Here is a 102,967-nt window from a genome sequence, read left to right as displayed (position 1 = left end):
GGGTGGCCAAGACTGTCCCACCAGCCCTGTGCCCCCCAGGAAGGTGACCCCCCCCCCCCCCCCCGCCCTGAGGGCCAGGGCTGCGGGTACTGGGTGGGGGGGGGTTGGCAGTAGTGGCTTGTCCAGGGAGGGGGTAGGAACAGCAAACAACAAAATTTACCCTGTTAAATCGAGCACAGCTGGGGCTCGCTGCCTCCTCCCAGGGAAACGGCTCAGCACCGCTGCTGGATGTAGGGGGGGGACAGATCCCGCCCCCCCCCCAAAAGGCAGGGTGGTCACCCTGTCCCTGGTTGGTCCCTCACCATTCCCCCCTCCCCAAGACGGCGGTGGGTGCAGAGCGAGGAGTGCACGGCTCCGGCGTGGGCATGCGGGAACCACGCGGCGTGTGAGGGTGCGGCGTGTGGGTGCTGTGGGCTCGGGGTCCCCAGACAGCCCCTACCAGTCCTGGGGGGGGGGGAGAATGACCCCATCTCCCCCCCCTAGCAGAACCCCCTCTCCCTCCCCTCCGAGCCACAGTAGCCGGGGGCTGGCGCAGCCCCGAGTCACTGGGTGCGGAGGGAGGGAGAGGGGGGGGCTGACGGAGGCAGAGGAGGGTGGGGATGAAGGCCACGCCGCAGCCCCCCCCCCCCTTTCAGAACTCCACCTTGCAGGCAGGGAAGGTCTCATCCTGCATGGCCACGGTGCTGTTGCTGCCCAGCACCGTGATGCCCAGCTCCTGCTGCCGGTCATGGGTCTCCTGGTACCACTCGTGCATCACCAGCGAGTCAAAGGTGGGGATCAAGGTCACCTGCAAAGACACCCACCGCATCGCATCACCACGACCCACACCCCCACACCCCCCCAGTACCGGGAAGGGGCTGATCCCACCGCTCCAGGTATCCGGGGAGCAAAGGGGGGGGGGGTGTCTCACCTGGATGTCGGTGCCCCACTGGTGCTTGCCGGCAAGCAGGGCGTCGAGGAGGGACCGCAGGACGCCCTCCTTCAGGTGGTCATCGCCGCTGACCACGTAGCAGAGGGAACGGACGCGCCGGAAAAACTCCTCGTCCACCGTCCGGGCGCTCCAGGAGCCGGGCAGGTACGCCAGGTCCACGTAGACGGGGGGGCCGGGGGGGGGCCGCAGCCCGTGTGCCTGCCAGCACAGGAGCACGGGAGCTGTGAGCGGCAGCCCCAAAACCCCCCCCCCCAAAACCATTGCACGGCACCAGCGGTGCCTCCGAGCTGCTCCGGCACGGGGACACCGGAGCCGGCAGCGCCCACGTCCCACCCCAGCCCCGTACCTGCCGGCGATGCCCTGCCAGCTCCCGCCAGCGGCCGGGCTCCAGCGCCGCGGGTGGTCCCCAGGGTGCGGGTGTCCCCGCCGGAGGGTCCCTTCTTGTCCCCAAGGGACAGCCTGGCTTTGTCCCCAGCGTCACGGGCCGAGCTGGCGGGGCCCCTGGCCTTGGGGGTCGAGGTGGGGTGCCGGGGGGGCTCAGCCCTTGAAGCAGCGGGTGCCGAGCCCACACGGGACGGGGTCCTCTTCACCTTTCCGGGGGGCTCCTTCTTCCCGGCGCGGGTCTGCTCGGCCGGCAGCGCCTCGGGGTCCACCATGCAGATACCGGGCTGGGCGGGGATGGGGCAGGGGTCCTTCATGGGGGCCGGCAGTGGGTCACGGGCCCTGGCCGTGCCGCGGGTGGGCTGCTCCGAGTCCTCGTCCGACTCCAGCCCGTCGGCCAGGATGGAGGGGCAGTCCTCGGTGGCCGGAGGGACGTCGGAGTCGGAGAGGGTGGGCAGCGACTCGCTGACGGAGGTGGGGGGCGTCTCGCCCACCGGCTGGCAGGGCCGGCCCCGGCGCTGCACCAGCTCCTGCGACGGGTCGCTGTCCGACAGCTCCCGGGGGCTGGCGGCGGCCGAAGGCGACCGCTCCGATTTGGGATGCTCGAACTCGCAGGGTGACACCAAGCAGAGGTCCACGTCGTGGGGCGAGTCGGAGCGGCGACCGGGCCGCGTCACCGCGTCACCGTCGGCCCGCGGCGGGTGGTGGCACGGCCGCAGCGGCAGCGACAACCCGCCTTTGGTGGCCTCCGGCTCCGGCGTCCCCCCGGTCCCCCGGGACCGCCTGCCCTCCTCCGGTGGGGACTCGCTGACGGGTGGCAGGACCTGCTCGAAGGAGACCGAGAGCGACTCGTCCACCTCGGTGGAATGCGGGGAGCCCACCTCGGCCGGCAGCGAGGGGGTGGTGACGGTGGGGGACACGTCGGGGACGTCGTCCTTGAAGGGGCTGAGGGAGAGGCAGCCCGCCTGCTTCTCCTGCGAGGAGCCGGAGCCGTCCTGCGAGGCTTTGCCCCCGGCCGGCGGCCAAGGGTTTGGGGGCCGGTTGGTGCCGGCGCCCGGCTCCTCCGTGCCATCGTCCACTGGTGACTGGTGGAAGGGAGTGTGCCCGGCGCTGGCCGGCCCCGAGCTGGCTGGAGACATCATCTCCAGGGTTTTCTCCTCGGAGCTGCCGCAGGCATCCTCGCCGCCCTCGGGGCCGTGGTTGAGCATCCCGGTGGGCGTCAGGTCGAAGTTGACGCTGCGGTCGCTCTTGGGGGTCTTGGCCAGGGGCGAGGGGGGACAGACGGCTCTCAAAGGGCTGCTCTCCAGGTAGCGGAAACGCTGGGGGCTGTCGGGGTCCTCCAGGCCATTTTCCAGGCAGGATGAGTCCCCGGGTCCCGCCGGCTCCCCAGCCCCCCCGTTCTCCAGCGGCGAGGGCTCCAGCTCGCTCTCGGCCGTGGTGATGCCCTCGTCCGTCGATTCCTCCTTCCTCCTCCTCCCGCTGGCCCCCGGCGAGGCGGCCCCCCGGCCCCGCTCGGCCTCCGGCAGCATGTCCTCAGGGGAGGAGGACTTGGAGCCGTCCGATGTCCCCGGCTCCTTCCTGCCTCCTGCCTCCCGGGGGGCTTTGGCCTTGGGCTTCTCTGGCTCCTTCTTGAGGGGGGGTTTCTTGATGCTGCCGGCCTTGGCCGGGAGTTTGCGGGTCTCCGGGACCGGCGTTTTCCGGACCAGGGTCTTGGCAGGAGTCTTGGCCTCTGCCTTGCTCTCCTTCGCATCCTTCCGCAGCGTCTCAGCCTTCACCTCCTTCTTCACCACCTTCACCTCCTTCTTGGCCTCCCCCTTCGCCTCGGCCCCCTCGTCCTTCTTCAGCGGCTTCTTCTCCTCTTTCCGGGGGACAGGCTCCTTCTTGGGCACCGCTTTCTCCTTGCTTGGCTTTGGCTTTGCGTCCACCTTCAGCTTCTCCATCGAAGAGTCCAGCTTGGCCCGAGCATCCTTGGCTTTCTCCTCTTCCGACCCCGCCCTGGCCGTCTCCCCCAGGGATTTTGGCTTCTCCTTGGTCCCTGCCTTCATGTCCTTCCTCTCCACCTTTGATGGAGCCTTCTCCTTCAGCGCCGGTGCGCCGGTGTCCACCAAGCTGAGCTTGGAAGCCGACTTCAGGCTCTCCTTGCTCTCTGCCCTCCTCTGCTTGAGCGGTTTCTCGGGTTGGGGCACGGACGGCCCCTTCAAGTCATTCTTGGTGACCACCGGATGCTTGAGGAACTCCAGGTGCTTCACCTTCTCCAGCCCCTCCAGGATGCGGCCCTGGGGGGTGCAGCCGGGGAAGAGGACCCGGATGATCTTCTCGGAGGGGCTGACGGGGTGCCAGACGAGCAGGGCGCAGACGGAGGTCAGGCACTGCAGGGGCAAATCCTGCTCCTTGGGGTAGCTGTTGCCCGACCATTGCTGCAGGAGAAACTCCAGCTCCTTGGTGCCTTTCACGGGGTTCAGGACGTACATGTCCAAGCGGCCCACTCCCATCTTCTGGAAGAGGACGGTGGGTTCCGCGCGGGGTCCGCTGTCCCGGGCCAGTGGGTTGGGACGGATGCCCAACTTCTCCAGGTAGTGCAGGGTCAGGGCAGCCTCATCGCAGCTCTTCAGCACCCGGGAGTTGCCCTCGATGTCCTTCAGCTTCTCGGAGGCGTTGAGGAAAACGACACCCAGTTCTGGGGAGATGAGGTTCTTTGCCCAGTCCCCGTTGCCCTGCGAGCCTTGGGACGGATCCTCCTCCAGCTCGGCCAGCTTTCTCTGCAGCAGGCTGTTGACGCCGGGCAGGCTGTCCGTGCCCGCGTGCGTCACCAGGATGGAGTCGATGCGGTCCAGGTGCCGGACCAGCTTCCAAAAGGATGACTTGGGGTTGGAGCCTCCGTTGACCAGAACGTTGAAGCCGTTGACGGCAAAGAAAGCCGAGTCCCCTCTCCCGCCCGGGAAGATATAGCAGCAGGGCTTGGAGAGTTTGAGGAAGCCGACCATGGTGGGGGGCTCAAGGAGGTCAAAGGGGGACTGGGGCTCCAGCGACTCCGAGAGGTACTCCATGAACTCCTCCAGCCCCTCCATCTCCGGCAGGATGCAGCCCGGGTTGTAGCGCAGCTCGATAAAGTCCTGGAGGTTGTGGTGGTCCAAACCCGAGTCCCTCCACTCCCCAAAGTCGGGGCAGCTGATGGTCAGCCTGGCCTTGGCCGAGGGGTCTGCGGAGCTCAGGATCTCCCCTACCTGCGAGGGGACAGGGACAGCCAGAGCTTCAGGTGGGACAGAGCACCCAGGGCCAGAGACGTGGCAGCCTGGGGGTGCCCTGCCTCAGCCCCCCCCCCCGGCAAGCACAGGGCACCCCTTCCCCAGGGGCTCCCGCAGCCCCATCCCACTCCCCATACCTGGTGCTGGCCGCTGGCACAATGCCCGGAGTGGGGGGGCCGGTCCCCGATTCACACCCCCCCCCCCCAAGCTGCAGCTCAGGGCCGGGATGCGGCCGATCTCCCCCCCCTCCCCAAGCCCTGTGGCGGGAGGGATGTGCCGGCGCGGCTGCCTGCGGAGCAGACAGCTGGGCCAGCCTCCCGCTCGCGCTGCCGCCATGCCCAGCTCCCCGCCGAGACGCCGGAGAACGTGAGCAGACAGTCGCTCCGGCAGCGCCGGCCCACGGCCCCCCCCCCCCCATTCCCTGCTCATCGGCAGCCAGGCCTGGGAGCCGGCGAGAGCAGGCAGCTCCTTTCTGGGGGTCCCCAGCACCGCACCTCCTTGTCCGTGAAGATCTGGATGAAGTCCCGCAGGGAGAAGCAGCCCGTCTGCAGCATCAGCTCCCCCGTCTCCTCCACGCAGGGCCCCGCGAACACCAGCAGCTTGTGCTGCGACACATCCGTGATGAGGTTTCGCAGCTGAGGACGGAAGGGACACGAGGACGGAGGGAACATGAGGATGCCAGCGGGCTCCATGCCATGGCACCCCCCTGCCAGCGGCTCTGAAGGGGCCACGGCCACGTCCCCCGGCCCCCCTCCAGCTCACCTCGTCACACAGGGACTTGTCGGAAGGGTTGAGCAGCACCAGGGTCTCCAGCACATCTCCCCGGTGGTGGAGGGTCCGCTGACCTGCAGGGAGCCAAGGGCTGACACCCGCCCTCCCCAAAACGATGGGGCTGCACCCCAGTTTGGCCTCGTCCCGTGGGGATGGGATTGGGAGGGGGACACGACGACACACGGCAGCAGGGCCAGCGCCTGCCCACTTCCCCCGCGGAAGAGGGACAGCCACCATCCCAATCCCGGACACCGCGGAGGCCAGCGGATCCGCTGAGCCGAAGGACACATTTCCCGTGTCCTTCCTGCCGCAGGGAGGGGAGGAAAAAGCTGGGGGGTCAGGCTGAGGGAGCACCTTATGCCCCCCCACCAAGCACCGCCGCACGGAACAGGCACCGGAGCAGCCCCAGCATCCCTGGCTCCATCTTCTTTCCCTTCTTTCCGTGGGAAATCACATCCCGCCCCAGAATGGGCGAAGGAAGCAGTTTCTCACATGGGGGATCACGGGGCTTGGCCGTGGCGGCGGTGGGGGGGGCCACAAAGCAAAGCCTGTTCCTGCAATGGCCGGGGGGGCGGCGGGGAGGGGGGCCGGTGGGGAGGGACTCGCACGGATCCGTGCGAGTCCCTCCCCACCGGCCCCCCTCCCCGCCGCCCCCCCGGCTGTAGTGGGGGGGTTTTCCCACACCCCACAAATTAAATACCAGCTGGGGGGGGGTGCGTGCCCCCCTCTTTTACCTTTCACGATGCTGGAGAAAGTGGCTGAGTGACGGGACACGAAGAGCTTCAGCTGCTCATCCAAGTTGCAGGAAGAGAGGTCGATGTCCCAAGAGCGGATTCCTTTAGAGAGCAGGGGAACACAAAAATAGCGGGGGGCTAGGGGGTCAGCCCCAATAGCACCCACCGGCACCATGCCCCGACACCGCAGCACCCACATGACAATGGTTTATGCAAGAAGCAGCATGGTGGGGACTGTATCCCCCCCCATGCACCCTGGTACCCCCTCTTACCTTGCCCCAAGACACAGCCGTGCCAGCCCAGTGGCTTTTGGGGTGACCCCAGTGGGTCCCCAAGCCCAGCCGGACCCCGGCACGAGGCCGATGCATCGATCGGCTGCCCGGCGGGCGAGCACCTTGCGCGGTGACTCACGGCGGCACCAGCTCTGCCAACCCAAAACCCCGGCCCCCGGGGCGATGGGCGCACCTTGCTGGCACCTCTTCAAAGGCGGCAATTAAAGGAATTAACGGTGCCGGAGAATTCGGCACACAGGGTGCTCCCGCCGGCACCGATGTGGGTGCTCCCAGCTCCCAGAGCAGGGTCAGGAACCCCCAAGGCGCAGCCCCAAAACACCCACAACCCCTTCAGGACCCCCCCAGGGGGATTTGCGGGGAGGCTGCCAGACCCCCACCACAGCAGCCGACCAGCGTGGCCGCAACCGCTCCCCGCTAACGGCCCGGCAAACCGGCGGACGATGGCGTAAGACGGCCGGGCCTCGGCGCAAGGCGGCCCTGGGGGGGTTGCACAAATTTTGCACAAGGCGCCGGGCGAAAGCTGGGGCCGTTTTTGGGCGGTTTTGCTGCTTGGGGCCGGCAGGGTTCAGTCCTGCCCTCGTAGGGCGCTGGGTCCCACGAGTGTGGGGTGGGGGGGACACACGATGGGGCAGTTGTGGCAACATGTGTGTGTGTCCCCCGTGATTTGGGGGACCTGCTCCAGCGCAGGGCTGCTCCGATGCCATGGCCTGAGGCCCCCCCCAGCTCCAGCCACAGCTCAGGGAGGGCCAGGAACGCGAGATGGGAGCAGGGGCTGAAGGGGGTCCCTGCAGCATGGCCCCCTGCCTCGGGTGAGCCCAGCATCCCCCCCCCAGCCCAGCCTCTGGCCCCTGCAACTGCGTGGGCCAAGGTCCCAGGCGGTGACAAGGGGAGGGGACAGGTCTCAGGGGTCCACCCGCAGCCCCAGAGCCTGGGGACAGACCCCAGGGGAGAGGGGGCAGATCCCTGAGGTCCAGGGGGGCAGGTCATGGGGGCGGGGGGGGGGCAGCAGCACTTGAGCGGGGGAGACAGATCCTGAGGGTCTGGGGCAGGAGATGAGGCAGATCCTGGGGGTCTGGGGCAGGAGAGGGGGCAGATCCTGGGGGTCTGGGGCAGGAGAGGGGGCAGATCCTGGGGGGCAGATCCTAGGGGGTCTGGGGCAGGAGATGGGGCAGATCCTGGGGGGCAAATCTTGGGGGATCTGGGGCTGGGGAGGGACCAGAGCTTGGGGGTCCAGATCCTGGAGACCTGGGGCAGGAGGGGGGGAACCGGGAGGGCCCGGGGGGGGGGTCAGACGCCGGGGACCGGGGCGGGGGGGTTTCAGACCCCGGGGTAGCTCCGGTGTGGGCGGATCCGAGGCAGGAGAAGGGCAGAGCCCAGAGCATCATGCACGGGTGAGGGCCAGTCCCGCGGGCCCCGACACCGGGGCAGCACCGGGACCACCGCGGCCGCCACCGCGCCCCGCCAGCCGCGGGCTCACCTCGCTCCAGCTGCTGCAGCGCGGCGGCCAGCAGGCCGGGCCGGTGGCAGCCGCCGCCCACGATGGCCAGTAGCGAGTAACGGCGCGGTCCCGCGGCGGGGCCGGGAGGAGGAACCGGAATCGCCGTCGCCGCCGACACCGCCCGGCCCGCTCCCTCCGCAGCCCCCGCGGCCCGCACCGCCGCCGCCGCCGCCATCTTCGGCGCCCCCCGCCCGCCGCGCCGCGCCGGGCCGCGGCCACGCCCCCGCCGCGTCACCGCCCCCAAGCCACCGCCCCCGCCACCACTGATGTCACCGCCGGCCAATGGGGGATAGCGGCGGCGAAAGGGAGGGGAGGGGAGGGGGCGGTGGCGGCGGCGGTCTTAAAGGGGCAACGGCGGGGTGGGGCCGCCGGGCGTGGGGTCCGGTCGCCAGCTCAGGGCGGGGCAGGGCAGGGCAAGGAGGGGGGGGTGCAGGCCGCACCGGGTGATGCGGCACCGGGGTGCAGAGCGCAGTACCGGGGTGCACAGAGCAATACTGGGGTGCACAGCGCAGTACCGGTGTGCGCGCTGCAGTACCGGGGTGCACAGCACAGTACTGGGGTGCAGAACGCAGTACCGGGGTGCACAGCACAATACTGGGGTGCACAGGACAGTACTGGCGCGCATAGCGCAGTGCTGGGGTGTAGAGCGCAGTACCAGGGTGCGCAGTGCAGTACTGGGGTGCAGAACGCAGTACCGGGGTGCACAGCACAATACTGGGGTGCACAGCACAGTACTGGTGTGCACAGTGCAGTACCAGGGTGCACAGCACAGTACTGGTGTGCAGAGCACAGTACTGGGGTGCACAGCACAATACTGGGATGCACAGCACAATACTGGGGTGCACAGCGCAGTACTGGTGCGCATAGTGCAGTGCCGGGGTGCACAGAACAGTACTGGTGTGCACAGTGCAGTACTGGGGTGCACAGCACAGTACTGGTGCGCATAGCGCAGTGCTGGTGTGCAGAGCACAGTACTGGTGGGCACAGTGCAGTACTGGGGTGCACAGCACAGTACCGGGGTGCACAGCGCAGTACTGAGGCTGTGCAGCGCAAGGCCGTGTCGTGCCCGGGGGTGCAGCGCAGCGGGGCGCAGCGCAGGGGCTGTGCAGGGACCGCAGTGCAACGGCTGCGGGACCGAGCGGCCGCGGGCCAGCCTGGGCTGTGCGGTGCGATGCAGCGCAGGGCCTGGGCGACGTGCTACATACGGCGCAGGATGGGGGGGCTGGTCCATGTAGGCCCCTCACGTCCTCCTGCCCTCAGCCTCTCTTCCCAAACTGCTTCTCCACCCATCAGCCTCTGGCGGATCAGGAATAACCGGGGCCGTGACCACAAGAGCCCCCCCGGGCCCAGCCCTCGGTCCCCAGCCCACCCCGGCAATGTCCCCCCCTCCCACACATCCCACCCCAGCCTCGGATGCCCTACACAGACCTGCAGCAGGATGGGACACCCACCCACCCACCCTGCCCAGCACCCCAGGACCCGTGCCCAGCAGCAGAAGGGTGCTGCCCCCCCCAGAATCCCCCAAGGAGCAGGCAGCAGGCATGAATCCAAGTCGTTTAATGTGACTCTGGCCCTGGACACCCACAGCCCCACGGGCCAGGGCACCCAAGGGTGCTGTACGGGCACATCCAGGCATGTCCCGGTGCGGGGAGGGGGCCGGGGGCCCACGGCTGCCCCTCCGCTGCATGGGGCACAGCCTGGGCCAGCAGCATCCCGGCGGCTGGTGGTGCCCCCGGTGTCCTTGATCCCTTAGGAGCACTTGAGGATGAACAAGTTGCAGGCGGTGCCGCGGGGGCAGCTGCAGAGCTTCCCGATGCGTGCCCCCCTCCGCACCGCGCAGGGGTCCCCAGGCTCGCACTGCGGGACAGCACCCGTCAGCCCTGGAGCTCGGCCAGCCCAGACCCCCCAGGGCTGGACCCCCCCACGACCAGCACCCAAAGGGTCCAGCTCCGGTGCCAGCCTGAGCACCCAGGGCTGAGCACCCACCACCCCCCAGCCCCGGCCGTACCAAGGGCACCCAGCTCAGCCTCTTCTCCACCGCCGGCAGCTCCCTGCTCCCCAGCTTCTCCAGCACCTCCTGCAGCGCCTCGACCTGCCGCAGACAGCACCCTGTCAGCCCGAGCCCCCCCGGGGGCTCTGGATCCGCATCACCCCGAGCCCCCCAGGATGCTGGTGCCAGATCCTGTCCCACCCATGAACAGCACCCGGTCCCACAGGTTGCACCCTGGGGTGCAATCACCGCTCCAGACCCCCTGCGCCTGGCTCAGGCTCAGTCCCTGCCGGGGGGGGGCAGAATCAGGGCTGGGGCAGGATCAGGGGGCTTGGAGTGGTAGGGTGCATCCCACCCCCCTGGGTGCAGCCCCGCGTCCCCTCCCTGGCACCCACCACCTGCTCCCACCCAGCACAGCATCGCCCTTCACCACGCTTGAGCCAGGGCAGCCCATCGGGGCAGGATGGGGGAAAACCAGGAAAAAGCTACAAATTCCCACATGCCATGGGATGGCCCCGCTGCCCCCGGGGGAGCTGCTTTGAGGACCCCCCCCCCCCCCGATAAGTGCTCAAGAGCAGCAGCAGAAAACCAGTGGCGAGGTCTCGGTCTCCCCCTCCCCAACGCCCCGGCACAGCCAGAACCAGCCTCCAAACTGGGGCAACGGGAGCATGAGCACCCCAAGGTGCCCCAGAGCCACATCGGGGCTGCTGGGGGTCCTGTCCCCCCCCAGACACCGCTCCCCAGCCCCTTACCAGCTCCGTCTCCTCCTGGCTCTGCCCGGGCAGGCTCTCGGCCGGCTGGAGCCCCAGCACTGGCTCTGTGGAGCCCAGCAGGATGAGGCCGGAGCTGGCCAGGCAGAGCAGGCAGAGCCAGGCGCTTTCCATGCTCCCGGCGCCAGATGCTTCTCCGGATGCTCCCAGATGCGCCCGACTCAGCCGGCTTTATAACCCCCTCCGCCGCCCCACCGCAGCCACCGACGGTCACCGGCGTGGGCAAACACCTGCTGACGCAGATGGGGAGCGGGCGCTTAGCGGGTGCGTGTGTGTCCCCCCAAACCTTGATGCTGTCATCAAGCTGGATGGGGGACACACGTCCCCGGGAGTTGTATCCCCTGGGACACACGTGCCCTGAGCCGGCGGCAAGGAGCCGTCGGGATGTACGTCAGTGCCACGTCCAGCCGGAGCAGCCCGAGAGCCGGCGGGCGCAGAATCCCCCGCCGGGGCTGAGCCCCCCCAGCCCCACAGCGAGGCAGAGGCCACTCTGCCAATTCCCTGAGCAAACACGGCTGCGGCGCGGCTCATCCCGGCGCGTCTCTCCCGCCGGCGCGGCGCTGGCAGAGCCCAGGGTCCCTCCGGGGACAGCACAGACAGGCTGGCACACGGGTCTCACAAACAGCTTTATTCCAAAGGAGGGGACGGGGGGGGGGGGGGACAAAGCGGGGGACACAAAGTGGGTGCTGCAGCCCCCCCTGGGCCAGGGCTCTGATGCAGAGCCGGCCAGGGAGGAGAAAGGCTGCTCCCCCCCATCCCTGCAGCCAGGACCCCCGTGGGGGGGATCCCTCCACAAGTGAGGGGAGAGCAGGAGCGCGGCGTTGCCCGACGGCTGCCCCTCCGGCGGGGCACGGGATCCAGCTGGAGGAGAGCGGACACGGGTGAGCGGCAGGGAATGGGCGATGGGGTATCCCAGCCCCCTCATTCCCATGTCCCACAGCCACACCAAGTCCCCCACTGTCCCCATGGGGTCCCCCAGCATCCCTGTGGGGTTCCCCGCTGTCCCGCAGCCCTCCCAGGTCCCCCGTGCCTCCCCCCGACCCTGAGCAGGGTGGTGATGGGAGAGCAGGGCCCTGCTGGGAGCATGGGGAGGGGGGTCCCGACGCCGGAGCGTCCCCAAACCCACCTGCCCTCCTAGCTGCGTGGGGGCTTCTGCCTGCGGCCTGGTCTCAGGGGGGGCTTGGCAGCCTCTGCCCGGCCTTCCTGGAGGCCCTGAGGCACAGAAGAGTGGGGGGTCGGGGGGGGACACCCTCTCCTTCCCCCCCCGCCCATCCCATTCACCCCCCCGCCATACCACGTAGAAGCCGGTGTGGTACCCGCTCATGTACCAGGCCATCAGCATCGCGGCCAAGGCGTTCTCCTCCTCCTCCTCTTCCTCCTGCAGGGTGTGCAGCGGGGCTGGGGGCCACGGTGGGGGCATCACCTACCAGCAGCACCCGCAGCCCCTTAGGGAGATATGGGGGGGGGGGGCACGGGGTGCCCCAAGGCCGGGGGGATGGCGGGCACTCACCTTGGGGGGGGGGGGGGAGCAGGGCACCCACTTGCTCTTCCTCCTCCTCGCGCTTGGGGGTGGCTCCCACGATGAGGGGGGACCCTCACCCCTCGGGGTGTCAGGGGACCCCCAGGCCCCAGGGCGGGGGGGGCAGGAGATCGGCCAGCGCCTGCTCCTCGGTGTTGCCGTAGCCGTCGAATTCCACCAAGCACGTGCCGGCAGCGGGGTCCAGCGCCCGCAGGTGGGCAGGGTACAACCGCCCGTCCCCTGCCCAGGTGGTGACGCAGGCGTCGCCCACCCTCCACTGCGGGGAGATTTGGGGGGGGGGGGGGAGGCAGGTGCTGGGGTCACAGGGGACAGCGTGGACCCCAAATCCCAGGGGGTTTGGGTACACGGCTTGCTCACCTGGTGGCCTTCCTCCTTCTCCTCCTCCTCCTCGCTGGGGATCACGCTCGAGGTGGGGGTCTCGGAGTCACCGTCCGACCCCTCGCCCGGGGGGTCCCGGGGGAGGGAGGTGCGGGGGTAGCGGAACGGGGCAGCCCCCGGCATCGTCCCCTTCCCCGAGGACGAACCCCTCGTCCCGGGGTCGGGACCCTGCGGGCAGCAAAGGCGACGTCACGGAGCGGGACGGAGACACGGGCACCCGCGGAACATCCCGGTCCCATCCCGGACACCGGCCGGACCGGGGCGCAGAGACCCGCCGCCCCCCCCCCCCGCCGCCGGTCCCGTCCCCCCGAGCCGGGTTAGACCAGACCCTCCAGCCCCTGTTCGGTGGCCCACAGCCCCGGTCCGGTCGCCCACAGCCCCGGTGCCCACCCGCGGCCCCGGGGCACCCGCGGCCATGGCCCGGTGCGGGCGGCACCACCCCCGCACCCACACGTGGCCCCGCGCCCCGCCCACAGCTCCCCGCGCCCCGCCTACCTACCCGCGCGGTGCCCTCTGGGTAATGTAGTCCCCGGCCTCCCTGCGGAGCGGGCGGGGCGCGCCGTGACTACACTTCCCAGAGAGCAGTGCGAGTGGGGCAGCGAGCGGGAGGGCAGAGCGCCGCCGCTGCCTCTCCTGCCCCCTGCTGGTAGGGAGGTGTGCATGGGTGCAACGAGTTGCGGCGGTTCTCGGCGGGGCGGGGACGGGACACCGGCGGGGGGGGGGGGGGGGGGGGGCGGGTACCGGCACCGTGGGTGGGCGGCGGGAGCGCCTGCAGCCGGGAGAGCCGCCCGGCGGGCGTGCAAGGCCGCGGGGCAGCCCCGGCAGGTGGCAGCCGCCGCCCGCCCCAGCCCCGGACCTCGGCCCGGCCCCCCCCGCCCCGGCCCGGTGCACGGAGGTCCCAGCGCGTGTCCCCGTTTCCCCCGGGTTTGAGCGCACCGACACCCGACACCCCCCCCCCCCCGCCCCGCCGTTACAAGTGCCGGTGCAGGGACCGAGCCTCCCCCGCGCCCCCGGTGCACGAATTGCCGCCCCCGGTGCACGGACCGACCCCCCCCCCCCCCCCCGCCCCGGTCCACGGACGGACCCCCTCGGTGCCGTCCCCGGTGCACGGACAGACACCCCCCTTTGCAGACCCCGGTGCACGGACAGACCCCCGGTGCCGCCCCCGGTCCACGGTCGGCCCCCCCCGGTGCACGGACAGACGCCCGCTCCCCCCTCCCCTTAGCAGACCCCGGTGCACTGACAGACCCCCGGTGCCGCCCCGGTGCACGGACAGATGCCCCCCCCCACTTGCAGACGCCGGTGCACGGACCGACCCCCAGTGCACGGACAGACCCCCCGGTGCCGCCTCCCGTCCACGGTCGGACCCACCGGTGCACGGACAGACCCCCCCCGCCTTGCAGACCCCGGTGCACGGACAGACCCCCCGGTCCATGGACGAACCCCCGGTGCCGCCCCCGGTCCACAGTCGGACACCCCCGGTGCACACACCGACCCCCCCCCCCCCCGGTGCAGCCCCCGGTCCCCGCACGGCCCCGGGGCGGGGGTTTCCCCCTCCTCCCTCACCCGCTCATCCCCACGTGGGACCCGCCGGCGGCGTCCAATCCCCGCAGCGCCCGCCCGTCCTTTTGTGCCGGATCAACCAATAGGTGAAGCGGGGGCGCCGCGTGACGCCCCGCCCCGTGGCGGGAGCCTATAAAAGGCGACGCCGGGCGCGGCGGGGGCTCACAGCGATCGCGCTGCAGCTGCGGCTGGTGGGAACCGAGCACCGCGACAGCACCGCGACAGCACCGCGACAGCACCGCGACAGCACCGCGACAGCACCGCTCTCGGGATTATCTCTCTTGGGATTTGCCTTCTCCTCCCGCGGAACCCGCGGCCCCTGGGCTCCCGCCCCGGATTACAATTGCACCATGACCCTGGAGGAGCTGGTGCCTTGCGACAGCAGCAAGTAAGTGCGGCGGCCCTAGGTGGAGGAGGGAGGGGGGAGATCGTCCTTGTCGTTGCTGTTGCTTACCGGTTCTCTTACCCTCCCCTCCCTCCCGTAGGATGCAGGCGGTGAGCGAGGCGGTGGAGCGGGTGCTGGTGGCAGCGCAGCGGCAGGACCGCCTGACGGTGGGGGTCTACGAGTCCGCCAAGCTGATGAATGTGTGAGTATCCCGGGGGGGGCCGGTCCGAGCAGGGTGGGTATAAGGCAAGGTCTCTGTCCCGGGAGGGGTCCGGACAGCAGAGTTTGCATGGGGAAGGGGGGGGTGTTTGGCCAGGAGCGGAGTTAGCAAAGGGTTTGCGGAGGGGGGGGGGGGGGCTGCCTGGAGCAGCCCCAGTGCTGTGGGTGGGGGGTCTGTCCCCCATTCCTTCCCTGCACGCGGGGAGGTGGCCCCGGTGACATGGGGTGTCAGTGTCCCACGGGTGTGACAGCACCAGGGTGGGGGGGTTTGCACCATCCAGAGCTGGTCCGGTCACCCCCTAAACGCCCCGTGCGCCCGCAGGGACCCGGACAGCGTGGTGCTGTGCCTGTTGGCCACTGATGAGGAGGATGAAGGTGACATCGCCCTGCAGATCCACTTCACCCTCATCCAGGCCTTCTGCTGCGACAACGACATCCACATACTGCGCGTTTCAGGCATGCAACGCCTGGCCGCCATCCTGGGCGAACCCGCGCCGGGCGCCGAGCCCCGCGATCTCCATTGCCTCTTAGTCACGGTGAGTGGGACGGTGATGCACCGGCAGCCCCGTGATTCACGCCGGGCATCGCGCCAAGGACGGGAAGGGGGACGCAAACACTCAGGGCCACGTGTTTGGGGCGACGGTGGCACTAACCTCGTGTTTTTGCTTCCCAGAACCCGCACACGGACGCCTGGAAGAGCCAAGGGTTGGCGGAGGTGGCCAGTTACTGCGCCGAGAGCCGCGACAAGAACCAGTGGGTGCCATACGTCTGTCTGCAGGAACGCTGAGCCGGTTCCGGCTGATGCCCGGCTCTGTATCTGAAGGAGGAGGAAAAAAAAAAAAACACTAAAACAACAGAAAGAAGAAGGAGAAATGGCCAGTTAAAAAACACAAACCCAAACACCCACCGATTTTATTTTTCTTTTTAACCGGAGACGAGGAAGGAGCAGCCCGGCCGCACCGGTGGGCATGGGAAGGAGGCGAGCCGCGGCCGTGCCGTGCCGGCAGCCCGGTGGGACGCTGGCCGGAGCGCACCGGAGCCGTGCCGAGGAGTTGTGCTTGGCCGCGGGGACCGTGGGACCGAGGAGCCCCAGGATGGGCGCTGCGGGGCAGAGATGGAGACTGTTTTGTTTTCTTTTTGGCATCTGTGGCTCGGCGGAGGCGAGGACTGCAGAAGGACGGATTTTTGCAAACGAACTGCTTTTGCCGAGGGATAAATTATCGTCTGCAGCGATGGACCTGCGCTGCCAGTGTCGGTTTTTGCACTCAAGCCACTTGGAGACCCTGATCTGAATCTATTCCAGAGTCTATTCTTATACCGATTTACGAAAATAATAATTATTTGCAATAAAATGTCTGAAGTCATGGGTGTCTGCCTTCCTCTGCTCTGCCGGAGCCGTTCCCACGGGGAGCGGGATCAGCTGCTCCCGGGCGGGTTTCGGGGAGGGGCCCCCCCGGGGCTGTGCTTGGCACCGGCTCCGCTCCCAGCCTCCCCCTGGGGTTCTGCGGGGGGGGGGGGGCCTCAGGGCAGGGCTGGGGCATTTCCCACCCATGCACAGCCCCCCACACACCCCCTTTCTCCAAAAAAGGGTCCTTCCACAAAAAAACCACCCATGGTGGGGACCCCATGCACGGCCCTGGTGTCCGAGGGAAACTGAGGCACAGCCTGAGGGCTGACCCGGGGTTTTGGGACCAACCCCCCCGCCAAACCGCAGCTCCCTCCAGGCGCCCCCCACCCCGGCCGTGGGAACCGGGACTGCCCGCGGGGCCCGGACCCCCCCCCCCAAACCCCTCGGGAGCTGGGACTCACACAGTGCTCAGCGCTGCAGATACCCACGGCCCTGGGGGGGGGGGGGGGGCTGCTCTGACTGGCCTCTTCCTCCTGCAGCCTGGGGGTGTGTGTGTGACCCCACCTGCACAGATAAACCCTCCCCACACCTGCCCCCTCCCCGCCCCACAAACTGTGGGCACCTGTGCTCTTAAAGGACACCCCCCCTGCCAGAGATGGGTGCCCAGACTCCTGGGTTCTTCTCCCACATACAGCCCCCCCCGCAAAAGTGGGTGCCTGGATTTGGGAACAGGGAGAGAGGGATGATGAAGGGGAAACTGAGGCAGCGAACTGCAGGTGCAGCGGCCGCCCTCCCCGTGCCACCGTCCCGGCATGGTGGGGTGCGGGGTCCCCCCTCTGCGGGCAGTGGTGACCCCCCCCCCCCCGGGTGCTCCCCAGGTCCCCTCCTGGGGGCAGGAGCCACCTGCCTGTGCACAGAGGTGTGCACACGCGTGTATACGTGTGTGCGTGCATGTGCACACGCGTGTGCGTGCCGGGGCCTGGTGCGGCACGGGAGCTGCCAGCCCCGCTCCGAGCGTCCCGGCATTGGCGCGTCGGAGCAGGCCCTGACCTGAGCTCACCCGCGCTCGCCCCCGCTGCACCCACCCCGGTTCACACGCGCGCACACGCATGTACACGCACGCGTGCACACGTGACATCGCCGCGCACCACACTCTGTGCACCCGTGTCAGCCCGGGGTGACGGTCCCGATTCTGCCCCGGCCGAGCCACGTGGCCGGGGACGCCCCATCCCACCGGGACACGGGGATCTGCGGAGGGCCGGGATCTGTGCCAGCTCCGTGGCCGGCACCGGGCTGCTGGGAGGGAGCCGGGAAGGCAATCCTGTCCGGCTGGGACACGGTGTCCAGCCTGCTTGGGGACACAGTGACCGTCCCATCTGGCTGGGGACCTGGTGGCTGTCCCAGGGTGCCTCACGTCTTGGGGAACGTGCCCTGCGCCCCCCCCTTTGGGCTTTGGCTGCAGGGGGAAACTGAGGCACAGAGGGACGGTGGTGGGAGTGTGACAGCTGAGGTCACCGAGGCAGCTGGGGACCCGTCCCAGCCCTTCTGCCACCCGCAGTGTCGCAGGCTGGAGACATCCCTGGGGCTGTGGGAGTGGGTGCCCCCTCCCAATGTAGTGTGGGGGGGTCCCACAGGACCAGGCAGGCCCTCAGTGGGGGCAATACCCCCCACCCCCTCATGCATGGGATTGAGCTGGGTGCCCCAAACCATGGCCCCCCCACCCTGCAGCCGGGCTGGGGGGGACACACACAGTAAAGGACCACCCAGCCTGCCCCACCGGGTCTGCCCAGCCACACCTGCAATGAGCTGGCAGGTCTCAGCTTGGAGCCCGGGGCTGAGGGGCGGGGGGGGGGTGATGGGGCTGGTTCAGTGGGGGCAGGATGAGGCCCTGGCCCCCGCGGTGGGGGAACAAGCCAGCCCAGTGGGGAGAGGGTGAAATCTGCCTGCAGCCATCAGCTCCCCCAGGGTGCACCCACCAAAGCGGGGGGGGGGGGGGAATGGTGGGGGGATACAGAGGGGCAGCGGCACCCTGGGAAGCTGTGGGGCCGTGGGGTGAGTCACGGCCCTGAGCCTTCCTCACCTGACCACGATCCTGGCAGGGCAATCCTCCCGTGCCTCAGTTTCCCCACCTGCAGAAGGGCCGTGTCACCCCCTCCCAGAGCGCAGCTTGGGAAAGCGAGAGCCTGAGCCCCGAGTCTGGCTCCAGAGCGGGGTGGTCTGGGGCGGGGGGGAACGGGACAGGGACCCCCCTTGTCCATCCCTGGCGGGGAACGGCGTGGGGTGCTCTGGGTGAGCGCGGGAGCAGCAGCGAGGGACACGGCTGCAGCTCACCCTGTGCTTCCAGGCTGCTGGCAAGGGGCACGGCACGGCACAGCCCGGGCAGTGCCAGCCTGGGGGCACCCGTGGGTGTTAGTCCCCAGGGAAAACTAGGAGGGAAAGGGCCGGAGGGCAGGCTGAGCCTCCCCGAAACTCATTTCACTGGTGAGGCAGCGGGTCACGAGGCCCCCGGTGACCCCGGCCCGCATCAGCGCCGCCATTCCTGCCCCCGGTGTCACCGGGGAGGACACACCGTGCCCGCGCCGCGCAGCCACCCGTGTGATGAGTGCGTCAGGCCGGGCTGAGTCACGGCCCCGGGGCGGTGGGATGGGTGACAGCCCCCCCCCCCCCCCCCCCCCCCCGACCCTCCCTGCAGCCCCAAGCAGCGCACAGCCAGCCCCACGGCGCGCTGCACCCCCCCCCCCCAGCACCCCAGCCGGGCAGGACACCCACAGCGCAGCTCCAACCGCAGCCCACCCCGGAGCACACATGGAACCGCCCACACGTGTGCCGGATCACGCACACGCAGACACATGCACACACATGTCACCCCCCCCCCCACATTGTCCCTGCCCCCCCCCCCCGACACGGAATCCCCCTGGCCCCCCCCCTCAGACAGCAGCGTGGTGCACCCCAGGGGCCTGATCCTGCAGCGGGTGATAGGCAGGAGAGGACCCCCCACCCTGCCCAGGAACCCCCATACTCCCCCCCCCGATCCCCCATTGCTGCCCCAGACCCCCCCCATGGACCCCAGAGACCCCACCCCCCATGGACAACCCCCCCCAGCAAGAGGGTGCCAATGGGACCCCACAGTTAGTGGGGGGCAATGGGAGTCCCTCCCCGTGTAGTCACAGCTATCCCCCCTTGCAGCCCCCGGCCAGGGCTCCCCGGCCCCCCCCGGGCCCCCCCCCGAGCCGCGGCATCCCCAGGCCGGCCTGACTCACCGCGGTCCCGGCCGAGCGTGGGGGCGGTGGGGATCCCGGCTGGACGCTGAGCCGCACTTTCCACCCGGCCAGAGCCGGCCCAGACACCGAGGGCGGCCGTGGGGTCTGGGGGAGGGGGGGGGGCCTGATTCAGCACCCGCAGGGCCACGTACGGCTGGACCCCCGCCCCGGCACCCTGCCAGCACCGCAGCACCGGAGCGAGGGATGCCGGGGAGAGGGGTCCTGGGACTGGGAACGAGGGTCCTTGGACTGGGAATGGGGGTCCTGAGCTGGTTTGGCTTGGCTGGCGAGAGCTGTGACCCACCACCGCCGTGACTCCCAGCATCCCCGCCACCGCGGCCACCGGCATCCCCACCGCATCCCTCCGGCATCGCCGCCGCGGCGGGGCCGGCGGCTGCACACCTTTCCCTGGCACAAGGTTCCAGCGTGCCGGCAGCGTGGGGAACCGGCCAGGGCCAGCCCGACGCCGGGAGCATTAACGCCGGGCGATAATTAGACCCTGGGCAATAATTAGACCTTGGGGGCTTGCAGCGGGGCCGGGTGTGCAGGATGGGTGCTGGGCACACACCCCGAGCCAGACGACCCCCCCCCCCCCCCCCCCCCGCCCCGAACCTGGCACGGACCACGTGCAAGCAAAAAAACACACGCGTGTGCACACACGCCTGCAGGCACACGGCGTCCACACGCGTGTGAGCACCGTGCCGGCTCGGGGACGTGGCTGAAACCGGCCGGTACTTTTCCATCCCGGCACGTGCCACCATTTTCCACGGGAAATGTCCGACCCCTGGTCCCAGCCGGGCTGGGGTTGATGCCAAGGTGGGGGGGGGCTGGATCTGTGTGTGGCCCCCCTCTGGTCTGGGAACACTGGTCAGAGCGGTTCCTGGAAGAGGAGGGGAAGTGTTTGCGTGCGTGTTTGTGGGTGCAGGGGGTCCCGGTGACCCGGGGGGGGGACGACGCGGATGCGACCCCCGGGGGCCCATTCGGGCCCCCGGGGGTCGTATCCGCGTCGTCCCCCCCCGGTCACCGGGACCTTGCACGCCCCATGCATGGAGAAGGGGGCTTATGTGTGCCCATGTGCATGCAAGGGGTGGGCTCAGGGATGGGGGGGTGTTTCAGATTGGGGGGGGCACACCTTCCTGGCTCTGGGGTGGCTGCAGCCAGACAGGGCCGGGCCGGATCCTGCTCTGTCTGAGCCCGGTGTGTGGGGAGGCCGCAGCCGGTGATTTATGAGTCTGGTCTGGGTGGCTGCTGGCGGCAGGCAGCGGGGCTGGCTTCGTCCCCGGGCTCTGTCCCCGTCCGCCCCTGCATCCACCCAGGGAGAGACATCGGGGAGCCCCCGGGCATGGGGCTGCCCATCCCTCTGCCAGAGGTTGGGAGAGTGTGTGTGTGTGTGTGGGGGGGTGACATCGCCCACCCCAATCCCGCAGGAACCCCTCTGGCACCTCGCCCCATTCCGAGCTCCAGCTGCGAACAAGCAGCCTCCGGAGAGGGGCTGTGCCGCAGGTGGGGAAACTGAGGCACGGAGCCGGGGTGGTCCTTGGTGGCCGATGGGCTGTGGGGTCCCCACGCCGCACCCCGCTCCCCTTCCACCGTGAGGGCTCGTGTCATGGCGCGGGGGGGGGGCGGATGCCGGAGCAGGAAGCCGCCCCGTGGCGTCACGGTCATGGTCCCAGTGCGTCGCGGGCGTCCCGGTGTCCCTTGCGTCACACGGGGGAGAGGAACGGCTCGGGAGCCCCAACCGCGGCGGGGGCCGGCGGTGGAGGCTGGGGGACACGGAGGGATTCCCCGCGGTGGGATGCGGGTGGCCCCGAGCCCCCGCATCCCTGCGGTCAGAGCGGGGCTCTCCCTCGCGTGAGTCCCCCGGGGATGGTGGGATGTCCCCGGGGATGGTGGGATGTCCCCGGGGGCCATGCGGTGCCGGGGCAGGGGGGTCCCGGCTGCGGTGATGTCCCCATCCCGGTGCACCCCGGCGTCACCCGGGCGCTGCTGCAGGCACACGCTGGTGCCAAGCCCTGGTGGGTCCGGTGGGACCCGTGTCCGTCCACGGGGCCACCTCGGTCACGTCCCCGCAGCCCCGGCCTCCAGTGCCAGCAGCTTCCCCGGCCCCGACGCCAAGGGCAGATAATTATAGCTGCAGAGAAGCTAAAAATAGCCCCGTGAAGGAGGGCGGGTTATTTTTAGCCGCGTTCCCTGCTCTGTGCCACCAGCCAGCCATCCCTGGCCCGTGCCGGAGCCCGCAGCTCCATGCCGGCAGGAGGGTCCGGTGGCCTTTCATGTGGTGCCAGGCTCCAGCGCCGGGCGGGTTTGCTTTGAAGCAGGTTTCCAGGAAGGCAGGAGCGGAGCAGCTCCCGGCCTCCCCGACACATCCTTGCATTTTCAGTGAATTTGGGGGAGTTTGAGCATCTGTGAAATGATGGGTGCGGGGACCCCTCCGCCGGTGCAGCTCTGCTTGTCCCCACCTGGCCGTGGGACACCGACACGGGACCTCTGGCTGCGGGAGGGGGACGGGGCTGGCACTGACCCCACCGGAGACAGTGCCGGTGGCTCCAGCATGGCCACGTCTCCCCAAGATGCTGTTGACCAGAAACTTGTGGGGAAACCGTGTCCCCTCCGCTCCCTCCTGCCGCTCGCCGGGCTCTGCCGGGTGCAGCCGTGCCTTCGCCTCCCACCGCCACCCTGCACACCCCTAAGATCCGACCCCCAGTCCCCCGAGACCCAGCCGGGCATCCCCTGCGCAGGGTGATGAGCCTCGACCCGAGGACCACGGCTCGGACCTTTGGCGGCAGCGGCCGGCAAAGCCAGGCAGGCGGTTTGCAGCCAGGGCTGCCCGCTCCTCGTCCCGCAGCCCGTCCCGCTGCCCGTCCCGCTGCCGCCCTTCCCAGCTCGACGGTTTGGGTCAGACACTGAAAAATCCCAGCTATTCCAGGCACGCGGAGGAAGCGTGGCTCCAGACTGCCCGTACGCAGCAGCACGCATTCCTGCCGGGCCGAGCGGGCAGGAGCTGCTCCAAGCCTCTCCCCAAAGCTGCTGGCGTGGAGGCGGCTGCCTTCCAGGAAAGCAGCCCCCATGGCACACGCTGCCGCCAGCCAGCTCCGGCACCGGACCCCGGTGCCGCTTTGGGTGGGAGCTGCTGGGAAGCCGAGCGGGGAGACAGGGCCGCTGCCAGGGCAGGCGGATATCCCTTCCTTTTCTCCAAAAAGGGAAGAAACGCTGCTCTCGGTTTCGCTTTGCTGTGGCTCCATGGGACGGGAGGGCCCTGGCGCTTCCCAGGAAGCAGGAGATGACGAACTGCCAGCTGCCAGGAGCTGCCAGCGATGGGGAGCATCAGGGTGGTGTGAGCAGCGCCCGAGGGTAGGAGAAGGGGATCCCTGAGGGGCTGCACCAGCCCGGCTGTTTCTGCAGGCTGTGATCCCCCGGGGGGGTTGCAAAGGGACTGCGATGGGATCCTGCGCAGCCCCCGAGGGTGCGGCACCCCCCCCCCCAAGCATCCTTAGGCAGGAGGGCGAAGGTGGCCGAAACGCCCCAAGGATGGGGACGAGGAGGTCTTCGCGGAACCCAACTCCGGAGAAAGCAGCAGGAAGGGTCAGTCATTAGCCAGCTCTAATGACTTCCCCTCCCGCAGCCCCGCTGTTCCTGGAAGGGCGAGTGGCCGGGGCGGGGGGGGGGGGGCCGCCGTGCCCCCAGGCTGGCAGCACCGAGACCACCCGAGCACCCACCATGCCGGGGAACCGGGTGTCCCCCTGCAGCAGACGCAGGACAGGCTGGGCAGGACATCTGGCAAAATGAAAAGTGAGCCTTTTTATTGTGTTATCAATTCACTTCTTAACAACAATTCCACAAAATATTAAACACTGTGCAAGAAATTGGTCTATGGCACACCAGAAATAAAAATCAAGAGATCCAAAAATGCAGACGTTATGAGGAGCCTACGTTACAGACACCGATTACTTCCTAAGTACAGTCTTTACAAACCTTGATTTGCGTTTGGCAACAAGATCAGTTTGGCAAATAATAATAATAATAATAATAACAATAATAATAATAATAATAGACCAGAGAGAAAAAATTAAGAGCGCAAAGTATCAGACGCGTGGCTTCTGTTCAATGAAGTAAATGCGTTATTTTTTACTTTGTTAAATAAAGTTGACTTTTTAAGTACTCGGAGGAAGGGGGATCTGCTCAGCTCTGGGCTTGGGAGGCTCCAGCACCGGCACTGAGCCACCGGACCCCGCCAGCCTCGCAGCCGCGCCGGCGGGTGCCGTGCGGGTGCTCGGGCGTCTCCCGGCTCTGGCTGCGCCGCCAGGACAGTCCCCGAGACAGGGAGGGGAGGACAAGGAAAACGGACCAAAAAATTAAATAGAAGCAAAGTTTCCTCTCTCCCTTTTCTTCTGCAGTCTCTCTCCTTTCTATTTTTGGCAACGGCTTCACCACATGCTAAAAAGAAACGCCAGACAGATTTGGGCATGTGTTTACGTCCAAAAAAAGGCTTTTGTGGAGCCGGGGCTGCTGGCACCGCCTGCCCCACGCCCCACCAGCGGCACAAGGGAGGCCCTGGCTCCCCGCTCCCCCTTCATGATCTGGAGCACTTAAAAAGTCCTGAAAAGTGTTTTTTTTCCTTTTTTTCTTTTTTTTTTTTTTTGGCAAATGCACTAACAAAGTACAAGCGACTACTGTAATTTGCACTTATATTTATGCTATACAAAAACATCTACAGTATGATCACCGATTTACTCAGACGAGGAAAAAATTTAAAAAAAAAAAAAAAAAAAAAAAGGTCGAGGATTTTTCCACCTAACGAGTCACCCACTGAGAGACACCAGCACCCACCGGCACCCCCCTGCCCGCCCCGCTCGGCTCCCAGCAGGACCCTGCTGCCACCGGCATCCCTGTGCCGGGACCCCCCAGCCCTGTCCCCAGGCTCCCAGGGGACCCCAAGAAGACGCTCCCTGACCCCTTCTCCCGGCTCCAGCCGCACGTCGAACCTAAACCTAAACCTGCCGCCTCGCTCCTCGCCGGCCATCCCACCGCCGGCACCGCGGCACGACTCGGGCAAGACAGCGGGGATGAGCGTGGCCCACGGCGGGCGGAAAGACGAGGGGAGAGGCAGACTGACCCCAATTTGCTGGACCGTGGCGTGCCTGGCTGGCTTCGCCGGCAGAGCATCCCACGGCGTTTGCCGGCAGAGCATCCCGCCGCATTTGCCGGCAGAGCATCCCACGGCGAGCCGCCCGGCGCTGCGGGTCTGAGCCGCCCCATCACGATCCCGGGGGCCGGGGAGGGCAGGACGCAGGCAGGGCTGGCACCCATCCGGGTAGGGGTATCGGGGTGCCCCCTCGGGCAGCACGAGCCGATGATGGGTGGGGGGGACGACAGCCCCTGCCCGGGTCTCGAGCGGAGGAGCGTCGCGCGGCTCCTGCGGTAACCTCGGCTGGTCGCTCGCTGCCGCGCGGAGCGCAGGTTTTTCTGGCTGACCTGCAGCTCGGGCACTTGCCTGGGTCACTGGCTATAGCACCATGCACTGGTCTCTAACATAGAGGAAGAATCAGCAATCTGGAGTAGAAAAATAAGGCTGGAACTGTACTAGATTAAGGACAGAGGAAATTCCCTCGTGGAGAAGAGAAAGCCCTGCTGTGGCAAAACCCAGGCACACCTCAGGACTGTGCTCGCTTCCCGCTACAGATGCGGCGTTCGAGAGCTTGAAGTTATGTTGGATGAAAGATTTAAAAAAAAAAAACAACAAACCCAACAAAAAGGCATTGCCTGTTGCTGTGCCGGGGCTGCCGCCCTCGGCTGACGGACGATGCTCAGCACGGTGCCAGGCTGGGGCGTGAGCAGGGCTGGGGACACGCTCGGCCACAGAGGGAAATAAATCCATTTCCCTCTGCTCTACCTCCCCCAATGCTCATATCGGGACTGGATGAAATCCCGGGGGTCACCAGAAAACCTGGCACAAGGCTGATGCCAGGACAAGAGCCCACGACACAGCGGTGGGGGGAGACGGGAGGTTTAAAACGCTCAGATCAGCAAAGGACCCCAGGAAAGCAGCTGCAAGACGTACACAGGAGGTGCTGTGGTCTGCGTTAGTGTTAAAAATGTGGGTTTTTTTCCAACTTCATTTAAAAGGGCAAGTGATCGCGTACTTAAAAAAAACCGATGGCGAGATACCTACAACCGAGAAGTGTAAATGGAGCAGCTCTGCTAACCACAGCCTCCGCCAGCACTGCCGAGCCGGCTGTGTGGCCGGTTGATGCTGGAGAGGGGCCAGCTGCGCTCAGCCCGACACCCCACAGCCCACCCCTGCATTGCGGGAGGAAGACCCTCCGAAGCTGCCCTACCTTCTGGAAGATGCCAACCCGCCTTCCCCGGGTATCGGCCACGCAGCCGCAGGCTCTGCTCCTCTCCCTGCCTCCGAGCCGGCCTCTGGCATCACCCTGCACAGCTCCCTGTGCCTTGGGAGCCAGCGACAGCCCTGGGAACACCATCAGCCTCCGAAAAGCACCCAGCAAAGCCTCCCAGTGCCCTGCCTGGACCAGCGACTCCAACCAGTCTAAGCACATGCAGCATCCAGTATGGGCTGCAAGGTTTCCTCCCTCCAGCTGAACCATGACAGAAAGCATGAGCGCGGTTCAGCGGTTTCCCCAAAAGTCAAACCCGAGGGTCTCCTCCAGCCACCCTCTCCCGGGGGCTGCTGGCGACCACGGCCATGGGAAGCGTTCCCTGTCCCATGAAGGGATTGGCCACGTGCGGTTTCCATCCCAGCAGGAGGTCGTGGCATTTCAAACCAAATCCAAAGCATTGGGGGAATGGGAAAATTCCCAGGATTTCACATCAGGTGTGTGGTTTTTTTTTCCTTCTCTTCCCAAAACCAAAACTTGTCACCGCCTGTATTCAGACACCAGCATGGGGTGCCTATGTTCAGGATAACCGGGAATGGGTACCGGCGTGCTGGTTAGGAAACCAAACCGTGCCTCTGCCTACCACGGGGAGCATTCGCCATCCTTTGAGGAGCTGCTGAGCCCTGGGCTCTGCCCTGCGGACGCAGACGGGGCTCGGTCACTTAAAACCCAACACACGGGACCCGTCATCTCCCCGACAGAGCTGGAAGCTGGTGAGCGACGCCACGGCTCAGACGGCTGCATGGTGCCCAACACGCCGGCGTCGGCAGCTCCAGCGATGAGGGGAGATGCGGTGGGACCTCCCTGAGCTCTGATCTTTCTCCCCATTATCTACCTGCCCTGGCACGGAGCCGCCGGACTCTGTCGCTGCCATCGCTCAGCAGGGCTCTGCGGTGGGCAGCGGGAGGAAGGCTCGCCTGCTTGTCTCCTCTTCCTCACGGGCTGCTCTGCTCTGGGTTATCCCCGGCTCTGCGGCGCGTGCGTTTAACGTTGGTGAACAAAGCGCTCCCCGTTTAAATTGCATTTCAAGATTTCCAAGGGATGGGAACCAAACTATTTCTTTTACAGCCTTACCCTCATCTCCCTGAATTAACCAGGTTTAGTGGAACAAATTCCACTTGCCACTCCCAGTGAGAAAAAGGGAGATAGGAAATGCTGGTAAATCTGCCAATTTTAGTGTTTCGGACTGAGACTCTCAAAAAAGGCCAATTTTAAAGATTTCTCACGTGATACCGCACAACAGAAAGCCCCTTCCCTCCCCCCACCCCTGGTACAGTCCCGTTTGGGAAAAACAGTGGTAACAACACAGAGAAATCCCAGAAGCGATCAGAGGGGTCTAGCCCAGCCTCTCCCATGCCTCGGGCTTCCTAACGCCGCTCACGGAAACCCTCTCGGCCGATGGATCTGATGCCGGAAAGCGTTTCCCCACAGTGCCATCCCCTCGTCCGAGTGGAGCTGTGCGGCGCAGGGAGGGAGCCCCCCGGCCTCCATCCTCCTCCCCCCAGCCTCGGTTCATCCATTTGCAACAGCAATTTTTCGAGCCTTTTTTTGGTTGGTGGTTTTTTTTTTTTTTTTGTACTAGTTTTCTACAAAATAGCTCCCCACCTGGACTCTTCTCCCTTGTTCCCTCTCAAGAAACAGAGCAAATTCTTGCAACGATGCGCTAATTGGAAACTAATTGGATCAGACCCACTTAGAGCTTTGTTCAAAGCTTCTACCAGCGAGGTCCCGATACTCAGGTCTTGCATCCCATTGGCAAATGCAATAAAAACCCCCACTGCCTCCACCACCCCGGTACCAATTTCAAATGTCGCTATTAAAAATACTCCCCCCACCCCTCAACCCTAGATTTTTTTTCTGTTTTTAAATTTTGACCCCTCTCAGTGCGGCACCTGCCCAGGAGCAGACACCCTTCCCTAAACCACTTGCAATTTTTTTTTTTTTGAGATTGAAGTTCTATTTAAATCCAAGATTTAGTGTTTACCCCTCGGCGCAGTTGTAAGTTTGTAGCTTGGTTTCAGTTGATGGAGAACGGTGCCCTGCCTGAGAGATCACACGCGCCGGAGCGAGGAAAGCTATAGGATGATACAAGGCTTTTTGTCCTTAAAAGGATTCTCCGACGCGGGCACTCCAACCAGCAGCGGGTCGTTCCTGGCATGTTGCTCACAGTAATTCATTAGCTCAGAAGATGCTTTCGAGACCTAAATGTTGCAAGAAAGCAGAAGGTTAGTCAGAATATTTGGGTGAAGACGCAGAGCTCAGCCCACGCAGCACCACCGCTTCCCAAGCACGCCTGATGGGTGCTTGGAGGAGGAGGAGGCAGGACTAGACTCCCCCGAGTTCTGTGGGGAGGAAGAGACCAAACTGTGGTGCAGCTTTTCGTAACAGAAACTTTATGGAGATGGTGACAAATGAAAAGGGGAAATGGACATGTAAGGTCTGACATAAATAAAGGGCTGAGTATGGGAAAAATACTGCCAGCCAAGAGCAAGAGATTTTAAAGAAGATATTATTGTCCTCATTTTTAAGGGCTTTGGGATAAAAAAGAAAGGAAAAAAAGCCTGCTTGAGAGTGGCCATCCTCTGATGTTAAAAATGGAGGTTTTGAAACCATTAGAAATTATTACTTAAGGCTCTGCTAATTTTAGTTCAAAGACACCTTCTGGGAACTGAGAGCCCAGAGCAGCCCGGCAGAGAGGGGACCATGGTGGTGGGCGAGCAATGCGGCTGCACCGTCTGGCAGCGAGGAGGACGGGAGGCATGGGGAGAGTCCAGGCAGGGAGGTGCCAGCAGCTCTGGAGACCAACAGCAGCTCTTTTTTTTTTAATTAACTTAATAGCTGGTTGAACATAAGGCAAACACAAAACATAGACACAACGAGACCACATCTGGAAGGCCCAGATGTGACCTGTTGTAGCTGCAGAGCCTTACAGCAGTGGTTCCCTTCCTGGGATCTCCGTGGCTGCTTGGCACCGTGGCGACTCACCCCTCTCAGCTGAGCAGAGCTACAATTTAGGGGGTCTGCTGCTCTCATCGCGGCACTACCGGGGGTCACCACGCTCTGCAGCCTTGCAGAGGATGCTGCGGCACACAGCCAGCGCCTCGGCAGCTGCCGCCTGCAGAGCAATGCAACCTGCCCAGCAGGAATGTGCAGTTGTGTGCCGTCATTATGAAACCTTTCAGCAGCAACCGAGAGCGCACAGCGAGGAGGAGAAACAAAACCCTGGTTCTCTGCAGCTTTGGGCAAACCGCTTCATCGGTGCTTCCACACCACAGGGTGGGCATCCTTCTCCTTTTTTTGGTGTCTGCTGAAAAGGCAGGTCCTGAGACCGCATCAGACAAGGTGCTTTTGTGGGAGTCTCTAGGTATTATTGGAATAGTAAGTATTAAAGTCTTAACCAGTAATGAACACTTCGAATGAACACCAACTGCTGCTGGCCTGCACTTAAACATACTTATCACATACATTGGGATCCAACAGCAAAACTGCTCTGCAGAGACAAGGTCAAGGCTCTGCCTTAAACCTATTACTCCCATAAGACAGTAATTACTCCTAATCTCAGAGTAAAGAAGCAAAGGGAAAGAGATTAGCTCGCCGGGAGCACGGCTGAACCTGTTATGAGAGCAAGTGGCCTGGAAACCTCTGCACACCTCTTAAAGCTTCAGCCATGTCAGTGAAGGGAAGGATGAGACAGACGCAGTGGCTAGAAAAGGCCTGGCCCTTCTCTAGCAGATGTATGGGCTGCTCGGGCTGGGGAGGAGGAAAATGGCAGCGCGGTGGCAGGGCTCTGCTTCGACTGCAGCGTTGGGTGCTCCGTCAGACCCCGCAGGGAGGAATCGGGAGAGCATTCCTCACGCTGCTGTTCTCGCTGCTGTTAACAGCTCATGGGGCAGCCATTCCCCTCATCTCAGAAGTGTATTAGCTTGTTTATCTGCAGGCAAACGTGTGTCTCACCGACCTCAGCTGCGAGGTTCGGCGAGCAGGAGCTGAAGGGGCGAGCACTCGTTTGACACTGTACTTAGGAGCTGGCTGGCTTGGCACGCTCGCTTGAGAGCTGGGTTTGCGGATCACAACTCTATTGAAAGCTTGCCCAGACAGCACGTCTTCTCCACCCTGCCTAAATAGCAGCGTGTTGTGGTCCCACCACTGTTGTTCTTTCCCAGCAGAGCATTTAAGATAGTCACAGCTACAAAGGTTGGTAAGCATACACACACCCTCCTTCCTACTCGGCGTGCACCGTTTGGGATCCTGGAGCTGAGACACAGTAATTCTTAGGAAAGTCAGCGACGTCTGTGCTGGGGGAAGACCTGTAATTTATTTTGTCTTCCCTAAAATGGCCTCGCTGATGGGTGCATCACTGGAGTCTGGAAAGTGGTGGCCCTAAAAACAGCTACAAAACCTCATGGCTTTAAAAAAACCCCAGATATTCAAAGCAGCAGCAGCAGCTCCTGCACATCAAAACGGGAGATGACGGAGGACCTGCTCCTGCAGAAGTACCAGGGACTGAAAGTTAAAAAAAAACATTCTTTGACCAGGAAACTAAAATAAAAACTATCAGGTGGATAGACACTCATGCATTTTACAGTGTTTCAGTTTCACTGTGCCTTTCATCACCATGCACGGGGGTTTTCTTTGCATGACTTACTGACAAGTGACTTTCCATGAACACATCTCATCTCTCTCCTCCTTCTGACCCCCCAGGGAGTTTCTCAGAGGGATGGGCAGCAGAGCAGCCCGACCACAGCCTGCCTGAGCCACCCTGCCGACCAAGGCTGGCAAAGTCCAGATGCGGGCAGCAGGGCTGCAGAGCCGGGTGACAAGCGCGGTTCCTCTGTGGCTTAAGAGGCGTAAATTCAGAGAATGCCTTGGGGTGTCTTGCTCACAGAGCTGGGACTTGCTGCCCACATGCTAATATTTGTCTCCAGCAAAGGCTGCTCTCCAGAGCTCACGTGGCCGAACGAGCATGGGTACCGCAATCACCAAGCCGGTTCCCAGAATAGAGTGAAAGCTCCTGGAGGACCCAGTCTCTGACTCTCAGGGGACGCTGTGGCTGCGAGCACGTTACCTGCTCCAACCCCCCAGCACCAAAGGGAGCTTTATTTCTGGGGCTCCTTTGCTGCCCCAGCAGATTGCTGGTGAGCCAGCACACAGCTGAGAATAGACTCCGGTTTGCTATCCTGGACAACTGCAGCACAAAATTAACTTTCCCTAGTTCTACCATAAACATGCCTCAAACCAGAGTGAAGGCGTGCCACCATCCTCGTTCATTTGCAAGAACTGGGAATAGCAGCAGCTGAGAAATAACTGTGCAGGCAGTGACTTTCAGAGAGAAACTGCACATGGACAGTGAAGCCATCCTGCAAAAAAATGGGGAAACAAGACTGGAATGCACATGAGCATTCCCAGCAGAGCTTTGCTGTGTCCAGCCCCTGCAGCTTCAGTGCCTTCACAGGTTGCAGGTGCCCAGCTGAGCCCCAGGAATCTACTCCAGTGGCTGGTCTGCCCTTGGATCGCATGGGCACCTCTAACACCTGGGAGAAGCTGCCCAGGCTGTGACCTTACCTCCTGGTAAGAGCAGCGCCTGTAGGAAGGGGTCCCGTCTAGAAGTGCTGCAGTATCTGAGCCGGAGACGCTGCAGCAACATGCACGTGCTTGGGGAAAACCCAAAGCACTTGCCCAGAGACCTTTCCCACTCCGTCCCTGCCCACCCCAGAGCGGCACGTATCATGCTGCTCCAGCTCCTGTGCTCACCTTGATCCTCTCGATGCCGGCTTCAATGCGGAGCTGCTCCACCAGCTTCCGGGCCTGCGCTATGTTGTTAGTTGTTGACATTGTCTGCCATCGGCTCCAGGCCCCAGCACGTGAGAACACTGCAAAACAAGGAGGGGGGAGAGGGGGGGTTGGCATCGTGCAGCATCTTGAAAAGGATTGCGCACTGTGGCCTCACCAACCGCCACGTGCAAAGGGCTTCCACGAGCTCTAAACTGATGACACCAACTTAACGCTTCCTGATTTTGCTTCAAGTTCTCCTTTCCTTTAAACAGCACTCTTGGTGCCCTCTTTTCAGGCTTTTTTTTGATTAAAAAAAACCAAACAGAAACTTGCCGACGAGAGGGGAAAAATGAAACTTTTTCTGCAGAAAGTCTTGCCAAACGCATTCAACTCATCTACTGGAAAAGCGAACAGCCATTTTCCAGCCTGTGTAACCTGCCATGCACTGCTTGCAGCGAGACAGGCAGGGGGAAGGTGGACGGGGACACTGCTCAACCGTGACCACACATTGCTCCTGGATGTTCACCTCACTTTTCATCTGCTCGTTGCACCGCTGCCTTCGTCCTGCCCCAAATCCTGTGTCAGGATTTCCTCTGCACGAGGTTCCGAGCAGCAACCAGAAAGGCTTGATTCTGTACAAACTCAGATCTAATGCTATTTATCCATCATTTTTCAAATTATGTCCCTCAAAAGAGTAGAGTAAGAAATTAAATAAGAGCAACAGATGGTCCCAGGCTGGGTGGAAAGCCAGGGCTCAGGCAAGGGGCAGAGGTTTCTCAGATGCCAAAGCACTGGATGGAAGCAGGGGACAGGCAGTGAGGCACAGACACGGGCGAATATGAAAGCACAAGAGGCACCGATAGCTCGCGTCTCAAACAAACATTCCACAAAAATGGTGCAAAATAAGTGCCTGGCTGAACATGGAAACAAGGACAGCACCACAGGGCAAGCCAGAGCCAGAGCAAAGTAGGACCGGAGCTTTGCCGAAGCATAACCCCTTTCTGTGCACCAAGTGTCCGGTCTCCGAGGGTCTCGCAGACCCCGTCCAGCTGCCAAACTCTGCACCCATCCCTGGCTGTGCTGATCGTGGGGCTTTAATGTACCTGTCACTCGGCCGGGTGCAACCTGCACATGGTGCCATGTCCCTGCGACTGCCACACCACAGCCGGGCGCCCCGGCAGGGAGAACGCAAGCGGTTAAACAACCTTCCTCGAAATTTAAAAGCAGCAACTGAAGAAGTTTGTCTATGAGACCAAAATAATCCATCACTGTCACTCGGACTGGACCAGTGGGGCAGCAGCCAGGGCTGCGGCATGCCAGAGGGCAGCTCCGGCCACACCGTCCGAGCCGGACTGCCTTGGCCAGACACTGTTCTCAGGTCATTGCTTTATGATCATCTCCGTGGGGCTGCTGCAGAGGTGTCAGGGAAAAGTCACTTCCTTGCCCTGCCCAGCAGTGACTCAGTCCCTGACCATTCAATAACGGTGGGGAACAGGGGGACAGGGCCGCAGCGAGTACCACCTCCCACCTCCCGCCGCCTGACAAACCATTAGATGATGCTGGGAGAAGGAAAGAGCCAAAGCAAACATGGGGTCAGGTACCAGCGGCGCTCCCAGCGCCCCAGCCAGCCGCCCACTGCAGCCCTTCTGTGCTAGCTTTAATTAGAGACTCCTTCAGTCTTCTCCCCAGGACCGGCAGCTTCAAAGCAGATGCTGAACTGCTGCCTTTACTGGGGGGAAGAGAGGGGGGAGTGTCTGCCGCATCTAAAATCCTAGCAGACTTGAGCTGTCTTGCCTATGTTTAGACATTAAGGGAGTTTATTCCAGACCACAACGGCACTCTCAGGGATTATTTTGCTTGGCAGCAGCATGCAACGTGCGCTGCACTTTCCAATCCCTGAACAGCACTCAGCTTCGTTTGCAACACCAAATGCTGTGGGAGAAAACAAACGGTGCTTCAACCAGTGTTACCAACTCCACCATGGGACTATTCCCTGAATTAGCAGGGTTATTCAGAAATCTCCACCTCTCCAGTCCTGGAAGACGTTAGTCAGGGCGACATGGGAAGCCACGCTCTTGAAATAAAGTCTGGTACTGTGGAAACTGGGAGAAGGAAGCAGCCTGGCCCCAGGGGAAGGATCCTCCTCTCCTGCTCTGATTTGAAGCACTCCAAAATAGTGCAGGCAGCATTAGGATTGGGGAAAAGCTCTGTCTCAAAGTCAAGCTCTTTCTAAATCTGTACCGTGAACTTGAAAGACCTCCCTACTGCAAATAGTTCACTCCTCATTGACGAAACAATTGTTCACCTGGATAAAGAGTTAGCAGGCAGCTGGAGGAAAAAAAATATAAGCAATCAGATATAATTTATGTTTGCAGCAGCACAAGATCACCTGCTTGTACTTTCCCAGCTTCCTGTTTATGGAACAAGGCTGATGAATCAGTCGAGGGCAAATTACTTAAGGGAACTTCTGCTTCTCCTGCAGCACTGGGACATGCACAGCCCATGTCCCCATCCCCGCAGCTTGTGCTGCATGGGGGACACCAGCCTGGCTGAAGGAAGGATGCGTTTTACTAAATACAGCATGGAGAGAGTCCTGCTGCATGGCAGGAATTATCAAACTAGCATCTTAAAAGTCCTTGGCAAGGAGGAGAAGTTTTACTCCCCACTCTCCCTGTAGCCCGGTTTCATGGAGTCTTTGTAAAGCGAAAGCAACACTTGTAAATCAGAAATGATGCTTTACTTGGGTCATTACAGCATCAAAGCAGGCAGTCACCTGCCTTCCTCTGCCCCTGTGCTGACAACCGCTCTCCAGCTCACCACCATCATCTGCCATCCAGCGAGACCCTGCTTTGCCTACGGCAGCAATGCACTTTGCCTCTCCCAAGCGTAAAAAGCAGCATCAATCGCCACTGAGCACAGGGTTAGCAGCTTTATAGCAACAAAATCTGCAGCAGCAGCTTCTACTTCCTCCTCAGCCGCCATCACCCAGTGGCGACGGCGCAGGGCTCCCTCGGAGGAACCGGGAAGTGGCTCCCTGCACGCCGCGCTGACGATACAGTTCCTCTTAACAGCGTTTTAAATTTCCAAGTACAACTCTCAGCAGCCGACCTCTCTGAAAGGCCAAAGGGAGATTTGCTGGATGCAAAATCCTCCTCCAGCTGCAGCCAAGAGCAGCTGCTCATCCTGTGCATCCCTAAGGCTCCTCGGTGGCTCCTGGTCCAGACCTGCCGAGCCAGGTCGGGGCGGCTGTTGGCACGGGTTGGATCAGCACCGGCACCGCAGCCGCATGGTCCCAGGCTCCGCAGAGCCGCAGCAGGACCTGCATCGCTGTCAAGTCCGGGCTGCCGGCATGGGTCAGGTAACCCAGCCACACTCCAGGACTGCTCTGCCTGGTGGGAGTTTAAAACTGGCTTCTGTTACCTTGGCAAATAATTAACTAAGCGCGTCATTAGCAACTGGAGACCATCAATACAAAAGATGCAGTGGGCTGCTGCGTGGCACACAAAGGGCATCCTCGGGATTTTTTAGAAGCCAAAACAAACTTTAAAGATGTCATTCAGCAGACTTATAGGGGTGTGTAAATAACTCATGAGGTAAAGGTATTTGGAAAAAAGCCATGCAGAAGTACGCAGAGTAAAGTATGTGATGCAAATCAGGATGACATGCAGGATGCAGCTACGTCGTCCCTTTTCCAATCTTTATGTTTGAAAGAAATCAGCATTTTGAAAAGGATGGGGAGGCGATGTCTGCAGCTGGGCCTGGGGAGGAAGTGCAGGACAGTCAGGACACCCAGCTCTTGTGCACATCCTCCTGCCTTTACTCTGTCTTCCAACCGCAGAGAAATAAACCGTACAGCCAGGCTTCCTTCCTGCAAGGCGGGCAAAGCCTTCGGTGTTTGGCCACGACCGACCTCCTCCTGCCCCTGCCCGTGGAGAGCAGCCTGCACCTGGCCAGGGCAGACTTTCCTTTCCTGCTATCTACTCATGACTCTGCAGAACAACATGGCCACTCGCATTTCGCTGAGTCACGAATGGACATCATTCAGCAGGAAATAAATCTTCCCGCATCTTTGCCAGAGCACCTTCTGCCCTCCCAGCTAATCCATCTTCCACTTCTCCCCAGCAGCATTCCTGGGAAGGGCAGCACTGCACAGAGAGGACAACCCAGTTTTTGGAAATGACTCTTATTGCGTTAACGCAACGTTAACTCAGCGTGCATTTTTCACGCTGTCATGTAAGCAATTCCAGGAGGGCTGAAGTCATCAGACAGTCTTGCAACTCTTTGGGCTGCCGTCCCTGTTCCTCCAGCAGTGGAGCGATCTGGCAGGCGGCTGCAGATCCCAGACTGCAGAGGTATTAACAGGGCTCGGGCTGCAGCAAGATTTCACACCTATGTGGCTGTAGGATGGCATATGAAAAATACTGCTGCAGTAAGTTGAAAATTAATAAAAATTATGAGAACACAAGAACATGGGCAGTGATATATTATCCAGTGGTTTTTCAAGGTCAACGCCAACAAAAGCAGCAGTGAGGGAGGGTTATGAAACCTTGCAGCAAGTAAACAGGGAGCCAGGGGTGCAGGCGAGGGACCGAGGAGACTCAAGAATGAAGCAAACAAGTCCCGAGTTATGATTTGGCTGCAGTGCAAACATCCCGTGAGTACTTCTGCCTATTTTAGGAAGAGCACTGGAGGACAGAGTCCCAACAGTTAAGTTAGGACAAATTCTGGAACAATAAGGATTTGCTGTTGTAAACTGGTTTGCATCCTGAAAGCAGGTCAGGATGCTCGTAACTGTGTCCTGCATCAGCTCAGTCTTTGACTCAAGGACAACCACAAATGCCCTCTTCTAGATCAGGTTTAATCATTAAACAAAAGAATTTAAAGGATCACAAAAAGTGTTACAAAAGCAGATTTCTTGTGTTCACATTCTTCATACACCCTCAACAAAAAAGGGTTTTTCAGTGTTTACAAAGCAGGGTACATCAGGCAGCGTATTACTATTGGTACTCCAATGTTTCCATTGAGGCAAGCATGAAAAGGGTATTTACACGGGACCGTTTTGCACTTTCAGTACCGATTACCTGTTCTGCACAGCCCTCTGACGTCAAAATAGGACTGACTTATGACTACGGAGTAGGCACCTCTGCCGCTCACAGAGGTTTTCTTTTTCATAAGCTAATTCTTTGTGTACCAGGTAGATTGCAAAGGTAATGATTTGGGCTACTTTAGTGGGAAAAAAAACCAAACCAAACCAGTGCAGCTCTTGAGTCAAAAGCGTGCAGCAACAGCGGTGACAGTAGTGCTGGCTCTGACAAGCTGTGACTCAGCACAAGCTCCGTGTCAAAGCAGACGCCTCCTCTGTTGAGCATCTTGGTCTGGCTCCGAGCAGGGCTTTGCCCGCTCAGCCCTTTCATCCATTTCCCAATCCTGCCCGGGCGGCATTTCCCGGCTCCGCTCGGAGGTGAAGGATCACAGAGTCCCGTGGCACGCAGCAAGGTCGCTGCCGGACGGGGCTCAGCACCCTGCACCTTGCTCCATCCCGAGATGCCTGAAGGGATCCTTCATCTCACCCTGCCCTCGGCGCCGCACCGAAACGTTACAACAGGATCCAGGTCACGAGGATGAAACTGCCACCCTCGGCATCACGGCGTTCCGAGAAACCAGGCTTGCCTTAGCACGCCTCTGATCTGCACCTTGCGAGATGTACGGCGCTGTGCTGCAAGACTGACACCCAAAACTCTTTAATCATTGACTCGGCACAAAACCCTTTCTCTTTTATGCAATCGGTGCCACCTGCACGCTCCCACCCGCAGCCTCTCCAGCTGAACGGCAGGAAGCATTACGCTAGGAAAGAAATATGCACTGATCCCTCTAGTTTCTGAATTCTTCCCATACTTCTCATAGCTGGAAGCAGCCACTCCTAGCAGGCTAAATAAACAAGCGAACATCTGAGTAACTGCCGGAGTTATGCTTTGTCTTGCCCCCCGCCAGATAAAAAAAACCTACGAGACTGGAGCTTGTGGATGTCCCTGGGCTGGAGCCGCCCGATGGAAAGCACCAGGAGAGCACGCCTGCAGCAGTCTGTGCGGCTCACACCCCGCAGCCAGGCTGGCTGGAGCATCATCTTCCAGCCATCGTCCCATCATGGAGCCGGTGGGATGAGGTACCAGGGTACACTGTGCTGATGAAGGGATGTGGGGAGATGGTTGGGGTAGGAGGACGCGATCCTAGATCTCAGCCTTAACCAAACTGCGCTTGTAAAGAGCAGCCCAACCGTCACCAGCATTTCACCACAGCACGCACGCATTTGCTGGAGGGTGAAACGTCCCGCACCACTGAGATGGCACCAACTTTGGAGCCACAGAAGTACATAAAACCATCTCCCATGCGATCACGGGCAACGCTGCATCAGCAACCTTGTCTGGCAGCCCGAGGGCATCCGACCCTGGCTAGAGAGGCGAGCTCCCCCAGCACACAGCCTGCCATGCTCGGAGACCGAGCAACCAAGGGCCCACATTATCCAGCAGCTCCCTCCCAGGTAAAAGCCTGCAGCCCCTCTGCCGAGGCTTTGGACCGGGGCCAGGCGCCCGCCAGCAGCCCTGGCACGGGAGTGGAACAACACGCACCTCGCCGGAGCAATCCCGCGCCGAGCCCCGAGCCGGGCTGGTGCCAGGAAAGGGAGGGGGGGACGAAGGGGGAGCCTGAGACTGGTAACTCAGTGTAAACCCGCTCAGTGGTTACTGCTTTTAAAGATGACCTCATGCTTTTTTGGAACAGAAAAAGGCTGTTAGGGCAATGGCATTTACTCCTTGTCTGGGCAGAACAAAGCAGGCTCCATTTTTCTTTTACACTTCCTGCATCAGTAGCTTAACAGCTGAATGAGCTATTGAATTTTTTCCTGAGTGCAGCAATTTTTTCTTTTTTTTTTTTTTTTTTTTTTTTTCTTCCTCCCTTAAGACCTCCAGATTTCTATGGCATGGGACAATACTTGGGGAGAGCACAGTGAGGAGCTCGGCTGATGAGCCATCCCAGGATGGAGAAACGCTCCTTAAAGAGGCAGCGGTGGGAAGCACTGGGCTTCGCTCTGCCTCTTGCTCAAGGCGAGGGTTTATCCGCATTTCAGTGTTGAAACAATCCAGCTTATTTTCCACACCTTGTTCTGCATCACCTGCAGCTTGACCAGCATGAGCAGCACAGCACGGGAGAGCGGCAGGGACGCCAAAGCATTTCACTTTAGCAGTAAACAAGTTACCGAAGTGCCCGTAAGCTTCTTTAGATTTGCAAAACGTCCCCTCACGCTGTCCCTCCCCAGATAAATTACAGCCTCCTTACAACAGGTTATAACTAGGCCACGTATTTTAAGATATTTCATGTCCCTCCTGCAGCCATCAGCAGCTCCTGCCTGGCAGTGACAGACCTTGTGTGTCAGATACAGCTCTGTCTTTACCAGAAGATCCATTAATTGCTGAAGTATTTTGTCTCTTGAACTGCTCTAGTTGCAAACTGGCCAAGGATTCTGGAAGGAGAGAGCATCCCTAGAGACGTGCAGCTCCATTTCCTTCCCATTAAAGGCAATGATTACCTGGCTGAGAGAGTGTGAAATCCTGCAGGACACATCTGCCAGCTGCAGAACATTCAAGAGACCTTGTTTCCAGGGTAGCCTGAAGCCCCCCCCCCTAGTTAACTCATGCTGTCGTATTACGTCTGGCTTGAAACTCCCCCTTCTCTCCAATTTATCTGCAGCAGCTTTGGTGCCAGCTGGGTGGAGACCTCTGGCAGGGCTGCCACAGCAATTACACACAATCACCACCCCAGTGCCGCAGATCGTGTACCCTGAGTCACTGCCGCACATTCCAACCTTATTTTTAGACCACGCATTTAAAAAAAACAAAACAAAAAAAACAACAAAAAACAGCAGAGTGCAAAGGTATTTACATCAGTTGTTACCTGGAGCCATCACCCAGAGGCTGTAACACAACCAGCAAGGCACTGGGTTTGAAATGCAAAGCCAGATGCACTTTCTCCTTGGCTTGCAAGTGTAGGAGCTGCAGATGCATTCATGGTGCACGGCAGAACCGGCTGCAACAGCAACCATGCCAGCCTGCCTGCCTGAGGGTGAGCAGCAGGTTCCCTGGAGGGATCTGGCTACCCCCTCCTGAAGGTCTGCAGCCACCACTGGGCTCGTGTCTTAGTCCATGGTACAATACAGATGGCTATTTATACACATAATAAACGCTCCACCATGTAATTTAAACTAGGAACCAAAGCTAGGCTTTAGTCAAGGTGCTTAAGGGCTGTTATGAGTTGAGGGTAGTAAATAAATCAGAACTTGCACTGCAAAGTCTGCCCTGTCCTCATCCTTCCTGCATTTCTGGTCAGTGCAGTCACAGATCAAGTACAGAGGGGAAAACCAGGTCCCTGCACGCAAACAGCAAGCGCTCACAGCTTTCGCAGGAGCACTGCTACGAGAATTAGGCCACAAAATTTCATGGTAGCTACTCATTCCCCGCATGCTTCAGAGCAGCTGTAAAACCCGGAGCTCTCAGCCAGCATTAGCAGCAGTTATTCAGGAAGGAAGGATGGGCAGAAAAACAGAACAAGCTCCAACGCTGGTTTCAGTTGCCTGTGCAGGTGTGATCGGTGCATGAGCAGCTCCAGTGCTGCTGCAGAAACCACCACCGCTTCTACAGAGGGAAAACTGCAGCTCGCTCTGGCAGGACCCAGCGCTGCACCCCAAAACCTCTCAGCCCTGGCCCAGCCTTACAGGCTCTCGCTTTGAATCTGCTCCTTTCCAGTCACCTGCAGTTTCCACTCCTATTTCTCAGTGCCTGAGATGACTAAGCTCTCTAAACGCCATTCCTGTGCTTGCAGAAACCATCGCAAGAACTCATGAGCCCCCCAATACCCTGGATCTCCTCCCCAGCATGAATGCCTTCTCTTCAGACGCATAGAAAGGAGAACTTCCTCCCTGCTCTTCAAAATCAGGTTGTAAATTCCTGTACTTCAAGCACCACTTAAAATCTGCTGCTCCACAACTGTCTCAGCAAAATGTTAATCACTTCTGTGAAGATTTTTAAACTCAAGGACGTTTATGATCTTTTAAGTAAATAAATGCCCTTCAAACATCTTCATGAAATGCAAGCTAACCAATTCTGTGATCTTACCCAAAGAAAAGGGATGGAAGAATGAGTACTTCACACAGAGCACTGAAATGAAGGCTGTTTTTGTAGTCTGGCTTGTTGAAAATTGCCCACCGTCAAGTCCTGGAATATTCGTGCTTTGCTCAAGCAATGCTCAAGTGCAGGTGGTGTCACAGTCAAAACCCCCCACCTAGGCACCCGTGCTTTCTTTCCAAAAAGGAAAGGAGTAACACTGATGTTTTATGAGTTACTACAAGGAGTAACACTGATGCTTTAAAAAAGACTCTGTGTTAGTATATGTCTTAGTAACAGCAAAACTAAAAATACATTGATCTGTCCTTGCAGCTCCTGCAAGGAAAGCACACAGCTTTGTTCTAGCCTTCCAGCAGCAAACCCACAATACCAGCATACCAAACCCCAATCATCCCACTAAAAGCAATGAGTCCTTCTTCACAGCTTTGCTAGTAAGTTGTTATTCTCATAGGCAATCATTTTGGAGACAATTAGGGTAAGTTTTCAGGTCCTTGAGTCCAGAGATTGTCCTGGCTATGGACACAATTCCAACTCAGGCTTGTGTCTTCAATTATGGGCTGAAAAGAGGTACCGTCTTACTGATTTCAGTGGGCAGATTGAGAACTAAATATGTATATCCTGGCTAGACTACTGTGGAGTTTGTCCTTGTCTGGGAGGGCTTGATAGCAGCTCCACATTCAATGGCAGGGTATAAAGACTAAGCAGGAAGCTGGGCTGTATCATGGCACAGGAGTATTAAGTTATAGAAGGAGATAAAAGAAAGGGAAGTTTAGGCTGAATATCGCAAAGCTTCCTGAGAATTTCCCATAGCTCCCAAGATCTGAGCTGGGAAACGCTGCAAGCATCAGCACTCAAGACATTTAAAGCAGGCAGGGGAAGTTGTAACATGGCACAGCATTTCATTCCCTTCTTTACTGAGCGTACAAAGGCTCTTCCAGCTGCACCATGAGATCACATGAATTTATCGGCCTCATGTGCAAAAATTACTTCATCGTGAGATCAGCAGATTTTATGGCATCAGCCATCACACAGCTGAGCGAGCAGCCTGCGGCCAGCCCGGCAGTTCCCTCTGCTGTGCAACTCCTTGGGTGCTGAGTGGGTGGAAAGGTTATGAAATGACTTTTGAGTTTTCTACAGATAAGCAAATGCCCAAAGAGGGAGAACCCTCTGACTAAAGCAGCCACATTCATCTTCCCCCAAACCTGAAACACAGTACCAGCTTAAATACCAAGCAGATGTGATGCTCTCATCTTCAGGTGTAAGCAGAGGAACAGGCAGATGTACCCAGACCTGCACACCACAACTTGAACAGACAGTGCAAGGGAGAACAACTGCCAGCCACCCCAAAAACACTGCTGCAAAAAACCCACCCTGTTTCACAGTGGAGACCCTTTGGTCACTAGTATTTGTGTCCACAGTTTCCTCTTTTACATGCTACCTTTATTGCTGCCCAATCCCAAGCTTTTCAGCACAGTTTAAGAGCAAGCCTCCACTTTCTACCTAGGAGACCCAAAACCAGGCTACGTTGGAAATGCTAAAAGGAGATGCCAAGCTCTTTTGTAAAGGAAAAGGAAAGAAAACAGAGATGAGGGCACAGGTCTGAGTCAGCTGGCACAGGTGCTGTGTTTTGGTGGAGAAAGAAGCAGAGAACTTCCCTGTCATGCATGGCTATTAAAAGAAACAAGTCCCTGACGTATCTATACTCTCAAGTCACCATAATGCCCAGATAAAATTCCGTTGTTTAAAAGTTATCTTATCACAGGAATAAGTCTCTTTCCTGAGACTCCTAAACAGCCACTATTTTCCTGTGCCACACAAGCATTCAGACAAATTCAGAGCCACCTCTCTGCTTGCAATCTGTGATGAATGCTTTTAGTTTTTATTATCTCAAACTTATTTTGCTTCTCCCCACAATAGGATCACATGTTCAGCAAGAAAGTTAGCCACACGGAATTTAAGGAAGATTACAAGAAAACCCTAAAATAAGAATTCAAGGCAAATACTGTGAGGACTAGCCTTTATTAGGAGCATTGTGCCAATTATAGTCTCTATTCACCAGAAGATACTGGGACTTTTGCAGGGCTTCAGAGAGCGGTTGTGCTGAGCAAGCCCGGCAGAGCATGTTTATTGAACTTCACACAGCTCTGCGTGCAGGGGATGGAAAGGGCAAGGAGCTTGGTTTCAAGTAACTTCAAGTTTTCATTGTGGAAAGAGTGTTTGGTGGGAATTACATCAGAACCGCAAGCTACAATATACTCATTGTATTGTTTGGCATAGCTTGCTCAACGCTTCTTGAGAAGATAGGGAACTGGTAAATAATCAGGGTAACATAGCTGTTATGGACCTTCCCAGCACAATATGCCCCTCAGCTACCTTTTCTTGTGTTATGGAAAAAGAAACAGGGTTTGTTCACTACATTGACTGTAGCTATTATACCTACGTGCATTCAAATCGCATTTCAAAGTAGCTAAAAATAGCTTTCCAACCACTGTTAAAGCAAACAGCAGTTTACCCTTGTTTCATTGTTTTCAGCCGGTCTGCAGTGACACTTTGAGCCGAGTATCCTGCCCCAGCAGGATCAAGCTCAAATAACCAGATGAGCAATCCCTCGAGCTGCCACGGAGGGTGTTTTCCCCTCAGAACCAGCGCTGACCCAACGCCGCAGTTACAGTCAGCGGGGAGGCGGCACGTAGAGACGAGACATCTGATCCCACACATGTGTGAATAAGCCTGGAAGCAGAAATCACTGTAATTTAACCTTTTATGACTTTTATACACACACACAGACCTTTCGTTACTACTCTGCAGGCCAAACTGCAGACAGCGTGGTCTGAAGCCGTTCTGATTACCCCTGGTGTCACTGCAGAGATGGTCATCTGGGAGGCTTAGATGAGGTCACCTGATGCTTGGGGACAAGATATCCCACACTGAGGAACTCAGGCCATCTGCTCCAGCGTCACTCTTACTTGTTGACCTTCGGACTCGTTTATTTCCTTCTAGGCTTTTGCCTGCACTGAAGGAGTAAGAGGAGTTCAAGGTGAAGTCTCCCCCTTCAGCCCACTTTCTGCAACGTCAAAGAACAAAACGATAAGCAGCACAGATGCCCTGTAAGGCTATGGGAATTAACTCCCTCAGCCTATGGCAGGAGATGTGCTAAATGCTCCTCAGATTTTCTTGTACTGGATTTGGTTTCATTCCAGTGTCTGCACAAGGGGAGTATTTGCAACCATCAAGCTTGGGGAGAGAAAAAAAAAAAGCCTGAGGTTATGGCAAAAAATATTTACTCAAAAATTAAATACCTTCTGTTCAAGTGCAGGAAGATAAGCGATCCTCTTTGCATGACTGTTCTGTAGGCAAGACTCTCAGTATTGGGAAGCAGCGTTCAGCTGATGCTGAGCAAACAAGAAAAATGCTGACTAGCTCGTTGATGAGCCTTGGTGTAGTGCAGAGCCATGAAGAAACCTCTTTAGGAACAAGAGCCAAAAGCATTTCGGCCTCTTTTGTGTGACTTAAGAGGCTGATACAGGGTTGGCTACAGGCACACCTAAACCAGCTTCCAAAGAAAGCATATAAATCACAGTATATTTTCAGCTGTCAGAGCACTGCTTTACACTTTGTATATTCAGAAAGCCTTTTTGAAGCCACATTATCAAAACCAGAGCATTTGCAATACTTGGCTCCTGCTGACTGTGTTTGCCACGATCAGCAGTGACTAAAAGGTTGGCCCTAAGGGCCAGATGGCGTCTGCATAATCACTGCATGTAGAAAGTTTTGCTTTTTTGTTTTCAGTCTGCCCCATTTCAAAACATAGTGATATCTTCACCTTAAGTGAAAATAAGAATGGTCTAAGTGATAACACTAGGAACCGCTATCTCTGTTCTACAAAGCAAGAGGAAGAGTCAACCACCCAGCCAATTAAAATAGAATTGCCTACTTCTGGGCTAACTCCCTAGTTGCTCTATCAGCTAGGTATCTCACAGCATCCAGACAACAATCCCCTAGAGGCCTTTAAAGTACATTTCTTAGAAGAACTTTTAGCACATTTCAACTAGCAGAGCTTGAAACACTGACTGGCATTTGCTTTACTCTGTCAAAAACACAGAAGAGCTGGTTTTCCAGGTTCGCAAATGAGATCCTCAGTGTGAGCTGCTCATGAGAATTTTTTCCTTTGCTTTAAACCGCAATTATTGCCAAGGAATAGCCACATGGAAACCTCTTTACTCAGTGCATTTGCTCTGGAGACATCTGGGTTACACCTGCTTGCTTTACCACCAAAGTTTTTCTGCTGTCGGTTTTGCAAATGCTTTCTACTTCTGTAGCGAAGAGCCTCCAAAGCTGGGGGTGAGGTTACTCATTGCAAATACTCTTAGGGGTAAGGATGTGAGCAGCAAAATAAACACAGTATAGCTTTAAAATCCTGAGGTCAGTTTATAGCAGTTGCATCTTGAGTCAGTGAAGAAATCAGGTGCACCCGTATCTGCATGAGAGCTTGCAACACCTTTCCAGTCTATGTGAAACTCAAGTATGAAACGCTCACTCGCTGCTTTTCCTACAGAGTCGTCTGCAAGATGCAAACGAAGCTGTAAACAATGCCGGAGTGGAGCAACAGGGGTTTCAAGGGAAAGAGACTGAAAGCAAAAATCTCTCTAGACATAATGGTGCCATCAATGAATCAAGGCAACTGTGCCCTGCAAAACACAGCGCCTAGACAGACTGTTGCTAAAGAAAGTTCAATATTGCAACACAGATTAAGTAACGCATTGACTCGACAGCCATGGGCAATATGTCCAGACACCGACTACAGACCTCAAGCAGTAAGAAAAGAGCAGTTTCCACTAACCTAACCCCTGAGAATCCTTCAGTGACCTTGAATCGAAACAAACACGATCCCGGTTCGTGTTAGTATCTTGCACGCTGACAGAGAGCTACTTACAGGTATGAGCAAGGAGGAAAGTGATTCAGGATGGAATTTAAGCAACACCTACGATCATGTAATTGCTGGGACTCTGAGCACACTGCTAGGCTGAGCTAAAGTGAACAGCCACATCCTTGTAGCACATGTGGAGGACTCATCTTGAGTACTGCATTGCTGCATTAGCCCAGTACTGAAAAGCAAAGCAGAACATTACAACATCTGTCCAGCACCACTCCACAGCTGCAACGCTCCAAGGTTTGAGCTGGTCAGGTCTGGGTATGTGCTGCACTAAACACGTACCTTTTTTGCTAATACAAACCCCAAATCCTCTGACCCCACCCAGTAATAAGCACCCCAGTGCTAACTAAGCCTCAGAAACCTGAAGTGAGAATCTTTTCATAAGGCAGGAACCTCATCTACAATGGGAAAATTCAGACCTGTAATTCCACACTGGTACTTCTGAAAAATCACACTCTATAACTCAGTGTTAAGCAAAAACTCAAAACCTTAACTACGTGCTTCAGAAATAATTAACAGCTCAAGGTATCCAGAAGCTGGGCTGGTGCGACACTTGCTTGTGAGCTGAACTGCTCAGGGATGCTTATTCACTGCCAGCTATTGACTGTAGAAGGGACGCATTTGCATTTGGGGGCCAGCTCCCTGTAATTTCACTAGAAATGCAAGCGACCTTTTGCAGCAGAGATATCACATGAGTGTATATACTACTGCTTTCTTCATACATCCATAAAATACATTGATACAAGAGCAGTCCTGTGACTTTCTCTAGTCATCTTGTTTTCATTACTGATGCAGCTACAGAGGGCAAAAATGATGCTCAGGAGAAATTCATAATAGGTCAGCAGAGCTGGGGGCTCCCCCTCCCTCCCTAAGTCAGCTGCAGGCAAGCAAAACCGAAGAGGCTTGCTTCCAAACGCGGATGAGGACACAGTTTGATCAGCCCGATGACTACTTTTGCACTTGTTTCAACCACCAAAGTAATTACCCTAAAAGAAAAGGCCAGTATCTCCATGTGACTGCAGCGTCTGTGCGGCTGTTTTCATGCAAACCCGGGTCTTTTGGTAATACTGATGACTGCAACATCATGTGAGGGTTTGCAACAAGGAGCAACTCCTACATCGGCGCTGGAATCCGCTGGGCAGACAGGGAGAGGAAGCAGAAGGTCGTTTTCTTTTGTCTCTCTTACAGGAAGAGAAGTCACGTTGGGCTGGCAGCGGTTCAGCTCTGAGCTCAGGGCTGGGACTGGGAACTGCTGGGGAAAGGCTGGGGCTGGAAATCAGGCAGAGAGGCTAAAAAAGGAACTTACACATTGTGTGAAAGGGTTGTACCAGAAAGCACGTGAAGGATCCGCCTTCAGGTAACGGGCAACCTTTGGCTCGCTGACTATTTTCATAGGGCTGGTGCTTATATTTAGAAGATCATCTACTACAGGTTAGAAAAAACACAGAATGTAAAACACTCGAACTTCCCTAAATTCATGGCATTAAGCAATTGCTGTAACACAGGTGCCATCCTTCTCTGCTTACACTGTACACGCCTGAGCATCGCTGGCACCCACTCACCTGCACCTCCAAGTCCCAAGGGACTGCAAAGTCAACCCTCTACTAAAATTCTGAGAATTACCCAATGGCACTTTTTGCCCCCACTTTTTGTTCACACGCTGGACAAGGAACGCAGTTCTGCAGTTGCTTTAGCCCTCCATTTCTGCATGAACTCACTTGTCAGATGAAAAGAAAAATTACTTATGTGCCTGGCTGCTAAATGGAAACCGAAAGAAAGAGAAGGGCGAAAGCTTTCTTTTTGCACAACGGCAATGCAAATACTGACATCTGGAGAAGCGTCAGTACCAGCAGCATCTACTCAGTCACAGAGCTGGGAGATAAAATACAGTGTCACAGACTGCAGGGCCTGAAACTGCACGTTATCACAGAAATACAGGCATTTTCTTCCAGTTGTGTGTCTAAACAGGAAAATGCAGGACACTAGGAATATTTCTAATAACTTGTCAAAATGAGTCTCTAACCCAGGTGGTCCACTTCCAAATTACACTGTAAACAGGTTTTGAGGCAAAGTATACCATTGAATAAAAAAAATCTCTGGTCCCATGAAAGTCTCATTTAAGAAACGGATTTCCACGTAGACTTGGCCAAAGCACGACAAGCCTCCCACCTCTCCTGGGAAGCGTGAACCTCTCCAGCCGAGCGTGCCGGGCACTGGGGATGCCGGAGCACGCACCTGATGGTGTCTCAGCATTGAGCTGCTGGCCAGAGCAGGTCCCCCGCCAGCGAGCCGGTCAGCAGCGAGCATCAGCCCCGCTGCTCCTGGGGAGGGAAGAGCCCGTCTCTGGAGGACCAACCCTTTGCACAGACAGGACTCGCCAGCTCCAGAGGCGCTTGCTCTTCTCTATACATTGACTTACTGCAAATAGCCCTCATGTGCATCCACTTTCAACCCCAAGCAAGAACGCTTTGCTCCTGTTTGCTTAATCTGCATTCAAGAAGCATGATTCTGGGGGAAATAGGTGGTCAAAACATCTTGCAGACAGAGCAAAAACTGGTTAAAAATTACCTTCTCTAGCTGTTTGGGGCTTCTTGCTTTTATTTCTTTTTGAACTGTTAGACAATTTAGACAGTAAGGGCTCCTAAAACATTTCTGTGTAAAGTTAGATCAGATGAGCCTAAATAAATGGCGAGAGATTTACACTACCCTTATGCTAAAAGCAACTAGCAGATCTCATGCCATCAATCAAGACTTTTCATTTGTGGGAGTGATGACTGACAGCGATGGCAATTAAGAAAAAGGAGCAGTCAGCCCAGTCTTCCCATTTAAATCTAGAACAAAATGCCCAACTACAACTGGGTTTAGTTAAAACCAGTATAAGGCACTTCTATTTCAGAGCAGGACTACCTCCAGATGGGGAGGTGTACTGGTACAGGCACTAGCCTGCGAGTCCACATGCTCCTCAACCGCAGCAGCTTCCCGAGCAGACAAGACCTCAGGCTTTGCCTGCCCACCCCGTGATGTGCCAGACAATTACATCTCACTCCCTTTAAAGAAAGTTTACATAACAGGGACAGAAGTGCTTTTAAACGTGGTCCAAAAAAACACGTATGCTGAAAAGATATTAAAAGAGGCACCAAATTTAGATCCTGCTTTGCCTAGCAAGTGAAGAGCTTGAGCAAACATCATTATCCCAGTAAAAGAGAAGATACTAAGCCTTCTTTACTTTTGGTGTGATCATTCCAAGTTGAAATAAAACCCAATGCAGCGGCCTGGCCCCCAGCTTACAGCATCACCATCTCCATCTAGCTGGCAATGCTGAGGTTGTGCATGAGGACCAGCTCCCCTTGTTACAAAACAGGTTGATTCAAATTGGTACATGATGAACCCAAAGCTCAATTCAACTCCAGAAAGCAGAGAGAGACTAAGGCTGGAAGAGTGCAAGTGGCCAAAGCTGCTCTTTGCGGACAACTGTGTCAAGAAATTAAAACTTAATCCAATATCACCTACTGATTTTTCCAAGAAAAAATGGCTCAAATGGCCACAACGTGTACATATCATTTTCCACTACTTCTGGAATATTCCTGGGAAAACAGAAGAAAGAATAAACATAAATATTCAACTCAAAGGGACTGAAAAAGTCCTATTTAACACCATGCAGCCTCTTCACAACGATGAAACCAAGAAATCCCATAGTCTGTGATATCAACACACAGTGATCTCCACCGCTGTGCCATGCAGGTGGCTGCCTTGCACACTCAGCGTGCCGACAGGCACCCGGTGGCACTGGGTCTGGCTGGGGAAACCAGGGACCTCCTGCGAGCACCGGGTTCATCCAAACCCGGTCACACTGGCACTGACCGGGGGGGGGCCTGGCACAGATGGGAGATGACAGACGTGATGATGAAAGCTGACGGCAGCGGTGACACTTCCCAGGACAGGAAGGTATTTGTGCGGCGAGCAGAGCCCATGCCCATGGCGCGGGCAGTGAGGGACGGGCAGATAACGGAGAGCAGCAGCGCTGCAGGACGGGGCATTTTTCACATAGCCAGCATTCCTAGGGGAGGCCGTCGCTGCAGAAATCCCTTGTCTCCGTTAATAAAAACATATAAAAGGGAGAAAGAATGAATCAAGCTTATTTAGCCACAACAGTGAATACAATACTTCACTCGCTCTGCAGCCTTGTGTGCTGTTCAGAGACTCTGGATGGGATTGTAGTGTATTTTTTAAGGTAAAAAAGGCATCACACAAACATCTGCTCATCAGCCCCCTGCCCTCCCCACACCTCAGCACATTCACTTATGTCAATACAGCTTATACTATGCTCGTATATTTTAAAAGGACCTGTTTATAAGCTTCGGCTCTAAATACCCAAAACAGAGTTGAAAGCTAGAAGAAAACTGGAAAACCATAACCTCTGTAGAGGCAAGTTAACCCAAACTGGAACAAATGACAGGCACCGATACAGGAACCAACGTGATTTTCTGGCTGCCCATTTTGTTGCATTCAGCAGTAGGGGACAGGCAACAGGAAATTTGTATCCCATGATAAGCTCACTTACAGAAGGATTAGTGGAATTTTACCAGTTTTCTAAGTCATTTACACAAATACACGAACCACCATGCTGGCATTGCTTGTCAAACAGCATGCCGCTCGTTGGCTATGGCACAGTGACAGCACAAGGAAAACTCTGGGCCTTAACCGCAGATGTTTTATATGGCTTGGCTTTTAACTCACAGCTGCAGAAACCCTTTCAACACACTGCTGTACCCCTGCAAGAAAAACTAAGAGTTTGTGCTAAGACCTAACTTATAACAAACAAAGCAGAGCACACCCTTGCATACATGGTTGGCAACCCCCACTGAATGAGGCAATGAATTTTGACATCTTTAAGAAAACTTAATGACCACTGATATTAAGTCTCATGGAAAGATTTCTATTGACCTTCACATTTACAAAATCCCTTTTACCTCTAAAATGACTCAGAAGCCAAGTCCAGCCTAGCTGTGTGCCCTTAAATCCCAATTTGCATTCCTGCAATTTCACCCTAATTGCATTTGATAGAAAATGGACAAACAATATTTCTATTCTGCTAGAAAAAGATGTGCCACCTGCCCAGCTGTGCTACTACTGACAAACTACAGAAGGCCACTTTTATCACTGAAACACTGCCTTTTAGTGACCAAGCCTGGATGAAGATCACAGAAGAGACTCACCCGAGGTGTGCATACTTGGCATTGTAATGCATAAAGCACAGTTGTTAATCCCTGGCTAATTAACATCTTCATTCAGCAGCTGAAGTTATGAGGAACACATTACCTGTGCATTTAAAAGTTACACATTACATACGCACAACCCTTAGTGCCACACACTGTCAGCTTCTACAGCTCATCCTATTTCCCCTCCTTCTTGCCCATTCCAATGTTTACTCCAGTATTTCTTGCTTAGGAACTATACATTAATTTTGAAAATATAATAAAATTAGTCAGGTTGTATTTTTCATCTTAAACCCCCTATATTAAGGTTAGCAGTAATACACTCAAGCTGCTTAAAAACCTGTGGACTTAAGTCCTGAACTTAAAACTCCAGGCTACATGTTCAACTCTTAGCTTGTCAAAAGCCAGACATTGAACAAGATGAGGATTATGTACTGTACAATGTAGAAAGAAAAACACAAAACCAGCCACCTAAATGCAAGTTTTATTTCTTCAAAATCTAATTGCAAGTCCTGTTTACAGCACTGAAGGCAGGCAGCTACGGGGATGGGTCAGGCTCTGCCAGCAACACGAGATCAAGTCTCCAGAGGACTATTGTCAAGCTTCTGAAAGAAAGGGGTGAAATAAAACAAAAATATTTGTAAAACGTAATGGGATTTTTTCCACCACCACTGGAGAATGTTTTTCAGGCAGTTAGCCAGCACCACTTCAAAGAGTAAAAAAGCATGTGGTTTTTGCACAGCTTTGTACTTTAATATTAAACACCAAAAAAAAAAGCTGGGCTCAGTGAGGCAGCCAGGCAACAGTCACTTTGATGCAGGAGAAAGTACGTCAATCGGCTGCATCACTGCAGCGGTTCCGGGGTCGGGGAACCCTCCTACAGCATCTCCCTGCCCACGCAGCGAGCACCATGTACCGCTCCCCTCCGCAGCACGGCGGGCCTGGCGAGAGGAGGGGGAGGAAGACAAAAAAACCCAAGACATCGTTTTTCACTCCAGCAAAAGGACAAAGCTGAGTCAGACGCTAACTCACAGGCGGCTTTTTGTAAGGTGTGGAGGTAACGCTGCAAAGGCTGGAGCCATCCCACAGCGGGGTCGGGACGAGGCACATGCTGCCGGGCTGCTCCCCATTCTGCTACCAGCCAGAGGGAGGAAGGATGTCCCTGCAAGAGCTTGAATCATAGAATCATTTAGGTTGGAAAAGACCTTTAAGATCATTGAGTCCCCTTGAAGATCATCATCCCCTTGAAACAGGGATGCAAACAATCTCATTTCAGATCTCTCAAAGATCCTTAGGAAGACGTGGTCCCGATGCAGCAATTCACCCGCTCTTGCTCAGGCATCATAAAAAAAAACCCCAAACAATCGGAGTAAGCCAGGTAAAGCACATTTACAGCAGTCGTGTTTGTGCTGCAACACACCGAACTTTCATGCAATTTCATTTTAATACAGGACCATTAACTACACGTTATGGGCTTGTTTTGCAACTGGCTCCTGACTGTCTGTAGAATTTAATTTAGACATATGAAAAAGACAGGTCTTAACTAAGCAAGAAGTGCAATTTCTAGCAGCCCTGTTTTGCTATGAAAGCTAATTGTCAATTCCTCAAATTCCAAGTAGTTAAAAACTGGACTTCGGTCTTACTTCCCACTGTTTAACCTGTTCAAGTCTGGCAGTAACCTGGCTATATCCAAAAGGACCCAGACCTAAAGCTTATTACACTATGGCTCTTCAATCCTGTTTCTGCTCTTTCTGAGCAGGTTTTCAAATCCATGCAGCAGGTTACCACGGGGCAAACCAGGACAGCAAGGCTTCCAAAGCATAAACTGTCAACTAACTCCATCAGCACCTTGCACAATGGGAACCCAACTCAACCCCCCTGCAGATACTACTAAAAGCCTGATGTTATTGCTGAGAAGTTTGATTTATACCAGGCTCATCTCAGAAAAGCCAAGAGAAAGCCCTGCAGATTTCTCAGTTCTCATTCCACTGCAGAGAGCACTACACACAACATTCCTGAAGGACTTGCAGCAAAAAGTGGGAATTAAGAAACACGACATGCAGGCCCACGCTGCCTCATCAGTGGCAGGCAGAGGTTATTCCTAGCAGCTAGCTGAAGTTAATACGGTTTATTTAAAAAAGGGAAAGTCCTCATGCTATATGAGAACCTCAAATGACTGCTGCTATTTGCCTAAAGTTTCTCTTTCACACTAAGATTAATTAGACAGTGCTGCACCTGCCTGGAGTCTCCTATACTAAAAATAAAGGGAAGAAAGGCAAGATTTAGTATCTTGTGAAAAATGCCTCTTTGGGTTTGCCGGGGTGGCCAAAAGCTGCTTTGATATCAGTTTCTACTATTGCTAAAAAAAGACAGCTAGGCAGAACGAGTATAGTCCTTGGCATCGTGCATCTCCTCCTCCTCCTCCTCCTCCCGCAGGTGGCCGGGATCCAGCCTCAGCACGCAGCCGCCCCGCAGCCCTCCCCGGTGCTGGCTGGCGAGTGGTGCCAGGTTTCGCTGTTTGGCATCTGAAGTGAGTCGCACTGCCGCCTCCTCAAGCCCTGAAAAACCTGGACCGTGCGTGCAAGCTCTCCTCCCCGCTGCACACAGGGTCAGTGTTAAGGTTTTGGTGTGAAAGGGGCAAGAAAAATCCCCCCCCATCTGATTGCAACACTGGAGGTGTTGAGTGAGAAGTACGGTTCATGGGACTTTTGCTTCTAAATCCACAAGGTACTTTAAAAGACTCCTCCTAAGCGATGGAATGGTTTTAAATAGGATCATTCCAGCTGCTGCATGATATTCCTTCACTCTTTCCTGGGAATCTATTATTCTGGAAACTGCCAAAGATACAGCAGAGACTGCTGGGGCCACGCTGCAATAGGCAGCACCCAGTGACCGGTGTGATGCTCGGAGCACCCTCAGCTCCTAGCAGTTGCTCCAGAAAGGCAGAACCTGCTTTGCCACTCAAACCCCTTATGTTCATCCAATGGTTTTCAAAGTCATGAATAAAGTTAAAAACAGAAGGAGAAAGTTCATTTTACCCTGCACTTACTCATTTTGTAAAAGTTGTGCTTACAGAGACAGAGCTTTTACCAGATGAGAGCAAAACTGTTTGCAAGGGTGCAACTTTTCGGTGAAATTTCAGTATTATTCAGAAAAGTGTCTTACACATCATCTTGACAGAGCTTGTATAAGCTCTTAGTGACAGCAAAGCCAGGAGGATGTTTTAGCAATGGTGTGGGGAAAAAGGAGGAGCTATGACCTAATTTAGTAACTGAACTACAACCTGCAAGTTGACGAGTGGCTAATTGATGGAGGAAAGGCAACATGCCTGTTCCAGAGCACCAATACTTCCTATTAAGTAGGAAATGCTGAAGAAGGAAAGGTAAAAACAACTGCGGAATATGACAATGAGAAACCAGGTGGATTAGTCACTGAAGACTAATAACACAAATAAATCCAGCGTGTGCATTCATTCATCCCCTCCTCCAAGGGCTTTGGGATGCCGCAGATGTTACATACAGAGCGGCTCGACATTAAGTGTGAAATGAGGTAAATCCAATTCTCACAGGGAGAACGCTATTGCTCTGACAGCACATAAATCCCACGGACTGGAGCTGGAAATGCCAGGAGAAATGACTGGGTCACTAGAAAGTGAATTCAACACCACTGCAGAAGAGGGCGACGGACTTTCGGCGAGGTCCTTACTAAGGCTGTTGATCTGGGTCAACGGCTAGACTCATACAAAGGAAAGATTGGCCTGTTTTTACTTATTAAAGTAGAAGGAAATGCTTCCATAAATAGGAACTAGAGGAATCAGTACTGATGGCATTTGTTCTGACTTCATTCATCCTCAGAAGATGTAAACACCGAATTTCACTCTTGACTGATGGACAAAACAAGCCCTGAAAATCCCTCCAAGTAGTATGGGAAGGAAAGTGGTATGGTGTGGTGTGTTTTTTTGTAACCAGAATAGAAAGAGGAAAAGTGACCAAATTCCTGAAAAAATGAACATTCACCTAGAAAAGACTGTTTTTAAGCACTGGTTTGAGCCCAGCCTGCTTTCCAATCGTCCATTCACCTCCAAAATGCCCTCAAGGTCCCCAGTACAGGAACTGATTCACAGTGACTGCAGGGCAGCAGGTCAAGGATCACAGGCAAGAGCAGCCTGTTGCTAACTTTCTCCTACTCTTCAGCAAGCTGGGGGTTTTTTTTGCTATAATGTCCCACACACTAGCTCCTGGCTTGCTTCTGAGAGAGCCAAAAAAAAGGGGGGGGAAGACAAGTTTGGAGCAGGCTGGAGACAGGAGAAGTTACTTATCCTGAAGACCCATCAGGGTTTAAGGCAGCATATCTATGGCTCAAGCACTCTCTATTCAACAAAACTTTAAAATAACATGAAGTGGTCTAGCAGTAAAATCCACAAATACTGCTAGCTTGCATGCCCAAAGCCAGTGTGTTTACCAGCCATGGCTCAGACCTGACAATTTGACATGTCTGATAGCAGCAGATCTGCTGCTTGCAAACAGTCCTCAGCTTGCACTCAGAACACTCTGCATTCACTTAAAAATTTTCAAAAAGGGACTAATTACACATGCCTCTGCAGTTAGAAGTACATACAAACTAGCCCAGCTGTAGTATGACCAGCCTGGTCACAGAAGAACAAAGGCAATAACTGCAGGACAACAGGGAGCGCTGGCAGAGGGAGAAGAAAGCAGAGAAGACTCATTAAACCACTCAGAGAATCGTGACACATCTCATGCTGCCGCCCACACAGCAGGCAAACAAAATAAAACAAATTATTAATGAAAAAGAACAGCTGATACTATAGTGACCTGACCGCAACTTGCAGGGGACAGAGCAGCTGAGCTGCATTCCAGGTGCCAGCTGCTGGCCACAGCACCTCCAGCTCCTCCACCAGTTTAATCTCCAAAGCCTTGGTCTCTTCATGCCCAGACCTGGCAGACTCAGCTCTAAACTCAATTTGTCCTACAGATTACCCTACAGTCGAGCCTTGTGAGCACACACGTCCTTTGAAGATAAACACTGCTTCTACCCAGTGAATCAGCGTAAGCCAGCCCAGCTCTGAGCACTACGGTGGAACAGAGTCTCATTTTCTGAAATGTCAGAGTAGGAGTCTGCAGCTCATTAGTGCCAGCTCCAGCGCTGAAGGATGCAGTGTGGTAGCGTGCCTTGAGGAATTAAGTAAGGTCAGTCCCAAATTTAGGGATTGGCTGCTAATGTGTCTTAAATGCAGTTTGTTAAAAATAAAGGGTTTATTTTGATATGGCATACAGCACATTGCATCATCTGGGGTGTGCAGCGAGACAGATGGTAAGAATAAGACAGAGCCTTCCCTTCACAGCATTTGCTACCATGTTAGGAGCCTCTTCAAATGACTGTTTATTAAGTTTTCCAGAGGCTGTTTAAGACAAGAGAGATTGAGAAGTAGAAGATCAGCACTCCATTAACTAACATTTTAAAGGACCTGACAGCACTAAGAACAGGCATACCATAACCGTAAGTCTTACAGTATTTTTTAATTATTGTTGTTAATATTAGATAACTTGCCAACCAGTTGCTGACACTTAGGACGGGACAGCAGGTTCCCGGCTTTGCAGGAATCCTGTAAGTCTCCTATTACCCCCAAGTCACGTACTTCATCAACACCAGCCCTAACTGCTCCTCCAAGACAGGGCATTAAGGTAAACAACATCTTAAAAGCCACTTTGAACCAACGTTGCACACTTCTAACGTCAAGTACCTCAGTCCCTAAAGAACATCACTGAAAAACAGCATGCCACCACCTCACTCCCACCAACAGCACATTAAGATTTGGCTGCCAACCTAAAATTGTTGGCAATTTTACAGCAGCAACAAGACGACAAAATGCCTGCTCAAATCCATGAGCGATGGACAGGCGCAGTGACATTTGGTTCAGAATTACGAGTAGAAAAACTGCAATACATATGTGGCAAAGCCAGCCAGCTTTTAGCTAATATTCTCCTGGAGTGAAAAAACCCAAGTCAGTAGACCTATAGAAACTGAGGAAGTGTATTTGAAGGCAACATCATCCCAAAGTTAAAAGCAATAAATGGCTAAAGCTCCATATGAGCCTCCTGGCTCCTATATAGCCTGAAGCTCCAGATAGAGTGTCTGAGATAATTACAAAAAGCTCCACTTTGCCTCTGGAGCCGCAGAAGCAAGGGAGAGCTCAGCGTGCCGTGCGGCTTCCCGCTGGGGCTTTGGCTCACCGCTGATGACTGCGGTCCATAAAAGCCAGCGGAGCATCCTGCTGAGCCATCCCCACCACCCAGGGGAAGGCCTGCGAAGATACGACTGCCTCTTGCAGTTGCTGCGGCCGTATGTTTGCAGCATTAAGGCAATAAAAGACCATGCAACGCACTCTCCTTCTAACAGGTTTCCTTCCAAATTAACAAATGTCTTTAAGTACCGGGAAAGAAGCATCATCAGATTACGGCAGAGCCAGTTCTGCACATAGAGAATGCAAAAATTACAGTTCCTTGAAGATATCTGGGAAGTGCTGGAGGAGTGCAGAGAGAGAGGCTGCTTTAATTGCTTTAACCCACTGCTGCAGTATCTCTGTAGCAAATACTACTTTCTAAGGGTTTAAATCTGAAGTACAGTAGCTGTCCAAAGCTATTTGCAAGTTTATTGTAAACAAGTGCTACTTCTCAGGCCTCTGCTTCAAGCAAGATAAAGCATGGCAATTAAGCTACAACTTCTGTGCCAAAACAAGATAAACTAATTTTCTACTGAAATTCTGCAGAACTATCCCAAACTCCTGGAAGAGCAGCCTGGGGCATGGGCAGAGAAGCGAGTGGGCTGCAGGGTGCGATGCTGCTCCAGTGTGACAGCCTTCACCGGTGCTCACGCTTCCAGCCATCAGCAGATGGGGGGTTCTTCCCTCTTCCTTCAGGGAGGAATTCAGGACCCAGTGCTCAGAGCACAAGTTGGCTTCCACGTTCATCCTGCAATACCCGCCTGCACATGCCTGTGCTCGGGTAAGCCCGTAGACATGCTGCTGGTAGTCTTCTCCAGTGAGGCTTGGCTTTAAAAGCTTGGGAGCAGTATTAAGTGAAGGGCTATCATGAAAGTAGAACTCAAATTAAACCTCTGATGCAGCTTCACATGGGAAAAGCTACATGCTGTATTAATTTATACGCAGCACCCAGGCTGCTGGGAGAGTGACTCATCCTTCGCACAGAAGCCGTCTGTCCAGTGAACTCATGGGATGTTTGGAAGCCACCAGTGGTTCATGTTCAGCTCCCATCCACTCTGCAGAGGACTTGGGTTGCAGCTCAGCAGCTATCTCCATCTTCTGCCACATTTTCCAGGTACACCAGACGACTTAATTCAAAAGCACTGTTGCATTTGAGCAAACACCTCGTGCATGAACCCAAAATGAGTTATAGTGCAAGGTATCTCAGACCATTAGGTAGACTGAAGTTATGGATGGGTTAAGACTAAAGGAAAACTTGAGTAATTTAACATGCTCCGAAAGCATCCTGCTGTGTTTACAATTAAAATACCACAGGAAAAAAAACACTGTCCACAGAAAGGGGAAGAGATTTGTAATTGTTTCATATGCCTTGAACCCCTCCTGGCCTTGAATCCTTCGGCCAGACGCTGCATTCAACAGGTTAATGAGCTGGAGAGCTCATCAAAGGACAGATGTTTATTCCCCCTTTAATTTCTCTTCAAGTCACAAATGCTCACAAATATTTATCTACAGAAGTCATAGCACTAATCCCATCTCCTTCCTAGCTTTTAAGTTTAGTGATCAAAGTTGTACAATTTGTTGAAGACTGTATTTCAATTTCAGTTAGTGGTCTCTTCTAAAGAATAATAAAAAAAAGCATTTTTCATAGGGGAAATTAAGAGAAAATGGGCATGTTCTCGTGAAAATTAAAAGGAACATCAAAGCGAAACCAGGCAGCTTAATTTCACACCATCTATTCCTAAAAAGGATGACTGTAGGCAATCCCCTTTCAACAAAGGACTTTGCTTTCCCAGAAAGGCATTTCGAAGCACTGCCTCATCTACCTCCCCACCCACGCAGATACCCCTGGCTTCACATAAGAGTACCAGTTTGAGTGGAAACTCCTCTACGCGCACCCCAATCCTCTTCAAAAACAATCTCAAGAGTGACAAGCGAATCCCACCTGCGTTCCCACCCCTTGGTGGCACAAGGAAAACGGAAGCTGTGACAACCAAGGCACTTGCTCAGAAGGTGGCCCTGGGAAAGGGCTTTGTTTTGTTTTCCCCTGCCCCTCGACCCTTAGCTGGCCACAGCTGGAAACACACAGCTTTTGAGGTCTGACTTGATTATCAGAGCTAAGTTACATTTCACTGTTAACTATGTAAGCCCTATATGGGACAAGTGCATCACTGAAATTTCACCTGATAAATAAATTAGGTTAAAATCCAGTGTATGGTGTGGTAAACATTTCCTAACTATTATTAGCCAAAGGAAAGAGTGTGACTGAGCTCCTTTAACAGTCAACATTGGCTGCTTCCACCTGTCCTGCTGCCAGGGCTTTAGTTTGCTGCCAGGGGACACACGGTACCTTCGCTGGACAGCTGCACCAGGATGACAGGCCACTGCTGTAATGGAGTATATTAAAATTCAGTGCTATGAGCCAGACAAGCATGTGCAGGATGTCTTCAACAACAAACTGCTGCCGGGTGCTGCAAGCACGCAGAGATGGTTCAACTATCAAACCCAAAGCACTAGAGGTGCATTGGGGGCACGCCACTCCTCAAGCTCAGGGAACTGAGAATCTGCAGAGTTTTCCAGTCCGTTTATCAGAGATGCTCCTTTTCCCTCCTCTGCTTCCAAAGAAGTCTAAACTGGATTTCTTCAGAAGCAAAAGGCCAAACTTCCCCACATGAGGGCAGCAATTAGGACATTACTAGAAATGTCTTCTGAGATGACCGTTCTCTCCTTCCCCCCCCCTCAGTGCACACTGATCCTGGGGAGTTGTTTGTCTCCACTCTCCATTTGTCATCCTCACTCAAAGAGCACATGAGTCAGACTGTGCACCACAGATGCTGCTGATAAGCGCACACTCCATTTGGGAATATTAGCAACCCTGCAGAACAGAGACAGCTAAAAAAACAAATCCCCATCTACTGACTCCCAATCAACTATGCCAGTAAGTGCCTGGTAAATGTCACTGGCTTTACACTTTGTATAAACATCAATCTTTGGCTGGTCCCGATTGACTCAACTCTTGCAAGATCGGAAGCACACACCTTATAAAAAGGGCTGCAACCGAGCTGCACCTTCAGCATGGAACAATCAGTGCCCGTCCCAGGGGTGCTCACCGTAGCTCTGTCCCAACAAATACCACAAAGATGAAAAAGGAGATATGTAACTTATTTTCACACAGCAATCTTACATAGGCTGGATTTTTGCTATGTGTAATTTTCCAGAGCAGCAAAAGTGAAGCAATCACATGGACCAGTCATAGCAGAGAGCTCAAGCCCTGGCGAGCTGGAAGCTCGACCCCAGAGACCAGCAGCTTTGCTCTGGAAAAGGGATCCGATGAGCTTCAGTAAAACAGCACCGACTGTAGGTCCTCTCACCACTGGTTTGGAATCAGTTTACCGTAACAGAATTAAACTAGATAAAGGAAACACTTCAGTGCGTGTATATAATCGCACTAAATAAAACTATGCATGATTAAAAAGCCATCAGCTTCAGTGCTGATAAACCTCAGCGGGCCCTGACTGCACTGTCACCCTCTCACCGCAGCCCTTGGCACATCTTAATGCTCCTTTCAGGCACATCTGGAGAACTATCCTATTATATCTACAAAAAAAACCAAAACAAAAACCCAGAAAAAACACAGTGACCTAGTTCGAAGTGTACAACTTGTCTATTTTCGATAGAGCAGAGCCAGCTGCAGTGCAGACTGTCCTGACCAGAGGCAGAACAAAGTCCTCCTCCGTCGGCACACAGCACCAGGCTCTGTGCAACAAGCTGCTCCTTCTGCATCAGCCTGTTCTGCTTGTGCTGAATTGTTCTTCGTAACACTCACAAACTGGTTCTGCAGAATCCTACAATTAGAACAGCACCACGTATACAAATGACATGGATTAAGGATCAAGAGCTCCTCTACTCACAAGAGGTTTTTTTAAATCTCAGATTAATTTGCATGCAGTGTGTTTTGAAGCCATGAACTTAAATGAAGGAATTGAGGAGTTTCCAACAAAAATGGTCAGCCTCATTACATACAGCCTCTATAGTGCTCAGGCTGCATCAGCCTAAAGATCCACTGTGCAAAGCTGCTCATCCTGGATAGCAGCCAGCAGGAGAGGAAGGAAAATGTGCAAGAAACCAGGCAGTCCAGCTGGGCCATAGCTACTGTTTTTACGGTTTCTAAAGCTCCAGGACTTAAAATGATTTGAAGCTCTTCCCTTATCACCACTGTATCTCATCTGTTCCTTCCAACACAGGAAACCGGTTATACAGCACGCACTCTGTGCCAACAGCCAGACAACACTCATCTGGAATATTAACCTGTCCTAGAGGTCTGAGTGTGCTGAAAAGGCCAATATAACCGAGAAACGCTGAAGGACCCTAGAGGCAACACCACTGTAGAAAAGCAGTGAATTGCAGATCTTCGTTTACCCACCTGCACTCCTAGCTACCACCTTCCTTCCCCGTGTGCTCTACTACAGCATCTCCTGCGTTCTCCGGAAACAACGGGAACTGGAGCTGCTACTGCTCACGTCAGGTGCTGCAGCTGCATTGACTGCATCTGAGATCAGATCTGTGTCTAGCAAAGTGTCATGACAAAGGAGTGCAGACAGCAGATTGTCTGCAGACCGAGATCTGCGGCTGTTCTCCTGCCTGAGCAGGAAAGGGTCAGGAGAAAAGAGGAAAGATCAATTCTAAAGGAACACTTTTCCAATTAACAAAAACTCATCAGCAAATCTCATGAGTTTGACATACAATCTCTCTCCATCAGTATCTAAACAAAATATTTCTCCTATAGATACTAATTTAAGAGCATAAAGGACTTGAAATCAACTTGTACTTTCTAAATCTTCTGCAGCTCCAGGTCAGTGGAGGTGGACACAGCAAGCAGCCAGATGTAAGCATCACTAGGTGTCAGGCACATAGTGCTGCCATATAGAGAAAACAGAATATAGTCTGTTCAAAAGGAGAACGTCAGGTACATCCAGGTAACAGGCAGAAGCATCTGTGCCGTGTCCAGACGTCCTTTACACAGACAGCAACCTTGGGTTCTGTGCAGCCTCCACATGAACCTCTGTAACAACTAGTGAAACACAAGCGGTGTCCTGGTAAAAAGTATCAAAAGCTTATCTTTTAGACATAACATGATTAATTGTTATTAAGATTTAAGTATCCTGGAAAGGGAATGATGGGTAAAACAGACATAAACTAGTCTTTACATGACTTAAGTCTTAAACATACAGAAGAGAATGGAAACATCTTGCTTTACAGATTTGTACTAGTGTACCTCTGGAAGAGGCTGTCATGTTTCAGGAAGCATGAAATGTTTGATCAGAAACTGAATCGGATTCACCGTTTTTGTGCTGCTTCCTGCACCCTGCCAGACAGGACCGGGGCAGGAAGCAGGATTATCTTACCTTGACAAACAGCAGCCCCATCAACTGCACATAACAGTATGGATGAGGAAGAGCTCTCTCAAGGTGGGAAAGGGGTGGTTTTACAGATGTTTAGGCAGGTCATGGTGTGTACAGACAAATCAAAGCACAGGCCAGGTATACTCTGAGGCAGCCTCTTCTGCTGTACCCCAAAGTACCTGGAGCTAACTTCCATTGCTCACCACCGCTGCTCTTGCAAAAGAGATACTTGTAAGTCATCACAGATCTGTGCACTTTCCTAGACATGTGGAAACCAAGGTTTCGGTTTTGGTGTCTTAACTGAATATTAGGAACAAGCACAGTGCCTGGCTATTGAAACTAAGGTGCATTGGTAAGCGACTAAGTATGCGGCTTGGGCTTTGGCTCATTGTATCAGCAAGAGAAGTGTGGTTTGTTATTTCCTCTGGGCATAGCCTAACACTGCCACTGAACGGCTACTGCCTGACAAATGGCCCTGTAGTCACCTGGATAAACAACAGAAGCTCCCGTGGTCATCGGTGTGTGCTGCTATTGCTGTCAGATCACTGGGCTAAGGCTCTATGGCTTTTATTTGGGGAAAACCAGCACTACCTGGGAATCAGCATCCATCATAAGGCAGATTCAATAGCAGCAGGTACAGCAAAAAAAAAAAAAAAAAAGCAAAATATCAAAGGTTAATGCATCGCAGCTCTGCACCAGGAACATGTTTGTCACCTCTCCAGGTCTCTTACAACCCTAGTAAAGGTGAGTCAGGCTAAGTATGTCCATGAACTTGAGCAGAATAAACTCACCATCAGCACAGCCACGTGGTTAGTCTTCACTGTGCTGTAACTTTGTCTTGTAAGGACAAAATATAATCTGTTGGACTCACTTCCTATGTGGAAGATAGCTTGTGTCTACCCTCTGGCTATTTTCACCAATGAATGCAAACAACTCTTAATTAAAAGCACTGGAGTTAAGTCTTCATCACATTTTAAAAGAGGCAAAACCAGGAATGTAGCACGCTTGAGTCATACAGCAGGTTGTACAGCATCGTACCACCAAAAGTAACCCCACAGGTCTCCTAATTTTCCTTTCCAAATAATAAATGTTTATGATAAATGTATCGGCTGCTTTTGGCTTGTTTGGCAGCTAGATCCTTGGTTCAAGATTAGGTCGAACACATGGAAGCCTTTCGGTTACCTTCCTCCACCTCAAGCTTGGTATTACTTCTGTGCCTGCTTATATAGGACACCCTTTCTTGCACAACAGCTTTCAGTCTTGAGAATTCGAGTTTTGCTGGATGTTTGTGGGTCCCACCACCAGCTGTCACTTCTTTAGGAACGCAAAAAAACCCCACAACAAATTTGCAGTTAGAGAACAAATCTTGAAATCAGACACTTGCAAAAGCATGCAGAACTAAGATCTTACAAAAATGTTAGAAGTGGGCTCTCAACAGCAAAATAATTATAAATTTATCTTAATAGTACATTAAACCCAGCAACATCTTTTGCAAAGACGAAGGGCCCCAGGCCTGCTGAACTTACAGCAACACACAAATGCTTTTGTATATTCTGGCAACAAAATAAGTCTCTTTAAAAATACCAGGTATTTCTGGACCATGGAAAACGGAGCTCCCCATCTAATTTATGGCCTTGCTAACAATGTGGGAAACTCATTACAAGAAACAAACAACTGAGGTGTTGCTTGCCACCTCCCACCTATCCCAACAAGCCCTGTCTTAAAACTACTTCCCAACTGCTTCTCTCCTCTGGGAAGGTAAATAGCCCGACGGGTTGATCCAATACACCCTGTGGGTCCTGCCTCAGGATCAGCCAGCTTGCACACTGCGCTTGAGCCTTGCTGTGCTGACAGGGACAAGATCGGTGTGAGCGGGACAGTTCGAGGGAACACAGCAGACCTGTTCCCGCACCCCTCATTCCCACGGAGAGCAGAGTGGCGTACCGTGTCTCATTTCAGCCGACCCTAAAGCATGCAACAGGACACAGGACAAAGCCTGCAAACCCAAAATGCAACTTGCAGATGGAGCAGCTTGTAGACTAAACACCGCACAGAGCAGTTCACACGGGCTTTTTAAATCACCGTATTCCTGTTTCTTGTGAAATGACCTGCAGATGTCATGACAATTCTAAGAAAGCACATAAGCTGGATCAGTATCGTTTCTGAAAAGCTATTTTGCGAGTTCTTCATACATAAGAACATGCTTTTATCAGCTCCAGAAGAGGAAAAAGCTGCCTAAGATGCAACTAACTCATTAGCTTTCCACCTGAAGTTATCCTCATAAACAGCCTGAATATGAAAAACGTTTTGCCTTCAAACTCAAGTATCAATTTGTTGAATCAAGCTGCTCACTCACATTCCCCTTCACAGAATTTGAGCAGGATTAGAGCACTCGGCCTGTGCTGTGTGCCCGTGTGGAGCCCAGATCTGGATACTGTGAGATTAGGGCTCCACGTCAGGGCAGTAAGAGCAATACACAACCACAGTAAAAAGCTATTTCTCAGGCCCTGGCGCTGAACCGAGCTTCAGCAACGGTTGCAGTTCTGAGTATTTTTTTTTTGCTCTGCTTGGAACCACGTAAATAGCATTTCTGTTTGCCATTAATCCGTTCATGCTTGCGCTTCCCAGAGTAACCGCTGCTGGGAACAGACTTGTGTGTCTTCAGATGCCCAGGGCTTTCCCACCATGCTGACCTGCCAGCCCTGCAGAATGTAAAAAAGCCGCCAGCGCAGAAAACAGCAGTGGTGTCACTGGCAGGACAACAGGCAGAGCAGAGACATCGAGGTTACACTGGGGAACACAGAGGAAATTGCTGCAGAAAACAGGAGCAAGATGCCGAAGTCTGGACGTGGATAATCCTTCCACAAACAGAACTTTGTGACATACATTTGTAAGCTAACGACTATAAAGAAATTCAGTAGGCTTTTCTGTGAAGCCTCTGTAAACCAGAGATGCTCAGTGATAGGAGTTTCACTTGGGATTTCAGCTAGAGGAGATGGCACGCTGCAGGCATAAACTAATATATTCACCACTAAAATTCTACAGTAGGCACAGAAATAGCTGAAAACATTAAGGAATATTGTTGTTCTAACTCAGACTTATGCTTTGCTACTCCTGCTGACCATTTTAATTGCCAGGTGAAGTATTAAGGCAAAGCATACTCAGGACAACGGCATCTATACCTCTATTAATTTCAGTCTAATATTAAGAAGGAGCAGTGGTGTGAAATAGCCAAATTATTACAGTCCCTGAACATCTGAGACTGGAGCAAGCCCTGATAGCAATAGGAAGAAAGGTGTGAGGATTAACAGAGACCATTAGCTGCACATCACCTACAACCTGCATTAATTCTGCTATCTGTTAGAGGGAGGAAAAATAAAGCAGTTTGATATTACAAGAGAGAAATCAAACTGCAGAAACGCAGCCATGTGTTCTGAAGTGTAAGTTTCATACTTAGGAGTTCTGGAAAAGGATGCGGGAACAGCCTCCAGGCAAAAGGTGCTGAAAGAAACAGGGTGTTTAGGCTAGAGTGGAGGGACACTGCATACCTGGAAGGCAACCCACTATTACCACTGGGCTCCATCAAAACCAGGAGCATCGGGCTGAGGCTGAAACAGATAAATTCAGCTTTAAGAAAAACTGACAGCCAAGGGAATTGCATTCTGGAACAGTTTTCATACAAACTGTTACGGTATATTCACAGGCATCCTAAAGACAAGCAGGATTTTGTCTCTGAAGCACAGTTATCAGAGGCTCCATGTGGCACAGCCGTAGCAGGGATGGCTGCCACCACGTGCCAACCAGGCACTACCTACCAGCAGGTTTTAGGGTGCTCAGGCCTCATCAGCTAGTGACACATGAGAAGCATTAGTAACACAACTGAGTACTAATTGAGTCACCCAACCACAGGAAACTCACTGAGTTCACCACATCTTCTCCCCCTCCCCTCCCATCGTGGGAATGGCAAGGGAGGAGACGTCCAGGAGAGCCAAGCAAGGCAGACAGATGACCTACCGAGCTGGGTAACTGTGCAACATGATTCACACAGCCCCAGCCGTGTGAACGGCCTGTAAGCACATCACTGCTCTTCCCCATCCAACAGTAAACACTGGACCTAAGCCATTTTATTTCTCTTGGGGAGACTCCCAGCGTTGTTTTGGCACAAAGACAACGGAGCAGCCGTTCCCATTCTCCAGCTATGGCCGTTTACTGCAACTCATCTCAAGCTCTCAGCTCACCTCCCATCCTGCTGCCTTTCAGGGTCCCTGAGGGACCATCACTACCCTTTTTGCCCAAGGTCCAAGCTCGCCAAAACCAACTGTGCTCCTTAAACTGAACTTGTTGGACCTGTGAACCCTATTTCAAGCCGTTCTTACCCAGTAATGCATTTCCCAGATGCGATGCTCAAATGGCAACCGGCTAGAAACCCGTCCTGGAGAAGACAGCTGTGAAATCCAGCACCTGACTGTGGGAAAGCAGAGGTCATTTCCCCAAAGCTAGTGAAAGCAAAGAGGTGTCAACTCATCTGAAGAACGAATAGCAACATCTATACCAAGAAAGACCAAAGGAAGCATCAGATCAGAGAGCAATGGGAAGACAAGAGATCCCACCAGCAAAAATAAATACACTGTGCATATCCCCATGCAATGCATGCAGCTACTCCTCCACTGCAATTGCAGCATTTCAGTCATATCCATCTCAAGAATTTCACATCACTTCAAGCTATAACAGAGCAGATTTTTGGTGTTGGTCACACTTTCACACCCCTGCACTCAATCGAGCTAACCATGGGAGATGAGGGCAGATAGCCCTTATTGTTGTCTCGGACACACCTCTGAACCTGAACCCTTGCATCAGTTCTCCCCTCTCCTTTTTCCACGATTCAGCCAAATAGCAGGATATCCTTGGATTGACATGCCAGCTTTGAGGAAGTAAGAGCAGCGGGTGCTTTTAATGGGCATAACGTACTCAGTGCTCCCAGGGCGCACCCTCTCCATCTCGCTGGTCTCCCAGAGGTCTGTGACCATCCCCCTCAAAGGGCTGCATGCATCACTTCAGGGTACCCAAAAATTCATGGCCCTATAAAAGGCCCCCAGCTCCCAAGGCACAAACTTTCTGTGTAAGCGGAGGGACAGTATCATATCAAGATGACCCCAGAGCAGCGAAGGAGACAGGTACACAAACAGGCTCCTCTCTGCAAAGCGATGCAGCGTGAAATGGCTGGAGGGCAGCCAGGAGCTGGGAATGCATTCGGACAAGACCTACAGCGCTGATAAGTTTGCTGCAAAAGTATGTTTTAGGGGTGACTCGTGATGGTGACAGAAGATACCAAATAGTTGTTTGGTATTGGTGTACAAAGCAAATCTATTCTGCTGAACCTAAACATCCAACTAAGCAAACCCTTACTCTGAATTTTTTAGGCAAATATGTTTAACATTAGAGTCTCATAGTCTCTTCTCCATTGTATACAAATTCACAATCAGGCTGCAGTTCATGGAAAATTGACAGAAGGTGTGTTCACACTGGCAAATTTTAGTCTGATATAAACTTAACTCTGAAGGTGTCAAGAGGTACAAGGAAAGGAGAAAACTGGAAAAAAAAACCCCCAGGTTACAAACAATCACAGCATCTCAAGGTACCTCTTCGGAGACTGAAATCTGAACAAGGCCACTGGAGAGAGAGAATCGGGATATTGCCCCAGATCTTTTTTTGACATATTAAACTGGGATTACCTCAATTACACTAAAGAAATCATACACAGAGACTGCCACGATCTCCAGTTTTCCCTTGCCTATCTGCACACTGTTGATTGTGTCTGATTAAAAATGCAGAAGACTTTTGCACATGCTGCAGAAATTAAATTCTTAGAAAAGTGTTTCAAGCACATCAGAGGGAAGGAAAGCTGGTTTGTAAGTTCACGTGTAGAAGAGGTGAAGAGAACGGACATCAAAGAATGGTCATCACCGACAAATTACAGACTGTGGGGAGAAATGTGGCAACTCAGCTGTCAGCCAGGGACATGAGAGGGACCTTCTGAAAAATCAGGTGTCATTAAGTGGTGCTGGATGAGTGTCTAACAAATGCTTTGAGCACCTCGCTGAGCTCAAATTAGACGTGGAGAACTGTAAGTCCTGCCCTGTTTCAAATGCAATTCAACTTTGAGCAGTGGCTGTTGCATTTAGAAGTGTTTTTTTCAAATACGAGCACTGGAGACAGAGCACAAATTCGCCTGTTGGCTTGACTCTGAGTGTGGCAACCCTGGGAAGGTACTGGGGCAGCCTGATTTTGTCCAGCCTTCTTCCAAGATTAGTGTTCCCCCGGCACACTTTCTGAGCAAAGGTTGCTTTAATGCCTGCCTCGGAGAACAGTTAGTCATGTCTAGCTCTGCAGAGGCACACACCATAGTTAAAAAATAAGTGGGTCCTCTGAGTAAGTCACTCTCGCCCTCTGTTTCAGAGCTATGCAGTGAGCAATGAGCAAGGAGAGCCTTGAGGCGAAACCACAGACCTGAAGACTGCAGCCCAGGATCCTACACCAGCTCTGCCACAGCTTTCCTGTGTGACCTTGGAAAAACTGACCTTCTTTTCCTGCAAGGCCACTGTAAATTTTAACAAAGCACTTAGACACAGACAGAAAACAGCATTTGTCACAGAGGAGACAGGATTCTTGTCAATGCTGATAAAGCTGTAAATGTGCTTGCACAACGACCAGCAGCTAACAAGAAATCCTTTGCACAATGCAGAAGTTAACTATTATTCCTCTACGGATCACCTGTTGCAAGATCTCGCATGACACTGCAAAAAGCACTGAGAATTCCAAACCTTTAAAAAACCCACCAAATATTTTGTAAGATACATTCATCATTAGTAGGGAGCTAACTAACAAAAAAACCTGCTCAAGACAACCTAAAGGTTTGAATTACAGCTTATCTCAAAAGCCCGCATAACGTGTTTGCAGACTGAGTAACCATTTTTGCTGAACACAAGGTTTTACTACAAAAGATGAACAACTTTCACTCTACGGCTGCTCCAACACGCAGTCGTGACATAAAAGCCCCCAGCTCTGCATCAGAGCTACCTCCCCTTCAACCAAGGACAGGGGTGGCTCCTTCAGCTGCAGACAATCGAACCCTGGAGGGCACAAGCCCAAAAACTGAATTTCTGCCTTCTGAGCTAATCTGCTTTGTTTTTAAAAGGAACAAGGCTTCTTGGGGACAGCCTCAAAATACTTCCTGTTATTCCTTGTGCCAAAGCATGACAAACTTTGCTCATTCTTGACAGATTTGAGCTTCCCAAAGCTTGTGTCCCCAAAGCTAACCCCACCAGCTCAATCACAGCAGCATTAAGAGTATGTTAGGATGAAAGCCTTCATCCTAGCACACATTTTGTGCTGATTAGTTCAAGTGCAATAGTCAGAAAAAAGAAAAGGGTTTCTTATAGAGCTCGCAGAAGAGCTTGGATGTTTAGCTGCTGTCCCACAAAAACTAGCAGTTAATTTGTTTTTAGCCACTTTCCTTGCAGAGTGAAAGAAAAATGAAGAAGAGCAGGACTGGTTTGCAGAGGCAAAGACTTGTAAAAGCAGTTTACGTGACTCATGGTTTGTTTTTTTTTTTTTTTCCCTCACACTGAAACCAATGAGAAGGGGCAGCAAGTGTTGTTCAGCACACTAAGGATTCATTTTCTTTTGTTTCAGGGGCTGGCTGCAATAGGATTAAAATTGGCAGTATGCACCCTTCACAACTGTTCTGCAGAACTACCCTCTCCTCATCTCCAGTTTCAAAGTCAGGCACAAAAATCCGTATATTGCGGATCTTCGGCAACCTCCGCACTTTGCATCGATCACAGTGCAGTGGGTGTGACTTTGGCAGAAGCACAGTCTTTACTGCAACAGGGAAAGGAAAAGGAGAGAAATTACTGGCAGCATGGGCCACTCCTGTTGGCAGGGCTTTGCAGCCATAGCAATACTTTATAAGGAAATTTCTTGGACGAAACTGCCTATCCTCATGTTACTGAGGTTTTTTTGTATTCCGTTGCAGATGCTCTACAAAGTTATTCTTAGCAGGTATTTTGTATAGAACCAAAGCTGTCCCCAGGCTGGGGACTATCTGCAGAAACACCAAAACAGATCTGAGATCTGCGGAGGAAATAAAGCATCCCTTCAGTTCAGAGCTACTGAAGCCAAGACCAGAAGAAGCAAAGACAAGTCCCAGGAGATTCAGGTTTAAGCAGCTCCTAGGACAGATGATGTAATACAGTTAAATCAGCTTTGTCCAACCTTTGGCTATTAACGGTCAGAGACCTGCTGGTACGCTTCCAAATGCTGAGAATCGATTACATTTCATCATCAGGCTACAGTAATATTCAAATGGGAGGCTTCCAAAGAAAGTTCAAGTTCTTCATTTGTTTGTACTGGGGTTGCCCGTTTCTTCCTGATCAATGATTTACTGCTCCTGGCACAGTCCTGGCCATGTCCTCATGGTTACACAGAAAGTCCTGATTAACAAAAACCTACTTACGTCTAGTTTTTTAAAAAGATGAAGAATTCCAATGCTGCTGTCTTGGTGCCTCCGGCCTGGGTTGGAGTTGAACAGAGTTCAGAACTATATCAAAGGCATTGAGGAATAGGATGAATTATCTGTGTTTTGGGGCTGGTTTGTTTTTCCCCCAAAGGTTGGTCTGACCTGGCGGATGTGGATTATCCATTTCCATCAAACAGTTACCAATAATAAGCTGAGAAAAGCAATACACAGAAAGCAGAGATGCACTTCAGGTTTAGAAGCATGGCACCCAAACTAATTTCTGACTAAACTGGCTCCTTCTAGACACTTTTGCACGCACATTTTCCACGTGGCCTTGTACAGCTGGGAGGGCGTGACAATAACACTGTGAGTCTCTCTGGGCTAGACTGGCAGAAAAGCTGAATTCTAAGGAAAGAATAGCTCACATATGAGCTCCTGCGTACACTGAGCAGAGAAGGAGAAACCCAAAACAGAGGAGGTTTCTCCAGTCCAAGCTGCCATCAAGACTGGAAAAAAAAGCAACTTTCCTTTCAGATTTTTAACTGAAATAGCTGAGTGCCTAATAAGCAAACTGCAACTGCCTTTACTCAATCAAATGGCATTTGGGGATTCCAGATTAATTCCAGTGAAGTACAGGAACAAGCAACTGAAAGTTGCCAATATCAATTTTATTTTAATAAGTTTGAACAAGATTTAAAGTGCCAGAGGGTGGGGGTTGTATGTACAACTAATAAAGGTGTCTGGTAGCTTAAGTGATCTGGAGACAGTTCTGGGATTCAAAATTTAAACAAATACTAAACAAATGAGCTGGTGCAGAGGAGCAGAGGAATGCTGGCCTCAGGGCTGAGGAATGCAAGCCTGTCCAGACGGCAGCAAGAGAGCAGCTGTATGTGCACCCTGTGCTGGGATGGGAAACCAGCTGGAAATATGTAAAGATAGTGCTGTTCAGGCACTTTTACATATATCTATACTTAGAAAAAGTAGATAAAGAACAAGCAAACCTGTTTAATGAGAATATGCCTATGCAACTCTGTTCTGCAACTTGAAAGCACAAATTCAACGAGATTCAGATAAGAGATTGAGGGCTTTCACACTAGAAAGTTAGAAATCAATTATAGAAACAATTGACAGTTGGATTATTCACCTAAATCCCCTGTACCTTCTCAGTGATTTGCATTTCAAACAGACCAAATTTCACAGCAGAACAGATTGTTTCCCTGTCTTGTCTACAAGTTCACACAGGACTGAACTGTTCTTCCAGTTAGCCCACAACCAGGGCTTCCTATCTCACCAGAAAATAAAAGGTTTAGTTTAAAAATCACAGTAAGCATTTTTGCACATCGATAGAAAAGTGCTTAGGCAGCTCTAAACTTCAAAGAACTTACTACAAGCCAGACAAACCTGGTTTAACACAGGCCAGCTCTGAGGCTCACTGACTACGTGTGATACCATGAGCAGTGCTAGAGCACAATGGTTTTCTAAAAAAACAAAACCAAATCCGGTATTTACATCACCTGCACCACAGATGCCACCCTACCAACTCATTAAACAGTGGTGGGTAATGTCTTGCATGCCCATCAGCATCTCACACGCCAAAACAAATGTCAGGTTTGCTCAGTCGTGTGACTAACTCGGTCAGCTCCTGGGCCAGCAGACGACAGCATCGAGCACCTCCGGGTTGCATACAATACCGTCAAACAATGAAACCTCAGCTCTGCAGCTGGAAACGACCATAAGGATATATTCATGTTTACCCAGAGTTTCAATGTTTCAAAGGAAAGGCTGATTTAACTATCCTGGCTGTTTGCCAGTTTGGCAAAGGCAGGACAGAGCAGCGGCTTGCCCAAACTTTCAGGGACCCCTTTTTTCCTTCCCAGATGTCCAACCTCCTCAGTCACAGCTCTTCCAAAAAAACCTAGATTGTTATCTTGGGCCAAGGAGCAGGAGAATAGGAAACCAGGTTCTGTTTACTGCTAGCTGTTCGGAGGAAAGCCCATGGGGGCTGTCACTGCTGAAGGTTAGCTCGGTGCGCAGGTGGATGGTGTGGGAGGGCAGGAAGGACAAAAACCAGAGCCAGCAAGAACTGACTCAGCAACGCTCACCCCCTTTCATTATCTCAGATCTTAAAGCAGAAATGTTAAAATACACTTTCAAAATGAGAAGGCAAGCTGGAGATGGTTTATATAATGCTGCTGGAAGCAGGCAGACGTTTTAACTCATGCAAGTTACCAAGAGCACAGATGTATTGGGAAGCTGCAGATGAAAGATCGTATCGCGTGTCATGGACAGTAATTGGGGACTGCAATAAGCTGTAATGTGCAGAGCACGTTTTAGGGCTTAGTGCAGGAGGAGGCTGAAGGACAGCCTTCCCATGCAGGAAGGGATGGGATCACAGCCCAAATGACGGGAAAGGAGAGTCCCACCCAGCACTGCGAGGGCAGCAAAGGACAAAGTCTTACTCCTGGCTGTCAACATCAGCTTGAACACTACAGCTTTGCAGACACCACAGGGTATAGTGTGTTATTGTTTCCCCTGAAAATAGCTTAAAAAAATTCTTTAAAGAATTAACTATGCCCCAAAACAAATACTCAGTAAAACAGGAGTAACATTGCAATTTAAAAAATACAGACTTTTTTTCTTTCTTAGGTAAGGAATAGAAACATCATCAAAGCTGGCAGCTGCTAGTATAAATAGAGAGGCCACCAGGGCCGGCTACAGGGCCACCATGAAGAAAACTGACAAAACCCCTGCTGTACTTGTTTTTCCATTATCTAATATTAGGCCATGTAGGTATTTATGAACTATTCTGCAGTGCATTCAAGCTAATTCCCAGAAAATCACGTGCCTGTGCAGTGAATTCAAGATTAGGAAGCTTTCCAATGTTTTCTTGAGAAGAGATGTGATCACCATGCAGTACTAACAGCAATTTGAAAATCTGCCTTGTTGGTTGGCTGCCAGATACTGACCCAACGAGCATCTTATTAAGCCTCCAGTCATCGCTCCCCAGCTATTTGTGTCAAACTGTGTGCTCTGAGGCTTGAAGAGTCTAAAGCAACTTCAGACTGGGGGCAGAAGGACAGATATTAGTTACAGAACCACATTATAAAAGATTTGAAGAAATACTAAGTGCTCAGAAATTAGTGCTCATACAAGTACATGACAAGAGCCTCTCTGGTCTACAGCTGCAAGAGTAAGTCAGTAGTCATCAGGCCTGAAAGGCTCATTTAATTTCTCTGCAAAAAAAGAAAAAGTAAAAATGCCACAGACATTTCCAGCCACTCTGGACAGTCAGTCATGATCAATTCCCACCTCCTTCAGCCTAGGACACAACAGGCATGAGTCACACAAGCCACTGAACAGGGCAACACCTCTGTCCAGATCTGACAGCCCGATGGGGAAAGGCACTGGGTTGCTGTACCCTTTAACCCTTCTCTTCTCTGGGATGTACACTTACAGTGCTCAGAAACCAAAAAATGCCTGTTAAGTCTGTGTAATGAGGTTATATTTAATAGAATCCATGTAGAAGCCTGTATGGACAGCCCTGCAGTGACAGGGACAAGAGCTACTGGCCATTAAGTTTCTTACTTGAACAACATTAGCCCTTTATGCAGCCTGCCTCTGCCTCCTGCTCCACTTCTGGACAGCCACTAAGGGCAAAAAGCACTCAGGCTGAACTGATTAGCTATCTTCAAGGAAAAAAATCATGCCTAGAGGGCAAGGCAGCTGAAAGCTACCCAAAAGCCTTGCTACAAATTTTTGTATGAAACAGCACCTTATTTAGACAATTTGAAAAATGTTACAGAGGGACACTACGGCTGGGAATTTGCATAATGGGCGTCTACATCTTGCTTACCTAACAGGAGAAGAATCTTGTCTGTCAGTAAGTCTAGACTGTGGTGTTGAATCCAGGGGACCAAGGAATCTCCCAGCCAGAAATAACAGCTGGTGCAGGGCAGGGTGCTGCCATCTGCTGACACCCACCTCTGCAACGGCGAGCTGGCAGAAACCTCGCTTTTTGTAGGCATCTCTGGATCAGGACTGCTCTGCCGAGCTAGGATCAGCGCTAAGATCCTAAGAGCAGCAAGAAAAGCCATTCTCCTCCTTGCAAAGCCTAAGCTGACTCTTCCAAGTGCTCCAGGGAGTTCTGCAAGGAGTCGTGTCCTCTGCAGTGCCCCGCTCCACTGTGCTGGCTGGACTGCACTGTTAGCTGTAGCTGCAGTTAAAGCAATGGTAGCACGACAGCCTCTTTATTAAAATGTATATACAATATTTAATATTAAAAGGCCACAGCATAACAACAGCTTTCAAAGTTAAAATACTCCAGAGGCTTAGGTGGCTTAAGAGAGACCTCTGCAGTTCAGACCAGCTCACTGCAGGCAGTTACTCTAGATGCAGTTTTTCCCACTGAACTGGACACCCAAAAGGCACAAAGGTGTGTATTTAGCCACCGTTTCCACCTCCAAAAGCTTTGCTGCGACACACACAGAAATGCAGAACCACTGGCTTTGGAGTCACATAGATCTCAACGCTTCTGAGCGACTGCAGCAGAACAGCAACCGTTGGTCATCTGTCCAACTTTTCTTCCTGCCCCAAAGCAGCATCAGCCTGACCCACTTCTCCCCAAAGCCCCAGTGGGGATATCAAACGCCTCCCAAAAACGGGGAGGTTTGAAACACATGCTCAGCCTCCTGCCCCTTCAGTTCCAATGGGTACACTAATAGAAGCAAGCAACACTCCTTCTCTTCTTTGAAATACAGCACCCTTGATCTAAAGATAATCCATCTCTAGGACAACAGAAGTATTGAGCAAGATACTCTATTCTCAGCTATGGGTTTGTCATCTCACCAAGCTTAAGTTCCTTTACCTTGCTGGTATTTCACACATGGGACAGGAAATATAGGATTTCACAAAAGGACTGCTGATGCACGACGGGACTTTTGAGGCTCCACAGAAAGCACTCGTGCCAAGTATTACACTACAAAGATGGAGGTGACCAGAGAAAGGGGACACCAACACTCATGTACTGCAAACCATATTCCACTGTGAAATTTTCAGCTATTTGAGTGTTCCAAGCAGCAACAGATATCATTTCTTTAAAGCCTACTAAAAAGATTTCTAACTATTTCATATAAGCAGCTGCACTTAAGTCAGCATCTGGTGACCAGCAGGGCGATGATGGACAAATGGGATGTGGTTAGACCCAACCGCATCGCGTCATGTGCGGTGCCACAGAACTGCCGTCTGCATGGCAGTCGAGATTCAAGACCTCGGAAGAAAAAGATATGTGAAGACAAGGTTGCGTGAAAAACTGCAGAAACTATTTTGGAAAAGGAAGCAGTGGAAATACGCTCGTGCAATGCTGTTTCTAGGAAGTCGGTGCAGACCAAACACCATGCTTAATCTCACTGTCATTCCTTCAAGCACACTAAAGTTCACTTGTCCAATGTGGCCTCTCCTCTTTACGCAGCAAGGTCAGTGAAGCTTGCTAGAGGGTGAACTACAGCTACAGGCATCATTCCACTTTAAATCAAATTTAAATATTGTATTTGGGGCACACAGAGAAAATATCAACAAAATGGACAAACTGGTCTAAAACTTTTAGAACAATGCTACTGATTTATTCTGTGCTCTGAGATCACACAAAGCTCTAGTGCAATTTAAAACAGCACAACTGATATTTAACTTATTTCTTCTATAGAAAAGTCATGAGGCTTTAATCACCAAGCTGCTTCATTAACTGGAGATTACTAATTACAGGATTTGTTAGTCAGCATTACCAGACAATGTTTTAGTGTTGATTGTTTGTACAGGGAAGATTGGAACTGATGATTTAATAATTTTAATGGAATACAAGGTGATTTGCAAGAGCTGTCCTCAGCAGAATGGACAAAAATCATTACGGTTGTCGCATACTTCCAGAAAGTAACAGCTTCAGTGGGATCAAGGTGAAGCCAAATATGAGAGACAACAGCACAGGACAAGTGAGGCACGCACCTTAAATCACATGTTGAATCTCCTGCCTCTACCCTTGACCATTCTGCTTAGAGGGCAGGGAGAAGACAGGTCATTTGCAGAATGTAACATTCCAGCACAGAGAAAAAAATGCTATTATACAGAATTAAAAAGCCATCATTTGCAGTATCTCCTGTTCCTGTGCTACTGGTTAACACATACATACGTTCCAGCAAAGGCTAGATAAAAAAGGAAACTGAACTTCATCATCCAGCTACAGCAGTTAAAGCCTGCTGCTTCCCTTGGCTCCCAACAAGAACAAAGGCTCCCACACACACCTCACGCCTTCTGACTAAGAGGGACATGTCTTCTTTGGAATCTATAGATCTTCTTCCCTAATTAAGGAGGTGGATTACTGTTACATAACGAGCAGAACGTTGCTCCACGTGGGCAGCGAGTAATCACCAGCCTTTGTCTCAGACCGGCAGGAGCACGAAGAGTCAAATCAGAAGAGCACCTCGGAATAGCTAATGTAGTTGGGCAAACACAACAGTATTATCTGCTGCGGCATCTTCCCACTGTAGCAGGTAAAACTTAACCATCAGTGGAAGGTAAATTAATAATGAAACGATACTGCAAGTTTCACAAGGGTAGAGTTCTTCTTGCTTACCTTCTTACTGCAGTGGAGCAGTTTCGGCTACCGTCTAGTAGGGTGCGCTTGCTGCCAGGGATCCCAGTTACGATTCCTTCTGGAAAGGAAACAAGAATTCGGGAGATCTATCACTGATCTACTAAACAGAAGGTGCATTATTAACGAAGTTATAATTTGGAATAATATATTTTTACTCCACTGACTGCAATTTAATCATAGCAATATTTACTTCAATAATTAGTGTAATAAGGAAGGCACTGCATTCACTCCAGTTGTCTGGTTTTACCAATATCAATTTTCCATACCAAAGAACTAAATGTCACAGGTAAGTTTTGAAATTAACATTGTTTTGTTTGAATTTTACAGTGTTTCCAAGCACATCTTTATTTTGTTGCATAGAACAGACACATTGACAGGGAACCCATTTTCATTTGTTTTTATAAATAACATGCATGACCTGGAGGTCACACTGTGTATTTCAGACACCAAATATGAATGTATGGCATCTGCAACTGGAGATAACTAATGGTTCAACTACTGGATGAGAGTTCACTTAAATACTCTGCTCTAGATTTCACTGCAGTCTAACCACTGAACTACAGTCAACAGATGTTGAGCCTAAGTCCCCCATAGTGGGAGAAGGAGAAGTGTTTGCACCTTTGTATTTTTGGGGAGGAATGGTGCATAGCAGCATTTTAGCAAAGAAGCCAGCAGAGTCCTCTGGCTAAACACAGACATACTGGCAGGTTTAGTTTTCAAGAAACAAGCAGAAAAAAAATGGTCTAGGAATGAGCTGGCCTTAAGAAAACAATTAAAAACACCCTGAGAAAAACCAAGCCATGTTTAGCTTGCTTGCATGTTGGGATGCTCCCCTGCCACACCACGTTACACGGCTCCGCAGGACGTCCTCCTTCCTGCTTACCAGTAAGACATTGCTCAACCCTCCTCCGGTCAGCCACTTACCACGCTGAAGTCAAAGCTGTTGTGAGCGAGAGCTATGGATTAATTCCAAGAATCCATCTGAGCTGAAATCCAACCCTGCTTGTTTTCTCCACTTACTGTCTGAACACAAACAATTTTTTTTATTTTTTTTTTTAAAAGGAGTAAAACCCACGTCATTTACTCTCCACTGGGTTTTAGGCCATGGCTTGCCTTGCCTCTTTCACCTCCATCTTCTTCAGATTTCAGTAAATCAAGGGGAGAGGAATAGCCCTCTTGCCAAAACAATCATTTTAAAATCAATATTTAATTCTTTTTTTTTTTTGAGAATAGCAATTCCCACAAATACCATATTCCAAACAAGAGTGGCAAATGCCAGCTATCCACACAAATATGAAGGTGATAGCAAGAGAAAAAGCCTTACTATGAAACAGAAGAACGTGCGTTAGGTTAGGAGACCAAGAGACTCCTAAAAGGAGCATGGGGTAGAAGTGTAAACACTTCAGAGACAGAACAAACGGCACCAGGTTTGCGATCAGCCTCTGAACGGCTCCTAGTCCACCACCGCTGATCCATCCCTCCAGGATCAGCAAACCACTTGCTGCTTTCTCACATTCCCCCTCCTCAAGTGAAGCTTTCCACAGCATCGAGCCCCTGGACATCGCCGAGGCTTTAGCTGGAGGGGAGCTGCGCCCAGGGAGAGCAGGTGAAGAGGAGCCTGCGCCTTCCTCCTGGCCCAAAATAGCAAATGCCAAAGCTGGGGCCTCGCTCATTGCAATCATTCCCATTAAAGCAGCACAGGCCTGCCTGATCCCTGTTCAGAATTCAGTAATAAACCCAAAGGGACTGAAATTCAGGGGAATTTGTTGACCGAGCAGCACAGCCCTCCCAAAATACAGCATGGGAGATAGGCAAGGAGCATGCACAGGTCTGTGGAGCTGAAAAAACAAGTGCAGCAGCATCTGAAAGGTCCTGCAGGCAAGAAAGGCCACCAAGAACATGGGAAAACATGTCCTCAGGAGCAGCACTTTCTGGGATCCCCTTGCTCTGCCTCCAAGGCGGCATTTCCATCACAGTTCCTGCCTCTCCCTGCAGCATGGCTTAATAACCCTCTACAGAAAGGGGGTGCAATGAGCAGTCTGGAGGAATTTCAGCCCTCAGTAAGTCAATATGCTCTTCAGCCCTTTCCATACAGGATGGTGTGCCTTTTATAAGGGAAATAAATCAAGATTACTTTCCCAATACCCTGTTAATCGCTGAAAAAGATGAACTTGGCCCCATAAATCACAGGCTGCACTGAGCCAGCCTTCAGCTGCAGTCCCCACTCCATCGCCTCCCAACTCTTCCAGCTATACGTGATTTCACAGCATGAAAAAATAATTACGGCTTCTAAATTGCAAACAGATTTAAATAGCAAGTAGCTTGGCCCCATGAAGTATGTGCAGTTGTTTAAATGCCTCTGGTGCTCTGTAAGAGCTGATAAATGCCAAGCTGCTACAGGAATCAGCCACCACCTCCAAGCTGCAGGAGAGAGCTCAATGCCTCATTTAAAGACAAGCCACCCAAAATCTAATCTGCGTTTTGACTAAATGAAGTCTTGAAGCTGTAACTAAAGTGAAAACCTGGAATGACAATACATACATTCTATATTTTTATTTGTGTTGTTCTTCCTTGAGCTTTGTCAATGCACCTGTCTTGATTGCTTTTCTTTCCTCTTAAAATCAAGACAGGGACTTCTGGACTGCCAAATTTTTTTTTTTTTTTTTTTTTTAAAATCGGTCACCATTTTAAGAGCTGCGTAGGTTTTCTGCTGTTACTACTATTTCGGGACTATTCCAGAACCACAGCAGAAGTCTCTGCAGCTGAAGGCAGCCCCTGAGCAGCTCCCATGCAGCAGGTGGGAATAACACCGCCGAGAGCACCACTCTCCCTGCAACATACCTACAATTTTGACAAGGACATTTAACACATCATCATCCCAGACAGTCTATATCTGCAGTACTGGTTTATGGCCTCTGCAAAGTAAGTTGGGCAGAAGACATGCCTGTAGGCAGGCCCTTTGCTAGAAAGCTACCTGTTAGGCTGGAGTCAAACTCTGCATGAGCCAGCACTGCTGCAGGAGCAGCCTCTTGCCTGGGATTCTCCCAGCTTCCCCCCCCCCGCTCCAGTTTGCAATCAGTGCCAGCTTTGTAGAGACCCCAAACTATGCCCGATGAACATCAGCATTTCTCCTGCACAGACTTTTGAACTGGAAGTTAATACACATGGAACAGTTTGCAGCAGGGAAAAAACAACCCAACAACTTTCCAGATGAACACAGTACCATCTTTGGCTTTCCGCAGAAGCGAGCCTTTTGTTTACAGGCTTGCAGAATCTGACTCCAGGGGCTGGTCTGTTCTTGCTCAGAGAGGGAAAACAAGCCTGACCTCAGTGTGCTGGAATAAACTCTGCCCCCTCCTTCCTTCCACGCTTCTCCCAGTGCAAAGGTAAAGAACACAATATCCAGCAGCATGACCAAGCTTGCCAAGCGAAGCGTGACCGCACACACTCCTGTTTACTGACATCAAAAACAAGACTACTAGAGCCAAGGAGGTAAACTAACTGGACGTGCTCCTTCTGCCATTCATCAGGCTACGCTGGCCGGCACTTCCCAGCTGGCGAAAGGTCTTCAGTAAGTCAGCTGGCCTCCGGTACGTTAAGTACATCATACGCTATTTAGCACATACCTCTCTGTGCATGGACAGCCACACTCACAGTGAACACTCCCCTATCTCCCACTTGTACCGTTTCCTACATGGTCGATAAGCAGGCTGCAATTTCCTCCAGGCGGATATTGCACACTAGCACTTGCTGGCAACAAAGCCTGAACAAAGAACCCGAAAGTCATCGTGCAAGACTCGGAGTGGCTCTACCATTCACATTAGAAACAGCTACTCATTGTCAGAATTTGTCACACCAACAGGTTTGGAAAAAAACCTTGTTGTATTTGGACCTTCTTGACCTACGTCCTGTTTATGGTGCAGGCCAAAACCCCTTGCTCAAGCCTGCTCTGTGACGTGCAAGCAGCTAGCAATGCAAGTACCAGCACTTTAAGAGATACCTTGAATGAGTGTGGGCAGCAAGGAGGGGAATTCCTTTCCGAACTAACTGGAAGCAGCAACAGTTGGTAATGCAAAGCATCTCCCAGGGCCAGAGCCTGCAGCTGCCAACGTTCCCTCAAAGTCAGGGCAAGGCTCGAAGGAAGCCAGATCATCTATTCCAGCCCACCAGAAAACCTGCAGTGCCAGGAACTCCGTGGGAGGCAGTCTCTGCAGAAGAGCCTTTCCACGAGGATCATCCAGCTCACCGGCAGGAGGAACTTGCTATACTTCCCTCGGACACTCCAAGATCCGGCAGATCGTGGAGCGGGCAGGCAGCCAATGCTATCAATTATTCCAACTGTGATTAATAAAAAGTTCTATGAAAAGATTAGAGAGAGCTTAGGAATACAAGATTCAAAGACACATCCTTCTGTAGCAAGTGCCTGCTGATTGTGCTACTAGTCCTCAGGACTTTTAAGGAATGCTTGAATACATGGCAAAGCGTAAAAGACACTGCATTCATACGATGAACAAGACTCCAACCCTACCACCTTTGCAAATGAAGGTCAATGTGCAATGTTCTTGACAATCTGACTTGGAGTTTTAAAGTGAGAACTAGAAAAAACTGTATTTGCACAGGCTCTAAAGACTAACTCCAGCCTGCAGTCTGCTCGTTTTGCTATCAAAGATTGTGAGCACTAAAGAGCCATGCATTTTAAAAAAAACAGAGCCAGTCAGCATACTATTTGTGCAGAACAGCCTCGACATTCTCATTCCAGAAGGGAGTCCTGCTCTGATACAAGCAGCATGATACAGCCTGCTGCGGCACCTCAGTGGTGGGGCTGGTATGGAGCTCAGGCCCCCCTGGCGCAGTGGACGATGCAACCTTGTTCAGCACCATTAGGTAACACAGAACAGCTCATGGAAAATTAAGCTGTCAAATGGCAAAAGGCTCCTTTTAAGATGGCTGATGGATCCCTAATCAAGGAACTTGGGAACTGTTACATGCTGTACCACAGGGCTAAATTAAAGCATTCCTGGCAGGTACTGCTGACCGACAGATAACGAACTGACACCGAGATGCATCAGCACGAGACTGTGATTCAGAGCAGTGCTGCAATTATGAGGTAACGACCTGCTGTGCAGCATGGCACATCATCTCACTCTGGGCAAATAGGGTGCAGACCCACACCAGAAGTTCAGGTTCCCCCAGTGCTGACATGTTAGTGAAGTTAAAGGGAGAGAAACACATTATTGAACGTGAAGTTGCTCAGATCGCACTCGAAATTAAATAACCTTAATGGGATAACCAATGCTGGGTTTAATTCTGCTTAGTACTCTAATAATAGGAAAAAGGTCTTGGTCCAGAGGTAGACTTTGTCATGTCTCTAAAAATATATACCTATAAATAGTAAATCACTATCAAACAATTGCATCTGGACAACCAATGCAAAATATCCATGGTAAAGAGAGAGCTTGTAAAGTTTAACTTTTCCCCATTAATTCCTCCAAGGGATGAGCAGATTCTTTTTTCCTTGTCCACAGAACTCCTGCCATTTTCCAGAACACAGCCCAGGATTTTTGCTAAGTAACAGCTGCCACAGCCAGTGCACATTTGCTTTTGGAAGCAAATTGCTAATTGTGAAGTTGCTAGGAAGTCTGTTCTGGCAACTTGTTCTGGAACATTTTTTAAGTCCTAAAAAGGGAAGGCTTGGAGGAGAGACAAGCAAAAAGGGCCTTCCCTATATCCTGCAGTGCTTCACACCTCAAGGGATCTATGCTTCAAGCTCGAAAGCTACAGAAACCATCTGACAGGACCCATGCTACTACACTTGTCACTTTAAAGTCCCTCCAAAGGCAAAGTCTGACCAGCAGCTGCTCCTGTGAAGCTCAGCTCCTTTGGGGTCTCCGAGCAGAGCAACAGAAAGCACTGCTAGCAGCTGTGCTGCTGGAGGACAGAGAGCAGCCCGGCACCCCAGCTTCATGCACAAAGGCATCTATGCACGAGTGGTTTTACATGGGGGAAGGTGCAACACTAGACCACACAGCCCTGTAAAAGGAAAAAAAAAAAAAAAAAAAAAAAAAAAGTAATTCATAACTGAAGTTGAAGCGTGAAATGCCTTAAACACTCATCAATCTAAGGAAAAGGAGCAGAGGTGAACAAGGATGCCTAGCACGGAGCAGCGCAGCATGGTACACAAGCACTGTATTTACCTACCCAGCCATTCTGCAGCAAGCGGAGTGGTCTCTGAGCAGTCTGGGGTATTCAGAAGGACAGTTACTACACAATTACACACTCCTACTCAGGCTTTGTTTTTCCTCTGAGCAAAAGAGGAAAAAGTTTAAAACAAACGTTGCAGACAGCAGCATTCCATTTGCAAGAGTTCATTCTTTAAAGAAACGGGACAAACTAATTCCTCAGTAAATATTTGGGTTTACAACTCTGCTTAGCAGTATCTCGTTAAACACTTCTAAGATTTTAGAGAGCCAGTAATACACTCAGGACAGCAGTCCATGGAAATAACAGGACCTACTTCAACAGTAACAAAGCTATTTTTAAAAATTTTACTTATGGGATGCCAATTTCCTGAAGCTGTTTGGAAAATTAAATTTTAAAATGTACAAACACTAATGGAACAAAAATGTGCTATAGCAACAGCCTTCTTTTGCTAGGAGATAGACTAGATATATTTCTGGACTTTCCAACTTACTTTCATCCAAAAAATCACCTTTTCCTCCTTTCAGAGGACAGATTAAGAATAGCAACAAAAAAATCTGTATGTCTGCAGCAAAAAATGTTTGTAGAGAAAGTTTATTCCTAAAAAAAAAAAAAAAAAAAATCTTCCAGTTTTAGCAAATGCCTCCAGCTGTTATAAACAGATCAAACCAGTGACAATACACTTCTTTACTCTAGGGATGCTTAGGTTTAACATAATTAGATTAGCTCAATGCCTCTGCCAGCCAAATAAGCAATACAAGAAGTTCTTTTATGTCGCTGACAACTTCCTAAAAATTGGAGGAATTTTAAAATGTACACCAACTTAACAACTGGTTGAAACAGGAAGAGGAGGTGAAAGAGTATCCAGCTGAAGCAGCAAGGGAGAATTCATTACACTGTAAATACCAGAGTGAAACACAGATGGGATGCTGAGGTTTATAATTCTTAAAGTGCCATTATAAAAGTGTGCAGGCATTTGCTTTTAAATATTATGACAAGCAGCTGAACAGCATAAAGTATAGCTATTTTCATAGGTTGCACCAATAATTCAGACACTGTTCCAGTAAAACAAATACTAAGCATCAACAGGCTGTTGACTTCAAATCAATAAAAACACCACACAAAAAAATAATGACAAACTAGCACTGCTTGCAAGGTAGCAATAAAGCGCTCCCCAGGGAGGGGATCTTTCCCCCTTTCCTACCAATGGGTGAAGTTTACCTCATTCTGCCATTACAGCAAGCGAGAAGGGAAAGAAGAAAAATGTCTTGAGAAAGGATTTAGAAGCAAGGTTAATAGTTTTGTTTTAAACATGGATGTTTCTCCTGGGATACATTTTTATCTCAAAGCAACTTTTGAGGTTATTTCAATGTACTTTCATGTTATACAAGTGCCCTATCTTCTAGGGGCTATCAAGCAATTTTATACAGTCAATTAGTAAAAAAACCAAACGCCTTAATGAACCTGGGAAACAGGGTGCTCTTGATATATCAGTGATTACTAGGCCAGGGCAGCATCACTTCTTCAAGATATAAGTCGCCAATAAAGGTGATTTCACATAACTTTAGGAACTGGGCAAGAATTGACAGCATTAAAAACTGCTTCCTAAATAACTGATAGGTGCTGTGAGAGTCCTCACTAGCAGCAGAGAACTGCTAGTTATTCACCACGCAGAGCTGAACGAAACGAAAGGGTTCACAAACGGGTCCTGAAAACAGAAGCCAAACCTAGCAGTGACAAGTCTTTCACAGGCCCTGCTGCAGGAACAGCTTAAAAAGGACAAAAAGCACACTGGGCTGGGGAGAGATGCATGCTTCCATACTTCAATAAAAATATTCCTCTTCAGTGAACAAATATTTGCTTTTGAGATGGAGACTGGCACAAGCATTTCCTGTTTGGTGCCCCAAGGCAAAATATTACAATATAACAACCTCCATTAGTTTTCCTTTTTTTGTTTTTCTCCCCGATTCCTTATGTTTTTAATTAAGTCTCCAGTTGACTCTGACTCACAGCAAAGCTCTATGCTGATCCCATGAACATCGTTCCCCTCTTGGAGGAGACACCAAGTGCAAAAAGTAGGGCAAAATGACGCAAGTGGGACAGATGGGACATTTTTTAGGAAAGTGAGGCAAGAGGAAGCGCTGCTGTATCCCTGCCACAGTCTGGGGAAAGGACCAACAGTCACATGATGATATACAGCTCCTAATACATTTGCTAATGAGCCTGCCAGTCAATTACTCATTTCAAATGGTTTTAAGGACTTACGCTCTCTCAGCATTCTGGAGACTAATGCTGTTTCTTAGCACGCACGCCTGGCAGCGATGCTGTGCGGTCCAGCTGCCAGGGACACACTGCCCTCTCTTGGAGAATCCAAAATCAGCCCCACAGAAGGACGCTGAAGACCAACATGCTGTTGGCATCTTAAAAACTAATTTCTGCCCAAGAGGCAAGTCAGAGGCAACAAGCAACTCTGCTAACGTTCCCCTGCCTGATATATTGCTTTGGGGAAGGAAGCGTGAGTGCCTTTTGGAAGAGCTGCTCTTAAGGTAGGTCAGTTTTAACTAATAACTTTGAAGGTACCTTTATATGATCCCATCAAAACTTAAATCTTTTCACCTGGAATTGTACAGCAGATAATGCATGGCACAACTGTGTCTACCCCTGAGAATATTATACCATCTACAGAGCAGTGATACTGTGATATGGTAACAGTCATCACAGAAAGAGAATGTAATTCAGAATAAGCATTCCAACTTACAGGCAACAGCTACATGTTAGCTTTCTGTGTGACCTTGGGGCAATTTTAGACACTTACCTTGGTCAAACTGTCTCTAAGTGGACTCTGAGCATGCTGCTAGTGCATTCACACTACTCACCTGATAAGATACCCCTGGTTTGGGGAGTCAAGGATACAAAGATGTGGAAAATTAACTGTGAGGCAGGAGGGATGGTTTGGATGGCTTTGTGGTGTACTGCTGCATAAACATACCTGGTCAGAGAGTGTTCACACCACCTTCTTCAGCACAAAGGCAGATGCGCTCTCTGGCTTAAAAAAGGACTGCTCTCCTAAAAAAGGAAATGGAGAGAGTTTTCAGCAATTAAAACGTTCCTGCAGGGAATGCCTGCTACTCTAAACATCAGGCTTTGATCCAACCAGCTGAAGCACCTCACACCTTTTTTTTTTTTTTTCATTTAATGAAGGCAGACATAGTAGCCATATGGCTACAAAGACCCTTTTTACACTGACAAACACAGGCACTGTTTTCTCCCTGCTTGAAACCAGGCTAGACCTGGCTATTACAGAACTATTTAAAGTCACCCAATAAGTATGAGGGACATGTCACATGGATTCAATGATTAGCAGCTTTGCAGCTATGATGGTTACCCAGCTTTAAGGGTGGATCCTGCCAGGCAGGCAGAGCACCTGTCTGCACTCAGTGCAATTTCGTATCTGAGTCTGAAGATGGCTCCATCGGCACAAGAGATGCCATCCACTCATGCCTCCCTATGCACAAGAAAAAAAATATTAGGCACACAAAGAATGAAGAAATATTCAGAATGCTTAGTCAGCCATCAATCGCATGTTATTTGTCATATGCTGACAACAATGATGCTGTGAAGGCAAGGAAGCAGTCACATACACGCATTATATATTTCTAAAGATGTAAGACTGCGATACAGAAGCTACAACAAAAGAAACTAGAGAAAAATAGCCTGAGCAACTCATGGAAGTCAAAGAGAAAAAGAATGACAAAGACAGATTTAACTGAAGAAAGGGAAGAGGAAGGCCTACCTGCAGCATTTCATTTTTTGTTCCTCCCTACAACGATCAAATTAAAAAGCCCACACACTTAAATTAAGTACAAGTTACAGGGGAGCTGGAAATACAGTCATTCAGAATCACTATTTAGGTTAGGAAAATTGCTGCATTATATTCCTTTGTCAAGTGGCAGATAATGAAATCTGCAAAAGAAAATGTGGAATTTGGACCCATCATGCAAGAATCAGTAGCAAACCAAGGAAATCTTAGGTACAGGTTTACCAAGCTGGACCTAAGGAGCCCTGGCCCCATAAACACCACCCAGCAGACCATAAGTGACGATGACAGAACACAAAAGCAGCTGTGCAAAGATCCCAACGCTTTCCCCCATGTCCTCATTGCAGCTACAGCCATAACACACCCTCACACACACAGCCCAACAAGTTTTAGACATCAACAGGGGTTTTTTTTCTTTCTTTTTTTTTTTAAATACAACATAAAACCCCAGAATTTGGGGTGGGCATGTGCCCAGGACCCTGTTACAGAGCTGTGATTTACTAATAAACCTTTCTTCAGGAACCTTCACAATGTTTAATTTATACCTTTGAAAACACCTCTGATAAAACCCTGGCTCTATCAACATCAGGCAAGATTTGTCATTGGCTTAAGGGTAAATATCCTAGTCGCGTGTACGTTTACATTGCATTGTGTCTGAAGCTCCAGATATGACTTTAGTATTTAATTCATGGTGACAGGCAGTCACCTCAGCATTTTCAACAGCCAGTCAACCCCTGCAAACAGAAGGCTACCAAGACCCCTCCAAGGCTTGACCCTAGATGAAACCCTCTCTAGCTATTAGAAGAGAAACACCCAATTCACACTAGAACATTTAACGGAAGAAAGCACACAGGGAGTAGAGAATATGAACGTTATTATTTTAGGTAAAGCTTTTGCAAGCTTGGGTTTCCTTTAAGGTGTGATAAAAACAATCAGGTAACTAGGGCTGGTGCTGTAAGGGGCCACAGGGCAATAACAGGGCTGCTGCTGGTGCTTGGCCTGTTTTCATGGCAACAGCACTAAAACAGATGCTGCAAGCTCTGCGAGGGCAAGTGGCTACATAGCTTGTTTCTAGAGGGAACTGTTTAATGTCTAATCATTAACAGTAAAAAACACCCTAGATAAAAGTCAGCTAGCGATAGACTAAAGCAATGATGCATTTCAAGTCAGCAGAGTCATTACAGTCACCAGGAAGCGCGGGATGTTTGCTTGTTCCTGTTATGGCTCTACCGTGTTTCCCCTGCAGAAGGGACAGCTTCGCAGGAAACAATATAAATTAGAAAGTCATCTATTTGTTCTTCAAACCTCTCTCATCGAAACAGCGAAAGCCTTCACTCCAGCATGCTGAAGGCAGCAAGGTCAGACGTGCTCACACACATGAGGGAGTTTTAAGCTGCTGCTGCCATTAAAGACGAGAAGCAGCAGTGGCAGCGTTGTGAGCTTGCTTGCCACAAAGACTGCAGAGTTATGTAGTCTGAAAGATGCAAACTTAAAATCTATCAACCACATAACTTGCCTGGTAAGGTTGCGAGGACAAAGCAACACCAAGGTGCACCTGTAGGACCGTATTCTGCGATAAAGCAGCGCACTTGGGAGTCCCACAAGAGCCTGAGATAGAAATGGAGGTGCATTAACTGTCCACTGCCCGTGCGGCACATCTGCCCTGTGGAATTGATGCCATATGTCCTGTGCTACACGCTTGGATGGGGACAGGCAGGCTCTAGGCGCAGTTACGGCATGTGCACCGTGCAGCCCAGCCGTGCATCAGCGCTGGTCTCCTACCTGCAGCTTCTAAGCATCATCAGCTGCTCTGGCTCCAACCTGGCTGTCAGACAAACACAGGCACTGCTAAGACGACATGCAAAATGTCAAGTCCTCTTACCCTTCCAAGAAATCTGCTGCATTAAGACACCCGCTAGACTTACTCCAGTCCAGCCCACAAGGCAACAATATCTACCAGCCCGCGTACTGGAACAGAGAGGTATTTGTTCCCTTTTGTATCAACTGTACTCTCTGGGCTAAAATCCAGAGACAACTGCTGAAAGCAAAACCCCTCAGCTGCCAAACAGGCATGAGGTTCCCAGACCCTCCTTCCACGCGCCTCCGTCCAGGAGGGATGTCCGCCTCGAGCCCCCCTCCTGAGAAAGCCTCCGAACCTGCCGCTGTAAGCGAACACAGAGGAGGTTGCTGCAGCTGGAGCCTGATGAGATAATATGTGAAATAAAACAGAACTAAGCCAGATCATTTTAAATTGATATAAACCGTTCTTTTTCTTCGCTACCACAGGTATGTACGCTCCATGGATGAGCATGGAGAAAGTCTGCATCATCCTCACTAAACCTTTCAAGTACCTTTATCACTTCACCCCCGCCAAAAAAAAACCCTGTTAAAATAGACCTAGTGTTCAAAGACAGGTTCTAAACAAATTTAAGTGTAAAAAAAAGTCCAGAAGACTATGAAAAAAGCAGCAGCACGTCAGCAACCATATCTGTCTTCACTTCCTGAAGCTAAAACATTGCTCTGTCCATCACGCAGTAACCCCAGGCCCTGTACCCAGCTGTAAATGTGGTGTGCTCTGCCAGAAGATACCTCCACAAAACCAAGCATCTCCCGCCGGCCATGCGGGACTCGCCATCTTTCCATGAACACAAGGACAAAAGCCCAATGCGACACGGCACAGCACCATCCCTGCCCAGCTGAGCTCCAGCAGCAGACAACAAAACTGCAAGGCTTTCAACACGCACCTTCACGCTCTGAAATATTAAGAAAAATTACTTAGGATTACGAGATGGCACCACAAACAAAATGTATGTTCATTGGTTTTTAACAGAGCTGTTTACCATTTGTTCTTAATCTCCAGCCCCTGTATTTATAGCAAACCTACTCATATAACAAAGCTTTGCTGTGCTTGAGAGCATCACAGAAATAGGCCTTTTTTAAAAAAACATACTTAGAAAGACGTATCCCAATAACACTTTGCCCTTGTTTGGTATCTTTTATCAAAAGCCTCTTAAGCAGCAATTGTTTGCTTCCCTACTAATCTGCTGCTGAAAAAAAATCCCAACTGCCTCATTATAATCATGTTGACGCTTCTCAAAATCTGCAAGCAGAAACTTGGGAAGTTCTTGAAATCTGTTGTCCCAGAGACAGAGCATCACTACTGCTCTGCCTTTGTAGTCACCAGGAACATCACCCCCTTCACCCACAGCCACGATGCAAAGCCAAAACCATACAGGTATATAGGGTCCTTATAAGCCTGCCGAGCATGTTGCAAAGCAAGTTGTTGCTCTGCCACTGGGATTAACGAAGATCATCTGAACCTGCGTCCCCCACGACGGACCAACTTTGGCAGGAGCTCAGAGTGAAGTCCCTTCCGCCATTGAAACACCAAGTATGGTTCACATCGCAAAGAAGACGACAGCAGGAGTCCGCAGCATCCCAAGACCCAAGCTGACTTGTGGCAATACAATTTCAACTCTCCTCTTAGCACCTATGTACAGTAGCATGGTCATCCTCACTCAGACCAGCTAATGAAGTCTGAATTGCATGAACAAACCTCCTAAGATCAGAGCAGCAACCACTATTGGTAGGAAACTGAAAAAGCCTTCAGATGCTACAGAAAGCCCACTCCTAATGAGATCTGTTTCAGTGTCACATAAGCCAGGAAAGCAAACTAATAATATTTATAGAAATGGATTAGAGCTGAATCTTCTGTAAATCTGGTCATGCAAAGAAACAAGCAAATTCACATTTGCAGAGAGGTACTCGCCAGCTCTGGGTGCGAGGTTGAAAGAGGTCACGAATTTATGAGCTCTCACTTACAAATTCATTCTCTTCTAGCACATTTATACAGCTCGCAAAACCTTGAAAAGAGCACTTGGCGACAAGTCTGCCAGCAAGCTCTCTGCTCCCTGAATTCTTTATCATGCTCATTTCCTACAGTCTAACAGAAATGCACGCAGGTTTTAGGGACAAGTATTAGAATCTATGACAGGTTCACCTGCTCCTTAACTTTCTACTCCAACAACTAGTTCCACAACAACCCTTTAAATTAGGATGCTAATAAGGATAACGGCATTATCCTGGAAGGAAGGTATAAGAAGCAAAAGCACTGACAACTTTCATCATCTATTTTTCTTAGGCAAAATTAAACACTGCTAGTGAAAATGGCTTTTTACTTTGATAATCTTGCTTAAGTTTGGTCTACATAACTATACAGGCCCCAGAATGAAGTGTTTACTATGTGAAAATGTAAAATAAAAAGTTTTAAGTATTCTACAATTTATGGATGCCTAGTGCTCCAAGCACTTCTAAGAGGAAATATTCCTGGTTAGATGCTACCTGCAAGCAAGCTGAAGAACATTAAGCAGAAGAAATACAGAAGCTGTGGACAAAAGCCTCTCAAATACTGTTATAGGATTAAGTGGAAATTGTCCAAGACCATCCTTCTTTCCACCCAGCCGTTATATTTTATTTTTAATCAGCATAAGGCTACAGGTTAAGCCAGCAGGTCCCTCACTTCTTGAGTCTGAAGGAATGGGAATTTACAGTGCAATATCTTTCACAGCAAGCAAGCAGCCAGCAAGAGAAAGATGGAGAGAAACTCAGAGCCAAGATAGAGCCCCTTTGCAGTAATTAAAAAACAAAACTGCATTTGATTAACTTTTGCTTTGTATGCACTTAAAAAAATTCAAGTAGCATTTGGACAACTTCTCAACAGAAGCCCGCTGCATTGCTCTGCCTGGCGGTCCAAAACCTGATCCACAGGCACTAGCACCTGGGTTACCTCGATACAATCAGTCCCTGCAGGAATTTGAACCCATAATTACAGTGTATCACAGCAGTCTGCACATGGAAAATATGAAGGAGGAAGGCTTTATTTATGCAGGGGACAACAGTTTCAAGGATGGCATGATTAAATCAAGGAAAAACAGTTAAATGCAGAAAGCTAGCAGATTCAGGCAGCTCTTAAAAGAAAAACAGCTGCACCAGAGACTCTTTGGCTTCTTAAACTACAGGAAAAATGCCTGCACACAAGAGAACTTTGAACCTGAAGTGCCTCAGGAGCACTCACCAGGATCCTCATGGCTAAAAAGTCAGAAAGACAATGAACTTTATTACCTCCAGCAGCGGCAACCCTCCTGCCAGCCTGCGGCCCCTCCCTTGGCTCAGGGTGTTAACAAATTTCCTACACCACTAGCACTTAGCTTTGTTAAGCCTGAAACAAGATTTCCTGCCCCTCCACCAACCTTCCCCAAGTGCTCTTCCACACACCAGAGACACTCATATCTTCACCAGGCTAGCAGAAATGCCCTCTGAAAATTAGGGAGCAGCACACTTTTTAATCAGGGTGGTTTGCCTGCAGACAGATCTTATTGCACCTACAAAATAACAGCGTACACAGTTATTAGCCAAACAACCTCTCCCAGCAGTTACTTACTGAAGAGAGTAGGAAGTGGTTACTCTCTCGAGCTACAGCTAAACCACAGCAACTTTTAATTTTTTTTTTTTTTTTTTGCTTAATGCAGTATGAAGGGAGTGCAGTAACAGTGCACCGAAGAGATGCACACAATACATCTCCCCTGTTAGTTGACAACCCTCTTCTATTTCGGGAATGCTCATCTGCAGGTGGAATTGGATTTATGTTCCCATGACTGACAACACAACTCACTCGACTCTGCTCCATCCTGGCCTATGGCAGCTGCTGCTATTTTGAGCACTATGCCTCTCCAGTGCTGCCGAACAATATTATTCCAAAGGTGAGAACTATTTCCAGATAACACGAGAACAGCATTTTTCACACTTCTGAAAAAAAAAAAAAAAATCACGGATTTTTAAGAAGTTTTGCAAGAGGGTGAAGAACCCTCTCCAGCAAAGCCAGGGTCTACTTGCATTAATGAGCTTTTCTTACACATAACCCATGGAGTTGCTGAGATTACTAAAACGAAACTAAAGCCACTGCCCTGTAGCCCACTTGCTGCCCTGCTGGAATAGGCAAAATAGTCTTACCTGGCTTATGACAAAGATACTCTTCACCAGCAAGTGGGAAAGCATCTATTCCCTCTATCCTGACAAAAACCTTGCCTTCTGGCAACAGATTGGCAACACAGTCCTTCAGAAGTCACAGCTACAGCCAGTCTATGCTGGAACTGTCCCCAGAAATATCCGTAAACCAAAAGAAATAGAAAAATGTGATATAACATTGAGTCAATATCATATGTACTCCTAAAAAAATGTTAAGTTTAGAGCATATAATTTTGTTTTTCACACATATGCACCACAAATACTTTGCACAAACATGCACCAAAAGAGCAGGTTGGGTTTAGATGACTTAAGAAACATAAGAGTTAACTGCTCCTTAGGAGCCTCTAGAAAGTGTCAACCTAGATCCCCAGAAAGAAAAGCTGAGGGTGGGATAATAAGGCAAAGCATGTTAACCATCTAATTAGCAATCAGAGAAAGAAGAATTTTGTGATCAGTCAGAAGCGCTGACTTCTTTAAGCTTAATATTGACCCTTGCAAGCACTGCAGTTTAGTTAGAGCTGCTCTCGGTCGCCCACCCTAAGGTCCCTAACACAGAAAGCCTTTAATTGCTACAAGCAGCCAGCTCTGCAAGATGAAGGGCTAAGGCGGATGATCTACCAGAAGGTCTGAAATCAGAGCAGTTCAGCTTCTTCCCTGCACAAGTTGAAAGGCTGCCCACCACAGCTCTCGTGATCCGACTTCCACTGCAATTAGCCACAAAAGCTGTATCAGGTCAGCAATTGTTTCAGCCTTCAAAAGCTCGTGTCTTCCACGATGCCTGTAATGAACAATGCCTGGACAAATTAAATTCTAGTCAAGTCGTCACCAGCTGCAGCTCATATGCACACAATTTTTTAACTAACATTCTGGAGCAAGCCCTTCCTTGTCCTCCATAAGCTGAATTGCTAGTGCCCCACAGGGCTGTTAGAAAATAATTACTTCTCTAAACCCACAGGCTACTCTTCCAAAGTAGGTGTGCCCCATGACTAATATCTGGCAACCAACCAGTTCCATCTGCATTGGTATGCTGCTAGCACAGAGCTACTGCTGTCACTTGCAACAGCTCCTGTTATATCTGTACTAACAAATGTGAAATCCTTTTTTTCACCCCAGTATCCTATGTCAAAAATGCTGCATATATTTCTGTCGATGTCTTTACAAAGTGTATCTGCTATTTATCACATGCACTAATAGATCAGTCTTTAAAGCAAATGCTCTAAGCTCGACAAGTTTCTACAAGGGACCATAGAGCCATATATTTGAGTACTGACAAATGAATTTGGCATTGCACCTCTGCAGTGTAAATCTGCAGAAAACACTGGAATTTGTTGCCTTTCCCAGAAAGATATTTGCAGCAAGCCCCTTCGGAGTGCAGGGTGGGATTTACACTTTAACATGCAAAGAACAGTCTGCGGCCTCACCAAAATGGAATTAGAGAAACCCACCCGTTGTTCCTGCAGCTCTTCCCGGGGACACGCTTTCTATAGCTCGCTTCCCGACACAACCAGCATCACAGCACCAGGAAACATGAATTCATTCAAATGAGCAGGGAACGCACAGTACAGCCTGAAGCAGCTCTTTCAGATGGATGCGGGAGCGCTAGGAGCCAAATGCAACTTGGTAAAACAGGCTGCAGGAGAAACTTGAGATAAAAAGATACCCGTGTTCACACTGCTGACTGTGCCTGAACGTCTACTACATTTGACTCGTCTGTTCGTTTCCCAAAAAGACTGGCATGCTGCACAGTCCCACCTCAAATTAAACACACCTGATCCAAACTGACAGCACTTACAAGTCTACTGATGGACAGACACCCATATTCTGAAAAACAAACAGTTCTGGAAACCATTTGCAGGCAAAGCAGCACAGGGTTATAAATTGGAAGAGAAAGACATGATGAGAGGTTAGTTTCTTTCCAAGAACTTTTCCATTCCTCTCTGAGAGCTTTTCTTACAGTCACATTCACCTGAAAACAATCTCCAGGTCCCATCCGTAACAAAAAAAAACCCCAAACCAACAGTAAATCATTGTACCGAGCAGCATCTAACCCCATCCTACCTGCAGTTATCTTCACCTGACTCAAGACAGTGATTAGAGCACAAGGTGAAGGGCCCTCTTCTTTTATACTTTTCCTGTGTTCCTTCTTTACCAACAAACACCCAAGAAACCAACAAACCAAACCAATGAAATTAAGCTTAGTGATTCCCTGACCACATGAAAAAACACAGTTTAAAGACCATCAACACATGAATTTCCAGTCTTGCACAGTTTCATCTCCAAACTTCATTCTGTTCTTAGTCTTACAGGACACCAACCCACTCTCAACTGTCAGATAGTATTTCTTTGTTTTAGTACATTCTTCTCATCCTTTCTTTTCAAAGCCAATACCTTCAAAAGTCTCATATAAAGAATATGACTTACTGAATGTTTATTCCCCCATTTCTAAGCTACAGTTCCAGTCCTTACGCAGAAGACATGCTGGTACCAGGAGACACGTTCCACTTCCATTTACTAGCTTTAACACATACTTTGCAAAAACTTATTTTATATCCTTCCAGATGATCAGCACCACTTTTGTTTCAAGATTTACCGGTCAATATCTTACAAGGATGGAAGACAATGGGTCAAGATCAACAGCGTTAACTCCACACGATTCAACAGCAGGAATGACGACAATGTTTAATCAGGATTAGCTGCAATTAAACCTGCCTGGCACTAGCATAACACAAGCTTTCCATCAGATTCCATCACAGGCGCTCACAATACTCATGGGTTACAGGAAAAACGGTTTCCCAACACTTTGCCCAAGATGCAATGAGTGTGATGCTCCTTGAAAACGATACCAGATCCTTTTGATCATTGGAAACGCATTACCTGGAGCTATCTCCTCAGACACCCAGCACCACTGCGCACACACGCTTCAATCCCACACCGCCCAGAAGAGCATCCTAGCACTGCTAAGATTACACTTATCAACATAATTCCAAAGTTAGAAGCAAAAAAAGTCATGTTTCTTGGCCTTAACTAAGGATCATCTTTAAAAAAAAGGAAAAGAAAAAGAGTCTCTCAGGCTTCCCCCCGCCCAGGAAAGTTGCATAGTAACATTAAATTCACAACATTTGTGTTTGGTAATTGTACTATAATTCATAGCGAGTAACTGAAAAGAGAAGCCATGATACGTCATGATTTACTGAGCATAAACACTGATCCTTTGCCAGAAAAAAAAAAAAAAAAAAAAAAAAAAGAAGTTACCCTTAGACTGGAGGAAATGAGAATAACCATGACTACAGCAGGAATAACCTCCTAAAAGCAGTTTCTGCATTATGTCTACAGAGCAATTCTTCTGTAGTTTCACAATTGCAGCAGAAAAATCTGAGGACAAGCTGCAGAGGGTTAAAACACACGAGAAACATTTAAACCTTGTGCATTTTTCTAATAGCAGATGAGGCAGAAATGGACAAAAAGCCTTCAGGGCTAAAAAAAACCCCAAACTATTCTATACATTTAAAAATAGATTTATTTTGTCTGAAGGGGATAAGTCGGGGGGGGAAAAAAAAAAAAAGCTTTTGGAGAACATTAGCAGGATGTCAATCTCACTTGCTGACTGCTCCCGGGAGCCATGAGAAGGGGCTGTCATCTCCACACTGCCACCTGAGCAGGACAGGGGAGGTGTTGGGAGAAGGAACATCCTTCCACCATCCCCGGGGCCCACAGTCCTAACACTGGCTTCAGGCCAGATCCGATTTTGCAACTTGTACGTTTGCATTACGAGTGAGATATTTTTAAAATTACTTTTACACGGTCCGTTTTCTAGCTTTTTTCCCCTCTTTCTGTAGAATGGAAATAAAACAAAGCAAGAGTTACTGAGGTTTCTTCAGCTTTTACAGCTTCTTAAAAAGTCTATTAAAAAAAATGTATCTTTAACTGCAAATTTGGAAACATTTTCAGTTATTCAGAACCAACACAGGCTGGAGTACTTCAAAACTTTTTCTTGTCTGTTAGAAGGAAGGGGGAAAAAAACATACAATAAATTACGAAAAAGCATAATCCTTACTAAATTTCCTGTTCTGTTTCTCAGCATTAACAGCGTGCCTGAATTTCTGCCCCCCCCACCCGTTTTTTTTTTTCTTTTTTAACATCACAGCCAATCCCTACCCACCCATTTAACAAAAACCTAATCCAAAACTACTGGAGATTTCAAGCATGTTTGAGTTTGAAATATCAGCTGAATTCATAACTCATTCCCAGGAAAAATCCGGCTCCTACACCCCTTAAAACAAAGATTAAACATACTTCAGCTGAAAAACTGCTCCTCTCGCACAACAGCCTCTTGCGCTGAACACCACCAGTATCAAGAATTAACTGCGGATTGCTATATTCAGCCTTTTCAAACAATTTTGATGTCGTGATCACTTTTAGTTGGTTTTTAAGTTAGTTCGTGGCTTTTCAGGTATTTTGGAGGAGCAGCAGCAAGAAGGACAAAAGCAGTCAGCACAATTGCACAATACAAAGAACATTTTAAAGTTTTTATCAAATCGATGGGTTCGCTGGAGAGAAAATTTACGGATAAGAAACTTGAGACTGTTGTGAGCAACTTTCACTTTCAGAAATACTGTTTAAAATGAAAACATGGTTGTGTTGCACAATGGGCTATTTGTTCTGGTATTTTAATAAAGGGCCTTTTAGCAGAACGAAGCAGAAGCAAGCAGATGATAACAGAGGACTCTTACACGTGACAGCAGTAAGATCTACATGGCTGGAGCTAACGCTGAGGGATGGAGCAGAGTCATCCGAAGCAAACTGCCCATCGCACAAGGCCACCAACACCAGGTGCTTCCAGCTGGTACCCAAAAGCAAGGTCCGGCTCTTCCAGTTCTCTGTACTCTGTAAGTTCCACCAATTTATTTTTAAATACAAACTAAGTGGATAAATCTAAGACAAATTAATTCTTACAAAAAAAGCTCTCTCCAGCTTTGCCGGTTTGTCCTTATTGCTGCGATGGTCAGACCACACAGCAGGAGTGAACTGGATTTACATTTTCTTTTAGTTTTGTGCCCTTCCTAATTTAATTTCTTCTGACATTCTGCACGCCAAGCTAGGAAACCCGCAAGAGAGAAAGATAATATATCACATTACCTGGCAACAGGTGAGAACTAACCAACACATACTGTCCAAAACAGTCAGAGATGCTACAACTGGGAAACTCTGAAACTCGCTATATGCACAGGATCCCACTGAAAGATTTCTGATCTGTGGGTAAACCGATTAAATAATTTGAGTGATATTTGAGCAATTATAGAGAGTTTTCTACCTCAAAGTTCAACTATTAGACCTTTGCAGCTCAATTCCTTGGACTTCTCGTACACCCGAGCAAGCTGGCACCATAGCCACAGCAGGTACTCACTTCAAACCATATCCACTATAACGTTGGTAGAGATGCAGTATCTTAGAAAACCCTTTTGCCTCTCGCTCTACCCTCCCCATGCAAGAATCCCCAAACAATTAAACTTTTACTCTGCTTTTTATGCAGCCATCATTTTTGGGTCATCCACCCACAGCCTTCCTACAGCACAGCAGGATTGCCATCCCTCTCGCCAGCTTCGCTGCTACCCACAGCGTTCAGAAGAGCAGCTAGCAAACTCTTGCAAGTTCAGAGCTGCATTGGGATCTACAAACCCAAGACGACTAAACTATCCGATCTTTCCAACCCGAGCTAATCTTCACAGCCAAAAGAGCAAGAAGGTGATTTTTTTTAAGGGACAGCTCGAGTTCTGCTGTTCACCTCCTTCCGAAGACGTCAAAGAAAACTTCCCCCAGCCGCTGGCGAGTAGACAAGTGGCTACTTCAAGCCCTACACAAAACCAACCATTCTAAGGGCAGTTAGTTAGGCACTGGCACTCGGCCAGCCCCACGGCTCCACAGACTAACCGCTGCGCTAACGGGACAACTTCTGGCAGGGACAGCCACGATTCCCCGTCACCAACAGCGACAACTTCTACTGCCTTACTGGCACGGGAGGAAGCGGAGAACAGCAGTTACCAGCAATAAAAAAATCGGTGTTTTCCGAAGGGCAGAGTGTCTAGTTCCTCTGGAGCCAAGTTCAGGGACAAGCAGCAGAGCCACAGGTCCGGGAGCCCGGCACTCGCCTCGTTACACTAACGAGCTTCAGGGCATGACAACCTCCCAGCGCACGAGGTAGGGCAGAGCAGTTATCTCCATTTCGCAGATAAGGAAATAAGGCAGGAAGGCAGAAGTTGGGCCGGCCACAGGGGAAGTGCGATGAGCAGAGGACAAACCTACATCTCCCGAGTCACACGCTCCTCTCCCGGCCACTGAATTATTCTTCTTGCCTGTTTGAACCAAGAGAAGTCAGTCTCCTGGTGTGCTGCCATTCCCCTACCTTCAGAGAGGGATAATGCCTTCCTAGGATAACTCTTGATGTCAAAAAGCATTAATTACCTTAAGTAATACCAGTTAAATACTATATCCAGGGATAAGATGGATACAGAAGAAAAACTGGTAGGTACGTTGAAATGTGCCTCCTGTGTAAATCATTAAAATCCACAACAATACTCCAGCCACACAAAAGAGCTATTTCCATTTGTTTCACAGCTACAGATGGCAGAAGAAAACCTCTCAGACAATAAGCTCTATTTAAACATATTGATCCAGCTTTTTTGGTGCTTTTTCCCCCATACTGGCTATAACCAGAATATGATAAATGGTGTTACATAGTCACAGAGCTCCCATGCATTTGCTTTATGATCATGCAGCTGACTTGGAAGCCAAACCAGCAGTGATCAGCTCATCTGCCTGCCCACAACGGGATGTCCCACACAGGAGAAAGATGATAAAGGCAAGCAAAACCTCCAAAGGATGAAGGTCTGACTTCAGTACTACGTGCTTGAGAAGCAAGTATGTTAAGAAAACCAAGCAATTACCTAAAAGGCCTCAAGTTTACTTACAGACTCAAGACTAAATATCAAGTTACTGACTTCTGTGGTCTACCACAAGCCAGCTTTTGTCCTGGTAGTAATCACCGCAGTTGTACTTGTCTGGGTCAGTTTTACAAGACGCCCACAGCTATAAACAAACCTGAAAGTTGTCAGTTTTCCCAAAAAAACCCCCAAACCCATTAAAGATAATTCAGCACCTTAAAAGCCACAATAACTTATTGCCTCATTTACAAGCAATAACAGAGAACATATCTTGCTGCATAGAATGCAGCTCTAGCACAGTCCATATGGCTTTTTTTTTTAAGGCCACACCTGATGGTGATGGCCCAGTACAGAGGTAAATCCCATTCACCTGCTCCAGCACTGTAGAAGAAAATGAGCTGCAGAGGGGATAAGGTACCCACCTCCAGCTCCCAAACCAGGTGCCGTGACACCTTCCAGTCCCTGCTTATCTACACACACACACTTCCCTTCCTTAACCTCCTAAAGGACACCCGCCAGTATCTGGCTTATCATTCCACACTTCTATTTGGAAATGAGGAGAAGGAGACAGATTTCTCTCTTTGTCTGCAGCACCCACTTACCTCCTCTACTCTGCTCTACCGCAATAATACAGAAAATCCAGATACTGCAGTTACCCCTCCTTTATACAACCTGTGCGCTACCATTCACTAATGCCTCCAAAGTACTGCCCAGAACGGGCAGGCTACCATTACTATCCTTCACCAGCCATCAACTCCTCCAGCTCCCTTCTTTCTGCAACCTCTCTATACCAACCCACCGTTAACTCACGCACAGAAAAAAACGAAGTAGATTATACGATATTGGACCTTCTGACAAGCTTCCCAGCCTCCTTTTACACCCCAAAAGAGGGTCTAGACCCGTTCCCCATTAAGTCATCCAGCTTCCAAAGCAAGCTGGCGCTGAGCTGTGTTTCTCATCGATTACGATTGCCCCCTCTCGCCTCATCCACCCCAAAGCCCGAGACGCCCCTCGCCATCCCAGCTGTAGCCCCACACCCCGCTGCCCCCCACCTCCATCACAACAGCCCCTTCCACCCAACACCCCCCCGTTGCAGCTCACCCAAAGACCTTGGGGCCCCCCACCACAATCCAGCACAGCCCTTCTCTGCGTCCACCCGTAAACACACCCCCAGATTGCCTCCTCCCGCTGATCCTCATATGGAAATTATAGCCCCCGGACCCACCAGAGCCCTGCGATCCCTGTCAGATACCCTCTCAGCTGCTCATCCCTGTCCTTTACCCCTCTACCACAAGCTCCAGCACCCTCAGTACCCTCCTTGCCCCCCCGGGGCCTCTTAACCCCCCCCCCAGCCCCCCCCCCCAACCTGCCCAGGGTTTCCCCTTCTCCCAGCCCTGCACCCCAGGACCCCAGCCCCCTCTAAACCTCCTCACTCCAGCCCAACTCACCCCTCGCACCCCACGGGATTCCCAGCACCCCCAGAACGTCAGGACCCCTCCACCTCCGGGCCCAGCACCCTTCCCGGCCCCCAGCCCCCCCCCCCCCACTCCTCCACCAGACCCAAACCCTCAGGGCCCCAGCACCCCCACAGCCCCCTCACCCTACCACCTCCGGCCCCAGGCCCCCCTTTGGCCCCCTCACCCCCAAGTCCTTCACCTCCAGCCCCAGGACACCCCCCCCCCCGGCCCCTCACAGCCCTCACCCCCACCGCCCCGCTCGGCCCCACCACCCCTCTCGCCCTCCCCAGGTCCCCCTCACGACCCCCTCACCCCCCCAAGCGCCCCTCTCCCAGCCTCCCCCCCCCCCCCTCCCCGGGCCCCGCCGTCCGGGGCCGCAGCGGGCCGTGAGGGGCCCCGGGCAGGGCCGGGGGCTCCGCCAAGGCCACGGCCTAGCTCTAGCCGTACCGGCCCCCTCGCTCCCCCCCACACACACCGCTCCAGTCCCCGCGGCTCGGGCGGCTCCTCACCGGTCTCGGCGGGGCCGGGGCACCGAGGGGCGGAGGAGCGGAGCCGCCGCCTCAGACACCAGCGCCGCCGCGCAACGCACCCTGCTGCCCAGCCCCGGCCGGGCGCGGGTAGGGCTGGCCCCGCCCCGCCACCCATGATTGGCAGGGCTACCCGCCAGTGAGCGCTGGCGCCGTGGGGAGCGCGGGGAGGAGGGGAGGGGGTGAGGGTGGGCAGCCCGGCGGGGGAGGCGGGTCTGGGTCCAGCCGCCAGGTTCGGTTGCGACGGCGGCGGGGAGGGGAGGGCGGTGAAGGGGCGGGGCCGGCTGCGGAGCGGCGGGGGTTGCAGCCAGTCAGTGAGCGGGGCGGGGGAGGGGGGGGGAATGGGGCGGTCGCATGTAAATAAAACGTTAATATTAATGAGCGCGCCGCCGCCGCCGCGGGGAAGGGGC

General features: G+C 51.8%; 4 protein-coding genes and 1 long non-coding RNA gene across 11 annotated transcripts; 2 read left to right on the top strand and 3 right to left on the bottom strand.

Moving 5' to 3' along the window:
* Positions 1–639: 639 nt before the first annotated feature.
* On the bottom strand, positions 640–8,033 carry MAP1S (microtubule associated protein 1S). The gene is made up of 7 exons (XM_030032218.1): positions 7,833–8,033; positions 6,063–6,164; positions 5,320–5,402; positions 5,052–5,192; positions 1,278–4,536; positions 911–1,129; positions 640–787 (listed from the first exon to the last, which is right to left on the bottom strand). The coding sequence occupies exons 1-6, from the start codon at positions 8,026–8,028 to the stop codon at positions 990–992; spliced, it is 3,921 nt and encodes a 1,306-aa protein (XP_029888078.1). The 5' UTR covers positions 8,029–8,033; the 3' UTR covers positions 640–787; positions 911–989.
* A 1,394-nt stretch (positions 8,034–9,427) lies between these two features.
* LOC115348871 (cocaine- and amphetamine-regulated transcript protein-like) lies at positions 9,428–12,231 on the bottom strand. 3 transcript variants are annotated; one of them, XM_041128096.1, is made up of 6 exons: positions 12,124–12,231; positions 11,908–12,036; positions 11,740–11,825; positions 10,596–11,474; positions 9,862–9,945; positions 9,428–9,710 (listed from the first exon to the last, which is right to left on the bottom strand). In XM_041128096.1, the coding sequence occupies exons 4-6, from the start codon at positions 10,725–10,727 to the stop codon at positions 9,603–9,605; spliced, it is 324 nt and encodes a 107-aa protein (XP_040984030.1). In that variant the 5' UTR covers positions 10,728–11,474; positions 11,740–11,825; positions 11,908–12,036; positions 12,124–12,231; the 3' UTR covers positions 9,428–9,602. The 3 variants fall into 3 exon arrangements, 1 of the variants encoding a protein (XP_040984030.1); XR_005933768.1 differs by lacking the exons at positions 9,428–9,710; positions 9,862–9,945 and having other exon boundaries at positions 11,227–11,474; positions 11,908–11,991; positions 12,124–12,166; XR_005933767.1 differs by lacking the exons at positions 9,428–9,710; positions 9,862–9,945 and having other exon boundaries at positions 11,227–11,474; positions 11,908–12,011; positions 12,124–12,142.
* A 2,007-nt stretch (positions 12,232–14,238) lies between these two features.
* On the top strand, positions 14,239–16,062 carry GADD45B (growth arrest and DNA damage inducible beta). The gene is made up of 4 exons (XM_030032275.1): positions 14,239–14,482; positions 14,580–14,681; positions 15,021–15,234; positions 15,372–16,062. The coding sequence occupies exons 1-4, from the start codon at positions 14,445–14,447 to the stop codon at positions 15,483–15,485; spliced, it is 468 nt and encodes a 155-aa protein (XP_029888135.1). The 5' UTR covers positions 14,239–14,444; the 3' UTR covers positions 15,486–16,062.
* A 7,023-nt stretch (positions 16,063–23,085) lies between these two features.
* GNG7 (G protein subunit gamma 7) lies at positions 23,086–102,652 on the bottom strand. 5 transcript variants are annotated; one of them, XM_041127791.1, is made up of 6 exons: positions 102,540–102,623; positions 95,081–95,234; positions 86,784–86,860; positions 77,576–77,654; positions 31,453–31,571; positions 23,086–27,902 (listed from the first exon to the last, which is right to left on the bottom strand). In XM_041127791.1, exons 5-6 carry the CDS (start codon positions 31,531–31,533, stop codon positions 27,777–27,779), a joined length of 207 nt encoding a protein of 68 aa, XP_040983725.1. In that variant the 5' UTR covers positions 31,534–31,571; positions 77,576–77,654; positions 86,784–86,860; positions 95,081–95,234; positions 102,540–102,623; the 3' UTR covers positions 23,086–27,776. The 5 variants fall into 5 exon arrangements, with proteins under 5 accessions (XP_040983725.1, XP_029888139.1, XP_029888142.1 ...); XM_030032279.2 differs by lacking the exon at positions 95,081–95,234 and having other exon boundaries at positions 102,540–102,652; XM_030032282.2 differs by lacking the exon at positions 95,081–95,234 and having other exon boundaries at positions 77,576–77,651; positions 102,540–102,652.
* Positions 57,576–59,243, top strand: LOC115348873. Its single transcript, XR_003925946.2, has 3 exons — positions 57,576–57,817; positions 57,982–58,150; positions 58,830–59,243. It is a non-coding gene; the product is annotated as an uncharacterized LOC115348873 (long non-coding RNA).
* Positions 102,653–102,967: the final 315 nt, after the last annotated feature.

The sequence above is a fragment of the Aquila chrysaetos genome, chromosome 12 (genome assembly GCF_900496995.4).
Source record: "Aquila chrysaetos chrysaetos chromosome 12, bAquChr1.4, whole genome shotgun sequence".
NCBI lineage: Eukaryota > Metazoa > Chordata > Aves > Accipitriformes > Accipitridae > Aquila > Aquila chrysaetos.
Note: the sequence above shows the minus strand (reverse complement) of the source record. Positions and strands in the feature narration are given on the sequence as shown.

Coding starts and splice junctions, on each gene's coding strand:
- MAP1S (XM_030032218.1), bottom strand. CDS start 8,028: ATGGCGGCGGCGGCGGCGGTGCGGGCCGCGGGGGCTGCGGAGGGAGCG. Junction 6,165..7,832: donor GCTGCAGCAGCTGGAGCGAG/GTGAGCCCGCGG, acceptor TGCTCTCTAAAG/GAATCCGCTCTTGGGACATC. Junction 4,537..5,051: donor AGATCTTCACGGACAAGGAG/GTGCGGTGCTGG, acceptor GTCCCCTCGCAG/GTAGGGGAGATCCTGAGCTC.
- LOC115348871 (XM_041128096.1), bottom strand. CDS start 10,727: ATGGAAAGCGCCTGGCTCTGCCTGCTCTGCCTGGCCAGCTCCGGCCTC. Junction 9,946..10,595: donor GCCAGGAGGAGACGGAGCTG/GTAAGGGGCTGG, acceptor TGTCTGCGGCAG/GTCGAGGCGCTGCAGGAGGT. Junction 9,711..9,861: donor GGCTGAGCTGGGTGCCCTTG/GTACGGCCGGGG, acceptor GCTGTCCCGCAG/TGCGAGCCTGGGGACCCCTG.
- GADD45B (XM_030032275.1), top strand. CDS start 14,445: ATGACCCTGGAGGAGCTGGTGCCTTGCGACAGCAGCAA. Junction 14,682..15,020: donor TCCGCCAAGCTGATGAATGT/GTGAGTATCCCG, acceptor GTGCGCCCGCAG/GGACCCGGACAGCGTGGTGC. Junction 15,235..15,371: donor TCCATTGCCTCTTAGTCACG/GTGAGTGGGACG, acceptor TTTGCTTCCCAG/AACCCGCACACGGACGCCTG.
- GNG7 (XM_030032279.2), bottom strand. CDS start 31,533: ATGTCAACAACTAACAACATAGCGCAGGCCCGGAAGCTGGTGGAGCAG. Junction 27,903..31,452: donor CCGGCATCGAGAGGATCAAG/GTGAGCACAGGA, acceptor TGCAACATTTAG/GTCTCGAAAGCATCTTCTGA.